Consider the following 142969-nt stretch of genomic DNA (forward strand, 5'->3'; position numbering starts at 1 on the left):
GGAACCAGAGCCTGGTCTACTGTGGTGGAGGAGTGACTGTTCAGTACAAGCAATATACATGGATTTCCAAGTTCACACTTAAAGGCGGCCCTGCTGGTCCACCATATGGTTTTACCTTAGAGCCGGAGTGGGTTATTTGAGGAAGCCCATTTTGTGCCCGGCTTATTGGAACTGGAAGAAGGTGATGACATGAATTTAAGTTCCTTCCAGAGCATGATTCTGTTACCTGATGTCCACCTTGGCTGGCTGGACTCGGTTTCTTTGCTCCTGAGTGCTGGATTTTTGAATACGTGGGAGGACAGGTGTCTGAAGAGGACAAGCTTTCAAGGGAGTGATCTTCTCCTTCAGATGAACATCATCTCTGCTTTTGCTTTGGCCACTCAAGTATTAGAAGAAAAAAAAAGGACAACCCAGCTTTTGTTTGCTGGACAAATTAGCAGGTCTGATTTGAGTTGGAAGTTGAGTTGAGTTGAGCATTGGGAGGTCAGCTTGGACAAAGTATGAAAGTTTGGTAGATGTCTTGCTCATTAACTTGGACTGAAGTAAGAAGGTTCTTTCCCTTTCCTCCAACACACATCACGCTGTCTCTAAATATCCGAGTTAGTACCGTAGCTTTACAAACAAACAACCCATTCTTTTCAGAACCAATGGAAGGGATGTGACAACTTCAACCCCAACCAACTCTTAGCATAATACTTTGCAGAACATAAAGTTGGGAAGTCTGCAGAGACTTTTTCCAGGATAGCACTCTAGGGCCACCTAGAACAAAGACAATTGGGGTTGTATATTCACAACAGCATACAAAAGCCTACGGTCTCCAATACCGTCCGCCACTCTCACGTGAGCAGTAGCTGGAAAAATCTACTCATATTGAGGAGTGGAAAATCCAGTGCCAGGACAAAAGAACTGAAATCTGAAGGACATGCTCGGAATCTCCGGGGAACAAGCTGGACTCTCCTGAGCATTTGGGTTTTTTTATTATTATTAATAAACATTCTATGCTTTGGAGGATAACAATGTAGCTAGAATCAGAACAAATTCCACCCCGGATTCTTTTTCAGTATAAACTGACGTCTTGCTGCTAGGTAGTAAATCTGAAAAGCAAAGCACATGGATTCGAGGGACCGATTCCTTCTGCTCCCCAAGACAGCTTGGCATCGCAAAGCCACCATGCCAAGGACTTCAGATGGCTGCCATCGTCCTCTAGAAAAACTGTAGCCCCATCAAAGCTTTCGTTGCTTCACTCTCAGCGCTGCCTGCCCAGCTCACTGGACCCCATTCACATTGGGGGACTTGTGGGGGGGGGGGGGGAGGGAACGGGGCAAGTTTTACTTTGGGTTGCAAAAAAAAAAAAAAAAGACAATACTCAAGTATCGTGTTTACACTGTGATGTCAGCTCCTTTTTATTTTCTTATGCATGAGGTTCAGTGTCAGACATTCCCCTCACCCAGACCAAAAAACCCTCCATCCAAGCTGCTTTTCTACACGCTACATAAAAGCCCCTCCCCAGACCTAATGGAGAACAAGGTTTCAGCTGGGGGAGGGGGAAGGGGAATGTTCTACTGCAAAAGGGCATTTCTTGTCTGGTACGTGGTTTGCGTTGGCTGGCTGCGAAGATTACTCATCAGTTACTCATCGCACTCTCTCCCTGTCATGTCTTCTGTCAGGAAAGGAACTTCAGACCCATTCTCCCCGCATGCCTCTACCGCCCAAGGGGAACTGCTGATGAGGGCATTTGCAGACTGACTGTTTTAGTCTGGGCCTACCCAGTGCCCATACCCCCCCCCCCCCCCAAAGGGGAAACTAGCTGTGAGGATTGTATAGTAAATACTTAGGACTTATTTCTGAGCTCACGTACAGCAGGAATGAGTCAGTGGGGTTACACTAGTGCAAGTGAGATCAAAATCCAACCCCAGGCAGCCTGGTGGAGTTAAAAGGATGAGCATGGCCCACAGTGTTTCCCCTTGAGGTCCAGCTCTAAAAACCTGCAACAAAGTCCAAGCAAAACCAGTTATAGCCACCTACTACGGGGGGAGCACTGCCTCGTCTCGCTGGATAACTAAATTGCTGGAAGCTAGAGCCAGGCCTGATCTAGCAAATTTAGATAGGGACCGAAACTTTCCCGGAGTCCAGGAAGCTGGCTCAGGCCCTTCGCGTCTGGAAGTTAGCCCCAGCTTCGCCTGAAGCATTCCCACAACCGCTGGGGCTTGTAACAAAACATGAAGCTTTTCATGCAGCTTCAGCTTTTGTTGCACATGTTTCACGTGGCCTTCTTGCGAGCCAAGGGCATTATTACACTGAAAAGGCAAGAGCCCGTGCGATGGCTCTGAAGGCAGCTGTAACCGTGAGAAAGAAAGCACGCCCCCAAAGCGATGATGGGCACTGGCTCACCCCACTGCTGCTGGGAGATGCTGTGAAGGTTCTTTAGAACATACTCAGTGCATGGGCTAGTGTAGCAGGTGATTTCTGTCCAGCATACCTGGTACATAAGGCAGTAGCAAATAGGGAGGAATGGCCTGACAACCATCACAGTTCTGTCAGCTTCATGGTACGCTGAAAGGGAATGAAGACTCTGGGGAGGCAAGGAGGGCGGGGGCATCTGGGGAGGCAAGGAGGGCGGGGGCATCTGGGGGCTGCAGCTGGGTTTCTAAGTCCATGAAGCTGTACCAGAAAAACCTATGGTCAGCTGAGATTAGAATAAGTGCTTCCTGTACAGGTATCTATCCCAGCTCTCAGCCCCCCTCTCTGACATCAGGAACAAATGTGTCACCCAAGGCGCACTTCCATCGATGAAGCTGATTGGTTTTCAAAGACCAGAAAGAAGCCATTGGTCAAAGGAGTTGGGTCTGGGTTCCCTTTGTTGATAGGAGGAATCCCGTTCTGCTGAGCATCTTGGAAAGTCGTTTCGTTTTAGCATTGAGTTGACTGGACTGAAAGCCACAGCCTACATGTGTGTTTTTCTAATGCACTTATAAATACCTTTGTATTACTGAAATGAGTGTTGGCATACGCTGGAGCAGAGGAGGGCCTCGAACGGCATAAAGCCATCTTTAGAAACAGCACTGGCTTTATTGATTCAGGCTTAAATAATCCACCGCCGCTCAACTCTCACAAACCCAGCATCAACCTTTTGCAGATCGGTGGGGCAGTTTGTAGAATACATACCTGTACGCTTCCTCCGAGGAATGTGTTTAACTGTGCTAGAAAATACCAGCATTTGAAAGGTTAAACAAGGGCTTTCAGCCACCATGCCGCTTGGTATTTGCATTTGAAGAACAGGGAGGACACCTCCTGCAGCACAGAGGGCAGAAACCTGAAGCTCTTTTCCAAAAGCTTCTGTAACAGCTATTTCAGCTCACAAGGACGGGCATAGGAAGCAGCAGTAGAGGCTAAACCAGTTGTTAGAGGGTCATGGTGTGCTAGGAAAGCCTGCAGGGGGGGGGGGGGGCGCGCAGGGGAAATCTGCTTTAAATGTAATTTGGAAGCATGTGTGGCAGCTCGGAAATAAAACAGGCGTGGCAGTAGGGTGACCAGATGTCCCGATTTTATAGGGTCAGTCCCGATTTTTGGGTCTTTTTCTTATATAGGCTCCTATTACCCCCCACCCCCGTCCCGATTTTTCGCATTTGCTGTCTGGTCACCCTACATGGCAGAAACCTGAAATTAGACCCTTCACCACCACAGTGTAGAAAGGCAATTATCTAAAAAAGAATCTTAAGTGTTCACACGGAGAACAACTTTTCTCCATGAAATCAATTACGCCAATCGGCATCAGCCTGGGCCCAAGACTTGGAAAAGCAGGTTCTTAAGGCGAGATCTGAGAACTGAGGGAACGTTTTGTAAATGTTTGTCTCATTGTTAGTTGGGTAAAGCTGTCATGTCTTTAAAAAAAAAAACCCACAAAAATCCTAGATCTTGTCTTGTGTATTTCCCTGGATACTGGAAGGGAACACAGCAGCATCACAAAGCTGTAGCACTTCAGTGTGGACACTACCTATGCCGATGGGAGAGGTTCTCCCATTGCTACAGTTAATCCACCTCCCCAAGAGGTGGTCGCTGGATGAACAGAAGAATTCTTCCATTGATCTGGCGCTGTCTACACCAGGAGTTAGGTTGGCATGGCTACGTCTCTCAGGAGTGTGGATTTTTCACACCCGAGAGATACAGCTAGGCCAATGTAAGCTGCCAGTGTAGACCACCGGAAAAAGCAACTCACCGTTTGGCTACAAGCACAAGACCCAATGACGGGTGCAGGCTCTCTACCCTTTCAGAACTCAGATCATTGGTATACCTCATGTTTTTATAACCAGAGTTTAGCACACAGTATTTTGGGTGGTTTTTCATTTTAAATGTTGGTGACGAAGGGCAGTCATTGGGGCATTCATTAACACATCGGCTCCCATGCTTGCTTGTAGTAGGTCTGGTCCCTGCTTTGATTATCAAACTGGCTAGTGATTGCCGAGCTAAATGGTAAGTGATGCAAGAAGCAGGAAGGTTTTCTGGACTGTTAGAGAGTACACCATCACTACAAAGCTGGTTTTAAATTTCTCTTCCTTTCACCTCCCCGGGCATCTCTAAAAGGTGTAGCTAACCCTGCATCTTCTCAGAAGGCTGCTGCTTAACTTAGCACACAAGGAAGTTAGAGAAATATTGCTTCCCTGCCTAATGAGGTCCTTATTTTTATTTTTTTTAAAGAGCCAGCGGTGAAGTCAGTACATCTCCGATGTGACAATGAAGGCACTTAAGTAGCCATTGAGAAGCGAGGGTTTTGCTGGGATCTTGCTCCCTCACTGCAGCATTTGCATTTAGTGCAGATGGAAAGAGGCTGCCTCAGAAGGATGCAAAAAAGGGGTTTTATTGAGACTTGAAGAGTTTGCGTTAGTAAATGAGTTGGTTGTTTCTAAGGGATTATTGTCAATGTTACTGGATATTGACAAGACTTCCTAGCACTTGCTAGAAAGGTGGATTTTTGTCTTATGTTTATTGCAAGGAACTTGAAGCAATGTTTCCTGATGCCAGAGATGGCATCTTATTTTCTCGGGTTGTAGCTGCACTACCCTCATCTGTAACCGACCGGCCAGGCGTTCTGGCATCGAATGCCTCTCGGACGTTAGCACTTTGATGTTGGTGGCCTTGTTTTTCTTAGAAAAGGGCTTGATCTTTTCATGCAGTTAAAGCTAAATAAATTTCCCCCATCATGTTGTCCTACTCCCCACTTCAAACAAAATATCGACTCTAACAAAGCACACAGAGCACTACAGCAGTGCCCCGCACCCAAGAGTCTGTCATTAATGGCCAGAGTTTATAGCTCTACTACAAAAACCTACTTCCAGGGGGGAAGAGTTGCTAGAGTTTTCAGAAGGACCCAAGGCCCAGATCCCCCAAAACATATTTAGGCATTTAACTCCTATTGATGTTAATGGGCATTAGGCACATAGGTACTTTTGAGGATTGGGGCCTACATCACATAGGAGTGCCAGTCCCCTCAAAAGTCATCGGAATTTATATTTCTAAGTTGCCTTTGGAAAATCCAGTGCTCACTTTCAACTCCTACAGTTTTTTCAACTTGTAGCCCTATAGGCCATCCATTCAAATCTGGGCTGGGCTCTTAATTTAAAAAGCAAGCAAGGGATAGAGAGTCAACGAACCAGTAGCACACACTGGCAACAAGGAGAGAGTTTCCATTGTGGGGTCTAAAATTAAACAAACACTCTCTTAAGCAGACCAGGTGGTGGCTTAGAGCCCTCACTAATGCCCAAGAGCCCTGCCTGTACAGTTAGGCATTTCTTTAGAAAGTTGAACAACACAAACTAGTTTTGTTTTCAAGTAGGTGAAGCATTGTTAGTTGGTTTAGAGAGTTATAGGGTGAATCAGTACCAACTTGCGTTCAGATTATCTAAACCTATACCACACCAGTTGTAACAGATGATTTGGATCACAGACACCAATATAAGCATTATGTAAGGAAAGCCCAAACCCCATCTCCTGATCTCAGTACAGTAATAGAAGGGGTCAGTGGTCCACTTGCAATTGGCACTCCGTGCTTTAAGAGGTTAGTCACGCCTCAAATGTCTATTAACCACAATTTAAGAACCGTACAGAAGCTTTTTAAAAGCAACAGGCATCTTGATGATTAAGTAGCAGAAGGCACAAAGGACATCCACCATGTTTAGCAAACCCCTATATTTCATTTGAAAGTCAGGACAGGTTTGCAGTGTGTAAGAGAACCTACTGCCCCTCTTCAGTGCGAGGATGGCTTTATTTTAATAGGGAAGAACTAATTTGCTAAAATCAGATAAGTAGGCAACAGGTTTGGGGGTTCTTTACTAAGTTAAGAGTCTCATTGGTTTTATAGTTTTGAAATAAGCTGTGTCTTAATGACAGATTCGTAACTAACAGCAAGTTTGTATTAAAATAAAATCACAGTAGGGGTGAATTACTGATTATTTTAACCCCAATTCCATTATTCAAGACAAGGGGATGGGCCTGTGATGGGTACTCAAGAAAGGTAATAGATTAAAAAAAGCAAATGGCAATTTTATACCTGTGCTATGTAATGTTTTATATGTGTGTGGTCTTTCCTAATGTAAAACTCTTGTATTTTTGTGATTTATATGCAGCAGGACTGATGGATGTGAGGGTGCACGTTATTTTGTAAAATATTCTTAGCCAATTTTCCAAGAAGAAACAAAAAAATGAAATGTTCATATTCTTCATTGGCTTGTACCTGCATGTACAGTATTTGGGCAGCAAGTAAAGATGATTAAAGCCAGTTTGAAAACTGTTTGCTTCACCTACATTTGGGCTGCAGAATATTTCATATAGGAACCCCCCCGAGCCTTTGACCGCCAACCACGTGTTTAAGGCTGTTTACCAGATTCAAAAGTGAGCTGAATTCTGCAAGACTCTTGATACCCGAGTATGGATTTGCTAGTGCTGTTTTTGAAAGGGTCACTATTGTTTGATGCACAAACTTAATGGCCACAGTTCAGAGGAAGAGGGAATGCAACGCCAGACGTGGTATATCATTCACCTCCCAACAATGATAGCAGAGAATACTTTAGTGGATTTGGAAAAAGACCGTATGCAAGTGGCTGACAGCGCTGTACAGTGAGGTAGATTTCTTCCTCACCCAGCCATTGTTCAGGTAGCACCCTGAGGCACAAGAACCGAAACCACTCGAAGTTCTCATCTAGAATAATTGCATATTCCTACCAAGGTATTTGCCTTTATTACCCAGTCCCAGAAAAGTATTTCCTTTCATATCCATGTCATCGCTTAGGTTAGGTGACCCCTTTGGTTCTTGTACTACAGGATAAAGAAAGTTTCAAGAGTTTGCCTTCACTATATTTTACATATTGTTATCTCCTCTGATTTGGTTTCTCATTTTCCACACACTTTATGCCATCAGCACAACAGGCTCTGCGCCAGCCCCACTTCTGTAGAAACAGCCTACATTTCAGTGTATTTATCATTTCTACTGTATATATGTGTAGTTGACTAAATACAGAAGCAGCAACTGCTGACCAAAGTGGATGATTACACATCACGTTCTCCACCTGTCACTTCCTAGGTGCAGAGAATTTGACACCCTGCCATCTACAAGTTTAATAAAAATATTAGTTCAGGATGTTTTCTGGCAAGGGGTCCTTGCTTTGGAACATTTTGCCACAACAGGAGTGCATGCATTATCTACGAGTCTACAGTGACTTACCAGCAAAAATAGAAGACAAATTCTGCAAATTCAGTGTGTCAATTTCATCTGCAAAAGACATAGTAGCATGACTGACAAACTGAGCAGAGATGTAACTTAAAGATCACCTACATTTATCCATTCTGGAGGAGTTGTGGGAAACCAGATTCTTTAAGGTTCATTAAGATATTAAAAACTTATCAGAGGATCTGGTTACAGCATTGTAACCCTCGTAGTTAAGACTGCTGTATGGCAGAGAGAACAGAACTGTGTATACAGTGTTCAAGTTTTATTTGCCTTGCTGTATGCACAATTTAGTTAAGATAGATGGATTTTAGTTAACCAGGTGCAAACACTGTATGCACTCAGTTGATTTGCAAGTCACTTTTAGTTAAACTAGTCCAAATTTGCATGTAGACAAGCCCTTAGAATCCTGGGCTAAAGAAGCAGTACTTGGTGGTGTAGTCTAATAAAGCAGACATGTTCCCACTGTGGACTAAAGGGAGAGCAAGCTCATTTGATTAAGGATCTGAGCCCCTGTTCCCAGAGGTGATTAACTCATTGTATTACTGGTGATCTGAGATTCAACAAGAATATAAAGTCAATGGATGTTTCACTGCAATGTTTTATTAAGGAATTTACATATACACATGATAAAGTAAACCAGGTACATCTCACTTTTTTGCTTACGCTGATGAAATCTTTCAAATGTATGCTTGCTAGTGAGGTGGCTGTGAAGGACAAGAAAAACCTGCCCCCTCGACCCTCCTTCTACGCTTCAGTATCAGAATGTCAAGAGAAAGCTGGGGGTGGGGACTACACAAGAACAAAACAGATATGAAAAAGTATAAATTAGGATGTCATGGTCATTTTAAAAGCGTAAGAAATACTTGTGATGGGCTCTTGGCCCTCTATAAATTAATTATCTTGGTTAGTTCATTAAAAGTTTTTTTTTTTTGGTTTGTTTTAAATTACATCAACACCACAGATTAGACAGAAAAAAGCCACTCTGAAGAAGTGCAAGTTTCACATTCCAAACACAGTGTGCGTCCCATCCTGTGTGACACTCCTGTTTGGTCACAGGAGGGGTCTTCAACATGACTTTGGTTCCAATGAAGATTGACTAGCCAAGCACAGCGAGGCCTCAGCTCCAAAGAACGCCACAGCAAAAGAGAAGAACAGAGGTGGCAAGACTTAGGATTTGGGTTGGATTAAAATCCAGTTCCTCAGGGACTTTCCCTTATCAAACAAAAACCCACTAGTAAAATTTTATTTAAATCTAATTCCCAAAAGGCCTGACGTGCAGCCAGTAATGCAATTCACAGCTACCTCAATCGTCCCCTCCCCTGAGATGCCCAGGAGAAGGGGGAGACCAGGCCCCCAAGAGCATTTGCATTTCACTGTGCTGAATGCAGAGGAGCTGACAGTGGTGTTCTGGTCTCTGAGGTTTCCCTGTGGTTTTGACAGTGAAAAGGAAGAGATGGGTCTCAGTTATGGGGAAAACATAGATTCAGGCTGAACAGAGAGCCAGAAACAAACCCTGAATGTCTCATGGAGCAGTTTTAAAACAGAACAAAAGGCAAAAAAAGTGGTCATAATACTGGGAAGGAAGGGGGTTATTTCCACATCTGAGAGCTGAGCGTTTGATTGGTTCCCTGGGCACTTCCTCCGCCCATTGACTGTCCATATCCCATCATGCCATTAGCTCCATAAAAGTTCATCCCAGCCATCTGCTGGGTCATCTGAGAAGGAAAGGAGACAAGCTGGGTCAGGAAAATCATTCTAACACACAGCAGGGGAAAAAAAAAAATATCCAGGCCCCAGTCCAGGAAAGCACTTGGTACATGCTTCAAGTTCAGCACATGGGATAGTCCAATTGACTTTTATGGGACTACAGCACATACTTCACATGAAGTACGTGCTGGAGTGCTTTGCTGGAGCCAAGCCTTAGAGGGGGAAAGGCAGCGTAACCAAAAGTAAGGTAAGGAGTTTGGTTCTTTCTGCTTGACAGCCATCTCCAGTGAGAGACTTGAATAAGAAGCGACAGCTCAATCTAATGTATTTTGCTGAAACAAAAGGCCAGAGACAAGGCAATAGTCTCATTTCCTAGGGTATCCTGGAGGCCTGACTGTTGCATACAATCTAATTAAGACAGAGTGAAAAACACCCTAATTATCCCAGTATGGAAGCATCAGACCCTGCCGACTTATTAGGAAATCAGATGTAACACAGGCAAAGGGGCTTAGAGTCTAAGCCTGCAGGAAGATTCATTTGGAGCCAGCTCCCCACTTTGCAGTTCTGGGCAACCTGGTAGTCATGGAATAACTATCAGTGCGGCCTAGATGCCAGCAGGGCACAGGCGAGAGTTGAGAGAGCTTTCCAATGGCAGCAACTCTGCTCCTGCCACCCCCCCCCCTCCCCATTCCAGCTCTGGGCTGAACTACCGAGCTCTGCCCTGGAGCACGTTTATTTCAGTTCTCAGATTTGGTGGGCGGGGTTTTACCCAACTGCACAATGGTTTTGCAATTTGGACCACCACAGAGAAAGCTCTGATGCTAAGCAGGACAGGACAAGTGAACAGAATGGGGCTTCGGTGCCAAAACTCCTGGCTCTGCCAGTGTCCTAAGATACCCTGGACAAGTTTTAGCCTTTCCATCCCTCCGTCTGCCCATCTCCAAGAAGGGATCCACCTTCCAGGGTGCGGATATCGTTAGTTTCATCTCCGTGAAGCATTTTAAGACCCTCGGAAGAAAGGCAAATACTAAACATTGATCTGAGCAGGAACAAATCCCTCTCACCTGCGCAATGTTCCACTGAAGCTGCTGAGCTGGTTGCACACCGTACACCGGCGGTGGTACCGCGGCCACGCCAGCAACATACCCGGCCTGCTGGGCTGCCATCATTCCATTGGGGACGCCAATGACAGCCGTCTGCATGCCACCCACGTATCCAGCCGGGATAGCCATGGGGGCCACCATCCCTGGAGCTCCTGGTTGGGCCATCATTCCTACTGGGGGGGCCATCATGCCGCCAATCATGCTGCTGGGTGGGGCGACCCCTGGAAAGCCAGTATATGCTGCAGGGTATGCCATCTGAGCCGGGGCCATGAACATTGCTCCTGGAATAGGGCAAGAAGGTAAGTGGCTAAGGGGGGAAAAAAAATACACTCAATGCTGATTTTTAGGAAACTTGGATTTGGCTGACATGCCTTGAGCAGAATTGCCACACACGTATTTGGTATTGCAATAACTGAAATGGGTCCTTTGAAAAGAAATCTAGGGCTGGCTGACGGCTAGTATTCTGCAGACTGGGGTTCCAGTTCCGGGCCATTAGTCCCCAGGCCCACACACACAACGTAGATGAGGCATATTCAATCCCTTGGACAAGTTCCTCAGATCATCATGACCCCTGAGCAGGGAGCAGAGCACCAACTGGATCCAAAGTAATCCTGTCGGTGGCAGTTCTGGGGAGGAGGGGGCATTAAAGGGTGCAAAACGGGATGAATAAAACTCAAGGTCTGGAAGATGCAAGAAATCATCAGGGGAGGAAGCGAAAAGGCTCCTCTTGTTAACTCTTAAGGTGCTGAATTGCAGTTGCACTGCAGTATTGTCACTGCATAGCGATACCCTGGCGAGAGCGAGGAGACATCACGAGCATTTGAAATGCAAATATGAAGAACGGGGTATCAGACCCACTTGGAGGACAGGGCAGAATTCCCCTGTAATTAAGGGGTGGGACAAGTAGGTCTACATACAACTCGCAATCCACAGCAGAACTCCACTATGTCAATGGGAAGCTTGCACACAGATCAAGGGGTCCATATGCAGGGACAAAACGCGGGGTTATTATTCAGGACCTTATTATCCCATTCAGTATGGATCAGTGAGAAAAATTCTCCCCTTTAAAGCCACTGCTCTATCCGCTGTGGTGTCTTTCCCTCCTTTTGTGAATCTCCTGCTCTTCCCACTTATCTCCATTTCCCTCCCTAAAACACACTATATCCCTCATGCCCTTTCCAATTCCACCACTGAAAGGATCAGCAAGTGAATAGCTACTGCTGGCAATAAAGTAGAGATGATGTTCTGATTAACAGGAGACAAGGGAGTCCACACACCTAAAGCTGCCTGGCTCACACTTGAAAGGTTTTCTTCACAACCATGAGGACTAGAAGATTGTTTTAAAAAGAGAGCTTAGAATCTGGACAGCCTGAACACATTCTGCAGGCTACGTAAATACACCGTGCAGGCCAGAGCCAGCCCATGGATTGTACATTTTACACCCCAAAACAAAAAAGGAATTCCTCAAGGAATACCTGTCCACTTGTAACAGGTCTCACATTAATCCAACAAGGCTGCACTAGAAGCAATTCAGACCTGTCAGTTTAATGCTCTCAGGACATCCCGAACAGTGGCAGAAGCTTTTAGCTCGCTCCCTGCCTCCCCCCATGATGTGCAGTACCTTGGGCAGGCATCTGGGGTGTCTGAGAACCATACAGGGAAAGAATGGAGTCTTTAGAGAGTTGTTTCTTTCCCGTTTCCTCCACTTTACTTCCTGGCTCAGGGAACAGGTTCAGGTTTTCAGGAACAGACCCAGCGCTTCCAGCTGTTGGCATAGAGCCAGTGATCTGGGGAGAAAAAGACGACCGTGATAGGCTCATCTTTGTGAACACTGAGGATGAAAACATGCAGGTCTTCTCCGCGCTCCATGTAGTCACCTAGCAGTGTTTGGGGAAGCCGGTTACCACACACTACTCACCTTCTTGGAGTCAGAGAGTGAGTTAGATTCCACGGAACCAAAGAGATCTAGATCCTTCTCTAAACTGCTGCTGGGTCTGCCATTTGGGATAGTGCTGGTCACAGGAGCATCTGAGAGACATATAAAGGTTAGAGGGCTAATATGGCTAGCCAGCCTTCCTGCCAGCTGAGGTAAGGTGGTGTGTGGTCCACCAAATAAGCTGCCGATTGCAGATTAAGGCGGAGCCCTACGTGACCCGAGCGGCCCACTGCTTGGCTCTTTACTTCACTTCCCCACCCAGTGCAGCAAACTTCTTTTTGGTACAAAAAGCATCCTGCCGTATGCTGAGCCACCGCCACCCCTCCTGAAACTCAAAGCAGCCGGAGCACGTGGAAGCAAATGATTGCGGCACATGTTGTGCTGCTGCGCAGAGGACAGCACATGAATATTTCTGCTGCAATGTCAAGTGCTGGAGCTGCATTAGGTGCACGGCGGGCTTTGCTTCAGCTACTCTTGGGAGTGACAGTTCCCTCGTTCACCTGCAGCAGGAAAGCAACACTACAAATCTTATTAGAACTCACGTGTTTCTATTCAGAGCCCTTCACAGATCAACATCTGCGGCATTCAGAGGCACATTCTGCCCCAGAACTTGATTAGGAATCACTGAAGCATGGATCTGGAGCACTACGGTTTGCAAACGTGTAAGGATTTTATGCTGGCGGGAGTGCCTCCTGCACAAAGCTACTCAAAGGTAACCTGCAAAACTTTTTGTAAAACCAGAACAGCAGCAAGGGCAGAAGTGCTCTGCTGGTGCCTAGGGTCATCCGACGTCAGTTTTAGGTGGCATATTGTTACTGGAATAAAGTTTTGCAGGGAGGATTATACCCCTCTGAGATAGAAAGTTGATTTGTTTAGTTTCACTTCTATTTAGATCCCTAAAGAATCAAACTGCTTGGAACGCTAAAATTACGCCCATAGGCTCTCTCTGTGCTCCAAACGACATCACAAGAGATGGCATCTAGAATAGGAAAAAATGTTTGCGTGCTGAATGCTCTAGATACCATAGCTCTAATCCTTCCCCATTGTAAGAGAGCATGCTAAAGTGGATTGAAAGGATTTTTATTTAAATTGGATTTTTTTAAATTTAAGTTAAATACAGTTTCCTTTTAAAATAAAACATTTAACATTAAATTTGAAATTATGACAAGCTATATTAAGGCCTAAACTTATCTTAGTCTATGAAAGTCAATTACATAAAAATATTCAAGCATGTTTACTGCTGAAGTTTTAAAGAAACTGAAACCACTGAACTGGGAGAAGTCACTGGTTAAGCAATTGGAACCAGAGTTGGCTAAGGCAGCTTTTGACAGAAGTAGCCTCTTCTGCAGGTACAGAGAATATTTTCTTCATTGCAGTTAATTTAGTTCAATGACTAGTTCATTGAAAGTTGAGAAACTGACTGGGATTTTAAAAAAGCAGTCTCCCCCCACCTTCTAATCTGTGAATAGAAGAGGATGAGAGCTACTAGTTTTAAAATCTTGAAGGACATGAAGACCAGAAACACCGCTCAATACACTGGCTACAGATACTGCTTTTGTTAAATAAATCAGTTTAAATAAAACAGCCTTAAACGTGCTGGATAATTTTTTTCTAATAAAATGTAAAAATTAAGAATCTGAAGAAATGTCCGTTAAGCTGCAATTGTTTAAATTTAAGTGCGTATGCTTAAATGTTTATAGCTATAATGTAGCCTCCAAGTTAGCAAATAGTACCAAATTTAGTGTAATGGGCAAGTCAGCATGTTTGAACGGTATCAACCAATAGGAATCAGCCTCTCTTTAGGAAAAGAGCTGAAATGCAGATGCAAAACAAGATTACAACTGATGATTTAAATCAAAGTTTCCAGTGAGCAGATTTAAATCACTGATTGCAATCATGATTTGTATCAAGCCACCCTGGGATAGCTACCGCCGTCTCAGAGGAGGCTGCATTTCAGCAGTGCCACATGTAGAATATGAAGCACTCTGAGATACTTGCCAATATGCATTCTTGTACCTTTAAGAAGAGCCTAAAGGTAAAGAGCCCCTTCCAGCATCGTTATGTCCAATTTTCCAGTCCCCTTCACCTTAGGGAGTGGTGGAAGAAGTGAGCTTTAAGGCTGCTCTAACCCAGAGAGACAGCAAGTATTCACTGAAGCAGGCAGGCGCACTCATTCCCAGAGGCCATCCAGCTATTTACTTCCAAAAAGGTTGTTTGTTTTTCCTTTTTTTGGGGGGGAAGGGAGGGGAGAGGAGAAGAAGAGGGGCAGTGGAGGAGAAAGAAAGAAGGAAAGAAGGAATTTAGATTGGGGATATATTCTACCATAAGAAGGCAAAGGATTATGGTCTTTAGCAGCTGCCATCTACCTATGGGTACCACATTTAAGACCATTCTGTACTACTCAATACTTTTCAGATTGTTCCAAAGCATGTGACTTTCCCTTACCAAGTCCTAGCAGGTCCATTACAGGTTCAGTAGATTTAGGGGGACTTTTTCTTGGTGGCTGCATTTCATCTTTCTTTTGCGGCTTAAAAAAAAAAAAGACAATATTAAAACCCAGAAATCTTGCAGTTGTTCGAACCTTCTACTTAACCTTTGTGAAAAGGGAAAGGATAAGGAATCTGGGCTTGAATCATGACTGCATTGATTCAGTTCAAATGGACAGGGTTACACACTTTGAAAACTGAAGTTAAAGCAGTGGTAAGTCAGGCTCAGTTTCCTACAAAAGCAAGTAAACGAATCTAAGAGTTCTGTTCTTGTATCTTGAACTGGGATATCTCTTCTGCCATACGCAAACAAAGTCTAATAATTAATAAATAATAGTACTAGACAAAAGTCATTAGATCTAGTTACTTATCTAAAGAGGAAAGATAGGGCTGTATCTCTAATCACTGCTGACAGAGATCCCGATTCAGCTGTCCCTGGACAGCTCAGAGTCCCATATGCTTTATACATTTTATGTAGAATCAGCCAGAAAGAAACTTAAAGCTTCCCAGTCTTTGCCCCTTCTACTCTAAACTATTGCCAGCTGAGACTTGATATTACTTCATATGTGAACATGCAAATCTTGTATCTTCAGAAGACCCTGAGCAGGATCATAGAACCATTGTGTTATAAAAAGGTTTAGTGTGAACACTAGGATTTTCTGAAACATAATATTCCGTTCTAAACCTTCAGAGTACCGTCTTGCAGTTAATGGGAAGGACAGTCAAGACACACAGCTTATCTTGAAAAGAAACCTCCATATTTGTGAACATTTGCCCAGTACGCACTCTGAACTTCAACTGATAACCCATGCTCCAGCTACGCTCCTGCAACTACATATGCGACTTATCATTTAACTGACAGGCATTATCGCTAAAGAACAGGCATCAGGACTGACAGCCAAAGATGGAGTTTGACTGCTTGCTTCAGCTATTCTGTTTGCCTTTGTCCTGGAAGTAATTGCAATAGCGTTAAGATTCAAGTGGAGGAGCATTTACCCTAATTGGAAAAGGATTAGTCTTGTGTTTTCAGTTTCCATTACTGAATACAAATGCAGGTTTTAACATCAAAATAAGCGGCTTGTGGTATACCAAGAACCACTATACAATTCAGTTTCTTAGCTAGTAAAATGCACAGTTAGCCAGATGGGAGAAGAATAAGACTAGGTCCCTTGAAAAAGTCATTGTAGGGTTACACAAAATTAGATATTACATGCCTTTACTGTAACGAAGGGAGCTAGAATCCACCACACGCCTATTGGGGGGGAGGGAGGGAGGAGAAGAGAGGAGTGTGGAGAGGAATGGTACAAAAACAAGGATTTCATTGTTTTGTGCAAAGTAAACTGATCCAGGAGAGACGAGCAGCCCTTATTTGGAGATGAAGTGCCATAAAGACTCATTTCTTACTGTTAAATTAGGGGTCTAAGCTATCAACATAGGGCTATAGTCACTAGATAAACCATGACAAGACAGGAATGGGAGAGAGGAGACAAACATAGAAATGGCAACTGGGATTGAGAGCTGTCCGTAAATTGTGGGGGAAGGATGAACCCCTCTCTAAGCACCCGGTATTGGCCTGTTATAGACAAGACACTGGAATATACGGAGCACCAGCGTGATTCAGTGCATTCACTTCTTAATAGGAAGAGAGACCAGAAAAATCTCATGTTTCCATAGTAGCACCTCTACTACGCTTGAAAGATGCCTGTATCTTCCCAGATAGACCTTTACAATTGACCCATGACAGTACTTTTTGCCTTACCATTTTCACTTTCTCAAAGATAACGGGTTCCAGTTTCTTCTCTGATGCGGACTCACTGTTCCTTTTCCATTTGTCATCTTTTTCTTTCTGTACAAAGAATCAAACAGAAGTGAGGGTCAAAGCTCAGGCCATAGCAATGGGGGAAGTTAAAATAAAAATAGAAATCTAGTTTTTCCAAGCAAGTTCATACTGAACTGCACCTTTTACCAACCTAAAAAGCAGCAGCTAATAAGGTAACACCTCCCCTTACCCAGCAGCCAATTTTTCCCAGTGCCTTGGTTAATAGTTTAAAACCAGTTTTGCCAGCTGTACACATGGTAATTTAGATCTGTAACAGAGGATACAACTGCAGAATGGCCATGAGAGAGTCCCTGCTTTTGGAGAATGAGTAGAGTCCCAAATAGTTAAAATTCCCAACACAAGAGAAATACTTCCAAAATTGAAAACACAGGTTACTCAGTTGCAGGTTGAGGAATAAGTCAAGATGGCCAGTCCTGTACATTGTCAGTTGATGGTTTTGGAGACAATTTAATGGTAACAAGTAAATTCAGGATAAGACAAAGATATCAGGAGAGTGTTTACAAGCTTATGATTGGTCTTCTACACAAGTTCTTAGGAACTAGAGACTAACCCTAAGGGCACTGATGTCAAGACTTCGATCCATGTATTTCTTCTTTTCATATTTGTCTCTGATAAAGCCCTCCACGGCTCTGCAAGAGGCTGGTTAAGGATGAATGACTCAAAAGTTGAAGCTGTCTATATAGACACGTGTTAAATAGTTCTACAAAATACATTGTGTGACCACAAAATAATGGCAGTTTAAGGAAGTTCTCTTGCAACAATAATTTTATTTTTGTTCCTTTAAGTTAGTGTCAAGGTTGTCAATGCTAAATATACCCCTGAAGCGAGTGGATGAAATGATTAGATCTAGTTTACTAAAGTGATATACACACGCTGCTGGGGATAGCCAGAGCCACGAGGCCACTACGTTAACCCTCTGCCTCAGCAAGAGTGTGCTTTGCTGGAGATTAGCCCGTGTCCGCTTCTTGCCACACCAGTCTGCCTTCCTCACCAGCAAACAGCCTGAACCTCCACCAGTCTTAACCTTGCGTAGTAGTTAACAATCAGTGAACTCTAGCCCCCAAGCGCCTCAGCTTTGTCTCGCCGCAATACACAGTCCCTTTCACAGTACATTCACAAAAGAGATTAAGTTTATTGCTCCTTTAAAGAGTCAATACATTGCAGCTCAACTGGTGTTTGACAACTACTCAAGCACAGCACCGGTTTACAGTAAAACACGTTTAATAAACAAAAAGTCATAGGTTTACATGATACCAAGACAGAAAGGGTTACAAGCAAACAAAAAAGTAAAAATATGCTTTCTAATGGCTAAGACCTAACTTAAGCTACTGTCTTTGTTCAAGGCAGTTTCCTCACCAATCTTCCTTCCCAGCAATGGCTGACTTGCTCTTAGCCAGGATCCACCACGCCATCCAAGGTGCTGGCTTTCCTTGTCTCCTCAGGTGACATTTTTATTAGAGCAAGTTAAACAGTCATTTCTTGGTCCATTGTGGCAAGATGCCACAGTCCAGTAAGCTTTGTTAAAGACCAGGAGCGATACAGAAAGGAGTTAAGTACAGCATTACTAGTAAAGGCCACACTGCACTTTAAAAAAACTGCACAGAGTAACTATTAGGGAAGTTTACAATAAAGATCAGCATTTATCTAGTCATTTGTTAGCACCACCACTTAGTAGCATCTAACCTGTACACACATTCTTTACAATCCTGCATTGGCACGAACCATTCTGAGATACGGGATCCCATGTATCTGAATGTCTGTCTACACAGCAAAGAAAAAAAAAACCTCACAGCTGGCTCATGCCAGCTGACTTGGGCTTGCATGGCTTAGGCTGCAGGGCTGTTTCACTGTGGTGTAGACTTCCCGGCTTGGGCTCGAGCCTGGGCTCTACGACCCTGAAAGGTGGGAGGGTCCCAGAGCCCAGGCTCCAGCCTGGAAGTCAACACAGCAATGAAACAGCACTATGACCCTGTGGTCTAGGAGACCTTCTCTAACTTAAAGTGTTCCGACATTTTCAAAAGGCGCCGAACACTTGCAGCTCCCACCAGCTTCCGTGGGATCTCGGAGTGCTTGGTGCTTTTGAAAGTCAACCCTTCACTTTGTTAGTGAGCTGACAAGGCATATGCCATGCAAAGGCTTCAAGTTGTAACAGACTGGCTTTACTTAATTCTTATACTCCACAGAGCTTAGCAAGGATCACTCAGAGCTCATTCATTGAAGACAGTAATGTACCAAATCTGAAGCACTGCACAGAGGGTGCCTAGCTAGGAACCTGTTTTCATGGCTGACACTCAGGCACAAAGATGAGCAATTGCCCTCTTTGTAGAGAGGCTTTTCATCTTGTTTTTAAGTCTCCTATATCCCCAAGTAGCAAGGAAAGAAAGGATACTGGTCTGTCTGAGGCCGCCTGAAGGTCTCTGGCAGGTAGGCTTCATAGAGACGATTTGCCTTTCTGTTTCCCATCTCTTGCATACACTGCAAGTCAAAAAAAGAGATCGTAAGCCATTTGTTTCAGCATATGAAAGTTCTGTCATACCGCCGCACTCCAATAGTCTTAAACTCCTCTGTTAAACTAGCAGAAGTATTTTTAGACAGATCTTTGAAGCCTGTTCTGTGCCTTTGCGGCACACGGAAAACCCAAATATTGAGCGCGCTCAACATCACTTAACTGGAATAAACGGAGCCTTAAACTTTTGAGCAGCCAGAAGCCCCTGTGGATTTGAAGGTTTGTTGCACAGGAGGGAGGTTTTCATCCTTGGGGGAATTTCATACTCAGAACGTACAGAAGGGAAAACCCCATCAAGTCAGACAGTGTATCCCCTGAGCACTGCAGGACTGGTCCTTTCATCCCCAAGACTCACCATTTTCCTAGGGAGACTATTCTGTAACTCAAAGCTTGACTGGTAAAGTTTCCCCTGATAGTCAACCTACACTTCCTTCCTTTTATCCCATGCCATTGCTCTAGTTCCACCCCATGTAGCTCTCCCTCACCAGCATTTACATCCTTCCATATATTAGGGTTATGCCCGACTTAAGTTTAGTCTTTCCTTAAGTCAGTCTTTCTAGGTTGGAGGCCTTACTAGTGAAGGCATTATAATGTCTAAGAAATAAGCTTTGAGATCCCAATGAAAGACTTGAGAATTATCTAGTGCTAGAGTTTACGAGTGAAAACAAGAGCTGGCTGAGCAGAGGATTCCTACTGCAACAGCTGTAGGGCTGACCAAACCCAAACACGACACCAGCGCATGAGGGTGCGTTCGTGCCTGGGCAATGAGACATCCTTTTCAGGCTTGGCTAATTTGTGATCTCCATCTGTACAGCTGAAAGTAGGCGAGGCAGACCCAGCAACTAAAGCCAGAGACAAGTGCATGCTTATCTAAGCAGTTACTTGTTTCGGACAAATGTTTTATCAATAGAACCAGAGCCGGTTTTTACTCAGTGAAGTCTGTCTCACTCTCTACAGGCCATTATTTTAATCACTCAGCTCAATAAAACTAGTGGTGTTTTGTGTGTTTTTTTAAAACCGTATAGGGAGGAAAACTTGTGATCATTTTAAAGAAGTCTTTCACTCTCCCTCCACTGGACTCTCTCAGACAGTTTAACATGTGTTTTAAGATTTACTGAATCCCATTCAGCCAGAGCAGCAGTTCTCTTCACATTATATGGTCCAGATCCATTTTTACTTGTATCTGTTCTTGAGTCCACTGGTCGAGATTGACAGATTTCACCCTGGAGATGTGAACTCCTAGATTCCGGTGGATCCCAGCACAGCGAATACAAACGAACACGCCAATATTCCAGGATGCCCATCGTGGCCCTGCAAAAGGACATCAAAAGAGGTGGTCATGCACATGTTCAGAAATCCCCATTGCCACGAACAATCTCTTATGAGAAACTGCACCAAGTGAATTGTGGATTGAAGATTTTTTATTTTCATCTAGAATGGAAATTGGGATTACACACTAGCAGTGTGTTCTCTTAAAAAAAAAAAAAAGACAGGTCCAAGTATAAGACTTAGGGAACAAATGTTTTATATTTCTTTCTTCCCCCTCCAATCTGGGTTATTTGGATAACAAAACAGAACTCTCTCGAAGTGAAACCAGAATAATCCCGGGGTGCGGAAAGAGGATGCACTGCAAGAACAGCCTCTCTCTTAACCCCCATTCTTTTTAAGTGACCTTTTCGGTATCTTGCAGCTAGTGTCCAGCCACTAGAGCCATACTGGAGGGTGGTTTCGAAATCTCAATTTAGCATGGAGAGAGAGAGAGACAATCAATGTTACTTAAGAGCCCGATTGCTGTATCGGACTATTTGAGTTCAAGACATTTTTTCCTCTACTCCTGGAAAAAAAACAAAGTTTATTGTACGAGATCTAGCCATGTTGCTTAGGTTACAGCAGAAGAGGAGTACAGGACAGCAGTTTATTCATTCTCCTGATTCCAATAGCCTGACTGATTCTCCACCTCAGGCAGAGTGAATGGAAGTTAGGGTTGTGATCAGAGAGAGAAGTCGATACACAGTTTACTCTTCAGTCTTTAGACAGTTTTTGATTTTAGATGCAAGGTTAACATGCAGCTTTCAACAGACAGGAGAGCTCCAAGGTTTGGAAGAAGGGAGGTCATGCTGGGGAAAAACAAGGGAAAGCTTTACAAGTTTAATTTCACTCATTGTAAACTAGAACATTAATCTTTCTGTGCAATAAGCATGGAGATGCATTGCCAAGAGCTTCGTGGACTGCTACTTATCGCCACCAGGTGGCATTCACACTACTGCTCCCATCCCAACTCCCTGCCAGAAAGATTAGCATTTGAAGTTTCTGACTATCACTGCCAGCATGAAGTGATCAGGCCAGTTTCAAGGCATGAACGACTCCGGAAATAACCTTCCTTTGCCGAGCACAGCCAGTTCTCCAAAATCCACAGACTGACTTGACCCGAGTTCCAAAGGCCTGCTGAATATTTACAAAAGCCCAGCTAGCCTACGGCTAGTTTGGTTTGCAAACTGTCCCTCATACAATGTAAATTCACACGTAATATCAAGGCTGGCAGGCCAAAAAAGTGATCAACTGATACAGGCATGCCTTGGAGCATTTAGAGTAGATACCCAGACACTTACCACCACCACCACCACCACCTGCTCAAGGAATTCAGGAGTAGACAGAAGGCAATAAGGGAAAGTTGTGTAATTTTAGAAAACAGAAGTGTTCAAGACTTGCATGTACAGTTGTGTGCCAATGTAGATATTTTACTATTTAAAACCTTTTATTTTTCCTCCCTTCTGGTACTTCTAGTAATGCTAATGCTCTTCAAAACTTAACCTTTTCGCTAACAAGTCTGGGCACACAATCAGTGCTAAACCTTGGATCAAACTCAATGCCCTCCCTTCTCTCCTGAGAATTTTCAGATCTATTAGAGTGCATAAATAAGAATTGGAAGTTTAAAAATAAATCAATTGAAAGATCAGGATTCTGAATGGAGACACATTCCATGTTTAAACCAGACTAAATTTAGGATGGGTCTTTTATTGGCCCAACTGCTGTTGGTGAAAGAGACGAGCTTCAGGTCTGAAGAGCTCTGTGTAGCTCAAAAGCTTGTCTCTTGCCAACAGAAGTTGGGCCAATAAAAGATATTACCCTCCCCCACCTTGTCTCTCTAATATATGGGACTAACAAAGCTACAACCATGCTGAAAACAAATTTAGGACTACCAATCATACAGAGTTTATTGGCCCACCCTATATCAAATGATGGATGCAATACAGGATCAGGTATGTTACTTGCTCCTTAAAGAAAAGTGTGCAAAATTCTCCTCATCCTGGCCAAGCAGAGGTCTGCTAGAAATAATGGAAGGTATCTTCCACTAACAAGTGAAGAGATTAGCACCTAACAGATGACAGCTGTTGAAAATTAACACCCTCTCCTCCTGAATCTGAATTCCAGAAGAGCCCGCTGAAGTAGTTTCCACTTGGAATTAAATGAAGCATATAGAAGGAGATCACTGAGCATTTGATTTCCCATTTCTCACCCCGGCAGGAAAACATTAAAAAGTAGGCCTGGTATACACTAAGTGTTTTATTGGCCTGTCTGAAAGGAGTGATTTATTATTATTTTTTTAAACCAACACTTATGCTAGTATAAACCGCTTCTTTCGCTTTGCCAAGCTGGAATAAATATCAGTACAAGCCCTTTTATACAGGGCATAACTGCACCTACACCAGGGGCGTTTGCTGCTTTAACGGTGACACCATAGTAGCAAAACTGAAGTTTAGACAGTGTCATATACACCTGTGCCCCTAGTAGTTGCTAGCCCCCTTTCAATAGTTTAGAGAAAACGCAAGATTAGGCTATAGGTGTGTACCATTTTCCAGACAGAGGAAGGCAGAGTTCCCGCCCGGAAGAGTACACAGTTTTAGTCACTGAACTCCTTTCATTTAGAAAACTGCAGCGTAGGCTTTTAGATAAGGGGCTCGTCTCCATCAAGACATCTGTTCAGGGACAGGGTAATTAACTCCCGTGCATCTGGTTAGAAAGCAGGACTTGCAAGCTCAGCGGATTCAGAAGGAAGCTTGTCAGAGGAAGGGGAACTCGTGGAGAAAAATCCTTCAGAAGATGGAAGTTCTCACCATTGTTAGGTAGAATCAGCCTTCAGGGTTAGCAGCATTTCCTTGTTCTCTGGCCTCCCCATGCTCACACGCTGACTGCTGTCAACCAAGCAGGACAGCAACACACAAGCAATATGGAGGAATTTACCCCACCGTGAGAACACAGTTTGAAAACCACAGATACCAAAAGGAAAGCTAACGTTTTCAGCTGACATTGTATGGTTTAATCAAAGTTCCAAGGACACTGCATAGGAAATCTCAAGAGAACAATGGCAGTGTAGACTAAACTCCCTCTTTAAAAAGGCCATTTCTGGACTTCCTCAGGAAGTACTTGTTGAGTTGGGATGTAAACACCTCAATAATGTGAAGTGAAGTGTGCTTTTGACACCCAATAGCCATCACACAATAATGGTATAGAAGCACCTAGAGTGCACTACGGGTACATTATTCAGGAAGAAAAGCCAGCAACCCCTTTGCAGTAGGTAAGTATTCTGGTATCAGAGAAAGAGGCACTCAGGTAAGCGACTTACCGAAAGTGTTACAGTAGTCAGCAGTAAAACTAGCAAGAGACCCATGCAATCCCAGTGCCCAGTTGCCAGATTTACAAGTGCCTCTTATTTAATAAAAACGGTTCCATTTATAGATTTCATTTTTATGTCTCATTTCAGACAGTTCTAACTTCGGGACGAACTTTGCTCAATCAAGTTAACTACCAGGAATTATTCAGGGTTATATTTAAATTAGACTTAAACCCTAGGCTATATTTAGTGTTTACAGGACTAAAAGGATTAATAGTAAACTAGATACTACATTGGGACCATAGTAACCTCTAGTTACTGTGTCCCATGGTGCTAGTAAGGCCATTTCACCTTCTATATGATTATACCAGATGAGAACAGAATGCTCTTGTTGGCAGTACCATCTGCAGTGATCTCTCCCCCTAGCTCATCATTTTTGAGTTTCATTTAGGAGGTAGGATCAGAAACAGCTAGGACTGGGTATTAAAATGACAGCCGTCTGCCACCATATTCTGAGTTTCAAGCTCGGGAAAAATCCAGAAATAACACATACAGAGTTGAAAGTTTAGAAGCATTTTCTGCTAATTGACATTTTCTAAATGAATACCTAAGCTATAAAAATCCTGTTAGTTGCCAATATTTTTGCTTGGTAGCAGCAGATGCTGTCATCTGAGGTAACAGAACTGTTTCCCCTCTTTTGTTGCTAAGAGCAGAGAAACTGACAATGAAATAAGACGAGAAAGAGAAGCAAATGAAACATCAGGTGTCCCAAGAGGGGGGAAAAAATGCAGGTCAAAAAAGCAAAGCAGAAAGGTTACTAGAAAAACAAAGATGTTTTTCTACTTTTTAGAACTAAGGCTAATGTTTTGATTCAAATGCATTGTTAGGAACGTTGATGCCCCAATACTATTCTGATGGAGTTATAAGCGTATACAGACATCCATAACACACAAAGATGCCTAAATATTTTAGCAAACATCCACTGCATTTTCCCTCCAACCCTATGAAGGCTGCAAAGCATGTGAATGCAGGGTATATACCTTAACCTTTGCTCTTTATTGCATAAAGCAGGAATTGATTAGTCTTCTTGTAAGTTCGCATAATACATCAAGATAATGTAAACTCTTCAAAGAGAAGGAAAATGATTTTGCTCCCCTTGGGCAGAAAGGGCAACGCCGTAAACCGAATGGCCGCAGCGTGCAGGAGGAACTGTCTGCTGAAAGAGCTGGGATGGGTTGACACAGGCAAGGCTCAGTACAATGGAAAAAGAGTAACTATAAAAATAGAAGATTAGTGATTAGGAGAACACAAGCATCAGCCTGTCAATAGCAATGCAAGGGCAGCTTAGACTTGCACAACTGAAGCAGGGGCCACACAGCAAACTATAAAGTGCCAAAGGATATTAAAATTAATGTCACTCAGTTCCCTTCCTTCTCAGGTAATAAGGAACATGGAAGAAAGTACATGACTTCTTGCTTGGGAGAGCCCTTGTGTTAGCAACAACGCCAAGTTTAGGTTGTTCTGAACAGCCTACCCTTTACAAAATGCCGGGCAGAGTCTAGCTGTCCAAACAAAATGGAGTATGAATATGCAAGACTAAGTATATTGCCCTCCACATCCTCACTGATCCTTCAATTGCAACAGTCATTACTTACTCCTTAAAGGCTAATAAAGGTTTTTGTTTTGATGTTTCTAATTTCCATGACATACTTAGCTTTGCAAACATTTGGGGCTAAGGTTAGCCCGCTAATGTAAATGCAAACAAGCCTTGTACTTCCCCATGCAGATTTCTGTAATCATGGGATCAAAAAAAAAAAAAAAAGAGGAAGTTGTTCACATGAAACATCCAGCTCTGAGAAGATGTGCAAGAGAATATTGTTCATATTCTGTATTTCTAGTGAATTTCAAGAGTGCTGCTCCTGTTTATACAACTTGATTAGACCAGCAAAAGCCCCTTTATAAACTGGGGGTTCAGAGAATATTACAGAACAGAATTAGGTCTTACAAGAATTTAGTTTTTAGGAAACTAAAGTATGCATAACGTTAAAACTATCCTACATAGTAAAATTAGACTGGTGACCTTCAATTTCAGTTGGGAATTTAATGCTAGAGGCATAGGATTAGATACGTTATGAACAAAAATTAAGACATACAATATTTTGGGATAACGCTTTGCTTTTTCTACCTTAGACAAACCACTTTTTTCTAGGATGCAAAATCCCAGCCCTGGAAGCATTTGTCAACATAGCCACAAGAATTGCTAGTATGCCTCTCCTGCAGCCTTTATCCACCCAAATACTTCCTACTAATTGATCTGTGTGCAGTTAGGACAGGGGTGGGCAAACTTTTTGGCCCGAGGGCCACATCTGGGTATGGAAATTGTATGGCAGGCTGTACAATCCCATGGGTTTCACCAGAATTACAGAAGACACTAAAGGCAGAATTTGGCCTAGCATATTTATTGCAAAAGCCCTTTAAAAACCAAATTAGTAAGAAAAACATTTGACTTGCCAAATAATTGAAGAACATAAAAAAAGGAGGTTCACATGAAAAATCTTGACAGACAGAAAATAGAGAGATCAATACTATATTGTAAACATAGTTCCTTGCAGTTTGGCAGAATTACAGTCACCAGATGGCTGTAAAACTTTTAAGTTCTTAATGAGCACCTGCTCTCCTATGCACAAAGTTACAATTTGGCTGCACTATCATGTAGAATTATACAAGGAAGCCTGATGCCATGATCAATTTTTATTTAGTGTTTTGAGTAAATTTAGTGTTCGTACATGTGACAGACTTGGTACCTGTTAGAGCCAGGCATACTGCATTCAGATGCTGACTAGTTTTCCCCATATACTGTCCTGCACGACCTCACACATGCTAAAGTCCCTGGAATCTCCGAAATGGAGACTGCTAATTGTTGGAGGCGGAGAAAGAATTAAGGCGAAATTGGCAATTTGGCATTATGCTGATTAGGGAAAGGGAATTGGATCAAAATGGAGTTAGATATGGCTAAAGGAAGCCTGTCTATACCCACTTATCCCTGACTACGCCCCCTCCCTTGATAGCTGGGAATACCAGAGGGCCTCATTCTTGACCCAGGGATGGGTTGCAAGGAAAGCCACCTCTAGGAGTGAACACCTAGCTTGTAGGTATCTTCATAGTTCATTCAGTCCTTGGTAATCCCAGAAGAGGACACCACAGATCCCAATTAGTCCTAGATGTGAAGGGGGATGTGGACCACTAGACTGACCAAGTTTCCCGTAGGATAAAAAGCTACTACTAGTAGCATGGATTTGAAGCCTTAACCTAGAAGGTTAAAGGCTCCATGTTCCTTTACCAGTCTTATCAACCATTCAGTGCCCAGCCTTCATCAAAACGCATATCGACGGCAAATTAAGAGTTGTGCCAGATATTTTTTTTTAAATAAAAAAATATCTAACTCCAATACCATCCTTCACACGTAACACCGAGACACTATCCAAGTGAAAGAACGGCTTGTACGTAGCACTTTTCCAGAAGGCTCCTTTAAAAAAAAAATCCCTTTAAAAGCTCCCTAGCTAGTTAAGTTCCACACACATTTTACTGGTTTTTATCATTTGCCATACATGGAGACTGCCATGTAGAGAGAATTTTCATTTTTAAAATCCTAGCGGGATTCACTCTTTGCCCTCCTCTATTCAGCATATGGCATTTTGGCTCAAGCTGCTTATGCAAACTTCCTCTGTAATAACCCTAAAGGCATTTATGAATAAGCAGAAATTGGCTGCAGAGAAAGGGAGGGAGAGAGGGAGGATGAGGTAAAATAGATGCTTTCATGGGACAGGAAGGAGAGAGCTTAGCTATTCAGCTCCTAATGAAATAATCTCTGTGCGCACAATTGTTCAACTTGCAGGCTCCCTGCCTGCAATTACTCCAGCAAAAGCCCAGCTGTAAGAGGGAAATGTGCTGCAAGGACTGAACGATCCATGCCAACGCTATTGCCTGTGTTGGACTAAGACATCCTGCAAGCATCTCCCTCGACAGTATGTGTGGGAGAGACTATGTGGGAAATTGTTCAGGCTGTGGGACAGAACCCAGTAAGAAGACACCCACATCAGCTAGTAAAAGCCATCACTGGTAGCCAGCTGGAAACTTTCAATTGAGCTGGAACTGACAATAAATTCCCCCTCCCCTGTTTTCCAGTCAGCCAACTGATTAACTAAGCTATTTTTATATATTTATATATATATATATATATATATATATATATATATATATATATATATATATATATATATATTATATAAAGAGTCCCCAATACTTTCCACTGACTTATAATTTCTCTTCTGGAAGTGATATTGCGTAAGATGACTTACTGGAATTCACTCGCTTCAGGGAAAGTCATGTTCCGGAAGACATGATGTTATGGACTGCAGCTTCCTCTTGGGTTCCCCAGCCCGCACATGAAGACACTCACACTGCATCAGTCTGGTATGCAGTACAGTCTTTCTGTGTTTGCCCAAGGGTCTCAAGAACTCGGTCACTGTTCTACAAGGACAGTCAAAGCAATCTCACCAGCTTCCCACAAAGGCACTAGATGAGTAAACTATGTCCTTAATGCAAGCCCATTAGAATTTAGGAGTCACCCTACATTAATTGTATAAGTATTTCTTTCAAGTCCCTCCCTCATCTATGGATAGTTGGTTTGAAATATGATGTGACCTATGGTCAACTAGAGGTAGTGACTCTTAAAATCCAGATATCATAGAATCGGAAGGGACCCCGAGAGGTCATCTAGTCCAGTCCCCTGCCACTATGCATCGCACAAAGCAGAATCTCAGCTCCCATCTTCTCTTGCATAAAGAGTGAACTTGCTATTATATGAGGAAGCTAAAGCAGAAGAATCCCTGTTGGCAATGGGGTGAGCCAGGGATACTTTGGAGACTGAATAGCCAACTCGGGAAGTTGGCTAAAACATCTAGAAGCGTGGCTTTAAGAAGCCACTCTGAGGAGCTCTCTTCCTTCGCAGGTCACCTTTAAAAGGATTTTTTTTTTTAAATTGCACACTTGTCACAAAAATGTACCTACTGGCACATACAGCATCTGCCCACCATTAGCAGGATGATACAAGACTGAATGAGATTTTACTCAACCATCAAAAGTTGTTCCAGGTGCTAACACTTCGGAGCACTGCCTTATGCCAACTAATCGAGGAATGACTAGTTTACTAGCAGCATGAACGATTTGTTCCACCCCAAATATCGTGTAGGGAGCTTAGGTGCCTAACTCAGGCTTTGAGAATCCCAGTGACTTTCTAGGCACCTAAAAGTTAGGCACTGCAACGCTCAGCATAGCCATGCCTAAATTCCTTTGTTTACAACAGGCTAGATTTACAAGTGTGTAATTCACTATACTTTAACAAAAATACATTAAGAAACTGAATAAATATATGTTAGACTACAAAATTCCTTTAAGTGCACAGATGTATGTATTTTCCTGGTAAGTAAAGAAAGTACCAAATTTAGTTGCAAATCAACATACTTTAGTTATACCCATGAGAATGAACCTCTTTAGGAAAACTAAGTACAATTGCAATATGAGATTAAGAAATCCAATGATTTCAATCAGATTTTAATCCACCCTGGTTGGATCTAGTGTCAAGAAGGGCTAATGGGGAGAGTTGGGCAACATAAGAGCGAGATTCAGCGCTGGTCTGTGGAATTTATAGCGTGCGCCAGCAGGATCTATGCAGGCCAGTTAGAATGCGCACCAACGTGTTGTGCACTAATCCCCACCACACAGCTGTGCGTTACTGCACTGTGTAGATGAGTGGTAAGATTCAGAGACCTGGTTTTCCATGGACTAGTTGGACACTAAACAAGTCCCATTTGTAGACCACATCCTTGTTTGCACATACATCTATCACGTTTCACACCTTGTTGACATAAGGAACAAAGTTACTGCACAGCTGTTAATTTGAAGGTAAATCAGTAGTTTTCTCTGCTGTTTATAACATACATCCTAGGTACTCCTTCACCATCCCCTCCACCAAAGAAAATCCTTCACAGAAGTTCCGTGTTCAGATTTGTTGGCGTTAACCCGACAGTTGGTTGAAAGTTTCCTTGGTAACATGAGGAATATTGGTAACATTCTGTCATGAAGAGCTCAGCCCATGACTACAATCTTTGCAGAATCAATCAGAAATATTACAAGAACTCTGTTCCACTGACTTGTTCTTTATTGCATCTGTATTTATTTAATCTTAGGACAGTGGAGCTGCCAAGTAGTAATTCTGGCTTCCTAAAACAATTGCTAGTACAGCCAGGAATCTCTCCCCTCAGGATACATGCACACGGTCATGTCCAATAATGCATCAGATTTTGTATAACTGAAGGTCTCAAGCAGATCGAGCCAATGACATGGTTTATAAAGAGAATCTTGGAACAAGAACAAATTCCAGTTACCAAGACTGAAAAAGACAGGTCAGAAGTTGACAACCAACCAGGGATTAGCGACGCTAGAGTTTAGTTGATAGGGGTGACGCATTTTTTCCACCTCAGAAGAGGCTTCAAAAATTTTAGACCAAAAGGAGTGACTCAATTAGTGGAGAAGTTGGATTAAGCTGCACTCATACTTCAACACTTCTGCTTCATTTACTTGTCAAGTGACAACAGTTCCGTCTCTTCACAAGTATTTGTGCATTTGGCATTGTATACAGGCCTGTCTCATCTTATGCGCGGGTTACATTCCGCGGTTAGCGCGTAAAGCGAAAACCGCGTCTAGTCAAAATTACATTGAGTTGAATGGCGGGTGGAATCGCCCGCACTACAAGTACAGTATTAAAATTGTTATTTTTCTCTTATTTTTTTGCCGACCGCATAAAGCTGAAATCGCGCATGTTAAATGTGCGTAAGATGCAACAGACCTGTACTACTATCTAGTGAAGCTATGCACCAGTCCTCTGGCATCACTATATAGGGATTCAAGCACATAGAAGTACACCTCTGGAAAGATTTTTAGCAGCTCACAGGCATGTGTCTAGTGCTCCCCTCACACCTATAGTCGTCACACGTGGGTTTGGAGGTGGTTGGCCGAACTGAGCCAGACAGGCTCTTTTCCTTGCTATTGCAAGTGGAGGGAAGCAAGAAGGGGCTGTTGTAGTTCAGACATTTCTTGGTAAAGATCTCTACTGTATTAGGAATGTAGCTTCTTCCTTTGATTTTAACTCTCATCCAATGCAGCCTTCCTATACAGACTTCATCAATAAGGTCAGCCCTTCTATCAGTCACTCCAGCTCTGAAAACAACACATTGTTGGTGTGGGTTTGAATTCAGATTTTAGGGCACTGAGGCAGTTCGATGACTTCTCCCCTGCTCGGTTCTGGTGCCCAGAACCACAGCTGTCCCTAGCTACTCGGAAGGGCAACTGCCGGCCAAGTCTAGCTCAGCCTCTGCAGCCCCAAGTTGGAGCATTCTCAGTTATTCTGTGGAGACAGGCATGAACAGTTCAGTCTGTGCATAGGAGCTGCTCAGTACACACAGAATCAGAGAATTCACCTGCCAAAACTCTAGCAAGTTTCTACTGAGCCTGCGTGAAGTTTTGAAGGAGACAGCAAAAGGCACAGACACCAGGGACCTGTCAAGTTTCAGATCCTTGCTCCAAAGCATGGAATTGCTAGAGCTTCTCAACAAAAGTTGATTTTTTTTTTTTTAAACCACGGGCAAAGTGTATTTCCCTAATCTTGTTCTTGGAAACAGCTGAAATGTTTTAGCTAGAATCTCCCCACAAAAAAGTCAGCCTTAGGCAGACCTCTGGTATGGAAGAGTTCAGCACAAATTGTTTAAGTTTGGCAAAGTTATCAGCAACTGAAAACAGGATCTTATAATGGAGAGCATTGTGCAACCTTAACAGGGGTTGCTACCAGTTTCACCTATAAATATTGGATTCTGTCCCTAATCACAGGGGAGAAAGATATTACAGCACATTCCAAGGATCAGTTTTGTTCCAGGCCCATTTTTTTTTTGTCCTAAATTTCAAGGGACATACATGAGATAAGCGCTATTTCTGATCAGTCTTTCCTTCCAGACTAAAGTTGAGTTATGGGGTTAGTTTTTGTTCTCTCTTTAGTCTTGATAACCTACTTGTATTAAGAGGGATTATCTTTAAAGAGCAAAGATGCTGTGGAGATAAACACCTTCACAAAACCACATACCAGTGTGACATCTCAACTAATTCATCTGGCTGTTACTACAGTAACTAACCACTATTTTTACTTAAATTGTAGTGCAAGTTTCATGAAACCAAGCAGAGTGGTGTATTTTTACAAAAACTGGGCACTCAGTCGTTTGTAAAACTGAGCATCATAGTATTTACATCGTATTTAAATGTTGTATGAAGATGACCTTAGCCATTAACATTCAGAAACATCAATATCCCCCATTATACAGATGGAAAGTCACAGTGACTTGCCCAAGTTCACAGACAGAGATAAGATTAGAAGGCAGGATGTTTCTGTCTAGATATCCACTGCTCAGTGCATTATAATCAAACCTGCCTCTATTTCTTTCCCCCCCAGGTTTGCATAATTAATGCATCTGTATGCAGCACAGAGATATGTTCCAGGTTCTCAGGTCTCCAGACCTCATTTCTGAATGACGCTGCTGCTATCTCCAACACTCCTCTCACCATGCACAGCTACTTCCAAAATAGTTTCCCCTCTAATGCTGATCTTTCCATACCATTTCAACTGCAATGACAGCCATTCCAACATTCTCTTGGATCCATATTTGCTGCTGCCTGCTCAAAGAGAAGAGTAAGGCAGACCTCTCGTTATAATTGCGTCCCCACCAATACTGACAAAAAGTCTCTATAGCGTATAGTGGCAACTGCTAGAATAGTAAATGCTGTTGAAAAGTGATTCTAAGAACCCTTTTCCTACAGAATGATCTTGATCAGATTTAGCTTTATCTGGAAGAGGACGGTGTTCACACGAGTTGTATTGCTGTACCTAAACCACTATTATACCCATTTCATTCTGTTGCAATGAATGATGCTCAGCAGGCCACCATAAATTCTGCAGTTCTGAGTAATTTTAAAGTTTACCATGAGTGGATTTGCACATTTCCCCCCGTTTCTAACCCTGTCACTTACAGTGATTGTATAAGCAGCACAAAAGAGGAAAACACATCCTTGATTGTTCCGCTTAAGATGCTGCAATTTCAAAGGCAGAAGTACATTACAAAAATGTCATGCAGGGGAGACTTACTGAATACACCAGTATATACCCTACATACATCAAGGTCAGATATCCTCTTTCCACTTAGTAGACGTTATGGGTTTAAATTAATCCAAGAATTCTTCACCAGTTTCAAGCATAACATGTTGTAAGAATTCAAAAGAGAATGTTAACTCACTGCAGGCAGCTGTAATTGTAGGCAGGCCGTGCAGATCACTGCATCTGCTATTCAATTCTGTGTAAAGGTCTGCTGACGCAAGTCTTAACACACAAGAGGAAACTCTGGAGGGCTTATCCAGGGCCTCATCATGCAAACACGTAGCTTCTAAAGACTGTTCTTAGGGAACCATAGGTTAGTTCTCTCTTCACCACGAGCAGCTATTACACAGGGCAATTTAAAGAGAAGACGCCATGCACATTGCCCTTACTGAAAGAGGAAGCTCAACTGTGATTCAAGCAACTTTAGACAGTGGTTTATTAGGGAAATTCCATTATTCAATAAAACCCCCAACATATTTAACATTAACAGTTGCTTGGCAGAGTGAGAAAAACTTATTTAAACCTGCTTCCACTTCTGGTTGTACTTTAAGCCCTCTCCTTCATACCTGTCACCATACCTTCACCACTCTTGCTCCATCCACACTTCGGACCACTGTCTTGCCTTCTTTGTCTTTCTAACTCAACGACTTCTCCCCTTATCCAATGCCTTTAACAGCCTCCCAACTAGCATTCACCAGATTCCATCCCTTTCTTTCAAAAGCTACTTGAACTACTTATTACATGAGTCATTCTAGTTATGACAATGATGTACTTGCTTTGTAGCTCCATATTGTTTTCCTGCCTTGCACCTGCTCTAGATTCAGCTTTTTAGGAGAAGAACTGGTAACTTGTTTGTCACATTTCACCTATTACAATGCTGTATCTAAAATCCAACACTGGGTTCCTGTACTGCCCATGACAAAAGTGCCGCAACTGAGAAGCTATTGTGAAGTTAGTCAGTCTTTTTACCGTTATTACAAACACTACTTGATATATTTAGAATGTAGATATTTTAAAGTCTTACTTTGCATACACTTCTCGGCTTGTGAGTACAGGGTTATCAGTTTCTTTTCTTGGTTCTTGTGTATTAGCACAATATTTGTATTGCTAACACTGCAAGGCAATGTTTAAATACAAAAGAGAAAGCTATCTGAAATATTAGAAAGCAGTGAACATTTTTCCATTAATGAGGCTTAGAAAAAAAAATACTTAAGAACCCCATTAATTCGAGCCCAATAACTTGACAGTCACTCGATAAGCAATACGGAGAACAACATAAGCTAAGTATGTCCATTGAATTCCAATAGTGAATATCAAATACTAAGGACAGAAAGACGCAAGATCTTTCAAGACAGGCTTTGCAAGTCAAGTGCAGCTTTTAACCAACATCTTTAACATTCTGCATTTGTACAGTACATTTAATCAGCACTGTATGTACCCAAAAATCCCCAAGAAAAAACCTCTGTCTTGTATTCTGGATGAGGAAATACTGAGAACAGAGAAACCCTGACCTAGCTCTGTATGTAGATCTATTTTATGTTAGAGTCAAGAAATAATGCACAGGTAAAAAATTTTTGCATCTAATTGGCAATGAGTTATACAAGAGGGTTGGACTTCAAAACAGAACTCATGGCAGAGCTCCCATAACACACAGGGGAGGGGTACTCAGACAAACCAAAGGAGGAGTGCGGGGCAACCTTCAACTGATGCGTGGATGCAGCAGAAGTTGCATAATGGTCATCGCTGGGGTACTCCACAGTGGAGGAACCTGCAGTTCTGCCATCAACGATACCGGATCCAAGGAGCCTGTGGGCAAGATGGGGACTGGAAGAGTAGAGGGGAAAAGTTTGGGAGAGGGAAGAGAGTCAAATATAGTATCTGCATGTTGTAAAAGTTCAGCGTTAAGCTTCAGAGAATTAGAAATGCATAGAAGCTCCTTGGTTCTATTTAACAGCAATTCTCAGTGCCCACATTTGCCACCTATAATAGTTGGAGACATTTAACACAGACTAGTTTAAAACAAAAAGGTTTCCAGTCCATTGAAATCATGGAGTCTGTATTGTTGCCCAGGTTGAGACATCCCTCACACCCTTGTACTTCACAATTTTACCCTCAACGTAACAGTTTCAAATCCCCACACCTCCCAAACCACTCAATATCTCCGTTGGTCAACGTGTTTTGTCTGCGTAGGCAGGTCATGCCATACAACTCTGCTCTCTATTTCCCAGAAGACCAACAGCGACAGCAGCAGTGCATGACAGATGGAAGAAACCTCACCTGATGGTTGGGGAATGTTTTAAATGACTCATTTATCAATAAAAAAAAATTATATATTCTTAAAAGAATGACAACCTCACAGTTGCAATTCAACTTGAGTGGAAAACTTTTCTTCCCATGGTTCCAATCTGGCAGTCCAGTAGGCAGACAGCTTTTGAGTAAAACCCCACACACTTGGTTGGGAAGCAGATCATAGCCTGGTTTGGCAGCATCCTTTTTACATAAGTATACCCAGCTGTCACTCATGCAGCAAGATGAGAAGAAATCCTGAGAAACGGGGCTTTTGGGGGCAGAGCCCTGGGAGCAGCCCCTAGTGCAATAAGGTGCTGGTCCAGAATGGGGTCTTTGAGAATTAATATTAGCATTGTGGTCATGCCTAATAGCTGCACGTGTGTAGCCACTAAACCCAGTGACCTAGAGAAAATGTTAGCAAGGCAGAATCTACTGTTAATCTTGTGATTTGGTATCTATAGCATGTCATGATCAATAGTTATCAGTCTGATATGATGATCTCATGTCACTAGAGCCCACACATTTGTTCAAAAAGAAACTCATTTCCAAGCTTCTGCTGCCAGAAAGCAACACAGCCTAGCTCTATTTTAAAAGAAGGGTGTATCTTGTTCGCTTCTCCCCCCAGATCATCCAATTTGATTCAGATTAAAGAAGTACGCAGGGTACGTCTACACTGCAAAAAAAAAATATCCACAGCAGTGAGTCTCAGAGCTCGGGTCATCTGACTCAGGTTTGCGCTACAGGGCTAACAATAGCAGTGCAGACTTTCGTGTTCAGGCTGGACCGTGGGCTTTGAGATCCAGCCTCCACGCCAGGTTTCAGGGTCCAGGTTTAGCGGGAACATCTACACTGCTATTTTTAGCCCCATAGCATAAGCCTGAGTAAACTGATCTGGCCTCTGCAGCTAGGTTTACACTACAACTTACACTGTATAACTTGCATAATGAAAGGTTTCAGAGTAGCAGCCGTGTTAGTCTGTATCCGCAAAAAGAAGAACAGGAGGACTTGTGGCACCTTAGAGACTAACTAATAAATTTGTTAGTCTCTAAGGTGCCACAAGTCCTCCTGTTCTTCTTTTTACTGTATAACTTATGTCGCTCAGAGGTGTGAAGAAGTTATCCCCCCAAGCAATGCAAGTTACATAGACCTAAGCGCTGATGTGGACAGTGCTACATCAGTGGGAGAGCTTCTCTCAATGACATAGCTACCGTCGCTTGCGGAGGTGGATTTATTATGCCAACGGGAGAGCTTAGAGCATCTTCACCAGACGCAACGCAGCGGTGCAGCTGCATCATTGTAGCACTTCTAGTGTAGACCAGCCCTGAGACTCGCTGCAGTAGGGTTTTTTGTTTCAGTGGAGAAGCACCCTCATTCTCTCAACTGTAAACATTATGCAGCATTTTGTAACTTTTTTCTTTCCCACACTGCAGAGCTTTTGCTTAATTTCCTCTCAGTTCTCCAAAACAGGACATCTGCAACCACTGCTTGCAGTGTTTATTAGCTCAAGGCAGCTTCAGCGCTTCAAACCTCTCCCCATTTTCACCACCGAGATTGATCCTCTTCCCTCCATAGCCCCAGGACCAAGCATTATATTTCTAAGAAGCTATTCCCAATTCCTAATCTTTGGAGTGTCTCTAAATATAACAGATCATGTTTGCTCACTCCTTAGGCCAGAGCATCTTCTCAACAAGCATGTTCTCTTTATCATGCTCAGACTATGCTAGCCAAAGCTTGTGTACCAGTACTTGAGTTCCCAGGGGCTAGAGGTGGGGAACATAGAACAGAAGAGATGCTGATAATGGCTCCAACAGCTCTTTTGGAAGAAAAACTTGAGAACAAAGATTTCTTTGTAATGCATAAACCTCAGTAGTTTGAATCTGAGAAACAGTGAAAGAGAAGCTAAGCAGCATAAAGTTTGCCCTTCCAGAGATTTCTACAACCACGATACCACACTAAATAGAACTAAAAATGTTATTAAAGTGAATGTTTAAAATGAAATATACACAAGTTAAGAGGGAAGGTATTGTACATCTGGGGTCAGGCTTCAGTTATGGGGGGGGTTACAGGTATCGGTCGCAAGGATGAGAAGATGCATACATGCCGCATAACCTGCGTAGACCCAGACTGGGGTGCAAGGGTTTTTAAAGTATCAGTGGATAAGTGGGCTCGGGTACGCCACCCATGGAATGGATAAGGAGTCCAAGTCAGTATCGGTTAGTGGATAAGTACATGGGTGGGGTGCATCCCTTGGTCTGTCAGGGAAGGAAGTGGGTTATTTCCCTGGTCGGTGGTCTCAGTTACTCAGTGTGGTATTCACGGTGTCCTGTGATGTGTTCCGTATAAATGTCTCTACTACATGACCAGAAAGAGGAAGGATAGCTGCATTTTATCCCTACTGATTGAATATTAATGCAGCCAGAGACCTAAACTTTTTGTAAGGCACTAGAATGAATAGGGCCCTGGTCTTATGATCATGTAATTCAGACCTCCTCCAAGCAGAGCTAGACAGTGTGGTAGAAGAGAGAGTGCCTTGTCTACACTCGTACTCCCACTTTTGGTCCAACCAGTGGATCTGCACAAGAATGTGAGATCTCCCAGAGAGAGTTTAGGACGGACAACTAATGGGTTCCTCACTTGTGCTCTCAGGGGTTTTCAGACTAAAGCAGGGGCTTGCTGGAACTACTTGATCACTCCTCGAAGGAGGGCCAGATTCATGAGAGTGTATCAAGGAAAGCTTTGCTCTCTGGGACACTAGAAGAAGTCTGACTGGGATGCAGACATGCTATGATTGGGGCCTATGCACAGAGTCACTGGGGAGGCTATGCATTTCTCTAAAGTGTTTGCCCACGGAAGCACGCCAAATCACACCCTCCTCATTAGAACAAAATGTTGTGCACCCTCTCTCTCAGGTATATCTATAGTGATGGGCACTACCCTGACAAGCGATGACAGATATTACACCCCATGTCGGCATGGGATGTAGTATTTTACCTGTGTCTATTAAGGCACAAAATCAGTAGAGGTTCTGAATCAAGCAAACTTGGCTTTTAATCGCTTGCCTGAAACGCATCTCTTCACCAGGAAAGAAGATACTAATCACTCTCTGCCTGACAAAAAGGTTTGAGGTTTGCAAAGAGGTACGCCTACTATTCTGAAAGGAGGCATTTCCTGTTCACAACAGGCAGAAAAACAGGGCTAGAATCCCCAAGACAAGCCACCGTGTTTAAAAAGTTGTAGGTATCCTTTGGGATATGGTGCTATAGAAATCTAAGTTGTTCTTAGCACGGTTATGCTTCTAGTGTGGATAGGATCAAAGCACTGATGTTCCTGGAAATGAGATCATCATCCACATCCCAAGTAGTTCTCTTCTGCGGACTGAAATGAAGGAAGAGGTGGATGCACAACATGACTCCAGTTGAACCAAACTGCCATTTTGCAGCATTCAGTTCTTTATTTCTTTCCTACTTCTGTGGAGAGAGGGCCTGAGAACTCATAATCCAGCTTGTGAGTGAGGTCATTTGAAACATCTCACAGAACTGGAAGTGTGGGTGGCAGTTGAATGGAGCTAGATACAGCCTAAGTAGCCCTAAATGCAAGAAGCCAATAAGCTGAGCATAAAAGCAAGGAGACAGGGAACTAAATTGTAGTGTTACATGCCTATAAGTATTTTTTATTGTAGTTTATCTGGCTAGAAAGAAGATTTTCCTCCTCCTCCCCCAAATCAGTGAACAATCTTCCCTCTCATTCCTTGGTCCTCTTTCCTGGACTCCATCTCAACATCGAAGTGTTGCACATCTCCTAAATGAAGTATGTTGCACTGAATTTGCCGACAAGGAAAATGAGCACAAAAACGCCCCCAAGGAACAGGCTTAATGTGAAAGTATAGTCTAAGGGGAATCTTTATAAATTACTTTCCACAAAACTGCCATTTTCAGCGACAACTGCCGCAGGTCAGCAGTAATGGCTGCCGATGGAAGAATTTATTTAATCTTGAAGGGGATACAGAATTTGTCAGCTAGAAACCAAACAAGATTTTTACCATCCTCACAACTGGGGGATATTTATTCATGCATCGCACAAGTTCAATGAAGATTCTTCTAACCATATCAAAATGACACGGTGCACGATTCTCCATATGCTTGCACTCTATTTGAGTGCTTTTATGGAACACAAGTCAGATTTGCAACTAATTAGAAGCACACAAAATACCCTACTGTACTTAAGACCAGGTAAGTCTTTCTACCAAAACAATCAGTATGTTATTTCTCTCCTTGTAAACCCCACAGAGGAGTTAGCATGCACCAGCTGGTCTTCTCTCATTAGAAGTCATTTTTATTTAAGAGCTTTAAGTTACCTAGACGGAAGAGGTGTGTGTCAAACAAAAAATGTTCTTTGTGCTGCGCAAACATTAAAGGCCTACTCCCAATGAAGGGGAATTCAGCTGACTTCAATATCACCAGGCCTTCGGTTAGTTTCTGCAGCAAGGGCCTGATGGTAAAAAAGTGGATGAGCAACCACAATTTCAACACAATGAAATTGTGGGAGCCCCATACTTCATGAGCAGGCCTTAACAGTGGCAATGGAAAGATATATATACAGTTACAGAAATGTAATATAACCCATCTCCTCAGGAAGTTAACAGACTGTGCCTGGCTGGCAGTGTTCACAGAAATACCCAATAACCACAAAGGAAGTGCGTTTGGCTAAAGAACTACAGACTTCTTCACTTATGGTTCATGAGAACTGAGGCTTCCTCCACCCTGCCACTGTTAGTACAAATGACAATTCTGTTGCAGAAACAGCAGCTACCATTCAACACAACAGAAAACTGGTTCAATCTTGATCAATTTAAGTTTGTTCGTTTACAAAAAGCCTCTTCCTGTTTCATGACTGATTTCACAGTAACAAGTAACTCACCATCTTTGGTAATAATGCTGGATTGTAAAACCTCACTTCCTGCACACCAGTGCATTCTGGAATTGTAACATTCCAACTATCTATAAACAGGATAGGCAGCCACTTTAAAAAAGAAAAATCACACTTATCCAGGAGTCTTCTCTGCTGGGACATCTTGTTTGTTTATACATTAACAGGAGAAAGTACCAATCCTCATTGTTCAAAATGCAATTATGAGATTTAAGAATGGCTTTTATATACCCAGTTTTGTTTAACAGCTGATACATACATCCAAGATCTAGCAAATGGAACAATGACCTCTACCCCTTAAAGAAAGAAAAAGAACATTCAGCTTACATGTCAACTAAAAAAACCCAAATATATACATTATAATTGGAATGTAAAAACACTTCTAAGTTGTGTCATCTTCTCTCCAATACACGCAGCATCATCCATTTATGCAGTTTGCTACAGCTCCAATACACAAAGCGTTAGAAACTGAGGATACGTATCCAACTTCAACCCAAATGCCTCCCACAAGAAAATAAAGCAGTACTTGAACAATAATTTTGCATTTCTGTTACTCATTTTCTCCACAGATCACAAAAGTGCTCTTTACAATTGTTAATTAGGCCTCATACTGATCTGATATACATAAATATCATCCCTCTGTAGAATGGAAAGAGAGAAGCAGAAAGGTATAGTGATTAACCCAAGATCAGTTATTGGCATAACCCAGGAATCCAGATTCCAATCCCCTACAGAAATTCATTAGGCAAACATTCCAAGAGCCTAAGCGATTGTCCTTAAGTTATTGTTATAGCAAAAATAGCACAGAAGGCTCAGAACAGTAGGCCATGTGAAAATACACGGATGTGCAAGAGGATGAGTTAGGGGAGAAGTTGTTGCCTTTTTGCCTTTCATTGCTTTGCCTTTTGACTTTTGAAGTCAGATCTTTAACAGTTTATTCCTCTCCTACAAGAGTAGTTAAAAGAGAAAACAGTAAAAATTCTGACATTAAACATTGTATCTGGAGCCATTGCAATGTGACATTCTTCCAGTGACACTTAATCAGCTCTAGGGCTACTTCACATAAGGTCCATTTCCATTCAGATACCCACAGGATCCTATTATTATGTGCTTCTTCAGACATTATCCCATGCCCATGCCAACAGCCCTAATGTAAGGTTACAGTCTGTAGAAAGACACAATAGAGGATATGCTTTGGCTGAGAATGTTTTGTGAAGTTATGTAATCCAGTTTTTAAAGTTTCCCTTAAAAAGAATTTTATTTAGCAAAAGTCCAGTTCACATACAGGGTTAAGTGTTTGCAAATTGTCAGTATTTGAAATTCAGCCACCATTTATTCAGGATGTTTGAAAGAGACCTTAGAGACAGATTTTAGCCATATTTTCTATTCAACTCGTTTGCCAAATGACATGAACAGCAGAGCTACAAAACCCTGTTTCTCAGGAAACAATCACAGAAATGGCATCTGACTCTTGACTGTAGTGATGCTAGCGTAGGCTGCTGTAATTCAGAATTCATTAGCTAACCACAGTATGAAGTTTGGATAAAACCAAGCAGCTTTTAGTGCCAGCACTCTTCCCAACTGAACTGGACCCATCCATTGTGATATGAAGGAGAAATTTACTGAGAGGAAATTGGGGAGAAGTTTCCACCCCACACACTTTTACAAACTGGGCAGGTATTGCTCCTTTGTTTGCACTAAACTGGTATTTAGCATCTGCTCAAGAGGACAAGAATACCTTTTTGAATACACAACAAGCCTAGACTACAAGATTTTAGACCTCAAACTGTCATATATGGAGATGTCAAGAGCAGAGGGTAGAAAACATCCAAAGAAAGTGCACTGTCTACCTGCTTCCCTCACAAAAAAATCTTTAAAGAGCTTTCATTAATAAGGGTAAGGTAACAGATGGAAGCCTGACTTAGTGTCAATGTGTGTTCCAAAATAGCATGGAGTGCAAATAAAGTTAGCACTTTAGGTTTGACTCCTTATGTTGAACACCTGTGTTATCAGAAAGTCTGGCAGGTGATAATGAGCATCAGCTGATGGCCAACATCCACCACCAATGAATCACACCTCCTCTGTCCAGGAAGATGCCTGGCACTACCATGGAAGCCTCATTTTCCCCTGATGGGGACTTGCTGTCAAAAAACTCCAACAAGAGAAGGCTTTTGGGGCCTAGTCAAAACTAATCCCACACATTCCACAAGTGAATTCCCTCCATGCCTCAAGTCCTCCTTGATCAAGTTTGGATGCATAACGTTTTGTTCAACAACCTTGTCTTGACAATGACTTGTACGTCAGCATGCAAATGAGTTCGCTCCTCTTCATCTATCAACCTACAGCATTTATAAATACACAAGCTGCTGAATACTATGTTCTAAAGTGGCCCGGTTGACACTGTTACATAATCACCGCATTGAGCCGTCCCTAGATATGTTCTTTCTACAGGTCTCAGAGCGGTAGCCGTGTTAGTCTGTATCAGCAAAAACGAACAAGAAGTCCTTGTGGCACCTTAGCGACTAACAAATGTATTTGGGCATAAGCTTTCGTGGCTAAAACCCACTTCCCTATTCCCTTCACCTACTGAGTCAGGGATCATGTTCACAACCTGCTTGCTCCCCTTCGGTCCCTTCCCATTCACGCGCACAAATACACCATGTCTGACTCCGAGAGTGCAGGAGGGGGTCACTGCACAAGACATTAGACACCCAAAGAGAGAACAGGCAGCCCACTAAGAGATTCACAAGCCATGCTGCCGTGGATAACACACACAGCCCTTTTATTTTGTATTGCAAACCAACCTTCCCCCCCCCCCCCCAATACCTGCAGGTAGAAGCCCTCAAGCATCCACCCCCCCCACAGCCCCTTCCCAGGGGATCAGGATCCGCCAGGTGCCTTTACATTCTGCACCCCCCACCCCAGCTACCGGCAGGGGGGAGCCCCCAGCACGGCCCCCCCAGGAGGCGTTTACCTTTGGCCTGGCAGTCAGCACAGTACTTGTTCTCCTCCTCCAGCAGCAGGCTGGCCAGGACAGCCTGGTACCGGTCCACGTCCCGCACCGACTTGCCCGTCATTGCGGGGAGAGAGGGAGGGGGGCGGACCCTGCTCCCCACCCCCCAGAAACAAACCGCCCGCGGCCCCTTTAAGGGCGGGTCGCCCCCAGCGGCGCTGTCCCCCCCCCCAAGGGTCCCTGCGCCCCCGGACCGGGCCCGGCCCCGCAGTCACTCGGGATCCCCCCGAACGCCGCGGCTCGGCCCGCACCCGCGCGGGGCTCCGGGCCCCTGGCAGCCGGGAGCGGAGCCGGGTTCCCGGGAGAGGCGGGGGGGGGGGAACGGGGGTCTCCGGGACTCGCTCCCGGCAGCGGCCGCCGCTGCCTCAGGCTCAGCCGCTTCCTATTTCCGGCCGGAGCGAGCCGTGCAGGGGAGGAGCCAAGGGGGAGAAGGGGCGGGGCTACGGGCCGGGCCGCGCCCCGTCCCCATTGATCCGCCGCCTCGCGTCACGCCGCGGCGGATCAACCGGGAACCAATCAGGGGAGAGGGGGCGGGGCGTAAGCCGGGAGCGGGGGCGGGGAGAGACGTGATAGAGCAGGTCACGTGACTGAGGCCGTGGGAAGGGGCTGGAGGAAGGGAAAGACGCGGGAGGGGGAGGAGGTATAGGGGATGAGAAGGGGTGGGGGGAAGAGGAGAGTGGAGGAGGGATGGGGAGGGGGAAGGCGGTATGGGGGAGGACGTATGGGGAAGAGGGGAGAGGAGGTATGGGGGGAATGGAGAGGGGTTGGGGGGAGGAGGTATGGGGGGATGGGGAAGACGGGAGAGGAGGTATGGGGGGAGGAGAGGGGATGGGGAATAGGGAATAGGGGGGAGGACGTACGGGGGGGTGGGGAAGACGGGAGAAGAGGTATGGGGAGGAAGAGGAGTGTGGAGGGGATGGGGAAGAGGGGGGAGGACGTATGGGGGGATGGGGCAGGGGTGGGGGAAGGGGGGAAAGGAGATATGGGGGGATGGAAATGGGGAGGGGGGAGAAGGTATGTGGTGGAGATGGGGTGGGGGGAGGGAGGTAGAGGAGGGGATGATGGAGGGGGAGGCTATAAAGGGGAGGGAGGGAGGACAGGAGAAGGGTAGGGGGGTGGATGGAAGGAAGAGAGCAGAGCAGGGACAGGACTTTATGCAGATTCTCAGAGGAGATGTCACACAAACCCAAATTGCTTTCAACCTAGCCAGGACTTTGCCCTGAACTCTTGGCAGTGTCTCTCACCTAAGCGTAACCACCTGTGTGCAGCCCTCCTCCAGCACTGGGACTTTCCATGCCCAAGGGCTCTGCTCCCTATTGGAGAATGTATCTATGGACATAAGGGGAAGGGCCAAGGACAAATAGTTTTTAATTTCCTGGAAGCAAGGCCGTTTATTAACACAACCGTATCTCTCTAATTGCACCATACATTCTCAGCTACCTGGGACATTATGGCTACATCGGGGCAACAGATTGCCCACTGAAATACATGCACATGTAAGTCCCTTTAACAATACTGGGGGGAGGGGATTATGCATGTACCTGTAGGAAAGGAAGATAAATGCCACTCAAACTGGAAAAGCAGTTAGACAAAACAAGCAGAATGTCAGATTCAGCTTTTCCGCAGCTTTGCCACTGACTCAAGTGGCTGACAGATCTCAGGAGAGAATCGGATCAAATGGAAAAAATGTCCTAGTTTAAACACAAGGTAAAAATAACGAGAGAGAAAAAGACTTAGAAGAGGCTTTTTAACAAGGACATGTGTATTATAAACACACGCTTCCCAAATCCCAGAGGCCTCATCTTGAGGTGCTAAGTGAAGTAATTAAGCAACCACGCTATGTAAAAAGTTGTGATCAACTGAGCAGTGGTGTTGGGGGAAAAAATGTAAGCCTCATGCAACAGTCTGTGAGATATTTCAAATTACATGACACTTCCTAAAGTGACACTCCAATCCCAAACACTTACATGTACATAGTAATATCTATGGAATTCTGTTTGCACTGGCACAAAATAAATAAAAATCACAGCTGGATGATGAACTTTAGGCCTCAGTTTTCAGTGCTGTGAAAACAAGGTGTCCTTAATACTAAAGTCCAGAATTGCCCCTTGTAAATCCAAAGAACACCAGCGTTTTTGTTTGTATGAATGAAAACACTTCAATGCAACCCAAACATTGTAGCTATACTAGTGCATGAGTGAAACTGACTAGAAAGGAATACAGTGAAATTAACTTGTCCCTTTCCATTGCTGAAATGCAAAGAGTAAACAGCAAGAATGAAAAGTGAAATTTTAAACTGGCTCCCCAGTTTCATTTAAGTTAGTTTTTATTAATCTAGCTAGTTGGGCAAACCATTTCACATAGAGACATGCAAGAGCCCATAGTTTCTCCAGTTAATCATGGGGCCAGAAGGGATAGATTTTAAAGGGCACAATGGGAATGAGAGACCTGACTTTCAGTGGGAGCTGGGTTCCTGACTGCCCTTTTTGCCTTTGAAAATCTTCCCCTCAGAGGCTAATTACCTTTACGAGTTATTTGCTCAGAACTATCATAACCAGTCACGCCAGGTATCTAGGTGTAACCCTGCAGAGATCATAGGCTTTCTGACACTTCAACCACAGCCTAAACCACGCCGTTGAATAATACAGGAGAGCCACTAAGAACGATAGGCCAGATTTTCAGATGATGTAAATCAACATAGCTCCAATGACTTCAGACCTGTCTTATACCCTGTGTAACTCTACTTACTGTCATGGAGTTACTCCTAATTTACACCAGTGTCAGGAAGAGGAGAATTAGGCCCAATGATTTCTGGGATATTAGTGGATGTGCTTCAGAGTGTTAATTTGGTCCAGGCTTGTTGAAGTGCTTTGTTGTTGATATTACCCCAATACACAAAACCTCACAGAGGCGGGAGCTGGGAAGGAATCACCAGGATGAATCACGAATGAATTTCCAAAACACACTTTGCATGTGATACATGAGATGGTGCATTCTAGGTAGTGAATTTAAAGGGGGTCTGGATATATTAATAAAAAAAAAAAGCAAGTCTTAGATACCGGGGGACCTAGACTCTAGGGAGGCTGGCCATAAAACGGGCAAGGATAAAAAACAGAAAGGGCAGTTAACCATTCACAGTCCCTTTCATGCAAGGAACTCATGGCATTTTGCCAAAGCCCATTGCACTCATTTGAGGAATTGTTATCCCCATTTTATAGCTGGATAAACTGAGGGACAGTGACTCGCTGAGTGTCACACAGTGAGTCACAGGTAGAGCTGGGCATCTGACCCAGGAGTCCTGCTTCTCAGAGTTGAGTGCTCTAATCACTAGCCAACACTCCTTCCTTTTAGAAGACAGGATACTAATCCCCTTAAAGCAGGCCATTTTTTATGCTAGAGGAGACGGTGAGGACTCAGTTTCATTTATTCCCCCATCTCCCTTTCTCAGCTCTCTTAAGCAACAAAGGGCCTGATTCTCCTCTCACTTACACTGGTATCAACCAGGAGTAACTCCACAACAGCCAACAGAGTTTCACTGGTGTAGATGAGAGGAGAAACTGGCCTTAAATGTGGACTGTGGTGCTGAATGAACACAGGCTCCATTCTGTCACAGGTATTTCTTTATTCAATGAAATTAACTCAGTTTGAAGTGAATGGACAGCACTGTACTTAGTGACACTGAAGATTTAGTCTGTGGCTCTTTTGGTTTTCTTGTTTTGCCTTAGAGAGTCACAGCTGGTTTTAACTAGTTTGGATTTGTGAGATCGAATTATCCTCAGGACTTTCCTCTTGCTTTGACTTCTTTCTTGTGGGATATGGCCTAGCGAGACAAGGAAGAGGTTGACAGTCTTGACCTACTGAGTGCTTCTATGAGTCCACCAAGACCTGGTGTGAGATTTGAACACAGGGGGCTCGATTGTGCTGCCTTTGCAAATGAGAAACTCTCTGACTGAAGCCAGTAGGAATTGCTGGTATGCTGCATGAGTGTAGTCAGGCCCAGGATCTCTGGATCGCAGATAAGGATGCTGTTGGCTGTGCAACACTGACATTTAAAGAGCCCCTGTCTTAGATGCTATTAAAATGCAATGAAGAAGGGAGGTTTAATAATTGACAAGGTTGCCAGCAACAGCAGGCGACTGGACTTGATGACCCAGGAGGTCCCTTCCACTCCCGTGTTCCTATGTTCTATGGCCCATCCTCAAAGGTTCCTAAGTGCACTCAGGTGCCCTGCTCTCTGCCGTGCAACCAATGCTGCACCCACCATAAAGCCAATGGTAAGAACAGCACCTTCTAGAGCAGGGGTGGCCAACCCGAGCCTGAGAAGGAACCAGAATTTACAATGTACATTACCAAAGAGCCACAGTAATACGTCAGCAGCCCCCAATCAGCTCCCCTCATGCTTCCAGTGCCTCCCACCCACCGGCAGCCGATCCCCTGCCCCACCCTCCCGATCAGCTGTTTCATGGTGTGCAGGAGGCTCTGGGGGGGGGGGGGGAGGAGCGAGGGTACGGCCAGCTCAGGGGAGGGGACAGGAAGGGGATGGAGTGGGGGCAGGACCTGTGGCAGAGCCAGGGGTTGAGCAGTGAGCACCCCCCGGCACATTGGAAAGTTGTCGCCTGTAGCTCCAGCCCCGGAGTCAGTGTCTAGACAAGGAGCCGCATGTTAACTTCTGAAGCGCCGCATGTGGCTCCGGAGCCACAGGTTGGCCACCCCTGCTCTAGAGTGCTACAGGAATATTGCTGTTGACCAACAGGTCTATGTAGCTCAGTATTTTCTCCCCAATATTGGCCAACAATAAATAATGCCTCCAAAATAGGTGACTTCTCCCTGCAAAATGCACACAGAGAATTGTGCAACAGTCATCACCATGAAGGGGAATTTCTTCCCAACACCAGATGGTGTTTGGTGCCTCTGATGACTGCAAAAGGAACTCACCATGGGAATATCTGGTGTGCTGAGTGGAGACAGTGTGGTTGGACAGAAGCGCCTTGTTTCAGAAACTAAAAGACTAGACATCTATGAATAAGTTAGTAGGAAAAGCATCTTCTTGCTTCAAGGTGTAAACCGAGGTCAGGAAGAAAATATCCACGGCAGCATTGCAGTTAGGTGCAAACATTTGGCATTGCTCGCTCTCAGGATCCCAGAACAGATGAGCCCATGCTCTGTTTAATAACATGGATCTCAGACTCCTATTCTAGCTCTTTGACTACGTACTTATATGGCCCCCACTTCCATAATAAGCCAGCAACCTTCAAACATTTATCCTCACTGCACCCCCATGAGGTAGGGAAGTATCACTATCCCCTCTTTACAAATGGAGAACTCAGGCCCAGAGACATTAAGTGACTCACCCAAGGTCACCTAGGAGTCTGTGGCAGAGCCATACACTGATCTCCTGAATTCCACCCAGTTCCTGTACCTCACATCTGTCCAGCCTTTTTCAGCTGATCTCAGATGTTCTCTGGGAAACAGCAGTTAAAAGATGATCCCCACTTTCCATGCTGTTCAAAGTAAATAATTCATTGGAAACACAGCTCAGTCTCCAGGATAATCTCGTCAGTTGATTTCAGCATGCGCCGAACCTTTAGCTGCACACCTTTGATTGCCAGAGATATCAGCGGGGTCTCTCAAACAATGCGGTGCTTGTTTAAATGGCCCAACTCTGGCATGCCAATAAACAGTGCTGGTCGGATGGGACCAGGGGCTTTGCAATGGGAAATCCTAGGTGGGAGACTCTTTAGCTGCCCACAGTGCAAGTTTTTCAGTTGGGACCATATGACAAGAGATTTAACAGCACAAGTGATCTCCTGGAGCCTAGCAGGTAGTTTTTCTCAGACAGGGAAACTGCAGAGCAGGGGTAACCCTCCCATTTCATATACAGAGACAGTTGCTCTGTTTTCTGCTGCCCTCTACTGTTCCCTTTCCCCTCTGCACGGTTCTGTCCTTGTCTTGGCATGCTGCTATTAAGGGCCAGATTCAGAGTTGATGTCAATCCACATCCCTCCATTGGTTTTGATTTCCACCACCTGAGCATCTGGTCCTTAATCTCTGAAGGGCCGCATGCTCTCCGTCACGCAGCATGGAAAGGACCATGGAGAATGCCAAAATGTGGTTGAAAACTGTGGGCAGGGGGACTAGCGATCGAGATACAGTACTCCTCAGTCCGTCTCTGCAACATCAAAAGAAGGTGAAGTGCAATAAGGGTGGAACTATTTTCACTGAGGGCTGGAATTTTAGGAGGTGCTGCACGCTTGCAGCTCCCATCGAACTCCATGAAGATTGCACAATAACTTGCTTACTTTGCTGTTACCAGGTCTCCTCCCTTCCCCCACTTTCCGTGTCTCCCCACCTGGTGCATCTTTGTCATAATCGACATCTAGCTTTTTGGGGCAGGGACTGTCTTTTTACTCAGCATCTGTACAGCGCCTAGCACAACGGGCCCCGAACTTGATTGGTGGCATTACCGTAATACAAAAGAGTAATAACTGTTGTTTGTATTCCAATAGGGCCTAGAGGCTCCAAATGAGATCACGGCCCCATTGTGCTAGGTGCTGTACAGACATAGCAAGAGTCTGTTCCTGCCCCCAAAGAGCTTTCAATATATATAAATACGGCAGGGAAAGGGCGGGAGGAGAAATATAGGCACTGAGAGGTGACGTGACTTGCCCAGGGTCAGGGCAAAGCCAGGAATAGAACTCAGGTCTCTGAATAATTAATACATAATAATATAATTTAATTTTAAGACTTGCAATCTTCCCCCATCCCAGCATTGTCCTTTGATTGGGACACTAAGCCATCCACTGGAGGCTCCTAATTAAGTGACTTCTACAGTTTTAGCTACCCACCGCGGTTAGTAATTAGATGCACCACTGACTTCCAACAGAGGCCAAATCTGTGATGTTGAGCGCTTGAATTAAACTTCTGCATTTGTTGGGGAATTGCCCCTTGTTTCTGTGTATAGACCCTAAAGGGAAAGGGGCCATAGTAACATTTAAGGTAGATAGAGAAGATTATGCCCCCATCTCCCCACTGCACTGACCAGTTCATGCATATTTTGTTTCCCAATGCTAGTCTCTTTCAAAAGCTGGCTTGCTAGCAACAAATATTCTAATTACAATGACCAGTGCAACCTTTGAAGGTGAACAGCAAAGTGCTGAAACACACATAAACAACTTAAGATTCTGGATCACGAGTAGAGTGTGTGCACAGACTGCAAAGCTAAACACACACGTGCTCACAAAACCCCCTTTAAAATAAAACAGTTCTCCTTTGTTTACCCGCAACAGGCTGAATTTTGGCAGGTGAGTAATCAAGGGGAGTGTGATCTAGTGGTCAGAGTGAGAGACTGAGAAATGAGATTGTTTGGTTCTATTGCTGATTCTGGCGAGGGGTGCAGAGTGGAGAATGAGAGAGATCTCTTTTTGTATTACTAGCATATGTGCCTCAGTTTACCTGATTGATATTATTCCATCTGACTGCATGGTGTTCCATCAAAGGAGGCTGGTTAGAGAGCTCAAGAGGGAAATAAAATAAAAAAAATAAATAAATTAATTAATGGAGATATCCCATCTCCTAGAACTGGAAGGGACCTTGAAAGGTCATCGAGTCCAGCCCCTGCCTTCACTAGCAGGACCAAGTACTGATTTTGCCCCAGATCCCCAAGTGGCCCCCTCAAGGATTGAACTCACAACCCTGGGTTTAGCAGGCCAATGCTCAAACCACTGAGCTATCCCTCCCCCAATGAAACAATGACAAAGATACCTCCAGAGAGATTACCAAGTGGGGGCGCTATTAATCAGGAAATGGCTCCTGTCAGGTTAACAGATTTATTTTCCCAAGACCAGAATTTAGGATCAAATAGGGTGACCAGATGTCCCGATTTTATAGGGACAGTCCCGATTTTTGGGTCTTTTTCTTATATAGGTTCCTATTACCCCCCACCCCCGTCCTGATTTTTCACATTTGCTGTCTGGTCACCCTAGGATCAAAGGACACTAAACCGTTAAAAACCTCTACCTACAGAGGAAGGAGGTAGGGAGCAGCTGCTGGAAGTGACACGGAGAGAATGCAGCGGCGCAGCCTGTCTCTCCCAGCTCAGAGATGGAGGTAGCTGAGTTAAGTAAAACTTACCAAAACGTAAAGAAAGGATGAAGTTAGGTGAGACCAGACGCATCCAGCCTTTTGTTGTTTCAACCCTTTCCTCTGCTTGCTATGTACCTTTTGGTGAATACACAATATGTTTATTTTGAAGAAGTTGCGTTTGGCTCCCAGAGAGAAGTTTTCTTGCAGTTGCCAAATACAGCTGGGCCTATCGTGTTCTCATATGTAGGAAATGGGTTGGAAGCCAGAGATCCAGTCCAAGAGTGGTGGAATTGCGGTGTCCCACCAGAGAAAGGTGAAGGAAGCCACATCTGCACTTAAGAGGGACTGCAAAGAGGTCTAAAACACAGTTCCCCCTGGAACCGCGACATGTGGCCTAATAGTTGGAGCTAGTTATGTGCTGTGTAAAAAGACATTCTGTTGATCAGTTTTTAATGTTAGCAGGTATAATTCCTCTTGGGTAAGCCAGAAGTAGTTCTCACTATGCCAGCTCCCAGGGATTCAAAATCCTGAGTCTGGCCCCGTCAAAATCATGAGATTGTCTTAAAAGTCACGAGATTGTTTTCTTAAAATAATAAGTGTTGGGTTCTGTTTCTTTACTTTCTGGTTTTTGAGCCTTAAGTTACTCGAGTGCATTTTTCCCCAGGTAGAAATCTCCTTTTGAAAAAAAGAAAAGAAAAGGGAGAGATCTGAGGGTCTTGGGACTCCAGCAGCTGGGGCTTTAAGGAAAACAGTGACTACCATGAGGCTTAGGATAAAATCCTAAGAGTTCACAACGCTGAGTTCCACTGCACTTAGGATCTGGGAATTTGGGGCAGGCTGCTGGTTGTGGTGAATCTTTCGCCAGACCCTAGGATGGCCAATTCCATGTCTCCATGCACAGCAAGAGTGCGTAGCCAAGCGCAGGGCTACTCTGAGCACCTCAGCTAGATAACCCCCCCGCTGGTGAGATGGCTGCTACCTGGCTGACACACACAGGATTGAACCAGGGACCTTCACAGCTTTAAAAACAGAGGCAACTCCAGCACAAGCCAAAGCTCCAGAGATGGGGGCTGTAACAACTCATGTGCTCTATGGATCAGCACTGAGCAGGACTTGTAACACACTCACCAGCGGGTTACACTGGTGCCATGTGGGATCTGTGATGAACCCATTCTTCCTACAGAAATTGGCCCATCTCCTCCTTCCTACTCGAAGCAGAAGGTCCCTGGGTGAATTCCTAGCATAACTTCTCTCCTTTCTTTCCCTACATCACTCACAATCCAATGAGGAATTTCTCAGTGACTTTCTGGCAGCCTTCCCAACGGAGAGGCCTCTGCTGTTTTAGTCCCCAGGAAGTCTGCTTTCCTACTGATTCCATCTGGACAGTCAGTGGTTTGATGTGTCTGTGGCAGATGGGTCCAGGGGGCGGCATTTGGGTCTGAAACAGGCTCGGAGGGCGAATGTTAGATTAGAAGTGTGATCAGGAGTTAGGGATTGGGTTCAGACTAGACATTGTACAGAAGCCCAGAGGGATGGAAACCTGCTAGATACACTGACCTCGTGGGCTTTTCATTGTCTGGGAACGACATCTTGTGTGTGAACTGCAGTTCCTGGGATGTATCAGCCCCACCTGAACCAGAACCAGGGAAATAGGGCTCCCCTGTTCGACCCACAATGAAACCAACAGGGTAGATTAAAATCTGGGGATTTGGACCTGATCACCACTGAAATTCAAAGGGGTTTGGATCTGTACTGTGGCCCATTTCTAGCGAATATTGATTTTTGTTGATTGGACAGACTCATCAGGACCCAGTTTTACATGTCCGCCAAAAGATGGCACATCCTGCATCAAGGTCAGCACTTGTGGAGGAGAACACCCCTTTTCTGGAGTCACACACACCACAGCACCCCTGATCATGAGGAGAAATCACCTCCACAGCACAGCTCTGGGCTCAGCATTGATTCCCACAAGAGATCACCCCCTATCCAGTCCCCCCACACTGCTTCCTCTAGCCCCACAGCATTGAGGCCACCACTTACTCCGAGAAGGAGTCACTCTTCTCACTCCCTGGTCTCCCATTCAAGGACCAAACAGGGCCCAACCTGCTTAAGATACAGCATCTGATAGTGTGATGTATTCAAACACCACCCTAACCCGCAGCCTTCGCTGTGAATTTTCTGTCTAAGCTGAAGGCTTCTTTCACAGCCCTCGTGCTATTTTAAAGCCTTTTGAATATCAGCGACTGTGACTCTCATTCAGTTCGAAAGCACAGGATCTCTGGCTAGACTCTTTCCCCTGCCTGCCCTGCCTGGAAGAACTTCCCCTTCACCTGAGCCATGAACTGGAGCTAGTTCTCTGGGGGTCTCATGTGACAGAGGAGGGGTGAAGGGGACTCCCAGCCAATCTCTCTGCCCTCACCTCCGAGGCTGCTCCATATTTATGACTCTGCCCCACCTTCTCCCCTCCTCCAGGCTATTGCAAAAGTCTGTCCAGCTGTTGGATTTGCAAGTGTGTGCATTTGAGGGCTGGCTGGCTGGCTTTACCTGGACTTTCAGCTAGCCGAAGGGGAAACTTCCCTGCTTCTGAGCTAGCCAGAAGCCCTCACCATGGCTAACTCCTTTGGTAGCCTAAAAGTCTGCCTTCTCCTCCAAGCCATCTGCCTATGTCTGGCTCAGCTTGTAAGTGTTCTCCTTTATATCCTTATGCTGGGAATGTATCAGGGTTGGGCTGGGGGGCTGGGGAACTGTCCCCTGTCTGCACCCCACTGTAAAATGTTGAGCTCTTTGTCAAATTGCTTGCAATGCCGAGCAGGTTTCTGAGTCTTTGCCTCCTCTTATTTTTCTATGAGCTTTCAGCGAGTTTCCCATTCTAGCAGTGCCTCGCCTAGGGAAAATCCAGAGCCCCCATGCCCCCAAATAACCTCGAAATAATTGAAACCATCTTCATCTCTGTTGGGAGACTGAGGGGGCCCTGGAGAAAGGGAGCGCCTGAGTGGCACGGTTCTTTTGGAGATTTTCAGACTCACAAGGTTCTCTTTCATTCACCGTCTGTGTCTTTTGCCTCCCGTCCCCTCGGGGCCGTGCCTGCGTGTTTCTGGTTAGGTGGAATCCTGCTGCAATCGAGTCGCTGCAGAACTGCTCGGGGTCAGCCAGACTCGGGGAGGAGGGCTGCGTTGGTTAGCGATGGCTAGGGAAGGGTTTGAATGGAAGGATTTGCAGAGAGGCAGCAGGCCTTTGTAGGTCCCTGGATCTTTGCGAAGAGGGATAATGGGGATAAAGCCCTATCGGGGATGGAGCCAGATTGGGGGTATTCTCTCTCCCACCCTCGTCCCCCTTGATGATTTTTGGAAGCATCATGCAACTTGGGGCATTCTAACGAGAAGGAAAGGTGCTCCTTGGAAGTGTCTTTAGGAGCCAGAGATAAGCTTGTGCTGGTAGGGGACGGGTTTGTACTAGAAGGAAATATTCCCTCTGCCCCCAATTTGAGTGCTACAGAGGCACAGTCCTACTGAGTATTACCCCCAAGAATAGCTTTTTCTTTTTTTTTTTGGCCAACAAAACAAAACAAAACACGAAGATCAATTTTTTTTAAGTGGAAGCGTCATTTTCCAAAGAAAGGTTCCAGGCAGCGAGTGGGAAAGAATACGGGACAGAGCTGAACCGGGCCGCTCTGAAGGAAGCTCTCCCTTGACAGAGAGCTGGAGCACACAGTCGCTTGCACAGAAGAGGCTTGTGGTGGATGCATAGTGGCTTGTAGGAGCCTGGAACCAAGCTGAATCCACGGCAAGGGGCCGGCTTGAGTCCACAACAGCGCCTAGGGCTTGGGAGCCCTAAAAACAAAGAAGCATTTGGCAAGGACAAAGGTGCCTATTCATTGGGTGCTTCCAGGAAACCTCGCTCTCTCCTGCTGGCTGGCTGCTATTTATGGATAAGAAGCAATGCTGAACTTTTTTCTTTCTAACAAATGTACAGACTCAACTGGCCTCTTCCCTTTAGAATAAATAAGCACTGACGAGTGAAGAACAAAGCCCCAGGCTGTCGCTGGCCATGACAGAGGCAACCCGCCCGTCTGATTTTTATTTCCAAGAATCCCTGAATTCCATCTCTGCTTTTAGTCTCTTTCCTTCTCACGCCCCCAAAGGGGAGCAGGGATTCATTTGTGGAATTCCTACCACAAAAGCCTCAAGGCTGCAGACGAGGCTGCTTCTGCAAAGATGCCTATTCTCCCCTAGCAGGGTTTAAGGCTGTGAGATTTGCAAAATGGCCTAAGGGATTTGGATACTCCATTCCCTTTAAAATTATTGGGCCTGGGGCATTTAAATCCCTTCAGCAACTTCGGATAGTTCAGCCTGGATCTTTAACTCTGGATCAACTAAGGTGAGCTGCAAAAACAGAGGCTACTTTAAAGCGCATCCTTAAGATGGAAGTTGCCTTTTGGAGGTGGGATGGGTGGGTGGAAGCATGATTCTGATCTCGCACACACACAAGGGCTGTAATTCCACCGGTTTCCATGGAGCTGCTCCTGATTTACCCCCATGTGCCTGAGATCAGAGTCAGGCTCTGGGTTTCACTCTGGAGAGGAGAAAATGCAAACCCCGGCTGGGGTGTTCGAGAACAAGGAGCAGATTCAGGGAACAGCTTGCTCAGACGCTTTCCCTGGCCTGCCCCATTCGTCCCTCTATAAACCCCAGCTCGAGCCTGCTTTCTTCACTAGTCAGAACAAAATTGCTCGCGGATGGGCTGTTTTGCAAGGGAAGCTCGGGACGGGGAGAAGCAGCTGTCGCTTCCTGGGCCCTGGGCTGTCCGCTATGCTGTGTGTCGCCTACTCCCAGCTTCTCGGAGGGCCGTGAGCTCTGCACTTGGGGCATTCTCCTGACCGGGAACGTGTGCTTCTCTTTCCTTTTCCTCAGCGAGGTCCTCCAGGAGAGCCCGGCCCCCGGGGGCCCCCGGGTCCGCCAGGAGTGCCAGGATCCGACGGCACTGATGTGAGTACACAGCTCAGGGGCCTGAGTAAGGGATGGGGGAAGGAGGAGGGCAGCGAGCGTTAGGGACAAAGAGGGGCATTGTATCAGGGTACATAGTTGCACTTCCCAGCTGTGGCCAGCAGAGGACGGAGGTGTGCATAGTCTGTGTGCTGAATCTCTGTTCTCTGTGTGTGGTAGGATGGGGCTCCTTCTGCAAAGACCCCTCCTCTCCTAACTTAAACTGGAGCCAAATGGGGCCCTCAGTCCAGATAAAACTCCCGCTAGCAGCAGGATCGGGCTTGACATGCAAACCTCCGCGGAGTCGGCCTTTGTCATGCCACTGGGCTTGGCTGCAGGCGTCACCGCGGTGGTGAAGTTCTCTGGCTTGTGTTATGCGGGAGGTCAGGATCATAGGGAACAAAGGAGTGGATGGGACCTGCTGGCTCACCCAGCCCTCTGCCAGCACTGGCCCCTCCGGCCACGTCAGTCTATTCATGAAATTACCAACCTTCGTCCTGTGACCTTCACATCTGTGGGTCTCTGCAACTAGCAGGGAGCTGCTGTTTTGCCTAGGGGTGGAAATAAAAGGCACAGACCCTCTTAAACTCAGAGGACCCAAACACCTTCATTCCTACAATGCGGGGCAGGTCGGGGGAGAGAAACTGGGACATTATATCTTAACCCTCTCATTGCCGGCTCTCCTAGATTCGTCAGCACGCGGCTGCCTCTTTCTATGTGTTTGTGCCCTGGTTCTGATTGGGGCCTCTGAATTCTATTGCAATACAGGTAAAAATAAGGGCACCCACCACTGTTGCATGGGCCTCTCTGTCCGTTTCAGAGTCGTCTGGGCCAGGGTTGTCCCTTAAGTCACTAGAGGGTGGATTTGCAAAGCCTGTTTTTTTCCGGGAAACAAATCGATAGCCAGGAGGGGCAGACTTGTCTCCAAGGGCCAGATTTTCAAGGGTCTTTAGATGCCTAAAAGTGCAGCTAGTCACCTGGTGAGATTTTTTTTCAAAATCACCTTGAAATCAATGGGAGTTAAGGGATTTTCCCAATTCTATTAGGTGCTTATCTGCACCTTTAGGCTCCGAAATACCGTTGCAAATCTGGCTCAGAATGGTTAATAATTAAAATAATAACTGTATGTGCAAACCCTCTTCCCCTGTTCCCTGGGGCCCCTGCCAAATCGCTCAGGGCACTGTCAGAAATGAGTAAAACGTCTCTGAAATGTATCGAAAAGCAACAAGCCTAGAGTAAAGCCATCTGCATCAAGCGCCAAGCAAAGGGCCCGATCCTGAGGCTCCCCCACTCAGGCACCCAAAGATGAGAAGTGCAGAGGGGATCCTAAGGGAGGAAGAAGGGGTGGAGGGAAAGGTCTACACATAGCTCCTGCAGGAAGCATGCCATTGGGGGAGCCAGAAGGGGTTCACTGGGGTTTGGAAGGGCAGGGGGAGGGATCGGGGCATTTGGCGCAATGGGGCAATTGCCTGCTCACTGGGGATGCAGTGGTGAGGTTTCTGAAGGGCATGCGGTGCCAGAGCACTGACAACTTTCCGCCTGAGGCTCAGGGAGGGTGCCGGGAAGATAGGCCAGACCTGTGAGTAATCAAGAACTGACCTGTTCTCTGGGCCCAGCCCCTCTGGAGAGACGCACCCTCCCCGGTGTGGGATTTTGGTGCTATTTATATACTGAATGTAGCTGTGGCTTCTTCTTGTGACCCACCCCCTGGAAGCCAGGGTGGGGGAGGAGAGCAGTGGCTTTTGACAAGCAAAATCCTGTGGCGCATTTGGACAAAGCCTGCTCTAGTCTGGAGAGGTACGCAGGGTGAGCGTCACCTCCAGACCGGTGTGGTCACGTGCAGCCCATGAAGGATTCTTCTCCTCTCAGGCAGCCAAGTAACCCTGTAGCGCTGCTTAGGGCTAGCTCATCGGAGGGCTAACGATGCACCTTTATTGGCAGTGGCTCCACTATGTGAACCTGGAACCTGAGGCCTCCTGAGGGCTCTTTGCAGCACTGAAAGGCTGTTTCTCTTTTTGGGGCTCCTGAAGCAGTGGGTGAGAGGGGCTGGTTCAGACATTCAGAGTCCTGGTGTCTGTTGCTGCCATCCCATCCCTTAAAGCAGGACTGAAGCACTAAACTGCACTTCGTTCCAATGCAGGCAGCCCCCTGAAACTAGCCAGCCCAGATCAAACCCGCATTTGCCCCAGTGTCCTCGTGTTTAACACGCCGGCCCTTGGATGAGAAGTACGAGTGAAGCCTGGGTTGTGAGACGCCTTGTTACCCCATCAGACAGGTCACATTCCAACTCGGGTCATTCTGCTCCCCCTAAATTCCTCCCTCTTGTTTCAACTGACTAGAGCTTTCTTCTCACCCGGTCCTAAGCTGGTGCATTGTGTTCTGTCCCACAGCTGCCGCATCCCATCCCAGAGGTGGCTGCCCTTCAAGGCAGGGTGGAGCGATCCCTTTAGGTCAGCAGTTCCCAAACTAGCCCATTGTATGGCTCCCCTCTTAAAGTTCAGATACTTTTGAGCACGAATCCTGGTTCTAATCCCTGGGGCACCCAGAGAGCTTGGTGGCAGAGCAGATGGATATTAGAGCAGCATGCAGAGAAACCCTGGAGACACAACTGTTTTACTGCAATGGGCAGGTGGTGCAGCTGGGATACACCCCCTAGCTTGCATGTGCTTAGTTCCTCCTGGCCTGCAGCTCCCGTTGCTCCAACCTCTCCAGCTCACTTTGCCCTTCAGTTCCGTCCCCTCCCTGTGTGTTCACTGCTCCTGCTCTGTTTTGAATGACTGTTACATTGGATTCGGTTTGAATTTGACACCAAAGAAGTGGCTCGGCAGCAGGCTTGAGTCCCTGTGTGACAACCCAGATGGGGAGAGGAAGCTGTCTGGAGACTGGCACCTGCCTGGATAGAAATCCTCCAGCAGGGCAGATCTGCCTCCAGTCTTGGGGGGCTGACGATTCTCTGCTGTGGCGGAGAAGGTGCCTGGATGTGCTTCGCGGACCAGCCATCCGGCGCTCAGGAATGGAAGGTTCTGCAGAAGCCCAGGATGGTTCCTGTTTATAACGATCTCTTGTTTCCCTAGGGTGACAAAGGCCCACCAGGCGCTGCTGGGACCCCGGTAAGTGTGCCACCAGCTCTCCGACATGCTTTGATTTCCACGCCTTTTCAGGACGTTGCCTTTAATTTTTCCCAATGCCTATTTTAAAGGGCTCCAAGGGGGAACCAGGCGTTCCAGGTCCGGACGGGCCCCCGGGGAAGCCAGGCATTGATGTGAGTACAATCCCATTCTCTTCTCACGGCTGCTTACTAGATGACAGAGTTGCTTCTTGTTCTGCGCCTTCGACTCGTTGTTCCAGACTTCCCTGTTCACGGCTGTGCTTCATGAACCTAGCCCTCGTCCTGAGCTTCCAGATCCCATCTAGGGTGACCAGATGTCCCAATTTTATAGGGACAGTCCTGATTTTTGGGTCTTTTTCTTATATAGGCATCTATTACCCCCCACCCCCGTCCGGATTTTTCACACTTGCTGTCTGGTCACTCTAATCCCATCCCATCCTCAGGGATCCTGTCATGTGCATGGGATGCAGGGGCTGGGGTCACAGATCCGCCTGGCTTATATATGAATATTCACAAACTGGATTCCAACCGCAAGGCTAAGGGGAAGAGGGTCCTGATGGGAAATGTAGTCTTTAAGGTGGGAAGAAACAGCTGATCTCAGAGAAGGAAACGATCCTTCCTTCACGTGGCGGGGCAGGAGGAGGCGGGATGGGTGTAAAAAGTGATGGGGGTTGATCATTGTCGGAGGGGAGTTGTTGGTGTTTGGAGCACCACCCATAGGCCAGCGAGGAGACTGTACTGGGGAGCAGAGACTTGCCATGGCTCCCACCTGTATGACCTGTGGAGGGGAGACCTGCAGAGAGGGGAACGTGCAGTAGAATGGCTGAGCCCGATGGCGAGCCCCCGGGGCCATCACACGGGCGGAGTCAGCGCTCTCTGAAATAGCGCTCGTCCCGAAGGCGGGAGGGCCGGCTCAATAAACAAATAGCCCAGAGGGTGCTTTATGTTTCCAGCCTTGCTCAGCTTATGCAAAGGCAGCTGTTTGTCCACAAGGCTTCGCTCATGTGCTTCAGCACCCACCTGAAGCCTCCCTGGTGCGCCAGTCATTCACCCGCTCACAGCTCTGCCAATGCTCAGTCCCAACCTGCAGCAGCACGAACCTCGGCTAGTCCACGCCTACCTCCCCGCCCACCTCAATTCTGCCTGGGTCCTGTCGTGACGGCCTCCTGCTATTGCAGCCCTGGGCTCCCCGCTCCCCAGCGCTGCCAATGCACCTCGATCCTGTCCTGCAGTCCCCTCGACGGTTCCGTTTCTGGCCTGTCCTCTCATTTCTGCCACGCCCCTCGGTCCTGCCTTGCAAACCCCTCTGAGAGCGACCAGGGGCGGCGAGCTGTGCCGTACTGTGCAGTGCGTTTACAGCCTGGGGAGGCTGCAGCTGACCCCAGGGAACGCGCTGGGCTGGGGGAATTGAAGCAGCCGCAGAGCACAGTGAAAGCGGAGAGGAATGGCTGGTGCATCCGCCCACTGGGCCAGCTCGTCACTTTGTGCTAGACCCTGCGTGGGGCTATCGGGTAGAGGCCCGGTGGCTCTGAAGTGATGCAGCCCCCCCACATGAGGCCCCCAGATCATTAGTGGGCGAACAGAGGGCTGGGAATTCTCCAGCTGAAGGTCTTTAATCTGAGTGGGATCTTAGGCCAACTCTGAGCTCTGGCAGCGGGATGAGGAGGCATTTGGCTGGGACTCATTGTACTGAATCTGAGCCTATGATCGCACTCGGTGCTGTTGGTTATTAACTCTGTCTGGAGCCGGAAAGGCCCTTGAGAGAACCGAGAGGCGTCTTCTGACGCAGAGTCGCTTCGCACAGTGCGCCGGGGCTCAGCCCTGCATACGTCTAAAACCCTTTGGACCCATTTCTGTTGCCCCCAAATGCCTTTGTGCAGAAGCTCAGGGTGCCCGTATTTGCAATGAGAAATCCAGGCTGACTGGAAGCTTCTCTGGCTGCTGCTGGTTACCAGCCTCCCCTCCCCAATCCACCTGCAACCCGGCTGCTCCCTAAAAGGGCACATGGTCTCATGAGTTTCCCGTACAGGGCCTGGTCTAGTACCCCCTGAAATCAGACATCAGAGAGCATTGGATCAGGGACAGAAACCCCCAGAACATAGAGGCACCAAGTACCAAGCCAGCCTGCAACACGTATTTCTCTAACCACAGCTGCTGTGATAGGCCCCGATTTGGATCTCAGTGACTCCAGTGTAAATCCACTGGAGTCACTCCCAATTTACACTGGAGTAAATGAGATCAGAAGCCATCCCAGAGGCTTTGTCTGCGCCGGCAAAAATGGGCTCGGTAATTCTCCAGCAGGACAGCTCCTGAGACGTAGCATCAGTAGGAGTAGTAGTGTAGACAGGACTCAGGGGTGCACCCACATTTTTATCACTGGGTCTTGGGGCTCACAGGGGCTGTTCATAAGAACTGCAGGGGTTTGTGGCTTTAAAAATGCTTTAAGGACTGAAGGAAAAGTGTGTGTGTGGAGGGTGTGCACCGGTTTGTGTGGTGTCTGTGTGTAGAATGTGTCTAAATACAGGGATGGATGTGCTGGGGAGGTGGGTGTATCTATGTGTCTGAGAGCATGTTGATGGTTTATGGTGTGAGCAGGGCTGAGGGTGTTTGGGATAGAAGGCATCGGCCTGGGTGTGTGGGGAGATGGCTGGTGCTCGAATATGTGCATTAGGTGTTTGATTCAGCTTGGAGGGGTACTGAGGGGAGTTTGTTGTTGGGGGGCAGGATAAGTAGCTAGAAGAGGTGTGTGTGTGAATGTGGGACATGTTGTCTGAGCATGGAGTGTCGAGGGGTGTTTGAGTTTGAAGCATGGGTGTGTATCTCCGGAGGGCAGTTGTGTTTGTGGCTGAGAGGCAGAGCTACACAGACAATTACAGACAGGCAGAAACACAGTGAAACTATACAGTCCTATTTGTTTTATATATTTTTTTGCAATTGGAAGCGATTTCTTAAACCTGTTGACTTCAATTCATGCCTTCAATAATAAATGAATAGAATAATAAACCTTATTACAACAATGTTTTATTCATCCAGACTAATCTTCCCGCTACGGATCTCAATTATTAGAATAAAGTAGAAAAGAATTGGGCTGAATACAGAGTCTTACATATTCGCTAGGTCAGGGTGCTTTACAAAGAGCTAGGAATTAAACCTTGCAAAGAGCGTGGCTCAAACAGTCAGGGGTAGATATGAAAACCTCCTTAGAGTGAGACAGATTCAGATTTCAGTGGCCCATGCTGGTGTAACTGAGATGCAACTATGCATATTATTACATCTGTCTGTCTAGTTATCCATCCATACTCACAGATCTATCTAGCCCATCTCATTGCAGTATCTGAACACCAAGTACATGTTTATCTCAATAACAACGGACACTTGATTTGATTATTTTTCTAATGTTTATTTTATATCCTTTTCGTTCCCTGTGCTGTGGAGGAGAGGGGACCTTTGGAGCTGGGCTGGTTTCTTCACTCTGAGGACTGATCCTGAAACCCTCAATCCCACAAATAATCCTTGCTCCCGGAGGGGTGGCAGGATGGGACCTCTGGTTTGTAACTTCCTCTCATCTGTCCTGGTGATGGCACTGAAATTTAATTCTCTGGTCTCAGTGACTGTTATATCCCATCTCCCTTTATAAATAGGAGCTCCCCACTCATCCAAAAATACACACACACACACACACACACACACACACACACACACACACACACACACACACACACACACACACACACACACACACACACACACACACACACAGTTATAAGGAATTCTGTTTCAGCATGGAGACTAACAGCCTCATTTTCAATACAGGCATTATGTTGATGGCAAGTCATTTGCTGTGTGTTCTCTGCCTGATCCTGCAGCCCTCACTCAGGGGAACAAATTCCCGCGAGCAAGACTCCAATCTCATTCATAAAGTGGTGTAAATCCAGAGTAACTCCACTGATTTATGCCAACATAAATGAGGTTAAAATTTGGCCCAATGATTTCACTGGGATTATTCACATGACTGACACCTGCAAGCCAAGCCTGCTCATGTTTGGTGCCTTCTTTGATGTGGACAAATATTCACTAAGGTCTCAGTGCAGGATGCAGCTGAGTAACTCCCACGTGGGATGTGAATACAGCGCTCCCGAGGGCAAAGTCCCTGCGCTGAGACCTGGCCCGCTGAGCTTGTCATGGGCAAATGCCAAAACAGCTGAAATCTGTGGCCATGTCAACTTTACGTGGCACTGCAGCTGTGCCGCCAGACCGGTGTAGCGTAGGCGTGTCGATGGATGGGGTTTCTGTTATTGTTGCTGTAATTAATTTACCTCTCCAAGAGGCGGTAGCTGGCTCGATGGAAGAATCCTTCTGTCTCCCTAGCTGTGTCTACACTGGGGGTCCGGTCAACCTAACTATGGCGCTCAGGGCGTGAGGGAGGCTAGCTAGCTCCATCTAATTTTGGCTTTAAAAGAAGGAAGTCTTGATGGGCAGCAGCAGTGGCATTGCTAAGAGGCGGGACGGTGGTTTGTTCCCTGTGTTTCCTGGCACCGCAACTTAGCTGTTGGGCAAAAGCGGCATTTCAACGTTTGCTGCCTCTTGTCTTCAGAACAGATGGACAAGCCCTTAATAGCTTGTTAATAACCCATCAAACCAGGTGGCTAAAACAACCCCAGCATGATTCCAATTGCGTGGAGAGCCCAACTGGATGGAAAGTGACAGGGAAGGGTCTAATATTGAGATTCACTGTCTGCCATCTCTCCTCCCGCAGGGCCTGACTGGCGCGAAGGGGGAACCAGGGCCACTCGGGAGGCCAGGGACTAAAGTAAGTGACTGGTGTTCGTCTCTCGGGCTCAAACTCCAGCGCTGCCTTGTCCCTTCCTCGAGAGGAGATGGGCGTGGAAGGGGGAGTGATAGGAAGGTGGTGTGATTGGGGTGGTGAGTTCTGTTGGATGGATGCCCAGTTTAGCCACTTACTGGGGTCAGGGAATATTTGGGATCTAGTCAGGTGTGTCCAGGCCCTCAGCGGGTGTAAAACGGCGCAGCCTCATGGATTCCACCTTTGCCTCAGGCCAGGATCCTGGGCTGAGACCAACACGAAGGTGAGATAAGAAGCCACCCTACTCATTGCACCGAGAGGCCCCACTCGGGATCGGGCCCCATTGCCCGGCCCGGTACCTGCCCAGAGTAGGCGACGTCCCTGGGGGTGAGTGACGAGCCCGTTGACAGGTGGGTGAGGAATGATGGGGGTGAGCTTTGGTGCTCCCAAGAGCAAGGGCTTGATTGCACCAGTGAGATGGGGGCCAATGAACAGAGAATCTCATTGATTTCAACGGGAGCTGACTCCGATCCAGAGTGAGACCGGTCCTCCGCTCCGGTGCACTGTTAATTGTTATTATTACAATAGCACCTAGGTTCCCTAGGCCTAGCCATGGAGCAGGACCCATGCGCTAGGCCCTGTGTAAACACACAACAAAAGGACAGTCCCCACCCCAAAGAGCCGATCGTCTGCACCGCTCTGCTGAGGCCAATGGAGCGATGCTGATTTCCGCCCACGGAGTGGAGCTGGATGCACGTTTTTTTAATGAATAGTTTTTCTGAAATCAGATAATTCCCCCTGTGCCCACGTCTCATTTCCCACCCTGATCTAACATTGACTCTCTTCTTCTGCACTGCCAGGGCCAGCCTGGACTGCCAGGGCCACCGGGACTCCCCGTGAGTATCCGCTTCTGTCACGTCAGCTGGTCAAAGAAGTCTATTGTTATGGTCACCTATCGGCCTGAGCCTGGGACTGGGAGCCGGGGAACGCCTGGGTTCTAATCTCAGGCTCATTCTGTAGACGTGGGCAAGTCAACAAACCCCTCTGTGCCTCAGTTTCCCCCACGGGTAGGCTCACATGGACCCACCTTGCCAGAGGAAGGATTGCTACAGGCTGTCCCTGTGCCTCACCCCTGAGCTTAGAATGAGAGGGGGTTTCAGTGTCCATGGACCTTCCAGTCTCTGGCCTGCCTGCTGAGAGGGCCAGACAGAGGGCTGGCCAGTGCTGGTGCCAGTCAGAGGGGTGGTTAATGTGCTGTGAGCACTTGTCTCCTGGAAACCAGGCTGAGACCCCCAGCAGGTTCTTGCAACAGAGGTGGCAGGCTGGCCCCTGTTGCTCTGTGGAGGTCGTATTGGCCACACAAGCTGTCCAGACCTCTGTGGATTTGTCCACTAAACACTCTTCCCCTATCACTAATGTGGCCTTCGTTGAGGGAGATCCCACTGCCGCTACCATTCCATGAGCTGGTGCCTTATAAGCGGTCAGACATCTTTCGACAGAGATCCCAGGGGGACCCACGGCAGCTGTCCCCTGCAGTGCCCCCAGTTTGGTGAGAACATTGGATCCCCCAGTACCTCTGAGATCCGTGCATGGAGGGACCCTCAGCATGCAGATCTCCCCCTCCAGCAAGGAATAGGGGGCTGTAGGGAAGGTCAAGGAGCAGGCAAGCCAGAAGAGATGTATATTGTTCCCACTCTCGCCTTGTAGAGAGTTCCCCCCAGAAAATTAACCCAGTCCTGGGCTGTGTTCGGTCTGAGAGGAAGGATGTCCCAGTGGCTAGGGTGTTAGCCTAGGACACAGGAGACCGGGTGTCCATTCTCTGCTCTGCCACCAACTCTCTGTGTGACCTTGAGCAAGTCACTTAGTCCTTCCGTACCTCACTTTGCCATCTGTAAAGTGGAGACGATAGCCCTTCCCTACTTCTCAGGGGTGTAGGGAGGGTAAATACATTGAGGGTGAGGGGCTCGGATGTTATGATAGGGCCAGCTGAGTACTGAAGATAGCGATTGTACTTCCTGCCTAGTGGCAGGTCAATGAAATTGAAGCCAGTGGAATCGCTCTGTAATGGGGAGCAGGGTTTGCCCATGTCCTTTGCTCTCCTATAGAGTGAGAACCGGAGTCTGACCCCCCTGTGGAGTCACCGCTTGTCTCCCCCAGCCCCAGGTAGGCAAAGGGGCTGTTGTGTTTTCTCCGCTGTTGGCTCCGAGTCAGAGAATTTCAGCCCATTGGAACGTTCTTTTTGTTTCAGGGCCCTGGACTGGCGGGACCTCCTGTAAGTGCCGTGCTGCCGGGGTTTGGTTTGTGTCTTTGGCTGGGACCGGGTGGGGGCAGGATTGAGTTTTAAGTCAAAAATCCTCAGCAGCTTGTGAGTGGGGAATTTATCTGCTCGACTCCCATTAGCATCAATCCCAGTCCTGTGGCTCTCCCCTGCCTTCCCATGGGAACGATTTAACCCCTGGTATCCTAGGCTGGGGCTGCACATTAATAACGGGAGTGGATCTAAGGGATCAGAGAGGAGTCCCAGGAACAGTGTAAATACAGTCACGTTAACCCTCTCACTGCTGGCCCACTATCCACTAAAATCAAAGCAGGGCAGGAGATGGCCCCGTTATGCCCATTCTACCTGGGTGAAACAGATACATTTAGCATCACAGCAGCTAAGTTCCATCTGGAGATACCTGTTGCCCTCGGTAGCAGAGCAGGTGCTATCTACCTGCCTGTGGCTGATACACACAGAAGGCACCACCTACCTGCAAGCGCCTGAGTGAACCGAATACATTCAGTCCTAGGCAAAGGGCTCAAATCTTCTTGTGCAACAGCCCTTTGCTCTCTGAAAGATCCCCTGGCAATGGATATTGTTTCCTATCACCAGCACATTTTGAAATCCACCAACGTGTTTAATGAATGACTGTCTCCTTTTTCTAAGGGGCCAGCGGGTCAGGTTGGACTTCCTGGGGAAATCGGAGTCTTGGGAACTAAGGTGAGGAAGCACCTATCGGCGCATGCCCCGGCTTGTTTCCTCTGACCCTACCTAGGGATGAGCCAGATTTTCAAAGGGGTTGGTTGAGCCCCTGCTGCCGTCAAGGTCAGTTCCGGCTGCGGGAGCTCAGCCCCTGATGGAAAGACTCCTGCTGTGACGGCCCTCTCAAATAGCTGGCCTCAGGGGGCTACTTGTTTGCTGCTAAGCGAGTTACTGCTTCAGTTCAAGAAGTGGGGGCCCCTGCATTTGCTGCTGAAAGTCATGGGTTCAAGCCCCATGGATGACCGAGTTAGTGCAGCCTCCATGCTATTCAGCCCTCCTCAGGGGTACTGCATTGTTCCCCCTGACCTGACTCTCTTAGTAACGGCAGCCTTTTGCATGTTAACTTTATTTTGGGGTTGCTTCTTTTCAGGGTGAACCTGGACCTGATGGACCACGAGGCCCCCCAGGTCCCCCTGGGAAACCTGTGAGTATTAACCCATCTCCCCTGGAATTTCTCCTCTGGGGTCCTTGCATAAAGGGTGGATTAAGGGATAGTCCTTGATCTAGGCCCCGGGATTGGACAGAATCCATATGCAGCAGAAAGTCAGAATCAGAACTGCAAGGGGTGGTTAAGGGCCTGATCCAGGGAGGCACTCAGCACCCCAGTCAGGCCTGTAATGCACGGCTGAACCCTGCTCAGCAGCCACCTGCATGGGGTGGAGATGACCTGAACTAATTCAGGCTCATGCTTCAAGGTGTAAAGCTGATCTCTGTGAGGGTCAGGAAGGAAACCTTCCTGGGTGCAGCCCCTCTGGAACCTCTGGAATTGGGCACTGCCTTAGGCAGGCTGCTAGAGTCTTTGTGGCATGGCGAGGAGCGGGATACCTGGCTAGACTTTTAGCTGGTACGAAGGGAGGTGGGTTAGTGGGTTAGATGGGGCCAGTGGTTGGGTCTGGTCTGATTAAACCCTCTTCGTTTAAACTGTGGACAAATCACAGCAAGGTCTGTGTTTTACCCGTCAGCGATCAAGGCTAATATGTGGGCTTTGGACTAGATGTGAGCTGCGTGGTTTCCCAAGGCACTATTTGCAGATGCAAATGCTCCAAGGGCTGTGCCATGGGCCAATGGTGGGCAGCTGGCAGCCAGGACTCCTGGGTTCTATTTACTGCTCTGAGAACACAGCGCGTCTTATGGTTAGAGCAGGAGAAGATGGGCAGGCAGGACTCCCAGCGTCTATTCCCAGCTCTGCCAGTGACTCACTGTGTGACCCTGGACATGTCGCTTCCCTGCTCTGTGCCTCAGTTTCCCCATCTATAAAGGCGGGCGCGGTTTATCCACCTCTGTAAGCTGTGTATTGTTCCTGTTACGTTAGGGCACCTGATGGTTTTATTTCATTCCAGGGCCCCCCAGGACACATCCAAGTGGGGGAAGGCAGTGCTGATTTCTCGGTAAGCACTGCAGTTACATTAGGCTTTTAACAGCCCCTCCCAGCGTAACAGCAGCTGGGAAATGCCTTAACAAGTGTCATTTGGTAGCAGGGAAGAGATGTTTTGCAGCAACGTCTAGTGCTCAGACCCCTTCAGAGCTGCAATGTTCCCTGCACTGGCTGCCCCACTCTTTGAAACGCCTGTGCCGCTGGGAGCCAAGGTGACACTCACTGGGCCATCAGCGCTTGCAGCGTTTGGGCCTCATCCTGCTCTGACCTCTGGGAGCAAATTGTATCTGCCAGCTCCTGCCTTTCCCTCTATGTGCTGCATGCGGATGCTTGCCCTTTGGACTGGTGTACAGAGCCGAGCTCCCCTTTGGGGCTGGCATGTTCCCATAGGGCAGCACCCTAGAGATGCCAGGTCCCCTTTGGGCTACTCATAGAACCGGGTCAGGCCCTGCTGTGGGGGCTGACAGTGCGACTGGTCCCCTGGGCTGGGTTTACAGAGCCAGGGCTGAGCCCCTCAGAAAGCTCTGTCTGTCCCTACGGAGCCGGCTCTGAGTTGCCCCAGCCGCATGGGCTGCCCCCAGTCCCTTAGTCGCTGGCAGGTGGCTGGTTATACAGCTCGGGTGTGCCCATTGTAACCAGGCAGTGGCTCCCTGCCTTCCTTCTTGTCCTCACTAGGGTGGGCCTCCTCCGACCCACAGGCAGACCCATGCCACGCACAGGGGGGGAATATTTACTTCCTGGGGGGTATTTCTCGTGATGTCTGCCTGGCTCTCTGCACTCCCCCAGCCCTGTTATTGACTCGTGGCGAGATCGCTCCAAGGGTCCCAGTCAGTCCGATGGCCAATGAAGTCAGTGCCAGGACTTGTTGATTTCAGTGGGAGGCGATGGCAGGTCTGCCAGTCTGAGGGTGAGGGCTGCGGATCTGTGGCTCAGACCTTCCCCTATCCCCCTGCCTGGGATCGCCCCCACCTCCCTGGTCCCATCCGACGCTGCATTCTGCTTGTGATTTCACGGAGCGGCACAGGCCCCCCCCCCCCCCTCCCCCCCCAGAAGGAGACAGGCCGGGAGCTTCTCTCCAGAGCTGCAGGCGGGCTCAGAAGGACGTGCAGGGCATTTGCTCTGTGCTGTGCTAATAATACGGAGCTAGGAAGGCCTGGAATTAAATGCCTCCAAGAGACAAGTGACTCTACAATTTCCCTCAAGGGCTTCATCGGGCCAGGCCAGCGTGGGTGCTCAGTGCAGGCTCCACAGCCCAGCTCCACTCAATGCCGCTTCTCTACGGCCTAATATTGCTTTCTGATTAAAACGAGCCACTTTTCTTTCTCCCACCCACTAGTGTCCAACCAACTGCCCGCCAGGGCCCAAAGGCCCCCAGGGACTTCAGGGACTGAAGGTAAGGTGACAACACCCCTGCCCCAGGCGTTGAACTGGGGACCTCAATGCAGCAGCCTTTAGTTCTTGAGCTGTTATTTGGATTACTGCAGCACCTAGGTGCCCGCATTGTGGATCGGGACCCCACTGAGCTAGAGCGCTGTATGGACACAAAGGGTCTCACGGGTCTGCTTCTCCTTCCGCTTGGAGACCGTAGCGGATGCATGACCTGCTATCCGGGATCTGGCCCCTACCGGCTAGTGTGTTACACGGAGGACACAGGCTCGGGAACTTTCCCTCCGCACTCCTGCCAGCCCCCACCTCCAAATCGAAGAGCGGCTCCCAAAGAGTCCAGTGCTTCTGCCCAGCTCCCCAAGCCCGGCTGGCTGTGCACAGCCCCCTCCTGGCATAGGTGCTGGAGCTAGGGGTGCTGCCGTGCCCCCCGGCTCGAAGTAGTAACAACAACCCAAATTACATGGTTTCCGCCTTCAGCGCCCCCACTATATAAATTGTTGCTAGGTAAAAGAGTCTGTGGGGGGTGAGCTGTCTACTGCTGCCCTCTGTGGTCCTCGGCTGCCCTCTGTCGTCCTCGTGGATGGAAGGACGCGGTGGGCTGCAGCAGGAAAATGCCCCCCCCCCCAGTGTCTGCCTGTGTGTGCAAATGCCCTGCGGTACCTGCCCGTGCATGCGTGATACCCCACACCCGGGGGATTTACAGGGCAGACGCTGAGCGCGCCGCCAGGGGAACCGCTTTGAGTGTGGGACTCGGGGGAGCCTTAATTGTGATTTCTTTTCTCCTTTAGGGACATAAAGGCCGCCCCGGTGCCCTCGGGGAATCTGGCAGACAGGGCAGGCCGGTGAGTAGAGCTCCCCTTACTGGGCGTCCCAGTCAGATGGAGAAGGGTTGGGGGGGGGAGGAGGAATCTCTGCTCTCCCCTGTGTGGAGATGAGATGGGGGTCTGGAGGGAAAGAGAGACCGAAGGATGGAGAAAGTAAGGATGGGTGGGGAGGGAAGAGAGGAGGCATGAGGAGAGAAAAGCACCAGGAGAGAGCGGGAAGGGGATACTGGGGGTTAGGAGGAATAAGAGCGAGGGATAGGGGAAAGAGCGGGATCCCTGCCCCCAGGCTTGCATCCGGAGGGCCAGTAAATGGGGCTGGAGCTTCCCATAGTGTTTCCCATGCTGCCTGCTCTTCCCTGCGCTGAGTGGCTGCTTGGGGACGGGCTCTCCATCCTCCCCAGGGTATTCGAATCCCATCCCCCACCACCGTCCCTCCCAGGGTCCCGCGCGGGGGGGACAGAGGGGCTCTGGGCGGTTTATACCTCAGCGGCCAGGGTCTGGAGCCAGCTCACAGAGTCTTCCCTGCACTGACGTCTCTCCTCTCTCCTGCTCCCCCCAGGGTCCCCTGGGCGACATGGGCATTTCCGGAGAACAAGGCATCCCCGGCCCTCCAGTAACGTATTTACTTCTATTTACCGTTCTTATCGCTTGGTGCTTTGGACCTAGACTCACGGCCCGGGGGATTCATGTATTTGTCACACTAGGTGTTTAGGGAGCACCCTCCCCGCCCCCGAATCCCTCCTCTGAGTCCGGCCCAGCTGCTCCCCACAGTCTGACCCATCTCGCTGTTAGGGGGTTAGTCTGCCTCAGTCTCCCTTGGCCCTCTGGGGCGGTGCTTAGGGATTCCGCAGCCCATTCAAGTCCTGGGACACAGGGTGGAGCCAACAGAAGCCCCACCCCCTGGAGAGGGCGGGGCTACCGAACCCAGAACTTCGCTGATTACAGGAGACAAAGGATGACAAAATGAGGATGTAGGTCACGGGGTCAGAGCAAGGGATCCCAAGAGGACAGCAACCACAGCGCCCACTGCCATGAGACGGAATCGAAGGAGTCAGGGTAGGGCCCAGAGGAACTCTACAAATAAGGGACTGGAAAAAAGCCCATAGCCACAGAGAGCTCCCCCGTCCAGCTTCCTCCTCCAGGATGGGCGTGCGGCCATGCCGGCCAGGGCCAGGAGGGGCCGAAGACGTCTCGAGCAGCCCTGGAGTCTGAAGTCTTCTATTTACATCTAGCACAGTGAGAAGAGGGGAGGTTCCCACACACAGTGTGTGTCACCGAAACACCTCCAGCCCCGCCCTGGGGAGAGGAAGGACGTCAGGCTCTGAGGTCTCTGCAGTCCTTGGTCTCTCTGCTGAGCCTACGACCAAGGGGCAAAGAGATAGGCACTGGGCTGGGAGTCAGGACATCTGGGTTTTATTCCTGGCTCTGCCACTCACACGCAGTGGTTACCCTGGGCAAGTCTCTTCCTCCCTCTGGGGCTCATTGTCCCCCACTCTAACATGGGGATAAATGGCACTGACTCTGCTACGTAAAATGCATTGAGATCTATGGCTAAACGGTGCTGTAGAGACGCTGTGTGTTATTAGTGCTTCGCTGTCCAACAAGGAGCCAGATTCCTTTCTTATTAGTTCATCTCCCACTCGTTTCATCCAAGCTCCTGAATACTAATGCCGTCTGTTCGCTGCCAGTCCAGGACAGATCTGAGCCAGTGTCTTGGCAGTGACAGGCTTTGTAGCCAACTATTCATCCCCCTGGAGCCATCTAGTTTGTTTTTCCTTGATTAAAAATAGAGTGATCTGTACTCCTCTGAAATACGGTGGGCCCAGTTCTGAGCTCAGATACACCATTGAAGTTAATGGAGGTGCTCTGGATTTATGCCAGCGGAACAGAGATCAGAATCTGGCCTTGAGAGGACTCTGCCTTCCCCCTCTAACCAGTGAGGCAGATGGAAGTGAAATGCGTCTCAGAGCCAGCTGATAACGTATTGCTCCCAATGTAACACATTCGCGGCATTTGCATTTGTCACTGTGCCGCACACATTCTCCTGCTCCAAATGTACAGGGTCCTGCCACTTTCACTAAAGGAGAATCTCTGTCTGCAGTGTAGGCCCCCTGACACATAGCTGAGATGTTCTGATTCCATCCAGTAGAGGGCAGTGGTGCATATGGCCAGCAGCCAGTGCATTGCAATGTTTCCCTGTATCCAGTCATCTCTGATGCTTTGCTCTATAAAGAATGCAGCAGAGCAACTCAGTTTACAAAATAGAATTTGCAAATCCTTTATACGACCCTTCCTTTCCTAAATCTTGTGGGGGTTCTTTTAGCAAGCAAGTTCCTCTCACTACCTGTGTAGAGAAGACAGGAATGTATCATCCTGGTTATGTTGTTTACAACCAGGGAAGAAATGTGCACTAACAGCCTGTATTTTATATGACCAGTAAATGGAAAATCAATAGGCTTAATTTTCCAGCTATAGTGTAGGAGGTTATTTTAATCTCCCATGAAATTGATTGGAAAGAGTGATTCATCATAGAGGTTGGGTCTGAGCACAGACCTGAAAGCCAGGAACTCTTGCATTCTGCCTCTGAACCTGGCCCTGATTCCCTCTGTGAGCTGGGAGAAGTTGCAAATCCTCTCTGTGCCTCAGTTTCCCCCAGCTAAAAATGGGGATAATAACACCTACTCTCAGCGGGGTTGGGAGGATTAATTAATTCATGATTAATTAGCACTTTGAAGAGGAAAAGTAATTAATAGGCCAAATCCTTCAGTCCTGAGGCAGGCAAAATCCCTCTGAAATCAAGTGGGAGCTTTGCCGGAGTAAGGACTGCAGCTCTGATCCATTAATAATAATAAACTAACAGCCAGGAAGGGGTATGGGTGGAAATTGGAGCACTTGTGGGGCGTGGAGGGCTCAGCCAGTGTTTCATAATTAGCACAAAAATAGTATTTTCCAATAACACTTCTAAAAAGAATCACTTTATTCCTGGGCGGAGGGGGTTCTGCAGAGAGACACCCTGTTTTGGGTGCAAGATCTGACCAATCCTGACTAATCTTGCTTCTTTTCTTGCTTTAACAGGGTCCCCAGGGCCTGAGAGGTTACCCTGGCATGGCGGGACCAAAGGGCCAGACGGTAAGCACTCCAGGGGGGTGTTACGCAGCTCCCATGCTTTGCTGTAAGGAATGGATCCCTAGGGATGGAATGGGGTCTGGTGGTTAGAGCAGGGTGATGGGGTCTGGGAGTCAGGGCTCTGCTAGCTCTGGGAGGGGCGTGTGATCTAGTGGTCAGAAGAGGGGACGTGGAGTCAGGACCGTTGGGGGTCTGTTCCCGGCTCTGCCACTGATCTGCTGTGTGGCCTTGGTCGAGTCCCTTCCCTGCTCTGTGCCTCAGTTTCCCCATCTGTAAAATGGGGGTAATGACCCTGACCCATAGCAGGGGGTGTGGCACAGAGTGTTATCATCATCATCATTGCTTGTTGCTGAACTCCCAGCCTTCAATACCCTTGTGAGCGTCACTGACATCCATGTTTGAGAGCATCGGGGGGAAGGGAATTCACACGCCGACCCGGCTCCTATGTGCTGGGACGGACAGTTCATAAGATGTCAGTAATCTAAACTTGTGCTCTGCTTCGCAGGGTCCCCATGGCTACAAGGGAATGGTTGGGGCTATCGGAGCTGCTGGCAGGCCGGTAAGTCCTTTCCCCTCTCTCCCTGGGCTGCTGCAATGCTTGTATGGATGTGTCAGATCACGTCCCCCCCAGCATCCAGGGGGAGCGTCTGTGTAGCCCTGTCTGACTCGCAGAGAGCCCCGTTGTTATCCTCCCAAAGGGTAGGTCCTACCATGGTGAGTGAAAGCTCAGAGACACCCGTGCAGAATAAAACCAAGATCCCCAGCCTGGAAAAGCCAGGCCGGGTGCGTTTCCTGACACCATCGACTGCCCCCGAAGTGCCAATTCCTTCCAGAGTATCTGTCCCAGTGAAGCATCTGTGAGTCAAATCCTTCGCTCGGCTGCACCTGTGCAAACCCTTTGACTCCACTGGCCTAAATCGGAGCAACATTCATCCCCGTCTGTGTACATTGTTACAAGGGGGGTGAGTTTAAATAAACAGGCTGCAGTGTGGCCTAGTGGATGGAGCACTGGCCCGGGGACTCAGGACACCGGGGTTCTCTCCTTGGCTCTGCCTCTGGCCTGTTGGGTGAGCTTGGACAAATTGCTTCACTGCTCCCTGCCTCAGTTTCCCCATCTATCAAATGGAGGCGATGATATTGACTTCCTTGGAGATCGGCTGATGAAAAGCGCCTCGGTCTTGTTAAATATTAGCCCTTGTTCTAGCTGATCACCTGGCATTGTCTACACTCTGCGATGGATTGTGAGGCAGGGCAGGCCTGTGGCCTGGAACAGTTCTGTTAAGCCTTTGCGTATTTCCCTTCTCCCGTAGGGCGAGGAAGGCCCTAAGGGGCCCCCTGGTGGAGCCGGCGAGAAGGGAGACATGGTAAGTAAACTGTTTCATTGATGCATGGAAAGGTACGTCCTAGAGGGAAGCAGTTTAATGCGCTTCATGCGTCACCTGTGGTCAGATGTGCCCCCAGCCCTGGTGTTCCAGACCTGCTCCTCACGCATGGCTCTGCCAAATGCCCCTCTGTCCTAACCCCAGGGCCCCCGTGCGATCGCAGTCTGGGCTCCCCCAAACAGCTCTGCCAATGCACTCCCAACCCCGAGCTGCTATTCCGTCAAGCGCCTCTCCCGAGCAGAGTGGTGGATCGTTCTGGGATATGGACGACTATCCAGCAGGGACTCCTCTGCCGTTCCTAAGCCCAGCTCATTTCACAAGCCAGGGGATAGAGTCCTGATTCCAGCTCCGCTGGGTGGAGGGTCAGTTAACGTACCTAACACAGCCCTGCTCTCATGGATACAGGCGACATGTAACTCTGTGGCCAGACTTGGCTCCAGGACAGGAAACTGTCTCTGTCAGGAAGTTGGTGGCTTCACATCGCTTTCCAAAAGCTGCTGAGTGTTTTCCCTGAATGGAGAGGCTCTCGCAGCTCCAAACCCCTCTGGCCCTTCCTAATACCCCTACAACCCATGGGGCAGAAATGGACCTGAGAGGTCCTGCAGATTGCAGTGCCCCTGCCCTGCCCCCACCCGCCCATTTCCTCAACCTGATTCAAAGTCTTCGCCACAGCATGATCAGAAATGCCATCAACTCAGATCCCATGCAAACAGGATTAGGGGATTAGAGGACCCCTGGGGGTAAAGTCCAGACAACGGAGGAATCAAAATAAAGATTTGTGCATTTGAAATTGCTCCAAGTCACCTGACTTCCTTCACTACCACCCTAAGCGCTGCCTGCGCGGGTAGCTTGGGAACGCCATGAACTGCAGCTCCCAGATGTTCAGTTTCCTATTCTTGCAGTCATGGAGGCTCCAGGCCTCCAAAGTGAGTGGGTGGGTGGGTGGCGGAGGGCTGGGAGAATTGTTACCCACCTAACCCCAGATCAGGTCCAGTCTCCCCTCCTTTCTCACCGCCTGCGACCCAGCTGTGCTGTGACACCTCCCCTTGATTCTGCAAGAGTTAACCCTCCCCCTAAAGACGGGGCGCAGAACCTACCACCTGATCCACTAGGGTTGTGTTGATGTCCCCAGCGGGGCCGGTGCTACCATTAAGGCGAACTAGGTGGTTGCCTAGGGTGCCAAGATTTGGGGGTGCCAAAAAGCGTGCCCCCAATTTTTTTTACAGCGTTCTTGGGCTGAGCTGCCGGCAGCGTGCTGACACGTGCGGCTCAGACTCCCTCTCCCAGCGCAGCAGCCGCTCCACTTCTCCCGCCTCCCAGGCTTGCGGCACCAATCAGCTGTTTGGCGCCGCAAGCCTGGGAAGGGAGGAGAATTAGAGCGGGGGCGGCGTGCTCGGGGAGGAGGCAGAGCAGAGGTGAGCTGGGGTGGGGAGCTGCCACACGGCTCCCTGGGCCGGGGGGGTGGGGAGATGATGCGGGGGGGCGCCTCAGGGTGGAGGGGGGGGCGGGGAGCTGCCACAGGGCTGGGGGCGCAAGGCACTGGCTCTGGTCCCCAGGACTCCAGAGCCAAGAGGGATGGTAAAATAATGCTTGTTCTCCTTTTTTTAGGGTGCCCGTGGCTTCCGGGGTCCCCAGGGATCAATGGGCCCCAAAGGGGATAATGTAAGTACATCATGTCTCTGGATTCAGGCGGAGAGCCTTAGCATGAGCATCTCGCTGAAGCAGTGGGGAGAGAAGGAGCTGGGCCGGGGACTCTGGGATGGAATGAATCCAGAGGAAGGAGCGTTTTATTATCCTCTCCTCTGGACCCATCCATCCCTCAGAGCCCTCTCCTCTGGCTGCTCGGCAGAGACTCACTGGGTGATGCTCTGAGCCCCATTCTGCACGGCTCCTACCCACTTATAGGGCTCGCTCCCAGAAGCCCCTGCATTTGTCCTCTGCTCCGTGCTGGGCAAGGGCCTCGCAGAGATCCCCCTGCCCATATGGCTGCACCAGCCGCTCTGGCTTCAGGGGTGAAGCTCCTCTGTCGGACCCGATTTGCTTCTCTTCCAAGGGGCTTGGGGTTCCCCCTCTCCCCGCCTGCCCCTCTGCTCCCCTGCATCACAACCTGCAGCCACTTGCATCTCTCTGTTTGGGGCTGCCCTCTGTCCTGTCCCGCTCCCTGCGAGCTGCCAGCGAGGGGGGCAGAGAGGGCATTGCTATAAGGTGGTGTGGTCACGCCTGCAGCAAAGGCAGCTGTCCCCAGATCCCCTCTTCGTGGTCCCCCCCTCTTCTCCACTGGAAGGTCGGCACGTCTGGGCTTCCGAGCAGATTGGTCCTAACCCGTCCCCGCCCCCCGGCAACATTCTCACAGCGACCGTTCCTCCTCCTTTGCAGGGACTCCCTGGCATCGACGGTAAAGACGGCACCCCCGGCATCCCTGGCGTGAAGGTGAGAGGCCAGGAGGGGTTGGGGGGTGGGGGGAGAGATTGGGTAGGACCAGGATGTCTCCAGTCGCTCCTCCATACTTCCCAGTATCTCTCTTTGCCCCTGTACAGATCGGACAGTCAATTCCCCTGCTCCTTGTTAGATTCCCTGTGGGTGGGATCAGGCAGCCCCAGCCCCCCCGAGTCTCTTGCCATGGCAGTGGGGAATGAACGTGCACCCTGTGTCAGTCAAGTGCTTGCTGGAAACCGGGGCGCTTGGCCAGCACAACAGGGCACTGCTACTCCTGGGTGCAGAGAGGGGACCAGCTCCCTGGGCCAGGATCTCTGCATCTTTGACCTTGGCGGGTGCCATGGGGTTTGCCATCATTGGATGGATGCTGAGGCTGCACATGGATGGTTCCCAGGAAAGCGCCCCCAATTTCCCCCCATTGGTGACCTCAGATTGGGGTCACTGCGGGTGGGGTTGGGTGTTTATAGGGACCCGGAATTTTCTGGGGGGCTGGGAGCGCCCCTACCACCTCCTCTGTGGGGCCATTTGAAGTGAGGGGCTGCCTGGGACACTCGCCTATAACTGCCACTGCATGCTCCTGCCCCTTTGCATTGCAAACTCTCCCACCTTGGGGCGCTCTCCTCTCATCCTGTTTGGAGCAGCAGAAGCTCTCGGGCCTTATTCCCAAATCAGCCCCTGTGCGCTGTGCTCTGCCAGCCCCCAGTCGCCTCCAATTGCTTTGTTCTTTGCTGCCTCCCAGTAATGACTTGTCATGTCCCTTGCAGGGGAGCGCAGGGCAGCCCGGCCGCCCCGGGTCACCGGGCCACCGAGGATTAGCCGTAAGTATCGGAGCACAAGAGCCACCCCTAACCAGACAGGGTTATCTCATTTCACCTGCGGCTGACATCCCGTAACTGCCTAAGCTGCCAATTTTGGACCCAGATCTGATCTCTCCCTAATCCAGCGGTGCTCAAATAGGGCCCACGTCTAGAGTGAGCTCCCACCCGAATGGTTCCTCCATCTCTTCCAGTGCAGACGTTGGCATAGTCGATAGTTGGATTTCCACTTGTTTCACTGCCCTGAGATTTCAGTCCCATCATTCTTAGCTGCTTCACCTTCCTCAGACGTCTGTGCACTTTGACCCTGAGTCCGCTCTCACTTGCACTCAGTGTAAACGAAGACGAACTCGGCCAAAGTCAGTGCAAAACTAGTGTAAGTCAGATCAAAAGGCACTGCCCTCAGTGGAGTCCCTCCTCATTCACACACAGTGCAAGTGAGAGCAGAATCAGGTCTCAGTGGAGTCACTTCTGATTTACATGCCTGTGAAAGGAGAATCAAGCCCTAGGTTGAGACTAGCTCAAAATCTGGCCTTGAATTTTGATCAGGAGTAAACTGGTTGAAATCTTTGTCCAGAACTCAAACCAAACGTTTCTAGAAGTCTAAAAAAGTTCAATTTAGCTTTTTCATCCTCCATTTTTGAACTGCTTTGGTACTTCTGGATGGCGTTGGAGACTGGAAGCGGAAGTGGTAAAATGCTGTGAGAGAAAAGCTTTCTCGTGGCATCTGCGGCCCATTCTGTTTCACCTTTATCAAAAGGCCACCTGGGTTTTGTTGGGTCCCTGGTTGTCCAAGACAGAATTCGTTGTACAGGAAGGCTGGTCTCAGGAGATTTCAGCTCAAGGGGTTTAGAGAAGACTCTGAACTTTTGATCTCATTCAACCCAAGCCTTCTGAGATTTGCCCGTCCCTGTGTTTGGCTTCTCACATCTTTTGCCGGCTTTTGGCTTCTACACCCTGTGTACTCTATACATTAATCCAATCCTTAATCCTGCAGGGGGCTGGACTAGGTGACCTCTTGAGCCCTCATTTCTGTGAGTCTGTGATTCCTGGAGGTTGTAATAACCCTGCTGCCCTGCAGGATGAATTCCATTGACCAGCACTGAGGTCCTGTAAATCAGATACTTCTCTTCCTTCAACGTTGCCTCAAAGTTGCCAGGACGGTGTCTCAGGAATTGCCAATCCAAAATGCACATTACGTCCGGTCACATATGTCATAACTAAAAGGGAAGGGTAACAGCCCTCCTGTGTACAATACTATAATCCCTCCTGGCCAGAGACACCAAAATCGTTTTACCTGTAAAGGGTTAAGAAGCTCAGGTAACCTGGCTGACACCTGACCCAAAGGACCAATAAGGGGACAAGATACTTTCAAATCTTGGTGGGGGGAAGGCTTTTGTTTGTGCTCTTTGTTTTGGGGGTTATTCGCTCTTGGGACTAAGAGGGACCAGACATCAATCCATGCTCTCCAAACAAGTCTCTCATATTTCAAACTTGTAAGTAACAGCCAGGCAAGGCGTGTTAGTTTTATCTTTGTTTTCTCAACTTGTAAATGTTCCTTTTGCTAGAATGTTTACCTCTGTTTGCTGTAACTTTGATCCTAAGGCTACAGGGGGTTCTTCTGGGCTCTTTGAATTTGCTTACCCTGTAAAGTTATTTTCCATCCTGATTTTAGAGAGGTGATTTTTACCTTTTCTTTAATTAAAAGCCTTCTTTTTAAGAACCTGATTGATTTTTCCTTGTTTTAAGATCCAAGGGGTTGGATCTGGACTCACCAGGAACTGGTGGGGGAAAGGAGGGGGGATGGTTAAATTCTCCTTGTGTTAAGATCCAAGGGTTTGGATCAGTGTTCACCAGGAAATTGGTGAAGAAGTCTCTCAAGGCTACCCAGGGAAGGGAATTAGCACATTGGAAGTGGTGGCAGCAAAAGCAGATCTAAGCTGGTAGAGAAGCTTAGAGGTTTTCATGCAGGTCCCTACATCTGTACCCTAAAGTTCAGAGTGGGGAAGGAACCTTGACAACATACAAGCAGTCACTAACCTGATTTTTGTTTCCCCAGGGTTTGCCAGGCCAACCTGGGGCCAAAGGCGGCCCAGGAGTTAAGGTGGGTGAAAAGAACCTCCATGCAGCGTGCTGGTACTGTCAGCCTCTCTCTTCAAATGATTATGTCCATCTGTATGGTCTCTGGAAGTTACGTCCGTACATCTCTAGAGGCTGTGATGGCATCCTTTATGCACACGGGAACAAATGGACCAGTAAATATAAATACAACCACGCGGGAAATATCCTTATCCTAGCTCATCGCTTGGACCATGTCACCCCTTCATTGGTTCCCCCTTCTCCATCACCTCAGACATTACTTGTATTTGGCCTCACAGCCTATCCCTACCTACCTATCATCTCTCATATACGACTGAGCTGTCAATTTCTACCTCCAAGCCGGTCCATGCTGCCAGCCTCCATCTGCCACTTGTTACATTTCCAACCAAGCCCCTTTGTGCTTTCCCCCATGCTGCCCCTCCCACTGGGGAAGAGCTCCCCCGGGAACATCTGCAAAATGACCTCATTATCTTCCTTTGGATCCCTCCTTAAAACTCTCCTTTGCCTTAATGCCTACCAAATCTTTGCAATGATTAATCCACGGGTGTGCTGAGACCACAGCCTGTCATGGTTGTCTCATTGTTTCCTTCGGTTCCCCTCTTTGTCAGTCTGTCACTTGTCTTCTGCTTAGACTGAAAACTCTTCTGTTCCATGTCTGTGCAGCTCCTAGCACGATGGGGCCCTGCTCCATGACTGGGGCTTCTAGCCAGTAACAAGAGACAAATATTAATACATACAGTGAATCTTGTCTCTGGCTCATTGACAGGGCGAACCAGGTGCCCGTGGCCTTCCAGGAATCACCGGAGCCTCTGGGAAAATTGTAAGTAAAGAGACTCGGTCTGTTTATCCCTGTGACTCTCTGGCTCCCATCCCATCAGCGCACGAGGGCGTACTCGTCCGTCTTTGCTCATGTTTGGTTTTCTTTGTCTCTCTATTAAGTCGACAACAAAATCAGATGCTTCCACCCCTTCTTCTGCCCCCCCCCTTCACTATTTGCAAAAGATCTGGAGCTGTGGGTGTGGCTTTGGCTGCATCTCCAAGCCCTGTGTGTCGGTCCCAAGGGCTGAAATAAAACCATGGGGGGTAGAGTGTACAGTGGCTTTTGAAAATCCTACACCAACTTATAAAAAGAATGTCAGATCCAGGTCCAGTGACACGTTCTCTGATACCCAGAGCCCCCTGGGCCCTGCCCAGCCCCAGTGCCCTATTCTGTGACCCAGAAGCCCCTATGGCCGGTCATAGGTCCAGTTTAGCATTCCCTGATACCCTGAATTAAATAGTGTGAATTAAAGGTCTGGCTTTGCTGCAAATGGCAGTTGCTGCTGGCGAGGAGGGGCACAGGGAAGTCACAGAATGCCACCCCCCCGTGTGGTTTGCCTGTGGAAAGCACCCAAGGGCGAATGATTGCATCTCAGTACCAAGAGAGGTGACAGGCCGCTGCTGCCCCTGTGTAACTCCAGCAGATCTCTAGCCGAGTGGCAGGAGGCAGTGCTGTTCCATCACATCCCAATAGTCAAGCCCTGCTCTGTATTCTTTTCTTAGGGTGAACTTGGACCGCCAGGTGAGCCAGGGCCACAAGGTGTCCCCGGGGTGAAGGTAAGTCTAGCAAGTTGCAAGGGAATGTGAGGCAGAGTTCCTGGGTTCTCTGCTGGCTTTGGCAGGGGTGTCGTGTTGCAAAACAGAGTAACAGTTAGACCAGGAACGAGGATTCCTGGGTTCTATTCCTCGATCCGGGTAGGAATGTGTTTGAGTGTTTAGACAATGGAAGTCGGGACTCGGGTTCGATCCTTGGCAAGTCCCTGCCCCTATCCTTGCCTCAGTTTCCTGGGTCTAACCCATACCCCTTTACCTGGGGGTAAAATGAGGCTTAATCCATTAATGTTTGTAACTCGCTTTGAGAGCTGCGGGTGAAAGGGACTCTAGAAGGGCAAATGTTATTACAGCATAAGGCAGCCATGCCCCCTGGGGGAGTCCCTGCATCTGGGATCTGCCTGTGGGAAGAGTGGGACCAGAATGGGGAAAGGGCGAGAGCTGAGGGCATTGCAAGCACAGGTGTGGAACCCAGCCTGCTCATGCAAGCTCGCCCCATCTCCCCCTCCTCCAGCCTTTCCCCAGAGTGCCCAGGCCTGGGGAAAGGGGAAGGCAAGCTGGAGTGAACCCCGTGTTCGTGGGATGCCAGGTATTAAGGAGGGTGCGGTGGGGGTGGGGGTGTAGGCCGCAGGGGTGCAGGCAAAGGAGGGTTGTGTGCAAAGCGTGGAAGGCGGGGATGCAATGATGTGGAGAGATTAATGCTAGAAGGGCAGCGACAGCCCTGGCTATTCCAATTGGTCCTGTTTTCTTTCCTCTCTGCAGGGCGATCGGGGAGAGCGGGGCCCGGTGGGTCCCCAAGGCCTCCAGGGGAAAGTGGTGAGTGTGGCTTTGATTGCATTTGTGTGCGCGCGCGACGATCCAGAGCCAGACCCTGGGGACGGAAACGGCCCTCTACCCTTTCCTCCTCCCCGACCCCAGCAAAAACCTAGTGTCCAGGGCTCGAGCTCAGGGAGCCGCTTTTCTGAACCCCCGGGATAGCTCAGTGCAGGGGATCGCACTGCTTGGATCGGGTTTGTAGCCAGAGAAGGGTCACTGTAGGGCAGAGAACTGAGGACATCCCCCGTCAGGTCTGCTGAGATCACCAGTGGAACGGAGGTTTGTTACCACTCACTGCAAGGCCAATGTAGCAGCAGACAGGCCTGCAAAGTGAATGGCCAGCAAAGCCGCTCTCTGGATTTGGGGTCCAGAATCAGCATGTGCCAGGGGGATCAACAGAGCAGGAAGAGTCCTGCTCGGTTTGCGGCTCCCAGGCTGGGCCGGGCACTCCAGTATCTCCCTGTCGTTTGGAAGCGGCAGAGGTTTTACATGCATTGCTCGGAGGGAGAAGAAATCCGCAGTGTGACCCTGGCACATCTCTGACAGTGGCCTGCACTGCAATCACCCTCTGAGGCTGTTTACCAAGTGCATTACAAGGATTGTGCCCCCGGTGCCACACACATCCTGCTGACCCTGCCCAGCACAGGGTGGATGGGGACCCAGATGCTGCAGCCTGGCAGTTAAGCTACTTATGGAAGGGAGGAATGCATTAGCAGGAAGGGGTTAATCCTGTGTCTCCTCCCATAATCTACCCACACCTTGCCCCTGGGCACCCACACCCCTAGGTGGTGTGGTCTAGGGGATAGTGCACTGGACTGGGACTCAGGAGCTCTGGGTTCCATTCATGGCCTTCTGGGTGACCCTCAGCAAGTCACAGCCCCTTTCTGTGCCTCAGTTTCCCCATCTGTAAAACGGGGATGCTGCTGCTGACCTACACAACGTCTTTTGAGATCTTCTGATGAAAAGTGCTGAATAAGAGCTAGGGATCGTGACTAGTATTTAATGCCCCCAGCACTGGAGAGCAAGGAAGCCAGGCATGCAATGGACTCGAAACTTCCTACGGCTCAGTGCAGAGGGCTGCGCTTTGCGGTTATCCACCCTTGTGTGGACATGTAGGCTCCAAGTAGCGCTCGTAGTTGTGCTGGAGGGCGGCACACAGACTGGGCTCTCGGCCGCACATGTGTTTTGCACGTGACACAGAGGCCCCATGTCCGGGAAGGTTTGGCCTTTGCACACCAGGGTGCAGTTTGAAAGAACCAGCCCATGGACTAATTGGGACGGAGGCATAAATTTAACATGAAGGGGCGACTGAGCCAGCCCAGCCCAGCCCCTGCTGTGAGTGGCCAGACAGGGTGAGGGGATTAGGCAGCAGGAGAGAATCACTCAGGGATTAATGGCCGGCTGGGTGTTTTTGACCAAAGCGGGGAGTGGGTCTCCTCCCCAGCCCAGAGAGAGAAGGACACCCAGCAGGGAGTATGTTTTTCTGCTCTCGGGTAGTTTCTGACTGCAGGGCGGGCTCTGAAGCACCCCCCCCCCCTTTTCAGAGATAAACTATCCGGGAACTAGAGCGTCCCCTCCTGGAGGACAAACTCCATCCCTGCTCTTCTCCCTGCGGGGTTTAACGGAGACTGTAAGGAAAGGCTCGTTTGGGAGAGACCTTCCCATTTCCTGGGCTCATCTCAAAGACACAAGAGGTTGAGAGAAAAACACCCCCCCCCCTTTGCTTTCTTTAACAAGTTGAATAGGAAACTCTGTTTAAATGGAGCGAGGGCTGTTAAATGATTGACAGGAAACCACACTGTCCTGCAGCTGCTAAGCTCTACGGCCTGGAAATGGGAGTTAGGTGCTGAGGGTCTGGGCCTCATCACCTTGTTGATCCGGGAAGACCCAGGATGGTGCTGTAAATGCCCAGTTGGCCGGAGCTTGGGTGGCTCTAAGAGGGAGGCAGAAGGATCTTGGCATGCAGGATGCAAAGGAAACACAGCCCATGCCACTCAGAGGGGTCTCTCCTCCTCTCCGTGGTCACTAGAGGGTGAACACATGCATGGAGGGCTGGATTAGCCTCCCTTCGATACTGCAGCGCGTGGTGCTGTGTTCACGGGAGTTACACGTCCCCTTGGAGTTCTGTGCCTGAGGTTTCCACAAACACGTCGTGGTACAAACCGTTGGGCTCCCTCTGGGACACGCTGCACCGGGCGCAGGAGGCCCCGCATTACTGTTCCCACCGGCGCAAGAGGGAAAGCTGGGGTTATGGGTTCAGTGGCTTGGCAGTCTAGATGGCAGGAGAGAGATCACTTGATCATTACCTGTTAGGTTCACTCCCTCTGGGGCACCTGGCATTGGCCACTGTCGGCCGACAGGACACTGGGCTGGATGGACCTTTGGTCTGACCCAATCTAGCCATTCTTATGTTCTTCGTCTAGAATGCACTCACTCGTTCGCTATCTACCTCGCTGTAGCCTTGAACATAGCTGCAGCCGATTCAAACGAATAGCCGCAAATTACTCTTGGCCCCGCTCTCCTCACCAGAGCTGCCACCCGCCCCGCCCCTGAAGGTCTGTGTCTTTCCTACTGCTGGTTTCATCCGCACACTCTTTCTTTCTTTCTTTCTTTCTTTCTTTCTTTCTTTCTTTCTTTCTTTCTTTCTTTCTTTCTTTCTTTCTTTCTTTCTTTCTTTCTTTCTTTCTTTCTTTCTTTCTCATTTTGTTTCCTTGATTTCCAGGGATCAAAAGGCGAGCAAGGTCCTCCAGGGATCCCGGGGCCACAGGGCCTGCCAGGTGTCAAAGGAGACAAGGTAACATCAAGAAATTCCTGACCGGGGGCAAGACAGTGATGAGGGCTGAGGCTAAAAGCAATGATTAGAAGGGAGGTGAGATCCATGAAGTCCACTAGGGACCTCCCCATGAAGAGTTAATCTGTCTGCAAAAATTTAGATTACAGTGATGGGGACTGTAGAAACCCTGTAGATAAAGACAGTGGATGTGGTGAGTGGGGGGATGCAGCGGATAGATCTGTGGATGGGGACAGTGGATGGCTGAATGGCTGGATACTGTGGCAATGGGAATGTCTGCGTGGCCCGAGGATATGGTTTCCCAGCTCAGGTGAAGGCTGGGCCCAGCTCCCAGCACCAGCAGATCTTTCTTGCTTTGCCTCCTGTGGTTTGTCGGGCTGGGTCGGCTGTCCTGCCTCGTGCAATGGAGCGGCAATGAACTTGCCCGGGCAGTTCTTTACAGTCACATTTTAGCTCCGTCCAGCCCTGATTTACAAGCCCAGTCAGGAACATGGAAGCTTGATCCTAACCCAGTTGGAGTCACGGGAAAGTTTCCCATTGGCTTCAATGGGCATGGGATGGTTCAGGCCCATCCACACCCAAGTGGCTTAAAATGGGAGCGCAAATGAATGCTGAGGTAGCACTGAGCCTGCAGTTCTTTGAACCCACAAACATGGAGACCCAGTGAAAGCCTGGCTGAAAAGTTGGCCCCAAAGCCCAGTTTTAATGGAAGGAGTAAGTGGCTTTATTCACAGCATCCAGCCAGGCGGGATAGCTAGGGGGAACCAGCCAAAGCACTTGGTCCGGTGTAACCCGGGAGGGAGGTTTTAGGGAGGCTGTTTTGGTTGTCCAAAGTCCTGGTTAGAAAGATGTTGAGGGATCTTTCTGCCCCCTGCTCAGTGTGTTACCCCCACCCCCATTCTGCCTCTGATGTAAAACACCGATGGTGCAACACACCTTGTCTTCTCGGGCCAAGACACAGATGTGGCATCACACAGACAGGTCCTGACTGTTCTCTGCTCTCTTGTCTAGGGCTCCCCAGGAAAAATTGGAGCCAAAGGTGACATCGTAAGTAAATGACCTTCTCACTGCTCTGGGAAGCTGACCCTGTTGGGGTTGGGGTCTGTGGGCTGGAGAGATACTGGCCATAGTGTTTCCCGGGTGGGGAGCTCATTTCTAATGACCTTCTAGAACAAGCTGAGCAATCCACAGCTCAGTGGCTTGGGTCCTGTGTCACCATCATTGTGTGTTAAATCCTAAGCGGTTGTTAAAACCCTGGAAGTGTGGCTCTTAGCTGTGTATCGTGCTGGGCTTCCTGGAGCCTTTAATACAGCCCACGCAAACTCAGCAGCAAAGCCAAGAGCCTCGCCAGCTTGTAGGCTGCACTTGGCTTTGCTGAGCACTGAGCAGAAAGTCACTCCATTCCCACCGATTGTATCCCAGCATGCACTGAGTCGCATGTAAAATCCTCTCTGAGTTATTTCAAAGTCTTGGTCAGGAAAAGGAAGGGTCACAGGGGTTTAGGACTGGCCACGCTGGCACAGGGTCATCAACTTCTGGGGTTCTCCTCCTGGTACCAGATGCTTCAGAAGTTGCATCTGGCCAATTATTCAGTGCTGCACCTGGGGGTGGACATTATCCTTCCTGACCACTGTGATGCTTGACTTTCTCCCTACTGTCTGAGGTGTTACCTATCACGACATGGGTAATCCTTGAGATAGACCCATGGAATAGTTCCCGTTTCTTTATCATCTTCATGCAGGGCCAGGCTTTTAAACACTGGCCTCTGGTTTGTTGCTCATTTTATGAGCCCAGCAAATTATTAAATATAATGTAGGTATTTTTGATCTCCAGCGACTTGATTGTATCCACAAATATTGCCCAATTCAATAACCTAGAGCATCTGCAAATGATTGGAAAGGCAAAATTGCAGGCCTCACGCCGGAGACTAGGTTAAGCTGAAAAGATGGCCCTGGATGCATGACTGAAATTGTTCTCCCCAGGGTGGGAGGTAGAGGGGGACAAATCGCATTGACTGACTCGGTTTTCTTTCCCTCTAGGGAGACCCTGGTGTGGAAGGCCTTCCTGGGGAGAAGGGGGAGAAGGTAAGGTACTCTCTGCACAAGGCTTCCTCCTGGCCTGTGGATGTGTGTGTGTGTGTGTCATGCCATCATACTGCTCCAACGTTACTGAGCCATGCCACAGCACACATTGCTACACCAGAGTGCAGCGTCCTGATGTTACATTGGCCCCATTGGCTGCATGACAGCATTTCTGGAGGCTTCCTCTTGAAATCTAGAGGATCCATCAACGATCAGGGCAGGTGCTGACCCTGTTGCTGCCCTGGTACTAGTCAATATTCTCATTAATGACTGGGATAATGGAGTGGGGAGTAGGCTTATAAACTCTGCAGACGGCAACAAGCTGGGAGGGGTTGCTAGCACTTTGGAGGACAGGATTAGAATATCAGGGTTGGAAGGGACCTCAGGAGGTCATCTAGTCCAACCCCCTGCTCAAAGCAGGACCAATCCCCAGACAGATTTTTACCCCAGTTCCCTAAGTGGCCCCCTCAAGGATTGAACTCACAACCCTGGGTTTAGCAGGCCAATGCTCAAACCACTGAGCTGTCCACTTTCCAACTCTCAGGGTAGCTAAGCTCTGGGACAGGCGTCCAAGGGAGGTTGTGGAATCCCCGTCATTGGAGGTTTTTGAGAACAGCTTAGGCAAACACCTGTTCGGGAAGGTCCAGGTTTACCTCGTCCTGCCTCAATGCAGGGGCTGGACTTGATGACTTCTCGAGGTTGCTTTCAGCCCGACACTCTCATGCGGTGATCTTCCAGGGGAGGGTGCTGAGCGGTAACACAAGGGCTCGTGGCTGTATCTACCAATCACATTCCCTTTCGCCTCTATTCCTAGGGGGAGTCAGGCGAGCCAGGACCAAAGGGTCAGGTGAGTAACTGTGAATTTAGGAGTTAACAACTCGCTGCCCCTCTGCTCTCAGCTTTCCCTCCGGATAGCCCTTGGTGACTCATTCGATCACTGGATGGAGTCTGTGGGGGTTGGTGGGGGTCAGGCAGGAACTCTTCTCTCTCTGTAATTGTTCTAAGAGATTCAGAAAACTGGACAATTACGAGGAACCAGGATGGACTCAGCATGTCATGATCCTGTTTCGGTTCCATGGGTCAAGCTTCTAAGTGGTCTGTGGATGATCCCAGTGCAGGGCCATCCCACATCACCAGCCTATGAAGCTGAAAGAGCCATGGGCAGTTGATGTCCAGATCCCACTGGAGAGATGCCTGCGTTGCATAAAGCACCATTGCCACCAATAAACCTCCTTGCTGGAAGCTTCAGCAGAGAGGCCAAGGGCTGAATGGGGCGATGGAGTCTGAGCTCCAGGTTGGGTCCCTTTGGGTCAGGGTTGAGAAACATGTTAGCAGAGGTTGGCTTGGGAGAAGCGTGTCTATCGCTGTGTCTCTCATGTGGACACACAGAAGACATCCTGCTCCAGGGATCCCAGCACTTCTTGGGAGCTGTAGATTCGCAGGGACAGGAGAAGAATAAGCCTAGACACCTGATTTCATGAAACCAGCTGTTTTAAAGAATATAAGGCCCGATCCTCAGCTGATGTGAATGGGCATAACTCTGTGGAACTCAATGAAGCTTCAGGGATTGACACCAGCTGAGGACTGGACCCAAGTCCTGTGTGTTTTGCTCTCTGGTGGGAGCGTGAATATGTTTCCTCTAGCGAGAGAGAGACCTCAGCCACTATATTCAGAACGGGATCCAAATGCCCCCAACAGTCAGATCCAGGTTTTTGGGCCAGCCCGTTGTACATCCAGCTATCAAATTTGGATTCCCCCAAAGTGCTGACGTTTAGGATCATCGCTCCATCGTTAGCGTCCAGACCAATTGGCCTCAGATTATCCTGTTGCTGACCCTCTCTCTCTGTGTGCATCACAGCAAGGTGTCCACGGTGAGCCTGGCTTTACTGGCCCCACTGGGGACGCAGGGTCACCTGGCGTGAGAGGTTACCCAGGCCCCCCAGGCCCTCGAGGGCTCAACGGAGAACGCGGTGTGCCAGGAATGCCCGGGCAGCAGGGCGTGTCGGTGAGTAACTCCCTCTCCCATATCCTGGCTGGGCCCCCTGCCTGTCCCAGGGTGAAAGGTGCCTTAAATCCATAGGGACATCACTGAGATTAACCCTCTGGTCTCCTGGTGGGGATGGGGTTGAAGAGGTTGTTGTTGGTGGGTGGGGAGATGGTACAGGCTGGAGAGTCCTAATCGGTAGGAGCCAGGCAGGTAGGTATCTTTAATAGGATTTGGGCAACAGTGCCCTCTGCTGGCCAATACGGAGCACTGCAGAGATAGGCCCAACTGGCTGAATCATTGGGTTACTGCAGAGAGATCATGTCACTTGAGCCAATGCGGGTTTTCTGTGGAAGGAGTGACTGCGGGAGGGCTGGGGAGTTGTGCTTCCATCTGAAAATGTGAGCTTGTGCCAAAGGTTCAGCTGCTGTTTGACTTGAGGCGTCCTCTTTCCATCGGCAGCGGGTTAAAACTTGCTGCTGGTAATACTTGCAGCGGTTATGGATAGTATGGGTCCCTTTGGACAGAGGATAGAAGGTGCTTTCTGGGGCACACGCCTAGTCAATAGGGTTAAACAAGGGATGCGTTTCCCCCTCCCTCCCACGTGCACATGTTCAGAGCACCTTCAAACTGGCTGTGTATTGTTGCTCTGGGTGCTTCACCCCGACATCTGTGCACTCCCTAAGTCCTCACTATAGGGCTGAAGTGCGTCTTAAGCGATGAAGAAAAAAAATCAGCAACAACAAATCCTCAGCCTGCAGGTTGGACGGAGCTGGCGGATCTGAGTCTTGCCCCGCAGCTTAGGGCTTCTCCGGCTTTTCCATATCACGTCCCGCATTTCCACCATGGGATCTCCCTCCCATTCAGCAGCATGAGATGGACGGGGTGGTCATGGTCCCGACACCTGCTTGTGACCCCCAGATAGAGACCTCCCGCTCCCTAGCTAGCAGCAAGTCATTCAAGGGGCAGTGATAGTGGCCTGGGGCCAGGTTTCCACAGCGCAATATTCCCCACCAATAGGTGTGTTCGGTTCTATCCGTAGCCAGCACACGGCATGTTCGTGTGTAGGACACTTGGCTGGTTTGCCAGCTACTGCATCTCCGGGCATGCCATTGCAGCACCCCACCCAAACCCTGAACACACACGAGTTCCCTACAGCTGAACCTATGGGGGTCAGGGATGGCCTGGGAAGTCCCTGTAGGCCCCAGTTGGAGAAGCCCTGCTTTAGAATACTGCTAGGTGAGATGATCCGTCCAGTGGCTGCTGGATTCCCAGGCTCCAGAATGGTAGCACCCCTCTCGATTGAGTTCGTGGGGGCAGTCTAGCCAATGGGACGCCCCATGCAGTGCAACTGAACTCGTATTGCCAGGGAGGGTGGGGCTGGCCCTGCAGCGAGCAGCTGGGAAAGAGCGTTAGTCTCTGTTTAGCAGGCAGCCGAATCTCTGAGCGTCTCTCCTCTCTCCTGCTTTCAGGGCCGGGATGCTGGGGACCAGCATATTGTTGACGTGGTCTTGAAGATGCTGCAAGGTGAGTAGATGCAGGGGCCCCACCCCCTCTCACCCTGATGTGGGGAACCCCAGCTGAGCCCCCCACCACAATGCTCCCCGCATCTGCCTTCCAGAGCAGCTGGCAGAGCTGGCAGTGAGCGCCAAGAGAGCAGCACTGGGAGGAGCAGGCGTGATGGGGCCGCCCGGCCCCCCAGGGCTCCCTGGATCACCTGGTGAACAAGGCCCGCATGGGCACGCTGGACCGCGCGGCATCCCAGGCATTTTAGGAGCCCCGGGGCAGATCGGCAATACCGGACCCAAAGGTGAGTGAGACACTGGCCCTGCTGCCTGGAGACGGGGAATCATTGGGGATCAGAGGGAAGGGGCCGCCCTCTTCATGCCCCCTCCTCTCCTGATTAGAAACTGCCATTGCAAATAAAACATTGGCCATTTTCCCCCCAAAATTGATTTTTTTTTGCTAAAACACTTTTCATTCCCCCCCCCCCCCACAGGTTGTATTTTGTTTATATAATCCCCAATGGACATTTTTGATTGGTCAGCTTAGTCACACGATGGGATTTTCAAAACCATTTTTTCCCCCAGACGACCCCTGTATATTCTACTAGCTGGACTCTGGATTTTATTTTGCTGTCTCTGTGTAGACTCCCTTGGGACAAACACACACACTCCTGGGCTGATTTCTCCTCCTTCTCCTCTTCCTTCTTGGCAACATCGTCACTGAGTTCTCTTCTGGCCCTGCACAATAGCTGCCTGCCAGGGTACCCCCCAGGTCCTCTCCTTGGACGCATTAAGCCATCACTTTTACGCTGCAGTCACGACAAATCTCCCCCTTTTTTCACGCAGGGAAACGAGGGGAGAAAGGAGAGCGTGGCGAGGTTGGGCGTGGACATCAGGGTATGCCGGGACCACCAGGTATCCCAGGTAGGCTCGTTGCCGAAATCTGACACCGCTATTCCGATGTTTGGGAGCAGGTTAAGAGTACACACTCCCTGTGGCATAAACACATTCTCAGTCCTGATCAGTGACATCCCCAGCTGTTCTGGTCCTGGACTCCCCTCATGCCTCTCTGCCAATGCCCCTCCATCCTGACCTCCTGTTATCCCAGTCCTGGGCCCCCAACAGCTCTGCCAATGTACCACAGTCCCCTCTACTATTCCCATCCTCAGGCCCCCCTCACACAACTCTGGATGAACCCCGGTCCTGACCAGCCTAGTGACACCAGCCAGTAACTGCCCGTCCTCCCAGCTCAGCAGACATTGTCTTCTTGCTCAGGGTAGGGCTCAGATAGAGGAACCCGTGAGGCCTCCAATGGGAAGATGCCAAGATACTTGGTTGCTTAAAATGTCACTTGATGTTTATGGCTAACGATCCCCTGACAAGTGAGAGAGTCCCAGGGCCTGACTTTCCCCCCTGCAGGAAATTCATTGATTTCCGTGGGAGTTAATTTTACCCTGCCTGGGAAGAACTGGGCAATTTCCACACGTGCGGCCCAATCCGAAGCCCAGTGAGAAGCTTTCCATTGACTTCAGTGGGCTCTTGAGTCAGATGAGAGGGACCTGTCCTGGAATATACACCACTGGACACTGAGCGTTTCCTCTCATTCTAGGTCTCCCTGGCATTCCTGGACATGCCATCAATGGCAAAGACGGAGAGCGAGGGTCCCCTGGAGTCCCTGGAGAAGCAGGCCGACCTGGTTTACCTGGGCCTGCTGGTCTTCCTGGATTCTGCGAGCTGGCCGCCTGCTTAGGAGCCTCTGCATTTACCTCAGGGCGCCTGACCGAACCAGGCACCATCAAGGGACCCTCGTACTGAGTGACATGTGCCAGCATCCTTGGGGAAAATTAAAACGGGAACTTTTATAGACCAAGCTGGCAATGCACCATCAAGACATGGCCAGGCCGGGGCTGGGAACCAAAGAAATGGGGAACTCTAAACACATGAAAACAAGATTGATGATACGCCTATATGCTTGGGTATCAAAACCATCCACGCACTTCTGGTATGAAGACCGCACTTGGCCAACCTGAGAAAACCCAAACAAGGGGACAAAAAGGCACCGATGGGGATTTAATTATATATGCTCAAATACCTTGGATTGTGGCAGGGGAAAAATCCAGAGGAACAAAGGAGTGGGGGCGAAGGGGTGGTTTACTCCAATATTTTGTACTTAGTGTTAGGGTCGATTAATTACCTCATTCTGATTTTCCCCACTTTCCACACCCTTCTAAAGTAAATAAATTGCCTTTTATTAATATTCTCTTATTCTTTGATGTTCTATTTGGAGGGGTGGAGGGTTTATTGTTGTGTGTGCCCTTTTTTGGTGCTATTTTTAAGAGACAAAATAATTGTGGTTTAATATTTAACTGAATCACCAGATCAGTGTCAGGCGCGCCCCGAGCTGTAAATCTTTTGTAAAATAGGATTGTTTTATAAATAAGAATGAATAAAAAAGACCAACTTTTCCAAAACAAATGGACAATAAAATCAAGATGGAACGTTAATGAACTTAATCAATGCGTTGATTTCTTTGAACAAAATAGGGGTTTGTTGGTCTGGTTTTTAAACAAAACAAAACACAATTGTATTGTTATTGCTGTTATTTTATTATTGTTTGTGGTGGTTGCCTATAAGGTTAAATACCCTCCCTGTTGAAATTATTCCAGCCTCTTGATTAACTTCATTAACAAGAGTTATTTATTTTGTGTGTGTTGGCGAGAAAGTGTTGGGGAGAAAGTGTGGCTTTTCTTGGGGCTGGAGTAGCCCTGTCCAGCATCTCACCAAAGGAAAGTGTGTGTGTGTGTGTGTGTGTGTGTGTGTGAGAGAGAGAGAGAGAGAGAGGAGTTGAATTGAGTTTCAGGAGCTGTCCAAGGTGCTGACCCAAAAGAGTCTCAAATTCCAAGTGGCAATACTGTTTACATTTGATACCCTGTGTGTTAGACTGTAATAAACTTGCACAGCTGTCCACAAAATAAAGGTAACTGGTGGAATTATTTTTTGTTGGATTTAGATGGGCAGAAGTTTTAATTATTTTTGTTTCTAGTCCTAATTTTCCCCGTTATCAAGTTGATTCTTGGGCTGGTGACAGACCCCTGGAGACTAAAGTCCTCCCTTCATCCAGAGCAACTAGAGAGTCTTGGCATCAGCCGGGCATGCTCCGTTCACACTGCGCCACCACTGTCCCTCAGCTGCAGGGATCATCTCTAGCAGAGAAAGGGTTGTGCAGTCACCACGACCCATTCAATCACTGGTCTTGCTCCCTTAAAAAAATAATTAAGGCGCAGGGCCCAGATCTGCCAAAGTATTTAAGCACCTAACTCCCATTGAAATCAATTGTCACTTCCTTCTTACCCTGTCTAGGAGTTTATCTGGCCCCCATTCACAGCTCTTCAGCATCAATGGATTTAATCCCACAACCCCGCTGGGAGGTCAGGAAGCATTGTTAGCTTAAATGGACAGATAGGGGACCAGGGCACTGAGAGATTAAGTGATTTGCCCAAGGTCACACAAAGATCTTGTAGCAGAGCCAAAGCTCAACCCCTGTCTCTCAGAGCCCATGCCAGTGCTGCAGGCACCAGACCAGCCATCCCTTCAGCACTTGACAATGACGGCTCTAAACTAAAAGAAAAACAAGTTATATCCATACATGGAGCAGCCGTACATTCTCCCTCTCAAAGCCGGTGTCTTCCATTATTTAACCCTCTAGAGCCCTGAGGGATGTGGCTGGTACATGCGATGCTACACTCAGCACAGTCCGGGAGTGTTTTATACACACCGTTTGTACGCATGTCCCTCTGGCTCCCTGCTTTCATTAGTCACGAACCCAAAGCACAGAGTGCGAATCCAGACTTTTCCCAAAGTTTGGGGGTATCTGCATGTGCCCCTGGTTCCCATCAGCTGTTCTGTCTATGGTAGAAGCATCAACCAGGCCCCTTCAAAGGATCAGGCTGCCAATGACTGACAGGCAGATGCGGGCAAGTGAGCCTGTCGGGGGAATATTGTAGGTGACAGGTGGCAATGTTGTGCACAGGGAGACCCAATGCTGGCAGTACACCCGCCGCAGAACAACATAGCTCATCACATCCTGCAATCTGCCTCCTCGCACCCGGGGCATCCTGGTGTTAAAACGACCTCAGCTTCGGGGCCTGAATGAGCACCTGGGAGGGACATCAGCACTTCTTTGGCCTGGTTAGCCTAGCTCACAGCCACCAGGGGGCAGTGCTGGCCTTTTGTAGCTGTCTCTGCCTTGGCCCAATGCAGGGGAGAAGGGGGGGCTTTAATTGCTTCATGGCTCAGCCTGGAGGGGAAGCGTAAAGCAAGGAGAACAGGGTGTAGAGAGGGGAGATCGGCAGGCTGCTGAGGTGACATGGAGCGCTTCCTTTGTAGGTTCCCTGGTCCAAATCCAGCACAGGCTGATGGTGATGGAAAGTCTCTTGCTATGTGCAGCTGCTCAGTGAGAGGAGGTTGTCGGGTCTCAGTCCAGTCCCCTGTGGACGGGTGCCCATGTCGCACAAAACACCCACTAGACCTACTTTCCTTTCCCCTTCCCCCACCCACGCTGCAGCAATCTGAGCAGAGGCCAGGGACTGAGTGAGCCGAGACCCTGGACTCCCCTCTCGCCCCACGCAGGAGGTGGGCAGGGAGAAGGTATGCTGATGGGACAGTGAACTGTCGCACGGCTGTAGACCGGACTCTCCAGAGACTCATCCTGCACCAGTCTTTGGTTAAAAAAATATGAGCAAGAAGAATTTGCCTCTGGGGCTGTGTGTGGGAGGCCAGTGCTAGTGTCAGGAGACAGCAAAGGCTATAATTTCATTGCACGTATATCTACAGTCTCTGTCTCCAGCTAAGTGATTAGCTACACACACAGGCAGAGCTATTACCTAGCAGGAATAGAGGGGACACCACAGGTAGCCAGGGTGACAGCCAGTTACCCAAGGCAAACCTGGGGATGATCTTTGAGTAGATGTAGATCTAGGCTCCTGCTTAGGGAACTGCGCTGGGAGACAGGGAGAAAGACAGGAACAAGCATAATATCTCTGGGGCGGGAGAAGGTGCATGCCCCCTAGCAGATGCCTGTCTATAGGGGTGCTCAGGGCTCCCCAACAGCTGAAGCCTTAGGGGCAGGGTGGAGTGATGGCTCTGCCCCCAGCCCACCCCAGACACACTCCCCTTCTCTTGTTGCAGCACCACATAGCTGCCTCGGCCCTGCAAAGGGGCCAAACTGAGGCCCTGTTCCATTCAAGCCTTGTGGGACGTAAATGTTGCCTGGGCCTTGGTTGGGGCGTGACACCCCTCAGGGAATGAAGCCTTCGAGGGTGAGCTTTAAAGCTGAAAGCTCTCTTGAAAGCGACTGGGTGACTTAGTTGATGGGGCACTGGATTGGGGATTAAGAGACCTGCGTTCTAGTTCACACTTGGCCACTGAGCTATTGTGTGATCTTGAGTAAGTGCCTGCAGGTATGTGCACTCACTTATAAGATAAAGACCTTCTGGTGTTGCTATCCAACAGAATTATTCCTGTAGCTTGTGTGGCTGTTTTCTGCGAGGGGAGTGCCTGGGTTCAAATCCTGCAAGTGGCTGATAGTGGGGTTTGCAACAGAGTCTGGTGGCAAAAGGTCTGGTGTAGCGCAGGGGTGTATAGTGTTGTTGATTCCAAGCATTCAAAAATCCTGAGCTTGAAAAGAAAGAGCTATTGTGGGCTCATTTTATTTAGTTTCTGAGCCTTCAGGCTGCATTCAGGTCATGTTTTCAAGCTTCCTGCTGCATCCAGGAGGGCTAGGAATTTACCTTTTCTTTAAAAGAGAGCAGAGACTTTCAGGTAATCCCCTGACTTCAGCAGCCTGGGCTTTGAGAAGAACACCAAATATCATGACTTGGTGTGGGAGTGAGGCCTGCAGTTGGCCACTTGTATTCTTTAGGGGTCACAGGACTGAGGCTTAGGGCTGGGAGGAAATCTTTAAAACACTTTTACTGAAAAGAGAGGGTTTTTCCATAAAATTCTTTGGAGGAAAAAAATGTTTCCTTTTTGACCAGAGCCAGTTCCAGCAGGGGTGGGAAGAACCCCCCTCCATCCCCTGTGCTGACTGGGCTACAGTCCTGGGGAAGGAACGACCGAGCAGGAGAACCCTGCACCAACTGTCTTAAGGATCTGCTCTGCCTCGGGCAGGGTGGTGGGGCTATCCTGGCTTGTGCCTGGAGTGCTGAAAGGTAAGGACTCTCTCGTTTGGTTGGTGAGGGCCAATCTCCTCTACTAGGAGGGACCTTTAAACATCTCCTAACCCTACCTCACAGGCAGATAGGAGGCAGCAGAACTGGAGAGGGAAGAACCAGTTGCAGGATTGCCAGAGAAGCACAGTTATGAGCACTGATTTCACATGAAGAGTTGGGGGGTAAAGAGTTCCCAGCAAGTCTATTCATGGTGAGGTACCTTGGCCAGCTGGGATTTTTGCCTTGAACTCTCAGTTGCACAGAGACCTCTTTATACCGCAGTGGCAGCATAAAGTGGCATTAAAGTAACTTCTGCCCACTCTAAGACCCCTTTGTACTGCCAGAGTGGGGCAAAGGGGCATTGGAATGGGAGATCTGAGACTAGAGTGACAAGACAGCAAGTATGAAAAATCAGGACAGGGGGTGGGGGGTAATAGGATCCTATATAAGAAAAAGACCCCAAAATTGGGACTGTCCCTATAAAATTGGGACATCTGGTCATCCTACCTGAGACCCTCATTTCTTAGTGTCCAAGACCTGCTTCTCTCCCTAAGGAGCAGCTGGATTGAACAGGGTGGAATTGCTGTGGGAAAACCGCTGGGTACTGTTCAGCTGAGCCCTCTTTCAGTGAGGAGAGCTGGAAAACTCTTGGCAATGCTGGAGAAAGCTACTGATCTTTTAATAGTTAAAAAAGGGACCCATGACTCTAAGCAGACCTGCCGCTGTCTCTCGCTATTGACATGGTCCGATGAAAACTCTGCAATGGAAGGTCTGGGGCTGCAAGGAAACTAAAAATCAATATTTCTTTTTATTCGTAAAGTGCGGTTAAACTTGTCAAGGTTACAAATCCAGAGAAGTTGTAGAGGTCACGCATAAAGACGCACGGTCCCCTTTGAAAGGCAGCTAAAACCGTTCTGATCCATGCCCAGGAGCTTAGACCCTCTCCCCACAGAGCATGTCCAACGAAATTCTCCTTTCCGAATGTGGTGCCTCCCCCGGAAGTCATTATGTAACGCGTGAGTCACGCAGAGCAGGGGTGTCAGACTGTTTTGGAGGGGAAGGACAAATTGCATGTTTAATTATGGGCTGGGGCATAAACTCAGAACTGCTACTTCCCACGCCGCATGTCAGAATGCGGATAGGAGGCTTGCAAAGAGACCCAGGTGTGTGGGGATGAGTATAGAAGGGGTGTGTTTGGCCTCTATATAGTGACTAAATGCTCACACTCCTCCCACCTCCCGTTCATAGGTGGTGAGGGGATGAACGAAGGGTCACAAAGTGCTCTGAGATCCTCAGATGCAGGTCGCTGGAGAGAATGCTAAGAGTTACTAATAAGCTCAGCTGATGGATGGGAACAGGAAGGAAGAGGGTGTGGGAGTGAATAATCAAAACACGTCTCATCAGCACACGCCATCCCAAAAGCTCTCGCTCCTGTCGCAGTTGCATACCATGCCCAGAGGAGTACAGAGTGGGGTTCCCGCCCCCTGCCCAATGTGCGCATCAGAGCAGCGTGTCTCCCCCACAAGTTCCTTCATCTCAGTTTAGCCTGGATCCATCTTCCCCAGGCTCTGCGAAGGCTTCTCCTCAACTAAATTAATTACGTTTCCATTTCAAATCACTGACCCGCTTCCAAGAGCCTTTCACAAACTGCCTCCCCAGCCCGTATTATTTCCAATCATCCAACTTTAATAGGACTCTCCCTTTTTATATGAAAGGTGGAAGTTAATTTTAAATATTTTATTTGTAAGACAAAATTTAATCAAGAAATTAAGCAGCCTGAATACTAATTAGGGTCTGGACTCGGTGAGCCTCCACCGAGTCGCAAATCAGATCAAATCTGTCTTCTTCATCAGAGACCTCATAAATATTCATCAAACAAATAGAAGATTGGATGCCATTAAAGAGAGGAGAGAGATTGAAATCGGAATATTTCTGTGGAGTTGAAAGGGTTGGATGGCGTCCAAGCTTTGCCCCAAATAATAATAAATCATTGTTATGAGGAGGTTAAGAAATGGGCCTGTCAAATGCTTGTTGTCTTGGCTTTTGGACAAATCAAAAGAGATCTATCCTAATGTTTTCAGCCTGCTCCTTAATAAAAATGGACAGTTAGAATAAACGGTTAGGAATATTAATCTTTGTATCCCAGCGGGGATGGTGGGTGAGAGACAACGGATGAGTTGCCCAAGTTTAGAGAGTTACGGCTCAAAGTTGGGACCTAGATTTTGGGTGTGCCTAGACCCACTTGACTGGATTCACCCATCAACTTTGGGTGTGCCAAAACGCTACCAAATCAGACTGGTCCATCTTGTGCTCTTTGCTCTAATGTAAATGCCCCCACAAGGTACTAGGCGACAGCCTCAGGCCTAGGGTGCTGGTTGGTTTGATTTTTTGCGGGGAAAGCAGGGCATGTAAGTGTTTTTGTGTGTGTACGTGGGACGAGGTGCTGGGCAAAGCGTTGCTGATTCAGCCCTCTGTCACGCCAGCTCCCATTTAGGGGGATAGATTAGAGCTGGCTGGAGATAACCTGTCCCTAATTGGGGAGGCAGCGAGAGCTGCCCCCTAATTAGTGTGGGGCTCAGGGGAAGGAAGCCAGTGGGGAGCAGAAAGAAAGGGAAAAGGCAGGGAGTGGAAGCAGGGAGGTAGCTTTTCCCTCCCTCTTGCCTGCAGATGGTGAAGGCCCAACTGTATACGATGAAACAGTGGTGGGAACAAGACTGTGAATAAACTCAGAGTGACTCTGTGGACTTAGCAGAGGCAGGAGCCAGGGGGGCTCTGATGCAGTACGTCACTGCCTTGTACTGGATACAATCAAAACCACTGGGCTGTGTGCCATGATTTGCATGTGACCCAGGGTCTCTTAACCGCTAACGGAGTCTCTCCATTAGCTCACGTGGCCCAAGGGGCTATGTAGAGACAAACAGCTGTAGCCTCTGGCCACAGATTTGTTACAATAGAGGCCGGGATGTAGGGTGGCGAGGAAGCTTTTCTTGGACAATTCTCTGGATGCTGCGGTGCGTGGAGACAGACATCCCCAAAGTTAAACTGGGAAACGTTCTTTCCGCTTGTTGGGTTTTTTTTTTTCCACACGCTCTGGAGAACTGTTTTCCGCCTTCGCTTTGAGAAACGTGAACCCTGCAATTCTTAAAATAATATCAACCCTTCTCCGATTCTGAGCCACATCAGAAGTGACTTAAATTGTCAGCTCAATAACTATGCGAGGGCTGATTCCGGGGCTGGAGGGTTCGCTCTGTGAGGTGTCATCCTTCCTGGTAACATGACTAGCTGTCAGCAAGGTGCCCCTTGCGTAGGAGAGGTACCAGGATCCATATTAATACCATGCTCCCTCCTGCACAATAAGAGCAAACGAGCATAAAGGGAAGAGGGGGGTTATTTCAGTGGGGAAAACCTCTGGGGCTTCAGTAACACGTTGCGGGTCAAGAACAGAAGCCTAAGTGGTTTTGGCCCTATTTAACCTGTTATTGCAGTAATAATAAGATCTAGCTATTCCATAGCACATTTCAAAGCACTTTACAAAGAAGGAGAGTATCCTTATCCCTGTTTTACACTTGGGGAAACTGAGGCACAGAGAGAAGTGACTTGCCCAAGGTCACCCAGCAGGCCAGTGGCACAGCTGGGAATAGAACCCAGGTCTCCTGAGTCCCAGACCAGTGCTCTAGCCAACACTGCCTCCCAGTGGATTCAGCACTATACAAATAGATAGTACAGGACAGCCCCTGCCCCTAAGAGCTCCCAATCTAAAAGCCAAGACAGCTCTGCTGGTAGAGACAATGAGCAAGCTGGGGTGGGAGAAGTGGGCTCTCAAATAGGGCTGGGTAGGGAAACACATTTTTTTTTCTTAAAGCTTTTTGGGTTTTGCCAAAATTGATTTTTTTGTTATGTACAGAAATCTCTCCCCACCCTCCCAAAGCTGTTTGTAAAAGCTGTGTTACATGTTGAACAGCTTTGATGAACACATGGGACCAGCTGTAGCCGTAACACTAAGGAGATGTGTGCCGTTCTTTGTGAATCTCTCGCCCTGTGCAGTAAGGAAGGGGTCTGTGATATTGCTGGAAGGACCATGGGATCTTGAGCAATCTTGCCCTTTAAATCTCCACCAGCATCTCCCACTGTAGTCAAAGACGTGCTCATTAAAAGACAAGGCACATTGAGGGTTTACAGAACCTCCTTGTCAGTCAGCTGGGGGTGTCTAGGGTGGGGGAGAATCGAGTTCCAATCATAGTATTTGCAATTCCAAGTGAGAATTTAGAAACTGGGATCGTTTAGTTTGCAAATGCCATGGCGGTGGGGACGAGATGCTGATATCAACGGAGCTCTCAAGGTGCCAAGAAATCTGCGGGCGTCATCGGTCTGTGACACCGCCCTTCATCCCTTTGGTCAGGAGCGTCTCCCAATGTTCCGGATATCACCGCGGGTGGAGGAGGGACCACTCCATGTTTGAAGAGCAACTTTTGGCACTTTGCATGTGGGTTCCCTTCCCTAATCATCCTTTGCTGCCTTTCCTGGAGGGGTGGGGGGTTGTTGTTTAAAGGTCTAACAGTCACTGAAGTTTTAGTGGGAGCTTTAGAACAACTTTTAAAAAAACAAACCACCCCAGGACTTTGGCCTTTCTGATCAATGTTGTAAATATACAGGGCCAGACTTTGCTCAGCTCAGTGCAGATGTGGGGAAAGGTCGAAGGGGGCTCATGCTTTGTTGCCGTCCCTGCAGAACAGTCGTTTGCTCCCAACTTAACTTCGGTCTGGTCTTCTAGCGGAACCATCACCATAGCATCCGAGCATGCAAGAACTAAACTAGCCAGGTGCATTATGGGTCTTTCCCTTCCTTGAAACATCAACTATTGGCCAGAGACAGGACATTACAATTGTTGGACCTAGAACGGCAAGCCCCAACTGGTGTACAAATGTTAATTCACCCTTCCAAGTCCCCATATTAGGTACAGTAGGTAAAGAATAGGTATAGATGTATATGTACTCCAATAACCAGTAATATGCAGCCACTTCTGGAGTGGAGTGTGGCACCTATTATAAACAGTACAAAGCAATGCTACCCAACAGCTAGGATGGGACATGAAAGCGGGTGGCGGGGAGGAGAGAGAATATCATACCAGATTGAACCTGCGCTGGGAACTGAATCAGAGTAAATACATTTTGCCTAACAGACATTTAGCCAGGACACTGGGTTTACTCCTTGCTTTTATGATGATTGCCTTTAGTAGACAAAGTTCATTGTGAATCAGGATCTTGGCTGGACACCTCATCTCAAAGGCACCAGGCACAGCAACAGAGGGGACTGAGGAAGTACTGAGAGTCTGGCATCACTTTGCGTTACGGTGACCAGATAGCAAGTGTGAAAAATTGGGACAGGAGTGGGAGGGAGAGGGGAGGATGGTAAAAAGAGTCTATATAAGAAAAAAAACCCCAAAATCGGGACTGTCCCTATAAAATCAAAACATCTGGTCACCCTACTTTGTGTGGCAGAGAGCACTTCCTGGGCCTTTTGCTTTGGAGGGAAGAAGACAACTGCATAAGCACTAGGGCAGAGAGCTGATACGCTGATAAGCACTAGAGAAGCTGATATGTTGAGGCACTATTCTTGAGTTAATGATTTGACACAATGATGCTGCTGTTTCTAGGACGATTTTTAGGGCCAGATTTTCCAGGCTCAGGCTACACAAGACCCTAGCCAAAGCCTAGCTGCTGAGCTCCCCTGGCAAGGCGTCCTTTCCTCCCAGGGAACATTTCCCTTCTTGCAAGGATCTTCCGGATCCCTTTTGACAGCAGCACAAGGCCGGCTGTGAGAACCTGTCAGACCAGGGGCATGCGGGTGGCTGTGGACAGAGGGCACAGGGAGGGACTGGGAGGGGCTGATCCAGCTCGTGTTGCAGTGAACAAAAAGATGAGTGTTTCTGGCTCTGCGTGGGGAAACCTAGCTGGAAATGAGGGTGCAGAAGGATGGAGGATGTGTTTGGGTGGTGAGATGGGCACCATCACGACATGAATAATTCAAGGGGCTCAGATGAAGTTTCCTTGTGCAAGCTAATGCATTGATTGGACCAAATTGCCTCCCTAGCCCTCAAGGAGGTAAAAATGAGCTAATCACCATTTGTTCTCTCTTGATAGATGATTAACCACAAATTAGAATATTAAACAGAGGACTCTGGGTATGTAAATTAATGGCTGAGAACTAAGTTAATTACCCGAGAAGCCATACAACTGGCTTATTTTTATCCTCAGATTATTGTTCACAATTTTTTTTAAAAGTGTTTATTTTAAAAATGGCTTTTTTTTCTGCAGGTTGTGACCATGAACAACATTCATAGCTGTGCCAGCTGCAATGGAGGCAATTAAATCTCATGCTTCAGGGCCCGGCGCTAATAACGATCAGGAAGGAAAATTTCTTTTATATGTCTGACATTCCACAATAGACTAGGGGGAGCTGTTTTCCAAGGTGCTGTTTCCATCCCCCATTGACTGACTGTCATTGGAGTGAAGGGTGGTCAGCATTTCTGAAAATCTGGCCCTAAGTGATTGTCGAGTTGGTGGGGATTGTGAAGAGAGCTTACCTTTTGCTGTAGTCTTGGGGGTTGGAGGCAGCTGGGCTAGATAGATCAATAAAGTGCCCTCTTAATATTAATGATCACCACATGCTAGCTATTAGCCAGGATGGGCAGGGATGGTGTCCCTAGCCTCTGTTTGCCAGAAGCTGGGAATGGGCAACAGGGGATGGATCACTTGATGATTCCCTGTTCTGTTCATTCCCTCTGAAGCACCTGGCATTGGCCACTGTTGGAAGACAGGATACTGGGCTAGATGGACCTTTGGTGTGACCCAGTATGGTTGTTATGTTCTCCTTCTGCAATCGGCATTCCAGTCTGGAGATTCCTATCTACACTGGGAGCTAAATATCATCACCTTGAGTGTGCAGTTGATCACTTCATTCTGGGCATTAATTTGGAGCACTCAGAACTGGGATAGTTGGTTAATTGTGTCTGCTAAGCTGTTCTCCTGCAAAGCACTCAGAACACTGACTGACCCTACCCAGACAATTCCCAGTTCTGTGCCCTCCATTGATTCCAGGCTCCTGCCCATTTTAAACAATAAAAACTGCTATAAACCATGCTCATCTGGTTGGGCAGCCCACACCCATCTGGCTGGTGGACAGACAGCACCCTTGGCATGGGTGTGAGAGTTTGAATGTACTTTCAAATGTAAAAGACTAGGTTTTGGATCTAGTTACGGAAAAGGACCAAAAAGTGACAAGACCCTCCCAAATGGAAGAAGGCAGGTGATATGATGTGAGGCTTCAGAGAATCACCTTTGCAAATAGCGTATATGGCTGATAATAATATATGGCTGGGAAATCTTATTGGAGGCAGAATTGAAGGGATGTGTGTGTGTGTGTGTGTGTGTGGGGGGGTGATGAATATGAGCTTTGGGTGTCTGTTGCAAAAAGAAGAGACGTGCCCCCATTTCTAGCTTGTTCTAAAACCTGACTCTAACCAAAGGAAGCATGAGGCACTGGGTGAGGAGTCAGGGGAAAGGGGATTCAATTCCTGGCTTTGCCAATGACTTGCCGTGTGACCTTGGGCAAGTCACTTCATCTCTCGGCACCACCCTCTGCTTGGAGGTGGTCTGTGTTGCCCTTTGGGGCAGGGACACTCCGTTGCTCTACCTACAGCACCAACCCAAAGGACCCTGATCACTGTTGAGGTCTGCAGGCAGTACTGGAATATGAATAAACTTACCAGACAGAGAATGGGTGGGTAACAAACAGCTGCTTGCAGGTGGACAGAGCCATGAAAGGGACTGAATGCAGGACTCCCAAGTGCTGAACACTCCTTGAACTAAAGGAAAACCCATTTATCTGTGAGAATGCTGTCGGATGTTAGTCTAGTGTCCGCCACTAAGGGGAGCCACAATCCCACTCTATTACAAGAATGGCAGTTCTGCTGAGTGATATGATGCGGCGTGTTCCTTCTGACTGGGTGGAAGTGGCCAGTTTGATAGCCATTAGACCTTTAGGTCTGGCTTTTTGCAGGAATAAAACGCAGGCATTGAGGAGCACCAAAATGCATGCCAAAGCTGCATGACAGCTCTTCTGCACCAAACAAAGAGGTAGGTGCTAGACCCGCTCACGACGCTTGTGATGTTAAAAGAAAATGAGAATGTGTCTAGCACATGCAGCAGTCTCCTCTGCATGCGGCCTCGGACTTGCATGCTGACCTTTGCACTCTGCATGTGTGGGGCAGGTGTCGTCCATCCAACTTTGCATGGGTGCAGCAGTGGAGCGGGTGTGGTCCAGGCCTCTGTGCCGCATGCAATGCTTGCGAAGTGAAGCCGTGTCATATGACTTGGGCGCTTTTTAATTTTGCGAGATAGCGCTAAGCCAGATGCAGCCAGGAAACGCGCCACGCATCTAGGAAGCAGCGCTTTGCAAACAGGGTTTCTCTCGGATTTCAATTAGCAGTACCAACTGCAGTGAGGTGGCGCAGGGCCATGGGCATAGTGAGTGCTCTTTTGAGTGTGCATACTCCTCCTTTGAAGGGGTCCTGATGTGCGCCTCTGTCACACGATAAAGGGGGAAGAATAGTACTGACAAAAGGCTGATTTAATTACTGGAATTGTTCTGATTACAGCCTGCAAACACTGTTATCTTGTAATTATTGCTAAGAACATGCCATTAGTACATGATTAAACACAACGTCTTGTGGGCTGCTGGCTGATTGTCTGATGCCTTATGAACTTAATTAGTTCGTGCTGATAGGAAGCAACTGGGAAGATGGAGAGAGGCAACCACGCTACAAGGCGCAGGGGTCTCTTCCTTGGAGACCTGGAGGAGTAGGTCTGCCTCAGCATGAAGGACAGCTCCTTAGCCAGGCTCCCAAAGGAGTCTCCTTATCGCTAATTAAGAATAGCTCCTTTCATCTGAAGATCTCAGATCTATCGAGGTTCTCCTGCTGCACTCACCACTGGAGCATTAAAGCACTTGGGGCCGAATCCTCAGCTGGTGTAAGTCTGTATCGCTTCCGCTGACTTCAATGGAGTTGCACCCATTTGTAGTCTGGCCCCACTGTCAACAGAGCGGGGCTCTCCCTGGCTTCGACACGTGTGGAAGGAGCGCAGCGCCTCTCAGGATTTGGCCTTCCCGAATGACAGTAGCACCTACAGGCCTCAATCTAGATCAGAGTCCTGGTCCTGTCAGAGACAGGAGCAGAACGTGAGCCTCAGGCCAGTGCTGGATCCACTAGGCCATACTGCCTCCCGTTTATTTAAAGTCCTCCCCCTTGTAATAACATACCCAGACGGGGATGAATGTTGCTCCCATTTAGGCCCTTGAATTCAAAGCGTTTGCACAGGTGCAGCCGAGCGAAGGATTTGACCCAGAGGCTTTTCACTGGGACAGGGGCTGCGGCTGCGCTGGATATTCTGGAAGGAATTGGCACTTCGGGGGCAGTCGATGGTGTCAGGAAACGCACCCGGCCTGGCTTTTCCGGGCTGGGGATCTTGGTTTTATTCTGCACGGGTGTCCCTGAGCTTTCACTCACCATGGTAGGCTCTTCCCCTTGGGGGATAACAAGGGCGCTCTCTGCAAGTCAGAGTAGCCTGCAAAAAGTTCCAGTTCTGCCTCCCAGCTCTGTGCCCCACAATGGGTCAGAATCACCGCTCCCTCCCCCGCATATGAGAGGGGCAGGGATCCGGCCCACGGTCGCACAGCATGTGAGTGACGGGTGGGTAAAGACCCCAGGGCTGTTGTACGTCTGCGATAGGAACAAATCAGTTCATCGGGAAGTGGCCTGGATCTGATTCTCCTCTCACGTTGGTTTGATGCTGATGTAACTCTCCCGCCTGGGGCGGATGACTCCTGACGTACTCCGAGATAGTCAGATGCTTATTCATAAAGGTACAACATTCTTTTCAGACAACTGTTCTGCACTTCTCTTCACTGTGTGATCCAGCCGGGCCTAGCCCATCCCTTCCCTGTCCTCCACGACACCTAGACCAGAATCATCCAGGAAAAGCTCTATTTTGGTCCAGGAGACGCTAAGCGTGTTCTGCATAGGGACCTCTCAACCCCTCTCGCATGCCATCAGCCTGACGCGGTGACAAGGGCATGCAAACTCATCCTGACGTTTCATTAGCAGAATTAATTCGCAGCCTAATTCTCCTCCCATGTTGAGAAATCAAACCTTCCATCAGACGGTGCCCTGGGACCCTCCCTGTCCAGGCACGGAGGCTTGGGTCTGAGCGTGTTAGAAATGCCCGGCCTGGTTCTGAATGATAATAGATTTAGAGGAGAGCATTGGAAAGCTGGTTCTGTATCATTTGCTGATTGCCATACAGACTTCAGTGCTTCTCACATGCCCCAGGGTGGTGTGATCCAGCGGACGGGACACTAGACTGGAACTCACCTGGGTTCTAGTCCCCACTCACTGACCTGCTCTGTGACCTTGTTTCCCCTCCCATCTTTTCTCTTTCGGTTGTAAGCTCTTTGTCTTGCAACGTGTTCTGTACTGTCTGTGCCTAGAACAGTGGGGCTTCCATCTTGTTTGGGGCCTCTAGATAGTACTGTCATGCAAATAATAATGAAGGGAGTCCTGGGGCAGGCCCCTACTGTCCATTAGGAGAGATTGTAAGTGCCCTGTATGTTCTATGTTTGTACTGGTCCTAGCATAGTAGGGTCTTGGCCCACAAGTGGGGCTTCTAGGCACTGCCAAACTACAAATACTAAATATCTGAGCCCCACAAAACACCTGGGGATTTTCATCCTACAGCCTCATTCATCTAGTCGGGAAAAGAATTCTGCTGCAATTGGTTTTAAGCCCTTGGAACGATTCTGTGATGGAGCAAGGGGATACGGTGGCCTTGTAGAACAGCCCAGAGACAGGAGACTGGGATTCTCTTCTCACTTTTGCCATTGACTTTCCGAGTAAGTGGCTTTAGCCTCTGTGTCTTACCTTCCCCGTCTGTAAGGCGAGGATACGATTTGCCCCTCTATTTAGTAGGGGAGTTGTGAGTGAAATGAATGTTTGTGAAGTGCATCCTGGGCCCGATCCCAAGTCACTGGAAGTCTTTCCACTGACTTTTCTATGGCCCCTGAGTCCGGCTCTAGTGTCCTTGGATGGAAGGTGCTATATAAATGCAAATTCTCTATCTACCTATGGGGTGAAATCCTGCCTCCCTTTGAAGTCAGTGACGTAATTCCCAATGTCTTTCAATGGAGCCAGGATGTCACCCAGGGTATTTAGGAAGCGCGCATCACTGCAGTATGTAGGCAACATTTTAACATTCAGTTCCACTCTGCCAATCACCGAGCTGGCTTCTGAATTCATCCATGTTGCTTCAGGCCTTTCCCTGGGGCAGGTGGTGTAATCTGGTTTCCCATCCTTTCTGCACTTCATAAAAGAGGTGTGTGTGTGAACAAATTAGCCCTATGAAAGGCAAAGGAAAAAGGGGAAATACATTGGAAATGGGTCTATTAACCCAGCCCGAGCTCACTAAAGGATCCATGAATAAAATATGAAAAGAACGAATTTATAATGGCTCATAAACATTTAATCCCCTTATGTGGCACATACATATATTTATATACAGAGACATAGCCTGCAGAGCCCTCTAGTTATGGAAGCCCAAGCCTGGATAAACAGGTTTGTGCTCTTGTGAATACAAATTGGTCGGCTCTCTTCCTAACAGAGGCCAGTGGGGCGGGGATCAAGGTCTGCATGAGGGTATAGAATTGAATTTCAGCAGGTCCCAAGGCGCCAAAGTCTCTTGAGCTGTGCCCAGGAGAGAGCAGCTCCAGATTAATCTAGATTTCGGGCCCATGTCTGAACCACAGAAGGAAAATTGGCTCTTTCACAGTTTTTTTGAATCTAGCCTGGGACCAAGACTGCGCAGTAGGATTAAGCTGAGAGCGTAGTGAGCAACCGGTCCTGTATGCAGAGCAACGCTGGAGTTACACTTGGTCCATGCCGGGGGCAGCTGGATGGTGCAGATGACATTGGCCTTTTCTGGGCCTTCTTCACACAAGGTCACTCTTCTGTCCCTGCCGTCCAGATCCGAGGCTTTGGCTGGGTGAGATTATTCGGCCACGGCTGGCGCCTTACTTGTGGATGCCCGTCTCCCCTCGCCAGGAACAAGGAGCTCATCTCAGCTGGGTCGTGAGCCCCTGGCTCGGGGACTGTGGATGGCAGCTTCACCTCCCCAACCCTCCCTCGCTGAGGGGTCCCCGGGCTGGCGCTTTTCACTTCAGTGCACCTGTAATGAAGGGTAATTCCTAATCACTTCTGGCTAATGGAGGCTCTGAGGGCCAGGGCTGCTGATGGACGCCTGCCTTGATCGGAGCTGACACCGCATGCCGCCGGGGCCTGTGGTGGAAACGATTCCCAGGCAAACGTCACTTGGTGGAGCGATGGAGCCTCCCGTGAGGAGCTGCTGGCAGCTGCTCCGTTCAGAGAAAACGTGGCTCTGTAGGACCAGCTGCCCCTGCGCTGGGCCTGTGAGATCTGCGGGGTCCTTCGCCACAGCGAGGGGCAGTCACCGGGCCATAGGGGGCAGTGTTAATGGCAGGGAGGTGCTTTATTTAAAACTGCGGTGTGCCTAGAGCTCTTACGGTAACGGGGAGATGGGACTGACTCTGGCAGGGAGCAAACTACCCCCCCTTGCAGCTCTTGCAACCCTGATATTCCAGCCATAGGCCCCAACCTAGCTCTGCTGATGCACCTCCGTTCTGACGTGCAACTCACTGTCCTCCCCCCTCCCCCGGCTGTTCCAGTCCTAGCTCCATCGCACAGCTCAACTAATGCATCTGAACCAGCTCTTAGTCCCCATTCTGCACCTCGGCTTTGTATTTCCAAGGGGTTTTTGTGCTTCCAGGGCACTTCCTGTCAGTGTTCCCGTCCCTCCGGTTGCCCCTAGACTCTGCAATACCTGGCAGAAAATCTACAGCCTGATGGGAAAGGCACGAGTGATTTCAATGGATGCTCATTTTGCTGGGGTGCAGTTTTCTCTAGGTTTCTCTGAAGCTTTGGGTGTGCCCTTCCTCCTGCCCGACCCTTTTTTGAGCGGAGGAATCGCTGACTCCCACCCCGTTGCATTTAGAGCCAAAGTTTCACCTGGTGGAAATCAGTGTCGCTCCATGTGCTTTAATGGCGCCACGTCAGTTTACAGCAGCGGAAGATCTGGCCCACAGTGTTGATATCTGTGTCTGTAGCACAGGGGAACTTGAGGGTCATCCGCATACAGTGCCGCGCTCCTAGCACGGTGTGCAACTCGCCAGTACCAACCTTGAACCCCGAGAACCCTGCTTCTCTTTCAGACCTTGCTATGGGAGGTGGGGGTCTCCCATGCCCAGTGGGGGGCTATGCAGAGCCCCTCCTTTCCCCTCCCCTCCACCTGGGTCTTTCAGGCAGAAAGATGGGTGAGAATTTCCCATTCTGCAGAAAGCAGATATTGCAAAGCAGCTGCTAAATCCTGCAGCCCTCATGCTGGCAAAATTACCATTGACTCCTAATCGTGCTCATTGATGGACCGATAGCTAGTGAACTGTGTTCCTGATCCCTGGGAAATCCATTGTGCCGCTGGATTTCAAGGATGCGCGAGAGCAGCCACATCACTCAGCGCTTGGCCCTGCAGTTCTGATACAGGCAAAAATCCCATGGACTCTTCAGCCATTCACCTATCCAGCCATTCGCCTGGCTGCCTAAGGCATCTCTCTGTCTACACGGTGTGCTGTAACCCCGCCCCCCATCCATCCATCCCTCTCGTTTGGTGAATGATGTCCTTGGCAGCTCGGTGAACAGTGCACCGGGACAGACATGCCGCTCAGAGATGCTCTCCCCACCCCCAATCTGACGCTGCTTCCGTGCCCTCCATCGGGTCAAGGAGTCATTAGCCACCCAGACTAATCCCAGAAGACATGTTCATGTTGCTAGCTGTCACCTCGCTGGAACCGGCAGGGACACGGGACCCCTGTGAATGACACACACTCAAGGCCTTCAAGGCAAATAATGTCTCTTTGCAGCCCTGTCAATTGGAGAGTGGTAGCTTTGTTTTGGCAGCCAGCGCAAGTTGGGATTTGAGCAGCAATATTGGTGCTGTGGTCAGGGATACCTGCACAAAAGTGTAAATCTGGAGCTACCCAGTCGCAGTCAGTGGAATCACACCAACTCTATATCAGTCTAAGGGAGAGCAGGATCCGGCCCCTCTCTATTTCGAGGCCAGATCCGTAACTGGTATACGTTTGGCATAGCTCCTTTGACTTTAATGGAGCCACGATGGCTTACGCCACGTGAGGATCTGCCTCTTATTGTGCCCTTTCTTCATATAGCATGTGGACAATGGCCTGATTCTCCTCTACTTGCATCAGTTCCACATTAGTGCAGATCCAGGAGTCACTCCTGTTTTTCACCCCTCAGTAAACATAAATAGAGAATTGAGCCCAAGGTGTAGGGTAGGCTCGTTCTGTCACCACTTGGAGGACCACCAAGGCCATGCATCTGGCTGTCCAACAGGGCTGGTAGACTTTGTTGGGATCTTGGGCAGACGGTGAACCTGTACTCATGGAACGCAAGCAGAGTAATGTGGGAACCCAAGGTAACAATGAGAATCCAAAGGACACATTTATCAAAGCAAAAGTGGCTGAAGAGGACACCGGGCTATCCCCGGAGCTGATACCGACCTAGACAGGTAGAGGCTGCCATGTCTCGCCAGCTCCCAGTGACTTGGGTGGGAGACGTGGGTATTCAATAACCAACAGGACAAATTGATCCCTGGTGTGTAACTCCCGGGTTTCAATGGAGTTACACCAGGAATGAACAGAGGCTTGCTTGTGTCTTACACCTCCATGTACTCACTGCTAAATTTGGCCCTCCAGTTTCCATTCCAAGTAGACTTTTTTTTGCACCAGATTTTGCAAATCTGGAGTTGCTGCGTTGACTTCAGCAGAGTGACTCCGGATTTATTTCAGGGTAACAGAGAACTGAATCCGGCCTCCTGGTAGTAAAAGAAATAACGGAATGTGAAACAGAGAAAATCTACAAGGGGTAAGCAGAATTGTCTCAGTCTAAATCTAAGGACCAGATTCGCAGCTTGTAAAAATCAGTGTGGCCCTATTGTCTTTGGTGGTGGTCTGCTGCCTGACACAGCTGAGGACCTGGTCCTTAGTTTCCCAAGAGGTGCTAGCATTTTTCCCCCCCCCCCCTCTATTGGAATCATCTTGCTCCCATCAGAAAGCTTTGTGATGTCAAATCCATGTCAATGGCCCCCTGAAAATGTCTTTTCTAATCTGCATGGGAGGTACCTGTTCCTTTCTTTCCTTCTTCATTTCCTGTCGTGCAGGAAAAAGAGAGAAAATCCCCTGATGATTTGCTGTTTCTAGAGTCGTGTTCAACATGAGCAAATCAATACAACAAAGTGTACAATGTGATTCTAGGGTCTGAATAAACAAGGCCCCAGACAATTTAGTCAGGTGTCTGTCATGTCCAGATACCTGTGGTGGGAGAGGGGGGATTAGAGTTTGAAATGAAACTGAAAGGTCCCTTTGCAGGAGTTAATTACACCTCTACATGTCTCCTTCCTGTGCTGCATTGTGTGTCCTCGGGTCACATGCAATTTTGGCTACATCAGGAAGATTATTTGTGGCCACCAAACTCTGTGTAAGGAGCACAGAGGCAGGAGCAAGGCTGGTGGAGAGGCGAGAACTGTCCTCAGGGAAGTCTAGGCTTAGTGATGACATCATCCAAGTGGACTGCGGCTTCACTGTGACGCTTACAACCAGGAATAGTTCTGGCTGGAAACAGTGCTGCCCGGATGATGGGGCGCTGACGTGGCAACCAGGAGCCCTGGCTTCTATGCCCAGCTCTCCCACTGACTTGCTGCTTAAGCTCTGGCAAGCAACTTCCTTTCTCTATGCTGCAGTGTCTTCATCTTTAAAACAGGGAAAATGATCCGTACATAGGTAAAACACTTTGAGATCCATGATGGGCAAGAGCTAAGTGTTATCAAAGACCGGCTTGAGCGGCAACATTTGGTTCTGGATGGCAACCTACCCTTGAGTTCCAAAGTGTTTGGAGTGGGGCGGGGGGTTTGGTTCCGGTCTGTTTCTAGTTGTAGTCTGACTGGCCCATCTCTGGTTTGCTTTAAGAAAATGGAAGAGGTCACAATTCAAAGCTCATGCATGGAGAGCATCAGTGAGGCTATATTTTACAATGCCACACACCGAGCACTTGTCTTGCTCAAGCAATGTGTATTATCCAACCGAGCAGTCAAGTGAGCAAATAGAACTGTGAATTATACCAACAAGAGGTATTTTTGTTAAACAGAAACACTTCTTCTGTGCCAGCATGGAACAGACGAAAGAGAGAGCATTTAACGGCCTCTCTCTCTCTCAAGGGTCCCTCTTCTCTAGGAAAGTTACTCATAGCCAGCTGTGGAAGAATAGATCCCCTGGGTTCTGTCCCTGCCTCGACCACTAATTTGCTCAGCGACCAGGAGTTAGTCACTTACCCTCTCAGAGTATTGCAGAGGTGCCATAATGTTAGTTCATCAATGTTTGCAAAGCCCTTTGAGATCCTCGGAAGAAAGGCTTTGCAGTTACACCGCACATTATTAAATCCACAGCCAGGCTGCCAGTCCCCACGCCCCAACTGTTGCCATATCATATTTCTCATTGATGGAATTAGCAAAGCTGAGCTCTCTCAGCCTGATCAATAGCCTTAATAATTGCATCAGGGTTATGTCCGCTTTTATTTCCCAGGGTGCTTTTTCCAAGAGAAATTCAGCTTCTAGTGTAAAATAAAAAGCTAGGGGGCTGTCAGCATGTGACAGGGCTTGTGTTCTGAAAGGAGGCTTTGGGCAGTATTGAGTGGTGGGAGCCTGAATGGGACATGCTGGGGTCTGCAATAAATCAGGACACCCATTGTCATGAGGGAGCCTTTCAAGTGTAGAAACCCTGTGAAGGTTCTGAAGCATCTGTCATAGGAGTTCTTTGCTACCCATAGACTTGAAGGCCAGAAGGGACCATCATGATCATCTAGGTCTGATCTCCAGCACATCTCAGGCCACCGAACCTCACCCACCCATTTGTTTAATAGGCCCATAACCTCTGGCTGAGTTACTGATGTCCTCAAATATTGATTTAAAGGCTTCAAGTTTCAGGGAATCCACTGTTTACTCTAGTTCAAACCAGCAAGTGACCCGTACCTCACGCTGCAGAGGAAGGTGAAACCTCCCTCAGCATCTCGGCCAATCTGACCAGCAGGAAAATTCTCTCCCAACCCCAATTATGGAGATCAGCTAGGCCCTGAGCATGTGGGCGAGACCCACCAGCTAGGGCACCTGGGAAAGAATTCGCTGGAGTAACTTGGAGTCCTCCCCATCTAGTGTCCATCTCTGGCCATGGAGATGTTTGCTAATAGCAGTCGTGGATGGGCTGTGAGTTGACTTACCACTTAGATTCTATAGTGATGGGTGCCTTAGACATACCTATGGTGGACAGACAGACAGATGGTTAATGACTGGATAGTTAATATAGTGCCTCTTAATATCTCTCATTGCTGGGGTGCCCTCCAGTTTAGACCCCCCCCCCCCATGTACCTCCCTCCCACACAAACCCTGGCTTCCAACCTGGTTTAAAGTTGCCTTTGCGCTTGACAGGCCTTTCCCTTCGACATGTGGAAGGTAATTTGTTCTGCTAACAGAATGAAGTAGGACTGGAGGGGACATCCTTGGTCATCAAGTCGTCATACAGTCCTGCTCATAAACATATCAAATCCCTTCTTAAAACTAGTTAGGTGGTTTGCCCCCCCGCCACTACTCTTATTGGGAGACCTTTCCAGAAACTCTTCCCCCTCCTCCCCGCAATGATTAGAAACCTTCTGATTTCCAGCCTAGCCTTATTCATTGCTTCAGTGTGAAGTTAGTGCTAGCGAAAGATACGAGATAGTAGCCCTGGACACTGAAGCCCCCTAGCCGTCTGCAAAATCATAGCCTGAAGCAGTGAAAGCCTCCCACTTACGTACCTCAAGCATGACCTCCAGACCCCAGCTTTATGGTTGAGAAGATGACCCACTCTTTATGGCCCATTCAGTCTTTAGCCCTGTGATGCAACTGTCAGAAAAGGGTCCAGTGAGTGCCAGCTGTCCTGATGGCTTTGAGGCAATGGATACACTCCTACTAGGAGAGAGAGACAACTTATTTCACGAAAAAGCATGTTGGTTACCATTATACTGGGCAGAAGTTCCACAGTTGAGTTGACCGCAAGATGAAAAGCTCCAGAACCCCTACCCCCACATCACAAGCCGTTCAGTTTCTCGTGAGTTGAGCAGGACGTGTTTCCATGTGCTTGGCTTTCTTTTCTCTCATGGGGTCATAGCCTCAGCGGGTGTAAAGGACTGCTAGGGAGTGTCACAGATTTATACCAGCTGAGGGTCTGGCCCATGGTGTTTCAGGCATGAAAGTAACAAATAACAATTCTTGCTTGAAATTTCTTAGCAGAGTTGCACCACCCCTAGGGGTCAGTTGCTGGGTGTTGCCCACTTTCCCATTCTATCCAACCAGACGGCCCCAGTTGAGAATGTCTGTAGGCAGAGAGTGGTTATTACGGGACTACTGGAATATCGGATGATATGGTCATTATATTTCTAAGCTACAAAACAGCCGCCATAAGCCACTCAAAGCTTCAAAAGTCTAATTCCTCAAAGGAGCCCTGTATTTACCGGTCACACTTTTAAATTCTGTGTGTAACGTAAAGGATTTGATTGTGATTTAATAATGGGAGCTATTGTCTGCTAAGAGCAGGCTAGTTCGTTATTAGAGACCTATTTATGGAGCTTTAACAAGCTTTGTTCCGCTAATTTCTCCTTCAGCCCCATAGAAATAGAGCATTCCAAACCAGTCAAATATCACAGAGCCGAAATCTCCCATTCTGCTGATTGCTTAAAGGCAGGGGGGATCCAGTTTGCTCAGCAAACGGCGCTGAATGTTTGCTTGGCGGGGAGTCATCCGAGCCAGAGAAAGACGACTTGATTTGAAATTAAGGGTTCTGATTCAAACATTTCTTACCCTCCACCATTGCTATGGGAGCCTCAGACTAGCATGCAGTTTGGTGTTATTTTGCGAACTATAGTCTGATTCTCCTTCCAGGGCAAATCAGGAGTAACTCCAGTGCCGTAAGCCTGGTCAGCTAGGTCTGTACAACGACAGATAAGTATGGCTGGTGATAGATAGGCATGTGGGGCAATACATAAGCATGTATGACGGTCCATACGAACAGTGATAGGGTGATAGATAGGTATGTGCAGGGATCGATGCGTAGATGGTGATGGATAGACACAGCAATGGCTAGAAGGCAAAGGTGCAGCTGCTGAATCAAGGGTGGGTGGTGAAGGTGCCGTTGCGTTTGTGTTTAGACTAAACAGAGGTTGGCGCTGAGAGAAGCCAGCTCCTGCCACCTGATCTGGTGGAACAATAGCAGGATTAGGAAGTGCTGTGTGAGTGGCTTGATTAATAAGTGACGGCTTCTCTCTGCGTCTGGCAGGAGGACTCGGGGCAGTTGGAGTTCTGCTAAAGGCAGTTCAGTGCTCGGTCGACGGCCCTAATCCCCTCTCTCCACAGGCTCCCGGCATTGTCTGGGGTTTGCAGGGCCCTGAATCCACACTTGAAACTTTCCATGTGTGTTGTTAATCCTGGGCTTCCATGGCTGCAGAGATGGATTTAATGAGGGTAATTATGATTTGCAAGAGAACAGCTACTCAGGCTGCAAATGGTGCCAGCAGTTTGCTCTCTTTGCTTTAGTCGAGAATCAGGTTCTGTAGCTCTGCCTCGGGGAGGAGCCTCTCTTGATGGCATCTTGTAGCAGCCCCATGGTAAAGCTAGTGCCACTGCACGGCTTTCCGCCCTGCAGAAATAACACCTCCCCTCAGGGTTTTAAAGCAATGGCTCCTTTCCAGGGGTACTTCCCCTTCCAGCTGTGCATGAGCAGATCCCAGAGCCAGTGCATACAGGAAAAGGGAGTGGCTCCATCTTCCTAGCCCACTGCAACCTTTCTGGAGCTGGGGGTATTCCCTCAAAGTGTCCTTGGCAGCGACTGGATTGCTAAGCCAGGGCTTTTCTGCCACATCCCCGGGGGCTCATGAGAAGTGAGTGCACCCAGACCACTTAGGGATGTTTGATCTCGCCAGCAGGGCTGGGCCTGGGTGATAGCTTCAATTGCAACCGCTGGGTGCTGCAGGATTCAGTGGTGTGGCTGATTCAGCAGGGGATGCGCCTCTCTTTGGGTCTACTCAGCAGCTGGGAGTCCGCTGCCTAGTGCGGGCAGACAGCCGTGCTAGCGCCACTCAAGCAAGCGTGCTAAAAATAGCCGCTTGGCTGCAGTGGTATGAATGGTGGCTCGGGTTAGCCAGCCGAGTACATCCCCAGGCATCAGGTGGCACTGCTCTTTTTAGCATGCTAGACACCCTTTGAAATCCATTCTGAACCAAGCAGGGCAACCGTGCTGCTAGCGCTGCCGTTTTGGGCTAAGACGTGAAACTGAGGTCACTCGTAGTCCTAAAAGATCCCATGGACTTTTTCTGCAAGACAAAGGGATTTTAGCCCTGTTGTCCTGACTCTGTCTCTTCCCAGATGACACATCTGCTGTCCAAAACTCCTCCAGTAATTGCAATCGGATGTGAGGCTCTCCTTTCCTGCCTTAATGTGGCTACAGAGGTGGTTGCATTTCAGTGATGGGCCAGTTGATTCTGGTCCATTTGCAAAATGCTACGGGGTTCTCCTAAAGAGATGGCACTAGGGGAGGGTAAGTCACTATCTCAGAGCTGGCAACAGTAGTAACAATCTCTTTCCAGCCAATGTTGTCACATGTTTGAGTTTAACCATCGAGATTGTGGAGACGAAATACAAGGAGAGCCCTGACTGATGATCACCTCCTCACATCTGTCCTCTTCATCCATGAGCTATGGCCACTGCTGGTCCATCACTCCTGGCTCATTTCCCCAGCACCGTCAAGCCGGAGTCATTTGTTCCTGCAGGGTGATTTACTTTTATTGCTAAGAGAGTGTCCTCCAAGACAGAAAATCATCTCTGTCCATTGCTCAGCAAGATTTTGTTTCAAATCCAGCTCTCTCTCTCGCTCTCGCTTTACTTTCAAGGCAGTATTTTCCGCTTTGCAGCTTGAAAAATGGCAGCGCTTGGCATTAACTCCCCTGTGGGAAAGGGTCAGTTCTGCCGAATTTTTCAGCTCAAACATTATTTTTTTTTAAAGAAAAACGAAAGTTTTTTGCAAATTTCAAAATGTTCTTCATTTCTGCCTTTTTAAATTCAGATTTCCAGTTTAAAATGTAAGGTAATAATGCGAATTAATTGAATAATGGGCCAAATGGAAGCAAAATGGTTGAAAATGAGCAAAAGAAAACATTTTCAAGGTTTTGATTTTTCATCCCAATTCGGGACAGGTGTTTTTTTTTTTTTCTCCCTCTTCAAAATCTCAAAAATGTTTTCAGGACGGGCAAACCCTGTTCCATACCAATGTGGCTTCCCAACCATGGCCATCTCAAAGGGCGAGGGTGAATTCAGACTTCATGTCCCATTCAGTTTTAGGCATCTGCTCAGACACCAGTCTGAGTTTGTTTTTTGCCAGGGGTTTATCCCACAAGACACTGCCCCAAGTACCCCACCCTTCCATTTTCATTCCCTAAGTGTGGTTTACGTTTTGTATTTTACTCTTCCAGGAAGCGAGAAAAGAGGATTTTATGAGACTGTTCAATCTTCATTTCCTGCCACTTATCATTTTAATGGCAATTCCAGTGCATTAAGAAAGAGTTGGTATTAAATGTAATACAGTCTCTTTCAGTAACTGCTTCGTGCCCAGTGGAGTCTAAGGAATTTTTGGTGGGAGTTTCTGCTGTCAGTCTTGCTTGTTCTATGCCCCATGCAGTCACCATAACAGCTGAGGAACTGGGGTGTACCAGGTGGAGAAGGGACTGTGGTGCCCAGAGCTGTAATAATAGATAGTGAAGAATCAGGCAAGAGTGTATCAGCTAGTTGTATCTGAACAACAAGTGGCATGTGTGTCACATTGTGCGTTCAGAATCCTGGGGTTGTGATACTTCCTTTGACCCAACTTGTGTCTGTGTTGCCTTGTTCCTGCACCAGTCAAATCATTGACGTGAGTGAACATAGGTGTGACGTTGCACTCCATATGTTTTATGGAAATATGCTAATGAGTGTGAATATAATGTAACTGGAATATGCTTCATGCAAAAGGTCTCTTGTAAGGTATCATTACAAAACTTATCTACTGAGTGTGTTCATCCTATTTGTATGTATCATTCTCGTATCTAAAACTAGAAATATGAAGTATAACTCTGAAGTCCTGTTGTAATTATGCAAAGTGTGGGCCATTAATGGTGGTTTAGAATCTTAATGGCTCCCATTGACTGTAACAACAATTGGCTGTAAATGGCTCTGTTTACTTGTAAGCCTTCCTCTGTTCCTGTGAGTCAGGCTGGGAAGAATGGAGGCTTGGGGTCTCACAGGACATTTGACCATGTTACCTGGTACTGGAATCCATCTTAAATCTGGTGCTTTTCCATTTAGAAGGAGGGGTGGGGACCCAGAGAGACAAAAGATTCCCGCCTTGTGCCAAAGCTATAAAGGGGGTGGAACAGAACAAAGGGGGCTGCCAGTCATGAGAAATCCCCTAGTTGCCACCTGAGCTAGAACTAACAAGGTCTGTACCGGGGAAAGGATTGGGCCCAGACTAGGAAGGAGTCTAGTCTGTGAAAGAAGCTTATTAAAATCTCACCCTCCGAGATGGTAATCAGTTTCTTAATGTATTAAGCTTAGACTTGCATGTTTTATTTTATTTTGCTTGGTAATTTACTTTGTTCTGTCTGTTGTTACTTGAAACCACTTAAATCCTACTTTTTACACTTAATAAAATCACTTTTGTTTATTAATTAACCCAGAGTAAGTGATTAATACCTGGGGGAGCAAACAGCTGTACATCTCTCTCTCTAAGTGTTATAGAGGGCAGACAATTTATGAGTTTATCCTATATAAGCTTTATACAGAGTAAAACAAATTTATTTGGGGTTTGGATCCCATTGGGAGCTGGGTGTCTGGGTGCTGGAAACAGGAGTACTTGCTGAGCTGTTTTCAATTAATTCTGTAGCTTTGGGGGCATGGTCTAGACCTTGGGTCTGTGTTGCAGCAGGCTAGTGGGTCTGGCTCAACAAGACAGGGTTCTGGAATCCCAAGCTGGCAGAGAAAATGGTCTCAGGTAGTTTCAGCACATCAGATGACAGTCCCAAGGGGGTCTCTGTGACCGAACCCGTCACAATAGGATCAAAGCCTGTAGATTGTAAACTCTTCAGGATGGGCCTGTCTCTTACTTTGTGTTTGTTCAGTACCTGGCACAATGAGGCCCATATCTTAGTTGGTGCCTCTCGGGGCTACTGTCCTATAAATAATAATGCAGAAACTTTCTAGGGTGATTTTTTTAGTGCTCAGAGCAGTGGTCTGGAAATCAAAACTCTTCACTCTGCAGTGGTCTCAGTTCCGGCCTAGTCAGTAACATAAGCATCGTAAGAATTAGCTGCGTTCAAGTGGATGGGGGTTGTGAGACCTAATGAGCATTGGTAAAGTGCTTTGAGATCCTTAGATGAGAGGTGCTTGAGAAAAGCAAAGCATGGAGTCCAATGGGGGAAAATCCAACTGCACGAAGCTGCAGATTCACACCCCAAAACAACACAACTTTCCATTCAAATTAGTTATTTCCCAGTGTAAAGGAAAACACAAAATCATTTCTCAAAGGTGGAGATAGCCGGATTGTTCAAGACAGCTAAATTGTGGGGAGTAGATCAGGCAGTGATTGGATCTGACTGAATGCTCCCAAAGTTTGGACCGGAAGGTTTGGTTTGGCCCCTTTCTGATCTGTTTGGCTCAAGATCTGGTTTGAAGGTTTCCCACATCTTGGGCCCATCTTTGTTCTGAAGTCTCCAAAGAAACTCTCCAGTGTGGAGTATTAATAGGCAAAATGCTAAAGATTTGGTGGTTTGGTGTGGAGATTGCTTGGGTGGGGCCAGAGAGGAGGAAGCGGCAGCAAAACAAAACAAAAAAACCCTCTCTGCTCATTTCTTTTCTAGTCTGGGTGATTATTACCGGCTCAGATCCAGGCCCCGGAGATTAAACATGCCGTTTAAACAGAAAATTGCCAACGAACTCAAAGCAAATGAGCTTCTCAACCTGAAATTTTGTTAAGATTAAGGGAAGAGGTGGCGTACAAATGCTGCATCTCCTAAACGAACCTGGCATCTGCTGGGGGCCATTGAGTTTAACACCTGCACTGAGTTCTTGTCTCACTGCGTAAAATCAGCTGAGCCATCTGATTAGCGGCTGATGTTTGAGCTTGGCAAATAGCGTGAGATTTGTTTTTTGGGTGCGGCACCTGTACATTTCTAGGGGCGTTCGTTTCAAATACAGCATGAGGAAAACTCTCCCACAGAGTCAGATCCTCAGCTGGTGCACATCTGCCTAGTTTCATTGACTTCACTGTAACTACTGGCCTAGGGAATTTACTTCTGTACTTTCTTGCGTTGTTCCCCTTAATCTCAACCAAAAACTATTTAGGCTGAAAGGATTATGGCTGAAGAAACGCAAAAATATGTATGCACAAGGGCCTGGGAGATTGCAGATAAGTTGTATGTGCAGTATTGCCAACGCCAAACAGTCAAAGATAATACATCCACCCCCAAAATCAGGAGCTTAGCTTCAAAATCACAAGGTTTTTTTAAACTAGTTATGGATTATTTTTATTTACCACCTGGATTCTCTTAGCCTTTACAGTGGATTCAGTCACGTTTTCAAACTTTTTTCTCTGTACCCAGGAGGGCTAGAAACTTACTTAAAAAAATAAATAAACAAAGCAAGCAAGCCAAGACTCTGATGTGATCACTTCACTCCAGGAGCTGGGACTTGAAGAAAAGCACCAGATAACATGAGATTTGCAATTAAATGGCAGGAGTTGGTGACCCTGCGTGTGTATGGGTGAGTGCCAGAAAAGCTGTGTATGGGAAAGGTGCCCATGGAAGGAGGGAGGTTCTGCTCGTGGTGTGGGTCTGTGTGAGAGTTGATAGGGGAGCCAAAGCGGTCCTGAGGCTAGGGCACAAGACTTGGGTTCTACTCTGAGCTCTGTCTTGCAGTATCAGCTTTGGCAAGTCACTACCCCGCTCAATGCCTCAGTTTCCCCATTTGTGAACTGGGAATATGCCACCCAGTTTCCTTTGTAAAACACTGTGAGGTCTGTGGGAGAAAAGTGCTAGGCGAAGGCTAGGCATTACAATTTGTATAGGATGCTGATTTGGGAGACTGTGCATGGGAAGGAGGTACTAGTGCATGGGTGCAGATGGAACCAACCATTCAGTTTACGCTCTGTCCATTTATTTTTCAATGCACGTTTGTTTTATGGTGGTGCCCACTGGTGGCATCATGCAACAGGACAGGGCACCTCTTTGTCAGTGCCCCACCCTTTTCCAAGTCTGAGCTGCTTCCCGCTGACACCCCACTTCTGAGGCTGCCATGTAACAAAGGAAACCTGGATTCTCTCGCCTTCGGCTCCTTGGACACTAGGTGGGGAAAGAGAACTGTGAATGTAGCAGGCTGGCCCTGCTGCTCCAGACAATCCGCTCTTCCGCAGCACAGACTCGCGCCTGGCCTCTGGTTCCTTCATATGATGATCCGAGGCATGCAAGCCCCCGGAGTGATTCGGGAATAGCTATGCCGCTTTAAATTCACACCCTGCCTTAATCCTAATTAACTTCCAAGGGTACACAAGCCCTTTGGGAGCCGAGGAGCAGGAAGTTGGGTGCTTTTTCAGTGTGCGCCTGCTGAGATAATATTAGTGAGATTGTGTGTGACTCCAAAGCAGCATGGAGCCCGGGAAAGAGTAGAATTAATGCTATCCTCATTGCTCATGCAACTTAACGCAGCTCAGGAAGGCTGAGAGCACACAGAACAGAGGGGAGACCTGGTGTTCTGGGAGCGTCCCCAATGGAGCATGCCCAGCATGGGGTGAGACCAGATTTCCTTTAAGGAGATGTACCTAGCTGAACACAGAAGAGGTGGAAAGCAGACAGGTGCAGGTAGGAGATGCCTGTAGGGAGAGCTCACCTGGAATATGCAGTCACTAAAGGGGCCAGTTGTGAGACACTAGTAGCTAATCCTCACTTAGAAACTGCTCAGTGGGGGAAACTCTCCCAGCAGTGCGCATCTGAAACATCTGAATCCCAGCTGGAGAGAGCACACCCTGATCTGAGGCAGCTGCCACATCCCAGTAAGGTCATTTCGCCCAGTCTCCTGATGCCATGTGAGAGGCTGCACCTGCTCCTGGGAGGACTAAGTTGTAGACTCTGCTCCTCTGGCATCGCTGCGGGGACGAGCCAGCTCTGTGCCTCTCCCTCACTGCTCCGGTTCTTCACTAGGAGACACGTACAAGCTCTAGAGAAGCAGAAACGTCAATGGACATTTAAAAGGAAGCTTAATTCAGATGCAAGACTCCAGCGTGTGTCCATGACGCCAATTAGTGGTGGTTTTAGCAATCTCTGTGCCTTAATCCCTCTTGGCCTGCTGGGAAGACGGGGCCATCTGCTGCAGCATTGAGACAACCTGATCACACTGACAGTCTCTGTGCCTCTGCAGTTATGGATTTGTCAGCATGGCTGTTAGAAACCCACCTCTTCGCCCCTCCAGGGTGAAACTTAGCATGGTTGGGGGAAGGGGAGAAATAAGGACAAGATCAAGTTGGCAGGCAGAAATAAAAAAACAGACAGAAAAATAACTCCAAGTTGCAGATCACCAAGTTTAGATGCTTTTTTCTTGGCTCCACCACCCCACCCAGTTTATTGTAAAAGCAAAGATGGGTGAATCAGTGGGGCTCACGCATGAAGCTTGTGAGTGCTTTTGTGTAACACAAATAATAACAGCAAGCAGCCTGCACTGGAACTCAAACCAAATCGTTGTGATGGTTTGAGAAAGGTAACTTACAAAAAATCTGTTGGTTTTCATCTAGCAGTTTCCCCTGGCTTTGGATTTATTTATCCAATCAACAATCACCAAGAATGAAATTCAGCCCTCTGTGGGGAAACAGCACAAAGCTAGGCAGCACTTAAGTACTACTAAGATAATAAGTACAGCACCTAGTGCAGTGGGGTCCTGCTCTCACTTGGGGCCCCATAGATGCTACTATAATAATAATAATAATGAATAATCATACCTAGGGGTTATTGATACATTTCCTCTTTCCATGCCCATGTACATTGTGTACATCGCTAGTATCTATACAATTGTCATTCACCGTATGGCAAACTAAAGAGAGTTTCTGTATGTGTCCCGGAATACAGGTTTTATTTTCACATAAAGAGGCTTTGACAATGTTCCCTGAGGGGTCTCTGTTTCCCACATAAACTCACAGACTCCCCCCCCCCTTTAGATCCTAATACATAATTATGTATTTCATTCTGAAGGCACCAACCTGACTTTCTTTTATGCCTTCAGAACTTGTTTCTCTGGCATGAAATATGTATCTCCATTTTATTTTACGATTTGTTAGAAAAATGAATAAATAAGAGAGGTGCTAAGTCCATTCTCAGAGATGTGAATTACTCGCTCTATTCCATATTGACCTTGCACTATTTAATATTTTCCTTCCTGCTTAAACCAGCTCTTTAGGCAATGATGAAATGCAACAACAGGTGGGGATAGAAAATGCATTTTGAGTCTTAAAGCCATAGGATTTTAAATAGACTTTGGCAAGGCTTGGGAGCTTTTTTTCCCCCAGCCCCTTTGAATTACAAAAGCGGCACAGAAGCTCTCAGGCTCTGCTCAGGAACCTGTAGGAAAGTGGGTCATGATTTTTTTTTTCTTTTTTTAAACACACACATCCGCACAGACGTATACTTGTGCAGCCACATGCATACAAGTGTGTGCACGCACAACTATTTCATGCATATACATTCTTAAATACGTGTCTGCATGCTGACATACTCCTACACATATTCCACATACACACACAATATACCCACACTTAACACACACCTGTATGCAAATACTGAAATATGCATACGTATATAGACAGATACATCCATGCAGTCCACATATCATTATTTTTTTTTATTATTTGTATTACCATAGCGCCTAAGAGCCCTAATCATGGACCAGATCCCTACTGTGCCAGGCGCTGTACAAACACAGAACAAAAAGCTGCTCCTTGCCCCAAAGACCTTCCAATCTAAGTATAAGACCAGAGACCACAGGTGGATACAGACAGGCTGACAAGGGAGCACAAGGAAAGAATGAGAAAGGCCTGGTCAGCATGACGGGCGGTGGTTTCCACCACTGAGCTGTTAAGTTTTTTGTCATTATCCTGACCAACCAAACACTGGCTAAGTTTCATCTTGAGAAAAAGAGTCTGAGGGAGGACCTGATAAGTCTTCAATTATGTGAAGGGCTGTTGTAAAGAGGATGGTGATCAATTGTTCTCCGTGTCCACTGGACAAGAAGTCATGGTTAATCTGCAGCAAGGGAGACTTAGGTTAGACATTAGGGCAGATGTTTTAATGAGAAGGGTAGCTAAGCTCTGGAATAGGCTTCCAAGGGAGGTTGTAGAAACCCAACTACTGGAGGTTTTTAAGAACAGGCTGGACAAACACCTGTCAGGGGTGGTCTAGGTTTACTTGGTCCTGCCTCAGTGCAGGGGATGGGACTTGATGACCTCTCAAGGTCACTTCCAGCCCTGCATTTCTTTGATTCTCCATCCCCAATATCCATACCCACACAAACGCACATGCTTCACAGACCCACCCACCCACATCCTCTGAAATTCATGAGCAAGGGCTGCCCAGCAGTAAAGAGCTGTGAGGTGTTTTACAATATTGCCTCCTTTTTATGACTCATTTTCTCTTTTCTAATACACTGAACTATGAAATTAGGAGACTGAATAGCAGGTGGGTGAACTCTTGTCATCAGAATCTCTCCTGAGCTATAGAAGATGTTTACCAAAGTTAAGAGGCCTAGAAAATTCCCAACTACATTCCTTAGCTTATTTAATAAAGATACTGTCAGTTACTTTTTAAATTGTCCCTCCACGTCCCTGGGCCGTTTCCCCTTCGGCCCCTCGCACCAGCTAGGCCCTTCCCCTCAGGGCCTGCAGCCTGGCAGACCCCAGGCCTGCCCAGCACTGCGCTGTCCCAGGTGCTAGCCTCCCTGCTCTGGAGACAGACCTTCCCCTCTCAAAGGCCTGGGACAGACTGACTCTCCTCACCCTGAGCAGCCTTTTTATAGGGCTGAGCCTGGCCCTGATTGGCTGTCTCCAACCTGGGCCCTGATTGGCTCCCAGTAAGCCCTTCTCCCATTGGCTCCCTGTCTGCACAGGCCCACGGGCCTGCCGCAGCCTATATTCTCAGGGAGTGAGGCAGCCGCCCCACTACAGGCTCATGGATTAGCTGCTCAGAAGGTCGGCGTGATGGTGAAGATGGAGGTCATTAGATTATTCTGGCCTTGGTGTCTTACACGGATGTGGTGGGTGGAAGTTCTGCTCTGTTAGAGGTGATGGCTTTCTCACAGAGAAAATAGGACAGATATAGAGATGTACTATAAGAGAGGAATGGGTGTGTTCCTCTGACTATGCAGGCATGTACATATATAGACACACACCTTTATTGCATATAGCAAGAGGCAGTGAATCTAATGGTTGGACCAGGGAGTCAGGGGTCAGGACTCCCAGGTTCCATTCTCAGCTCTGCCACTTACTTTAGTCACCTAACCTCCCAGTGCTTCATTTCCCACCACCTGGGTCTGTGCAGAGCTTGGTTCTATGCCATCCAGAAGCAGAGATGATTGTTTCTAACTGTGGGATGGTTCTGTGCTGTGGTCACATCTCCAGCTAGGGCCTAATCCAGCTCCCAGTGAAGTCCATGGAAGTCTTTCCTTGAACTACCAGGGAGTAGGATCTTTCCATGGACTATGATGGGTTCTGGATCAGGACACCACAAAGCACAGATGGGCCTGAGCTGAGCTCCTAAGTTTTACCCGCCCTGAACTGTGGGAAAAGCCAGATGCTGGTGGGGGTTTGAACTTCCTAGGTTGGCCCCAACTCAACTGGAGACAGCCCTCCCAGAGCTCATGTTGGCGGAAGGATTGTCCAGTGATTAGGGCCCTAGCCTGGGGCTCAGTTAACCCGGGTTCAATTCCCTGTTTTACCGGAGGCTTCTTGTGAGACATTGGGCAAGTCACATGGTCTCGCTGTGCCTCAGTTCCCCATCTGGGCTAATTGAATTGCCTCACCTCACGGGTGAAGGTAAAGATTGTGAGGTGCTGAGGTACTATATTCATGGGGGCCAGATACGTATCTGAGATAGGGATTCATGCATTTCCTTCATGTGACTTACGTAGGACTTGGAGGTGGGTCCCCAGAAGGGCAGAGCCAATCCCTGTGGAAACACCATGGCTTCCCTGTCCGTCAGGTGGAATGATTTACTTTCCATGGTGCTCTCCTCCCTGTTAACTTCGCTCCGGGGCATTCTGCTATGAGCAGAAGGAATAAGTTACGTTTCTCATTAATATTTGAAGCCTGCTGAGCGATGCAAGGAAGTGCTTTGTGCTAGGGGAGATGTCAGCCCCCCAGCACTGAATTCCTCCTGCCCTGCTTTCTCCTTCCAACCATAACAGTTAGGGTTAGACATTGCACACTTCCTTTTGGAACGTCATTCCCCGGGGAAACAGGGTAATAGCAGGCAGCCTGCCCTCCTGTACAGGCTGTTATTACAGCTTATCCGCCTGTGCAGCCTTGTACAGTGTCACACCAGTCAGAGAAGGGTGGCCACAGGGAAAGCAATCTTTCTTTGTAGGCACTGCTATGTCCTTCATCACAGTAGTGTCTGCACGCCTTGTTAAAGTGTTCTCTGAAATAAGGTTTAATGACCCATCGTTGGTTGATGGTCTCTCCTGAACTTCACTGCAAAGATCGTGATCTTCTACTGTTTGTGATACAGGAGTAATTCTGTTAGCTGGCAGCTGTAGTAGATAGACTTTTATCCACTTATGTAAACCAGCTATTAGAGGAGGACAAAGAACCCACACTCTCCTAGTGTGGCTTGCAAGAGCACATAGTATATTAGGTATACTTGGTCCTTGCCTCAGCATGTGGGAATGGACTAGATGACCTCTTGAGGTCTGCTCCAGCCTTACGATTCTGGGATAGTCTAGTGGTTCTAGGCATTCTGGGTTCTGTTCTTGGTTTTGTCTCTTGGCTTCTTTCGGTCTCCATTCACCCACCTGCAGAATGGTTCTAATAATGCTTACCAGCTTCGGGTGGAGTGTGAGGCTCTTTTCATTCATGACGGGAAAGCACTTTGAGTTCCTTGGCCAAAAGGGGCTGCCGAAGGGCAGAGTGTTATGTTACACCACTGAGAGCTAGAACTTCAGCAGCTCTCCTGTGACAGAGCCTATGGGAAAAGCTGATTTTACTCCCCTTCTCAACTGTGACAGGCCTTCTGTGCCCGCCAAGCCCCCAGGATGCTACCAGGGCAGGGAAGTGTTGTGCTTCATTATAATTTCTACAAAGGGAAAAACAAAAAGTCAGTCCTCATGTTGTGATCCCAGTCACGACACATCCTGCATTGCGGAAGACCTTCCTTTGTCTCTGGCCTCACACCCAAATACACTGTCCAGTGGGTGTCAATTGCTTAGGCAAAACATGATGTGCCACTGGGCAATACGCTCCCAGCAGTTCCTAGTCCCTGCTGGGCTTGGAGTAGCTTCCTGTGCACGGCAGGGTTCATTGCAATATAGAACTGTTGTCATTTACCCCTCCGTTTCTCCCTTTGTCTCACGCTAGTCTCAGATCAGCCGCTGCTTCTCGGCTTTGGTCTCTTGATTTGCCATTTTTAACAAGAAGCAACGTATACTGGGCTAAAGGGCATCGTTAAAAACTCCTGCAAGGAACCGAAGTAAACAGATCCAAACACCTCCATCCCTACACTGCTCAACATGCTGCTGCAGATGTTTTTGGCTATTATAACTCCTAATGGTCCCTTTCAGTGTATACCTATTTAATGGACAATCAGGTCTTACAACCTGCATCTGTTGGTCAAGTGTGCGAACCTCGTCTTTAGCTGGTTAGAGATGAAATTTGTCTCCAGTCAGCAGAGAAGGAAAGACCAGTGCCTCCAGTTTTATTAAAGTGCCATCAGGTCAGTCCCTTCAGTGGTCCCATGGTCTGAACCTTTTATTCCTTTTAAAGGGAAAGCAATGTAATGGCGAAGAAACCATTTGGACACATGGCTTCCTTGACACACTCTGGACTTGCTCCTGTGAGGCACAGTTCTCATGGATGTCAGTGGGAGATGTAATCTAATCTACCTATGGTACCTTACTAAGGCACCTAATTAAGTAGCCTGTTTTTCAGAAGTGCAGAGCAATTGCATCTCCCCTTGAGGTCAGTGGTAGCTGAAAGTACTAAGGACACCTGAACTTCAGGTCACTTATCTTAGGAATCCAAGTTTGGGCCTAGGGGACTTGTCCAAGGGACTTCCACAGGGAATCCACGGCCAGTTTGGGACTGGAAGCCAGCACCAGAAAGCCTGAACTTCAGCACCAAGCTTTGGCAAGCCTCCTTGCTCTACCTTTCCAAGCCCTTATGATCTCCGGCGAGCATGTGCCTCCGAAAACAACACCTGGTGAGCACAGGTTTCCTCAGCCCCATGGCGCGGATAATGGACGCATTACCAACTCCATTTCCCCCAATTGTTCACCTGCACATTTGTCTAAATATATCATCCTGGCAACCTGTAATTTTGTGCTTTGAGAGGAGCTGCTAAAGCCGATATTTACTGGCCTCTGAGGTTTTTTTGCACATTTACACAGCAAATTATACACCCCTCAGCTGTATGTAGGGTGCCATTAGGCTATTATTTCCATTTCATTAGCAGAGCAGCAAGGCTCCTGCTTGTTGGGAGACAAGTTACTGAGTCACAAGCAGACGTTTCCACGGTGTTGTTTTTCCTTCCTCCCCTTTTCTGGTTCTGACACATGGCAAAGTAGCTGCCTGGTTGGATTCATTGAGTTAGGTTTTAGAGACCCACAAAATAAATACATTGAATTGGAATCCGGGATAAAGGCACTTAGTGCAGCTCCATCCTTAAGGCTGAGTTGAGATTTGCACTTTAAGCAGGGATTCATACTCTAGATCCGTGGTCCTCAACCTTTCCAGACAACTGTGCCCCTTTCAGGAGTTTGCTTTGTCCTGCGTACTCCCAAGTTACACCTCCCTTAAAACCTACTTGCTTACAAAATGAGACATAAAAATACAAAAGTATCACAGCCACGCTATTCCGGAAAAATTGCTGACTTTCTCCTTTTTACCATATAATTCTCAAAATAAATCAAGTGGAATATAAATATTGTACTTACATTTCAGGGTATCGTATATAGAGCAGTGTAAAAAAGTCGCTGTCTGTATGAAATTTTAGTTTGTACTGACTTCGCGCGTGCTTTTTGTGTAGTCTGTTGTAAAACTAGGCAAATATCTGGATGAGTTGATGTATCCGCTGGAATATCTATGCATACCCCCAGGGTACACGTACCCCTGGTTGAAAACCACGGCTCTATATTCTGCATGAATAACAAAGTGTGTCCTCCCCAACCTCACAACACTTAGCTCTTGTGTACAGAATCAGTTTTTGGAGAATTTACAATGTCATCCATTAATGAGCTAAAATAATTTTAAATTAGGTGTGGAGTTATTGATGGTATTCCAGTAAAACCTGGAGACCCCAGTTGAAATCTAGGACCCTTTGTGCTAGGCACTGGACATACAGAATAAGGGTAGACAGCTCGGGTAGACAGACAGCACAAATAGCATTGTAGCTCAGACTAGCCACCCGAGAGCATATCCAGGGGTCTGGGCAGGTTTGTACTCCGACAGCAAGCCCGAGTCACCCATGCTGCCCCCGGCTACACGGCTGGTTTTTAGAGTGGCAATCTCAAGCACAGCGAGCATGCGTCTGCCTACCCAAGCTGGGACGCGTGCTTCCAGCTGCAGTGTAAACATACCCCAAGAGACAGCCCAGTGCCTCCCCGGAAGAGCAAACAGTCTAAACAGAGCTGCCCTCAAATGGGGAATGCTTGTTCCCCATTGTGCAGATGGAGAATTACAGAGATGGGAAGGGACTTGCTCATGGTCACACAGGGAGTCCTGGAGGGAGCCAGGTACTGAACTGAGATCTCCTGAGGGCGAATACAGTGTCCCAAGCCCCAGACCAGAGTTACTGGAGCTAGCCTTGCTTTCTGTCCCGAGGGCCTATCCCCCCCCATGCCCGTTTCATCATCCAGGTTTCTCTGCCCCCATTCTTGCACAGCCCCCCTGGGTTGAGGACTATGTCCCATTCCTCTGCTGTCTTCTAGTGGGAAACACTAGAATATACTAGAATTCAGGCCGACTCTCCTTCCCAGGGGGCCCACCGTCACACATGGACAAGAGCGTGTGTCTTAAACTGGCTCAGCCTTGAAGATGGGCATTATATCATAATAAAAGAAAGAGACTGCAAGAGCTGCACAGGTAATGGCTCTTTAATTTCTTCCCTCAAAAGGATTTCACTTTTCAATGTCACTTCGGAGGTAGCTCTCTCTCTCACCTACTCCCGCTCCTTATCATTCTATCCTCCTCTCTTTACCCTTCATCCTTTCCCTTTTCTCCTCTGCCCCTCTCGCCTCACAGTTCCAATCTCCTCTTCATTTTACTTTCTGGATTAGTGGCTGCACTGTACTTTTGAAGTGGAGTGGTGGGGGGAGGGATAGGGGGTGTTATAGTCCAGGAATTCTGAACCTCTCCATTGCCCTGCTACATCGTCCATGATCTGCAGCCACTGCGTTAGTGATACCAGCGGAGCTAGAGGAGGTGTAGCCACACACTGCAAAATGTCTTCCAAGTTACTGTGCAACAGGCAATAGTTCCCCACTCATTCTCCACCCTGGAGTCAAAATCTGAGCAAGGAATGGTGGCGAACCAAATCCCTAGAGCACTGAGTTTTAGCCGGGACTGACGTGTGTGTGTGTGTGTGTCCCCAATATGAGAGCAGCTCCCACTTCCCGTGCCCCATCTGTGAATGGAGAGATGCCTGCTTCACCTCCTTTGGAAGCATTGGTCACTATCGGGCCTGTCCGAAAACAAACATCCAATCTACTGCGGCCACGGGGAGCTCCTGTAGCTTGGATGCTGTTGTCCAGCAGTCTGGAATGCCGGCCTGAGGGATGAATACTTCTAGACCACGGTGTCCTACTTCACTGCATTGATGATAACACACCTGAACTTGTGGCTGTAGAATCCTGGTCCTCAAAAGTTAAACTATTGAGAAAAGAGGACCCTGCAGAACAATGGAGCCACCTGCACTTCCATTCTCCGGGGATTCTCTCCTCTTCTGCTAAACCCCGAGGAGGTCAGCGTGGCTAGAACACCAAGGAAGGTGGGCCTGACGAAGCCTCCACTCTATCCTAGCAGCTAGGAAGACAGATTTAGCCAGGGTCTGCATCAGCTTCTACCAGCAGGGGAAAGTCCACCCTGCAACAGAGCCCCCAACCTGCCCTTTCCCAGGAGTGAATTTCTCCTGGACTCTCCTGCCCTCACTGGGCGTGAGTTTAGCTCGATTCTCCTCAGAGCTTTCACCTCTAGTCCTGGCCTCCTCTAGCAGCATGGGCTGGCAGCTCCCCAGCTATTAGCTGGAAGGTGCTTTGGAGCATTTTCCTCCACTCAGTGGCATAGTCTTTGGGGACGGCCTGCCGCAGTTGACGCATATTGGAGGGGATGTTTTTGAAGCTCTAAATGGCTTCATTTGAATGCATCTTTTTTTTTTTAATGAGCTCTGATCAAAGGGACTGGAACAAGCAGGTTCATCAGCTTTCTGCATGTGGAGAGTGATGGAGAGACACACATTGCATTGTAGATGGCCCAGCATTTGCTTTAGAATTACCCTCTTTTGCCAGCACCCACATTTACAGAAACTCACTCCACTTACCAACACCCTCATCAAGGTAGATCTCATACACATTAGAAACCCGCACAGACACACACACAATATGGGGGCACAGTACGCTTAAGACACTCACAAGCCGCCGTAGACACCAAAGGTGTGACCTACTCAGAGCTTAGGTGTTGATTCCCCCCCAGCCGCCAGGGTGTCTGGGATCCAGGGTTTTGAGCCAGTCTTGCCTGTTACAGACAAACCCACCAACAAACACACTCAGCTACTCAGCATAGACACATATGAGCCACTGTGAACACTTGTCCATACATCTAGAACTCCCACACACGCCTGACTTCCCCCAGAGAGGAAGGATGGTCCAGTGGATGGTCCAGGCAGAAGCCCGGGGATTGGCATGAGTTTAATTTCTGGCTTCAGCAGGGGCTCTCTGTGACCCTCTGGTCAAGTGGTTTAGTCTCGGGGTAACAGCAGGGATGCATTAAAGATTGTGAGCTGTTCAGATGCTGCCGTGATGGAGGCCCTGTAAGCACCGAAGCAAGTTCAGTATCTGTTGAACACTTAGATGCCTCTGGTGCACCCTAAATAGCCATGTCTATGCTATGCCACTCGGGTAGATCACCAAAGAAGTCAAGCAACAGCTGGACAACAGGATGGCATCTCAGGGTCTGTGTAGGCTGCAGCTGGGAGACGTGACTCCCCAGTGTGTCGACAGATGCACGCTTGCTCAGCAACAAGGGAGGACGCTAAAAATGGCGGCCTGGGTGTTTATTCCCTGCCAGCCGGCCAACCTCAGACCCACCGTGTCGGGCAGCCTGGATGCGCATGGCTAGCCTGAGATGCTGCAACGTTCACACTGCTCCAGCTGACCAAGTGTGAGTCTGTCTGCCCATGCTGGGAATCACCCGTCCTGGCTGCAGTGCAGATGTATCCTAAAGCCCCCCCCTTTCTCCTGGCGTGTCCCCAAAGGTTGTCTGACCAAGTGAAGGGGAATGGGACTGTATGCCACGGAGAAGATCTTCAGGAGGGGAGAGTGTGGTCACAGTTATACCAGGCCCTACAACCTTGCTCAGTGGTGAGAGATTGCTCCTGCCATGTTTGGTCCAGGTCAGCCTTTCCTGGCAGCTGACTGTTGCCTCAAATGGCTTCTAATCAATGCCAGATTTAGGGAGTCATGGATCTAAAGCAGGATTGTTCTAATCCTGGAACTTCTGCAGCAAGGGTCAGGCCCCTACTGTGTGTGTGTGGGGGGGCAATTATTTCCTCCCATGAAGTTTGATAGGAAGTGCTACCAAAAATAAAAATCATAGGCCAAGGGAGAAAGGTGGAGTGAGCCACCAGGGGAGGAGGAGGGATATAAACCCTCATGCTTCAGGGCATAAATCAATCTCTAACTAATGAGGGTCAGGCAGGCCCTGGGGGCAGGTTATCCTGCAATTGCTACAGGATTTCTTGTTGCTTCCCCTCACGCAGCTCATGCTGGCCACTGTCAGAGACAAGATACTGGGCTAGATGGACCTGTGTTCAGATCCAGTCTCACACATCCTATGTCATTAAACTGAGAGGGTCAGAGGAGAGATGGAGGGTTTGGAAGGCACCATCAGCACTGTGGGTGGAGTGTCCATACCCAGCTGCCCACCCTCTGGCTGACTAACCAAAGCTAGCTGCCTGTTGCTTCAATGAAGACTAACCCCCCCTACCCCAATAAACAAAAGCAGAAAGTCAATATAACCTCACGGTGCTGGCTAAGGTGGGATTTGGAGTGCTGCTACTGGAGGGTGAAGGGGAATTGATTTGATAATCTGCTCCCCCAACTAGGAGCCACACACTGTCCTTGACCCACACTCAACATTGAGCGGGTTCCACACACAGATCAAGGGCAATACGGCATGGCAATATGTGACATAGCAAATCTTGGAGTCACCAGTGGTGCCAGAGTGGTGGGCGAGGCGTAGAAACCTTAATGTAGCAAAGTTGGGCATTTTACTACCAAGTCTGTGTTTATATAGCACCTTCTGTCTGACTATCTCAAGGCGCTTTGCAAAGATTAACTGACTGAAGTCTAATGCCAGGCCAGTTTTACAAAAGGGTCAACTGTGGTACAGATTGTCCTGAGGTGAGCCAGGAATCCTGGTTTCAACATACCCCCTTCCTTTCTCAAAGTGCAGTTGATGTAAATGTTTGTAAGCTTTGCCTACAAAAAGGTGAAAAATGCACAATCGTCAGATGTTGGCAGCAACTTGCCTCTTGGCTGGGTCCCTACTAAGCTAAGCTGGGCCCTTTTCGCGCCTCTAGAGGCTAGAACAGCCGTTACATCTCTCCAGTAAAATGGAAGCTGTGGACTATTTTTCTTTTAATCCGTTGCTGATGAGCATTGTTGAGGTACAATCCGTTCCGCCGCCTCCTAGTCACCAATGCCGCAGAAGTGGCCGTCGGAAGATTGATAAACAGGGTTTACCTCGGGGGAGACTTGGGGATGTTTAAATGGAAAAAGCTCTCCCTCAGAATGGCTTCTCGAGCAGCTGCCAAGCGGAGCTGACAGGGAGATAACTCGAAAGAATTTAGCCGACAAAACAAACTGAGATCCTTTTGAGAGCTGGCCTGTTCTGTTCCAAAGCAGGGGCTCTATCTCGACAGAGCTTCCAGCAGCACACAAGGAGCGGGCAGTTCCACTTACACTGGAGGTGTGGGTCATCCTAGCAAACCTGTTCATTAATCAGTGTGTTCACCCCTCACCCAGCTACGCTGAGAGGGGGTTGGACGGAGAAGTGGTGAAAATGACATTACAGTCTTCTATTATCTGTCTTATGGTAGCATCGAGAGGCTCCAACGGAGATCAGGGCCTTGTGCTAGCAAGAGCTAGTTAGGAAATAGTTTTGGATCCCATGAAAATGTTTGTGGACAACTAAAAAGTTTTCATTTTCATCCAAAATTGTCTTTATGCATTTCTGAGTTTTCATTAAAAAAACAAAACAAAACAAAACAAAACCAAACCTTCCCACACCAAATATATATATTTTTTTGGTGGGTGGGGGTCGCGAAACCTCCCCAAAATCTTTTTTAATGAAACCCAAAATAGACCACAGGAAATGGACATTTCTTGCTGAAATCTCCATTTTGATGAAAAACCCATTTTTTCACAGAAAACAAATGTTTCAAACAAAAGTGTTTGCCAGTTGTAGCGCTAGGCACTATATAAGGTATGTCTTCACTTCAGTCGGGGTTATGGGGTTAGATATTAGAAAGTTGGGAAAGATTCAAAGGAAAATGCAAACTTATCAAAAAACCCCAAGGTTTTTGCAATAGCCAAGAATTGTGGGATTTGGGGAAATTCTGTTGTCCAACCTACCTTTGTTTGTTTTGTTTTTTTAAACAAAGCACACCATTCTGTGAGAGGGAAGTGCTTCTGAAATTTTAAAATTCATCTTTTCTTTCAGGCAAAGATCTATTTGCATGAAAAGAAGATGCATTTTCATTTCCGTGGGCAAATAGCACATCTCAAGTTTGCGCAATGATGAAATATTTTGCAATTAAAGGGTTCTGGTGTTTGACAAGAATCTAAGGTCAGTCTCTCTATCTATCTATTCTTGTAAGATACATATTACATCCAAAAAACTAAGTTTAAAGAAAGTTATTTAAGTTGCAAAGTCAAGCATTTGCAAGTGAGGAAATACCAGATTTACAGCCCATGCAGCCTTATTTCTGTCCCCTTGTACATCCAAATTATACAGTGAATGAGGCAGAGGGCCTGTGAAAAAATTGCATGTGGTATCATAATGCTGGCAAACAAGGGGGAACTGAGAATCAGCGTTGTTAAGGCTATGGCTACACTGTGCTGTAGTCTGGACTATGGGGGTGTCAACTGCAGAGCGCACCAAAATGTTGCACACGATCTGTCCGCTGTGGATGTTGCTGCCACCAACTAACACGTTTGCATGCATGTCCTTACAGGACTAAGTGACTTGTTCAAGAGCATGCAGCAAATCAGGGGCCGAACTGGGAACAGAACCCAGGAGTCCTGGCTCTGACTCCAGCAGCTTTAACCAGTAGATAACACTTCCTAAGTATGTAATATATTCAATATGGACTCCGTGGGGAATCCTTTTCCCCCCCATGGAAATCAGATTAAAATGCTTCGTATGGAGATTCTGGTGATGTTCACAGCACTGCAGATTACCACAGTTCTCTGCAGAATGCTTCCCATCTCAGGAACCTTGTCCATGAAAATATAATAAGCACCCAAGAAGTCAGCTGCTCCAATTATCCCTGTGGTTAGACAAAGAAGCAGCAAACCCTTTACCTTATGGCCCTGCAATTTCCCGTCCCCCAGGGGCTTTCTGGATGGGTTTCTCTTTGCTGCACAGCTTGATTCTTTCCACTTCGTGAAGAAAAAATGTCTAGGTATCCGCCCCTTCCACTGACACACGTGGAGTCACTGACACCGTGCCAGCGAGGGCAGTTGGCAGCTGCTAATTGGCGCCAGGTTTACTCAAAGCAGAGTCTAGTTTGGGATGCAAACGCCGGCAAATCCTTGGACAGAGATTGTATAACAGCTGGGCTTCGTACTGGTTTCAGGCAGAAATAGGCCCATTGCCCATTGCATATATGTGCAATTAACCCTTTGCCAACTGCAGATCTCACTGTAAGCAGCATGATCGAGTGGGCAGGGCGTTGGGCTGGGAGACAGGTGCCTGGTTCTATTCCCGGGTTGGCCATTGACCTGCTGCGTGAACTTGAGCCAATCACTTCAGTTCTCTAGGCCTCTGCTTCCCCTTCCACTCTTAAAGTTTGCCCTAGCTATTTAATTTGTGAGTTCTTCCGGGCAGGGACTGCTTCTCAAGCGATGTCTATCAGCAAAAACTGGGCCCAGCCCAGCCGACCTGAGTCAGCTCGAATCCAGCTAGCGTGGGTAACAATGGCTGCAAACACAATGCAACGTGGGCTTCAGCACAGATAATACAAGGCCAGCACGGGCCCATGGTTCACTAGCCCATTCAAAAGCCTGCACTGCCCTTTGTTCCCTGCTACAGTTACCCACACCAGCTGGATTCAGCTTGGGTAGGCTGGCCCATGCACAGTGTTCGCTATATAGACGTAGCCTTATGCTGTGTGCCTGGCACAATGGGGCCCATTTTCAGCTGGGAGCTCTAGGCACTAATACATCTAGATAATAATAACAATAATGGTTAAGATTTTCAAAGCCAGCCAGGGGGTTTAGATGCATACCTTGTGCCTAAATCCCTTAGACAACCATTTCAACCACATATGCTCCGCTAAGGTTTAAGGGAAGGAGGCGACGGGGTGTGTGCACTCACTGAACTGCACATGCATCTTTGGCAGGTAGAAGCAAATCACTCAGTGCTTCTAGAAGTGCCCGGTGCCCAAGACGGCACCTGTGACCCCTTCCAGAGGGGTGCCCGCAATCCCAGGGACATGGTTGGGGGCACCCCTATCGACAGCGCCCACAAAGGCGACAGAAAGGCGGTGCTAGATGACCACTGCTTTGGAGAAACAGAACCAGGAGTCGCGCTGCGCCAAGCCAAACCAGCTCTGTGCCCCCCAGAGGCTAACTCCCACTATGGCATTGAAGGATCAAGTCGTTATATGGGGTGGGCAATTTGAAAAGCAGAAAGATTCTGATAGTTAATATCATCCAGGAGAGGCTGGATTCCATAATGAGATCTCCATGCTAGCTGGGATTACGTTTTCTAATCTGGTAAAAGCCAGGGGTTTATCCTCTCTTTGATAGGCAGCCTTTTCTCTCTCTGCTGTTTTAGCAATGAATTCCCCCCCCCCCCCCTCAATTTATTTTATCATCAGGAAATCAGTTTGGGGAGAAGGCTATTTTAAACACTGCATTAACATACAAATGTTAAAAACGGAGTGCCCTGCAAAAGCGGCATAAATATGGAGAAAAATAACAGTGCATTAATGCTAATTGGAAACAGTGAGGGCTCCATTTATACAATTTGAATATGCATCAATTGAACAAAGAATTAATGGAACCTTCTTCTTTTTTTTTTAAGCAGCCCCCACATCTCTTCCATCCTCAATATTGTTAAAATGTTTTACATTTCAAGAATGATTGTCTGCTTGTGGAGTGGAATTAACCCTTGAGGCACCAGCTCACTTTGTACTATTATTAATTAATTTATTAATAGATGCTTCGCAGAAACAAATAAACAGAAGGCCTAGAATGTTTAAAACTTCACTTAAACAGGACCTAACGAGGGAGGATCAAACATGGACTCAAAAGGTTAAAGCAATAAGATGGTGCTGTTATTCAATAAGGCACTTGTATGCTTAATATTAATCACACGCTGAAGTGTTTAGCTGAATGGGAATCTATGATATTTATGGGTAAAGAGCTCTTCTGGTCAGGTGACAAAGATTAAGTTGCATAGTCTCTCTCTGTGTCTCCGTTTCCCATTTGTAAAATGAGGCTAACGATGTTTCCTTTCTCCTTTTGTCTGTCTTGTCTCTTTAAATAAGTTCTTCAAAGCGGGGACTGTTCCTTGTACAGGGCCTAGCGCAATGGGCCCCTGATCTCTGCTGGGGTCTCTGGGAACTGTTGTAACATACATACATACATAATCATTAAAAGCCAAAAGGATGCCTCAGCAGAGCTGTGTGAAATATCTGCCCAGCACCTGCTCCAGAAAAGCAAGGCACACCTCTGAGTGCTTCAGGGCCCAGGATGGCCAAACCCGCCTCTCTTTCCCTTCCATCAGCAGTACCCTTGGCTCCATGTCTAGACACAGACAAAGAGAGAGAGCAGGGACCACGGCACATGCCAGCCTCTTCCCCTTTCACCTTTGTGGATTCAATGTTCAAGATGCCGAGTCCAGAGACACCAGTAGATGATGGTTTCCAGCCTAGTGGGATGTGCTTATTTATCGCTTGATGCTGATACCAAGACAGGGGATTTGGCCCCCCGGGAACTCATTGGAACCCACATAGTGAGTGGGTTTCACGAGCTGAAATTATTCCAGTTGAGCTGGGTTCCCCTCTGCCAGCCCAAGCTACTGGCTTTGCCTTTGTGTGCACTTCTGTTCCTTCCACGCTCACAGCATGGCCTCTTATCTCCCCCCTTTCCTCGCAGGGCTCTGGCTGCACTTACCTAATGCGACGGGTGAGGCTACCAAGGAATAATAAATCAAAATCCACAAAGTCTCCAGAATTGTTATCCAGAATGTTTACACGATCACCGTCTTTTGGGCTCCACTTTTCTCCCTTATCGCTCCTGATTCACCCGTTTAAGGGCGCTGGATCAAGCACTTATTCTTGCAATCATTTTTTTTCTCCTTCTGTCCTTTTCAGTAGCAAGCCAGCAGAAGCAATTGCCAGACCAGCTCTGTAAAACATTTTGATTTTGACCTCCCTCCCCAGAGAATCAGGCCCTGCCTCCCTAGAGCCCAGAGTGTTTCACAAAGGTGGCTAAGAATGATCGCCTCCCATTTGACAGATGGGGAACCAGAGGCAGTGAGAGGGGAAGTGATTTGCCCAAGGTCACGCAGTGAGTCAGTGGCAGAGTTAAGCCTGATTCTCTTCTCACGCTGGATTTATGCTGGTAAAACTCCCGTGGTTTAGAGGAGTTACTCCTGCTTTACATCAGCATGAGGGGAGAGTCAAGGCCCCATGTACTGACCCCAAGTCCTCTGGACAACAGCTGCCCCATGCATATCTATCATGGCTTGGGTAGCAGCCAATCCATCATCTCTAATGAGGGACTTTCTCAGCTCATGCTACCTCTGCGAACTGTCCACTGACTCAATAGAAATTCTGCTGAAATCTAGCTTTACCTTCTGTTGAAACCCAATTGCCTTGTGCGTGCGTGTGGGCTTCTAATTGTTTAAGTAGCTGAAGCTGCTCCTGGTATTGTTAAATTACCTTATGTGACCCCGAGGCCTAAGTATTCAATTAAAATCACTGTATACATTACTGCATATGCTAATGGAGATGGAACAGGTTCAATAGACTATTAAAGCCTCTGAAGGCATCAACGGCAGAGTTCAAATGGGCTACTTATAAGTAATAAAATACTAGCCCGATCTGGAGTATAGGTGATAATTAAGAATTAAAGAGAAACACCTTTGCAGGGGGAAAAAAAATAGAGGGATTTTGGAAATAATGAGCAATGCATGAATAAACTATGAGCGAAGTGGGCAGAAAAGTTGGTTATTATGTTCTAAAGCACCCTAATTTAATTAAGGTGCCAACAGAGCTGGCTTGAGGGTTTTTTTCTAGTGGACCGTTGCCTTCCTTTCATAGGGGTTCACAACCGTCACGTTTCCTTTTGCAGGTCAACTTCTAATCAAGCCCGAAAATATCTTAAAGTGCAACTCCAGCTGAAACAGATGAGTTTCAAGACAAATCAAGGAGTTTATAATGGGCTGAGTTGCCACCCCAGAGGTATAGAAAGGATTGCCATGCCAGCTCAGACAGTATCCTGTCTCTGACTGGGGCCAGAGGAAGGTGCAGGACACAGGTAGTAGGACATTACAGAATAGCTGTCCACGTGGAAGGTTTTTTCTAAGCCCCACTGAACTTTGCGGGGAGGGGGCGTGGTGGAGGGGGAAGGGTCCAGAACCTGGATCTAGATCCGCATTCTGGGGCTTCTGCCCAATTTTACCGTTAACAGGAAACTGCAGAATTACCTCAGGTTTGCTTGAAACTAGCCCCAGGTTTATGTGAAAGGCTCATGCCACTAATTCGAAAGTGACTAGTGATTTTGGGCTCCCTGTTTGGAGACCCTGATTTTCAGAGGGAGGGGTTTTGAAGAGCTGGGCACTTCAAAGTGTCTCGAGTCAGGCACTGAAACCACTAGTCACTTCTGAAAGTCTTGGCCTTTGTTCTGTCCAGGACTAGCACAAAAGATGTGAGCCCATTACCAGCAGACAGGTAAGAAGGCAGACACCAGGCACTACTTATTCCTGTAGGAGGTGCATCTCAAATACATCACGGAGTTGTTCTGGATGGGGTACTCTGATATGAATGATCTGAACCTCCCATGTCTCTGGAACTGGGCTAGCAGGCACATGATGACAATGCTTCCAATGGGCACTTACTATGTTCTTCTGGTCATTCCAGGGCAACGCCCTGGTGGTATTTTG

The 142969-nt window shown here is 48.1% G+C and overlaps 2 protein-coding genes across 2 annotated transcripts; one reads left to right on the plus strand and one right to left on the minus strand.

Moving 5' to 3' along the window:
- Positions 1-8300: 8300 nt before the first annotated feature.
- On the minus strand, positions 8301-43621 carry SMAP2 (small ArfGAP2). The gene is made up of 10 exons (XM_008167132.4): positions 43356-43621; positions 20476-20609; positions 19182-19267; positions 17343-17421; positions 16712-16798; positions 14912-14993; positions 12449-12558; positions 12152-12317; positions 10492-10811; positions 8301-9435 (listed from the first exon to the last, which is right to left on the minus strand). The coding sequence occupies exons 1-10, from the start codon at positions 43456-43458 to the stop codon at positions 9310-9312; spliced, it is 1293 nt and encodes a 430-aa protein (XP_008165354.2). The 5' UTR covers positions 43459-43621; the 3' UTR covers positions 8301-9309.
- A 10311-nt stretch (positions 43622-53932) lies between these two features.
- On the plus strand, positions 53933-94117 carry COL9A2 (collagen type IX alpha 2 chain). Its single transcript, XM_008167131.4, has 32 exons — positions 53933-54155; positions 56387-56461; positions 59533-59568; positions 59658-59720; positions 64324-64377; positions 65232-65267; positions 66620-66643; positions 67298-67351; positions 67764-67817; positions 68734-68781; positions 70105-70161; positions 70943-70996; positions 71538-71591; positions 74054-74107; positions 74610-74663; positions 75415-75468; positions 77095-77148; positions 77863-77916; positions 78687-78740; positions 80797-80841; positions 81604-81657; positions 82380-82433; positions 83190-83243; positions 85966-86037; positions 87046-87081; positions 88074-88118; positions 88930-88962; positions 89974-90120; positions 91572-91626; positions 91721-91909; positions 92451-92528; positions 93214-94117. Exons 1-32 carry the CDS (start codon positions 54084-54086, stop codon positions 93417-93419), a joined length of 2073 nt encoding a protein of 690 aa, XP_008165353.2. The 5' UTR covers positions 53933-54083; the 3' UTR covers positions 93420-94117.
- The last annotated feature ends 48852 nt before the right edge of the window (positions 94118-142969 follow it).

Source organism: Chrysemys picta, chromosome 23, assembly GCF_011386835.1.
Source record: "Chrysemys picta bellii isolate R12L10 chromosome 23, ASM1138683v2, whole genome shotgun sequence".
In the NCBI taxonomy this organism is placed as follows: Eukaryota; Metazoa; Chordata; order Testudines; family Emydidae; genus Chrysemys; species Chrysemys picta.

Coding starts and splice junctions, on each gene's coding strand:
- SMAP2 (XM_008167132.4), bottom strand. CDS start 43,458: ATGACGGGCAAGTCGGTGCGGGACGTGGACCGGTACCAGGCTGTCCTG. Junction 19,268..20,475: donor GGACTCAAGAACAGATACAA/GTAAAAATGGAT, acceptor TTTGACTTGCAG/TGTATGCAAGAGATGGGAAA. Junction 12,559..14,911: donor AATGGACCTGCTAGGACTTG/GTAAGGGAAAGT, acceptor TATGTCTCTCAG/ATGCTCCTGTGACCAGCACT.
- COL9A2 (XM_008167131.4), top strand. CDS start 54,084: ATGGCTAACTCCTTTGGTAGCCTAAAAGTCTGCCTTCTCCTCCAAGCC. Junction 64,378..65,231: donor TCGGGAGGCCAGGGACTAAA/GTAAGTGACTGG, acceptor CTGCACTGCCAG/GGCCAGCCTGGACTGCCAGG. Junction 66,644..67,297: donor CTGGACTGGCGGGACCTCCT/GTAAGTGCCGTG, acceptor CCTTTTTCTAAG/GGGCCAGCGGGTCAGGTTGG.